General features: G+C 39.1%; 9 protein-coding genes, 1 long non-coding RNA gene and 2 pseudogenes across 13 annotated transcripts in view; 5 read left to right on the forward strand and 7 right to left on the reverse strand.

Moving 5' to 3' along the window:
- Positions 1–245: 245 nt before the first annotated feature.
- LOC149035194 (uncharacterized) lies at positions 246–13,856 on the reverse strand. Its single transcript, XM_089192091.1, has 9 exons — positions 13,657–13,856; positions 10,898–11,326; positions 10,508–10,546; positions 4,874–5,263; positions 4,395–4,487; positions 3,972–4,160; positions 3,276–3,300; positions 1,759–1,921; positions 246–1,191 (listed from the first exon to the last, which is right to left on the reverse strand). Exons 1-9 carry the CDS (start codon positions 13,730–13,732, stop codon positions 1,078–1,080), a joined length of 1,518 nt encoding a protein of 505 aa, XP_089048217.1. The 5' UTR covers positions 13,733–13,856; the 3' UTR covers positions 246–1,077.
- Positions 13,857–20,005: 6,149 nt separating this feature from the next.
- On the reverse strand, positions 20,006–26,077 carry LOC149035195 (uncharacterized; annotated as a pseudogene). Its single transcript, XR_016182472.1, has 6 exons — positions 25,938–26,077; positions 23,785–24,733; positions 22,561–23,353; positions 21,818–22,014; positions 20,839–21,189; positions 20,006–20,547 (listed from the first exon to the last, which is right to left on the reverse strand). The product of XR_016182472.1 is annotated as an uncharacterized LOC149035195 (transcript).
- Positions 26,078–28,456: 2,379 nt separating this feature from the next.
- On the reverse strand, positions 28,457–35,895 carry LOC113686991 (uncharacterized). The gene is made up of 7 exons (XM_089192092.1): positions 35,814–35,895; positions 33,115–33,504; positions 32,238–32,369; positions 31,576–31,764; positions 30,891–30,915; positions 29,287–29,449; positions 28,457–28,718 (listed from the first exon to the last, which is right to left on the reverse strand). Exons 1-7 carry the CDS (start codon positions 35,878–35,880, stop codon positions 28,605–28,607), a joined length of 1,080 nt encoding a protein of 359 aa, XP_089048218.1. The 5' UTR covers positions 35,881–35,895; the 3' UTR covers positions 28,457–28,604.
- A 4,939-nt stretch (positions 35,896–40,834) lies between these two features.
- LOC149035196 (uncharacterized) lies at positions 40,835–42,762 on the forward strand (annotated as a pseudogene). The gene is made up of 2 exons (XR_016182474.1): positions 40,835–40,922; positions 41,802–42,762. The product of XR_016182474.1 is annotated as an uncharacterized LOC149035196 (transcript).
- A 1,090-nt stretch (positions 42,763–43,852) lies between these two features.
- LOC149035197 (uncharacterized) lies at positions 43,853–50,723 on the reverse strand. Its single transcript, XM_089192094.1, has 7 exons — positions 50,511–50,723; positions 48,517–48,906; positions 47,668–47,799; positions 47,227–47,415; positions 46,541–46,565; positions 44,938–45,100; positions 43,853–44,369 (listed from the first exon to the last, which is right to left on the reverse strand). Exons 1-7 carry the CDS (start codon positions 50,575–50,577, stop codon positions 44,256–44,258), a joined length of 1,080 nt encoding a protein of 359 aa, XP_089048220.1. The 5' UTR covers positions 50,578–50,723; the 3' UTR covers positions 43,853–44,255.
- Positions 50,724–58,782: 8,059 nt separating this feature from the next.
- On the forward strand, positions 58,783–61,843 carry LOC149035198 (acetylserotonin O-methyltransferase-like). The gene is made up of 3 exons (XM_089192095.1): positions 58,783–59,689; positions 59,934–60,209; positions 61,467–61,843. Exons 1-3 carry the CDS (start codon positions 59,113–59,115, stop codon positions 61,685–61,687), a joined length of 1,074 nt encoding a protein of 357 aa, XP_089048221.1. The 5' UTR covers positions 58,783–59,112; the 3' UTR covers positions 61,688–61,843.
- Positions 61,844–62,819: 976 nt separating this feature from the next.
- LOC113680967 (neuropeptides B/W receptor type 2-like) lies at positions 62,820–64,958 on the reverse strand. The gene has a single exon (XM_027198021.2). It carries the CDS (start codon positions 64,514–64,516, stop codon positions 63,596–63,598), a length of 921 nt encoding a protein of 306 aa, XP_027053822.2. The 5' UTR covers positions 64,517–64,958; the 3' UTR covers positions 62,820–63,595.
- A 1,790-nt stretch (positions 64,959–66,748) lies between these two features.
- LOC113680961 (bridge-like lipid transfer protein family member 1) lies at positions 66,749–114,688 on the forward strand. The gene is made up of 63 exons (XM_089192096.1): positions 66,749–66,908; positions 67,262–67,718; positions 68,578–68,656; positions 69,058–69,152; positions 69,441–69,504; positions 70,143–70,195; positions 70,564–70,633; positions 71,381–71,456; positions 71,786–71,872; positions 72,054–72,157; positions 72,699–72,778; positions 73,643–73,769; positions 74,052–74,208; positions 74,642–74,812; positions 74,907–75,024; positions 75,559–75,714; positions 76,062–76,159; positions 76,901–77,135; positions 77,681–77,898; positions 78,419–78,601; positions 78,932–79,069; positions 79,378–79,554; positions 79,717–80,049; positions 80,854–81,568; positions 81,847–82,114; positions 82,641–82,875; positions 86,173–86,414; positions 86,676–86,900; positions 87,653–89,111; positions 89,363–89,792; positions 90,130–90,480; positions 90,645–90,949; positions 91,642–92,110; positions 92,334–92,660; positions 92,832–92,916; positions 93,096–93,308; positions 93,967–94,213; positions 94,945–95,034; positions 95,592–95,846; positions 96,565–96,702; positions 96,957–97,080; positions 97,610–97,680; positions 97,759–97,839; positions 98,299–98,395; positions 98,951–99,024; positions 100,761–100,895; positions 101,095–101,128; positions 101,529–101,717; positions 101,826–101,888; positions 102,416–102,722; positions 103,165–103,863; positions 104,424–105,607; positions 105,900–106,113; positions 106,436–106,587; positions 107,096–107,251; positions 107,359–107,566; positions 108,178–108,335; positions 109,090–109,266; positions 109,836–110,117; positions 110,513–110,851; positions 111,056–111,398; positions 111,647–111,819; positions 113,286–114,688. Exons 2-63 carry the CDS (start codon positions 67,481–67,483, stop codon positions 113,639–113,641), a joined length of 14,727 nt encoding a protein of 4,908 aa, XP_089048222.1. The 5' UTR covers positions 66,749–66,908; positions 67,262–67,480; the 3' UTR covers positions 113,642–114,688.
- LOC149035199 (adenosine receptor A3-like) lies at positions 81,613–86,030 on the reverse strand. Its single transcript, XM_089192097.1, has 2 exons — positions 82,526–86,030; positions 81,613–82,091 (listed from the first exon to the last, which is right to left on the reverse strand). Exon 1 carries the CDS (start codon positions 84,962–84,964, stop codon positions 83,933–83,935), a length of 1,032 nt encoding a protein of 343 aa, XP_089048223.1. The 5' UTR covers positions 84,965–86,030; the 3' UTR covers positions 81,613–82,091; positions 82,526–83,932.
- A 1,061-nt stretch (positions 114,689–115,749) lies between the features above and the next one.
- On the forward strand, positions 115,750–118,555 carry LOC149035200 (uncharacterized). Of its 2 annotated transcripts, none has more exons than XR_016182475.1 (4): positions 115,750–115,809; positions 116,618–116,707; positions 116,840–116,943; positions 118,300–118,555. It is a non-coding gene; the product is annotated as an uncharacterized LOC149035200 (long non-coding RNA). The 2 variants fall into 2 exon arrangements; XR_016182476.1 differs by having other exon boundaries at positions 115,796–115,813.
- A 6,226-nt stretch (positions 118,556–124,781) lies between these two features.
- LOC113680963 (lysosomal Pro-X carboxypeptidase) lies at positions 124,782–133,699 on the forward strand. Its single transcript, XM_089192098.1, has 14 exons — positions 124,782–125,232; positions 125,857–125,994; positions 126,753–126,854; positions 127,359–127,433; positions 127,822–127,879; positions 128,250–128,298; positions 128,453–128,507; positions 128,974–129,079; positions 129,213–129,329; positions 129,414–129,469; positions 129,754–129,918; positions 130,613–130,678; positions 131,190–131,311; positions 131,610–133,699. The coding sequence occupies exons 1-14, from the start codon at positions 125,053–125,055 to the stop codon at positions 131,872–131,874; spliced, it is 1,554 nt and encodes a 517-aa protein (XP_089048224.1). The 5' UTR covers positions 124,782–125,052; the 3' UTR covers positions 131,875–133,699.
- LOC113680964 (dnaJ homolog subfamily A member 3, mitochondrial) overlaps positions 133,260–141,855 on the reverse strand; it is a 9,519-nt gene continuing 923 nt past the window's right edge. Inside the window, 13 exon segments of the mRNA XM_089192099.1 lie at positions 133,260–134,189; positions 135,575–135,672; positions 136,459–136,574; positions 137,051–137,107; positions 137,557–137,628; positions 137,768–137,832; positions 138,096–138,243; positions 138,614–138,766; positions 139,376–139,462; positions 139,464–139,525; positions 139,715–139,784; positions 140,970–141,050; positions 141,831–141,855. The exon segment at positions 141,831–141,855 is cut by the window's right edge and continues 61 nt beyond it. Coding sequence (XP_089048225.1) covers positions 134,065–134,189; positions 135,575–135,672; positions 136,459–136,574; positions 137,051–137,107; positions 137,557–137,628; positions 137,768–137,832; positions 138,096–138,243; positions 138,614–138,766; positions 139,376–139,462; positions 139,464–139,525; positions 139,715–139,784; positions 140,970–141,050; positions 141,831–141,855 — 1,159 coding nt within the window. The 3' untranslated portion in view covers positions 133,260–134,064.

Consider the following 141,855-nt stretch of genomic DNA (forward strand, 5'->3'; position numbering starts at 1 on the left):
ATTTCGCTAGGAATTTCAAATTGCTCGCAACCAGTACTTTTAGGAAGCAAAGTCAGATCATTCAAGTCATAGAAAACTTTCTCCTTTAACCAAGATTCGAATACATTTTTGAATGCCATTATCTATCAGCAGCTCATTTTTTGCATAACGGGTCAGTGTACGTCTTTGTCTAATCTCATACCCAGATTCTACCGTGTAACGATCATTATCATCGTCACTAATTCCTACTCCAAAAAAAAAAAAAATGCCATCCTTGTCCGTCGCTCTTGATAAATTCTTGTTATAATCAAAACGCGTTTTACCCTGAGGTTTATCTCGAAATTCTCTTGATTCACCGCGAAAGTGAAGTGTTCAATCAGTTTGATGATCGAAATAAATCTAAAATCGATCACCACTTTCTAGAAAACAACTAAATAATGAAACCAGACATTCGATCAAGAGCTTGAGCTTCATGAACTTTAGAATCATCAACGTTTCCTTACACATATACTTCCTCTCGACAGTCACAAATCGACTCCAAGAAGTATAAATACCAGCGCCTTCGCTAAATCGTTCAATGCTTTAGATGAGGATATCTGAAACGCCACAAAAGTGTATGAAAGGTATACTTGAACGACCATTTAAAATAAAGACGCAATTTCCGGTCATTGATTTCCTGTCTCTATCTTATTCGTGTATATATGGTCGGTAGCCTTTTGGATAGCTTGATATATTTTAACTGTATTTATTTTAACTGCAATTAGTTTAGAATGCATTTGGAACCAATAAGATAATAGCCTTGATAAAACTACTTGATCATTCAAATTCCATAATTTTCATGTATTTACTTATCAATCAATTTACCGTCTATATACATTGAACATAAGTTCGAGGACCAATTAGCTCAAAGCGCGATTGAACTAGCTCAGTGTCAACGGTAGGCAAATTTTAACTGAAATCGGTGAGATGGCATTTAGCATCTGGTGCTCTCGTGGACTGGCACACTCTCAAATCAGCTGACAGCAGCTATACCAGCTCTGTAGAATGATTTTACCTCAGCTTCTTAGGATTAGCACTAATCGTCTTACGAACGATCCTTTAACAAGCATTTACATATTCAGCAGCAGTTATTTGATTCACATATTCAATGTCACTGTCTTCTGTTGATTTCACAAGGGAAGTGTACGTTCGGGAACCATCGTTCTCAGAGGTCTGCAAAATATTCAGTGTTATATGTTACAAAAATTGTGTTATTATCGACTTGGCAGGCTTGGTAATGCTGGAAAACACGACTAAAATCGCCGGTGCAAATGAAAAAAAATTGAAGGAAACCATAAACACTGCCAAGTGAAAATTAGACATTCATTCAAATACATTTCTAATGAATGTTTTATTAGACACTGCGCTTAAAACTCATTGCCTGTTTCCAAATGAGACCCCTTTACCCGCCATTCCTGAAATGGTCATAATCAAACAGGTGAAGTTTGAAACAGATATAAAGGAAAATAAGGATTTAAATGGGTAAAAAAATTGATGAAAAATAATGGTAAATGGGTAAAACAATAAAACTTATGTAATATGGAAAGTTCTATGTTAAAAGACCAAAGTCAAGGTGCGTCAGAGTAGCAATATAAGTGCAGGGAAAGGGGCACATGCAGAGAGCAAAGAAGAACAGCTAAAAAATTGAAAAAAGGAAGTACAATGTATGGCACATCCTTTAGTCCCTTTTTGAATAAGGCTCATATTGAGAAACTCTAATTTTGTTGTAAGTATAATTACCATCATTGACTCCGGAGACAGGGCAATGTACACACCCTCCTGTTGGACAAGCGGTTCAGTACGGAGCCTCTCAATCCCGGTTCCATTTCTCGAAGCAAACTCTGGCCGGGCATCAATATTCAAAGTATTTAATGCTAAGCTCTCTTGAAAGTCTCGTTGACTCCTGTGGAAAGAGAGAAAAAATTAAAAACAAACAAATAAACAAACAAACAAAAACATAAAGAAAATAGTGAAAAGGTCCATGTTCAATATTAATGACTTCTAAAAATGGAATTAGACTGACGGCAAAAGTAAGACGAACAAAATTTTTAAAACTTTAAACAACGAACAACGAGCAGCACCCCATATTTATTTGGCGAATATTCATGAATGTGATATCTACTCAACTTATTAGATAACCTAAGAGCATTCTTTGGAAACCTCTTTCTGTGGCCTTCAGCTACAGAGGCCCAAGATCTCTAAAAAAAGGATGATTTTACAATGCTTATTATAAGTGTGTATTATAAGCCGACGTGATGTACTTGGTCTAGTAAGTCAGACATGGGGTTGCTCTCTCAGGGAATTTGACTCGAGTCCAGGTAGCCCGTGTCGTAACGAGAAGTTCTTGCTGCGGGCTCGATTGGCTTCGCACTGGCCGGTTATTTGAAATTCTCGCTGAATTGTTCCCTCGAAGGCAGAACTTTTATGAAATATTTTTTGATAAACTTAAACAAAAAGTATTTGGCTTTAGTGATGCAGAGTCTTGAAGCAAAAAGACGTGGTTTAGTCTGAGAATCGCGCGATTTTGGAGAGAGAGTCAGTGGGCAATAGTTGAATGAGAGCGCAGCTAAAATCCAACAAAATGGCTTAGAATCGCCACCAGAGAACAAAAATAACACAAAAAACACTAACCAAAGGTTAGAGGTTATATGCCTTATTATTTACGGAGTTCTAGAACGGAGCCTAAACTCCCGTGTAACGCAGTATCGATCGAGTCGATCGCCTTCGTGAAATTTTCAATTTTACTATGGAATGAATTCGATAGGAATGACGAATTCTGCATAGATAGACATGAGAAAACTAGTTTCAGCCTATCAAAAGCGCTAATTAAATGTTTGTCCTGCAAGTTATATCACCATAATCGTCCCACCAATACTTAGAAGCTCTCTTTTTCGAGCATTTCTGCTTCCAAGTAAGCAAATATGGGAATAGCACAAATCTATGATATTATATAGGCTCTTGTCCACAGGCTTTTAAGCGAATACAGCTACATCGGCTTTCTGACTTTTGTCACTTTTTAAAGCATAGAGCCATCTGTATCTGCATTTCTGGGTAAGTTTTCTACCGTCCCAAAACGGCCGAAAACTTTTTGTTACACTCAAAAACAAACTGAGTGAATAGTTAAAACGGATGTCACAGAAAAAATATTTTCCTTCCGAATAATTTTTATGTATTGTTTAAGAGATACACTCGGCCCTAATTTACATGTATACCAGACTGAATAAATGACGAATAAAAGTGACACAGAAGCAACTTACGTTTTGACACCTTTGTTTCTTGAGGCTGGTGGATGAAATCAAATACCATCGTTAGCAGCAAACACAGAAATAAAGAACTTTTGTTTTCTTCGAAAGGTTTCAATTTAGGTTGTTGGAAAAACAAAATGACGCCAAACTTCCGATTTGTCGGCAGCATTTTAGTAGAACACATACGTACACTTGATACTTTGGGTTAACAAATTAACAACTTGACAGCGAAGAGGTAGTCGCGAAGCTTACTGGTGATGTGACCAACCATTTCCTTTGAGCACGTCATCTAAGACAGTCATTTTACTCGGATTTATTGCAGCGTAATTTTATGATCCTATAAGTATGATTTTGTCCAGAACCATTCAGTTTTCCAAGGCAGCATAACATTGAAGTCCACGACACTTTAGACTTAGAGGGTGTAATTCATTTCTTCGCCACAACTCGCTTTATCTTTCTGTTTTTTTTATTTTTTATTTTAGTTATTTACCATTATTAATGTTTCCTTTGTTTATTTTTTCACCTTCTTTCACTACTTTTATTAACATTTAGTTTCTTTGTCAATTACATTCATATATATCTCTAGAATTGTTGTTGAATCATGACTGAATGATATGTCAATCAAGCTCGCCCCTAAATTACCTTGATAATAGAGATGGCATAAAGTCAAGTTGAATTTAAAGGAAAATGCAAATAAAGTCCGAGTACCTATTTCTGGTTGTTTTTTTCGAAGCAGTATCAAAACCACAGCGAGGATGATCATGACTATAAACAACAATGCTGATAAAATAACGATTGCCAGATAATGGGAAAAGCAGTTGGTGTCTTTCTTGATGTCATCGACCTTAGTCACAACTGGAAATTTGGTCGTCGGGGAAGTTTGAACCGTCAACAAAGCTTAAAGAAATAAAAGTCGAGCTGATAATTAGGTTGACCTCACTGAAACAGGATAACACATGGAGAGAAATGGAAAGAGAGAGAGGGCTGCTTGAAAGTCTCGCATAGACATGATCATGATACATGATCATGATACATGATCGATTGTTATCTTACCTGATAAAGCACTGCTTTTATGTTCAGATGATGTTTTGCCTTGTGTAGTCACAGCTTTTGTCCCAGATGATGTTTTGCCTTGTGTAGTCACAGCTTTTGTCCCAGCTGATGTTTTAGGAGGACTTGTGCTTGTCGGAACAGGATGGACGAAGCAAATCCCTCGACAGGTGGCTGTTAAAGAAACATAACTACTGTCCCTACAACTATACATTTCTCGAGTGATATCCCGATGCTGACTCTAGAGAAGTGTACTGTTTCTCAAGCTAACTCAATACCTCGAATGAGTTAAAAAGTTTCTATGTCACGTCCCTATAATTTACGAAACTTTAAGTAAATATGCGACTGATCACGGTCTGCCTCCTTGATGGTGAAGGACTATTAGTGGTGAGGTGATCGCAATAGGCGGCCTTCGGAAAGAGTGGGTTGGGACAAGAAAGATAAAGGAAGGGGAAGGGTTGGGGGGGGGGTGAGTTTAGTCTTTAGAAAATTCAAACTAGTGTTTCACAACGGCGTATGACTAAAAAATACATTTTAGTCTATCTGGTACTGATCAATACCTGTTTCTTTCTCGCAAATCCATCCTCTTCGTAGGTCGACCCTAAAGGTACTAAATGATCCTTTAAATCCTGGTGGATATTCCTTATGAATCAGCCCGTAAGAATCACGTGGTTCAGGATTGTTGAGCATCTTAGACCATTTGTCAATAGTCAAAGATTTACCATTGATCCAAGACCATCTCTTTGTTGTTGAATTTTTTTCCAAGCCTATAAACCATTCATAATATGGGTTGCCTGATTTGTTTTGAATCTCATTTTTAATAAATTGCCATTCCTGCTCGGATTCCATCACTGCGAGTATTTCATTGTTGGATTTACAGGAGTCCCTTGCATTTGGCCATGTCCATTGTCTTCTATTGAAGGTATAACACGAACATAGCCTCTCTCCATCTAGAATAACACAATTACATAGAAGACTAATAATTAGTGACAGTGAAATGTGTCTTTAGGTGTTTGTGAGAGAATGCACTGTTTACTGGGTTAACTGTAACGAGAAGAAAATCATATTTCTTGGAGAAAATCGTTATCATCATCATCATCATCATCATTCCCCACTCTGAAGCGGATTTAATTGACACAGAAGGAGATCCAGGAAATAGCGACCAAATGTCAACCTTCGAGCGCTTAAAGTCAGATTATGTAAGACTCTCTCAAATCGTTTTAATTCACATAGCTTTCATTTAAACAAGCAAGCAGTGTAATATACTAAAAACAGAGATTAAAGTAAAAGTCAGTACAATGTATAATGCATTAATTTTCCCATCCAACACGCCTGGGTTGCGTTACACGTTGCATGTCATGTGACGTCATCTGTCACGTTAGTCACGCCATATATTACAATCGTTTCGCAACTGTGTGGAGATCAGCGATGAATACAAAGCAAACAGCTTTATAGCTACAACTGGATGAAGGCTAACGGAGGATGTTTGGTTATTTAACATGATTACTAAACCAACATTATACAGTATACAGAAATTTGATCATCAATGGTTAAACACGCAACCTGCCACTTCCTTCTCATTGCAAATTATTTCATCCCCGTCCGTCGCTCGGCTTGCAAGTCTTAAAAGCCTTTGTCGTAATCAATCAGAACGCATTCTATCTCAAGATTCTTCACTCAAGAATTCATTTTCTATCAATTCAACTCGAAAGTAAATTGCTGGATCAGTCTGACGTTCAGAATAAATCTGAAACGCCACTATCCGTAGTAACCCAGTAATGAAACTCGACATACGATTGAGTGCTTGCACTTAATGAACTTTAGAATTATCAAATATTCCTCTCTCACTTACCTGTTCTCGACAGAAACAAATCAATTCCGAGAAGTATTAATAAATACCCCTTCACTAAATCCATAGTTCAAAGCTTTGGATGAGGATGTTTATTACGCCACGAAACAGAAAGTTGCGCTTGAACGACTAAATGAGATTCCGACGCAATTTCCGGTCAGTCAAGGTGTGACTTGGGAGGAAACAGCGAAAGTTTGACAAGAGATAACACTTGAAGGAAAATGTGAATCAAGAACAGGCAATGAGAAAAATTTAGAATGAGAAAAAACAACACTAAATGTTTATGTCAGCTTTTCTCTTTAGCTTTAGATTATTAAAAGAGATACAAAGTGTTCTGGTTTAATTCAAGTAAAGCAAAGGGATATTGGGTTGTACAGCATGCACTGTGTTAAGGCAAATTGCGAGAAAGGTCTTCTTTCCGAAAAGTCTCGTAAAAATTCGGAACTAAGATAGATTGAAATTTTGTGTCACATTTGATCGATGGCAAATTTGTCACGCCATGTTGGACAACGATCGTTGCACGACATTTTCAATCAATAAGGGAAGCTGTAGCGATCTACAAGAGACATACAGCTCCATAGCGACAATTAAATGAAAGTTTTTCTCAGTTCAAAATTAGAGAAAGTCGAACTTAGAGCAAAAATGTTGCAACAGATCAATAAAATATGGACCTGTTTCCATAATGGAAGCCTCTACTCATGAAGTCTTTAAACCATTTGTCAATAGTCAGAGATTTACCATTGATCCGTGTCCATCTCGTTGTTATTGAATTTTTTTCCAAGCTTACAAACCATTCATCAAATCGGTTGCCTGATTTTTTTTTAATCTCATTTTTAATTAATTGCCATTCCTGCTCTGATTCCATCACTGCGAGTGTTTTATTGTTGGATTTACAGGAGTCCCTTGCATTTGGCCATGTCCATTGTCTTCTATTGAAGGTATAACACGAACATAGCCTCTCTCCATCTAAAAGAACACAATTACTTAAAAGTTGGACTAATAATTAGTGAAAGTGAAGTGTGTCTCTATGTGTCTGTGGGAGAATGCACCGTTAACTGGGTAACCTGTTATGTGCAGAAAATCAGTTTTGATTTTTCTCGGAGACAATCGTTAGAATTCACATGACTTTCTTTTAAACAAGCAAGCAGTGTAATATACTAAAAAGTCAACACATTGTATAAATCTGTTAATTTTTCCATGGAACACGCCTGGGTTGCGTTATACTTAATAAATAGAGAAGCCTTGACGATGCTCTGTTCTGTTGTAAAGCACGCAGGAAGCGGCTAGAGCACGAAAGAAGTGTAGAGAGAAACACGAGACGTAGTCGAGTGTTTCTCCCTACAATTCTCTTCCCACCTCTTGAGTACCATCAAAGTTCACATTCTGCAATTGTTTACATACTTTAATGGTTTGGCAGGTCGAATGTAACACTTTTGCATGAAGTTTTTTCAGTCTCTAATACAGAATGTGGAGGTGAAATGTTCAGTGAAATCCGGCCGAATTGTGGTTCATAAAAACACGCAAGTTTTTTCACAAGACAAATAGTAAACAAACTGCTCAAGGCGAGTTTTACAAATGAACGACAGCCGAATTCACCGGAACATGAAGATTGCTCGGGATGATAGAGCCGTAAAACTCGGTTGCAGTGACTGACGTGGCCTTCACCACTCAACTCATCGGTAAGGACATCAGAGCAAGCTCTTAGTTGTTCACTCAAAGGGCGGTCCATGTAATTTCTGAGGCTTGCTTCACTGGCGATCTCTGAGCTAGCCACGTTGGACCTCAGCATGACACCGTCATGATTAGTATGAATTTTTAACAGTTATGCCACTTTGGCTATATTTTTTATCACTCCTGTGTTGTTCTGTTTTGTTTTTGAACTCGAACTTTATATGCTATACGAGTGTTAGCTGTGTTTGATTTTTATTACCATTCGTGAGCTTGCAATCTAACTGAGCGTGAAAACCTTCAAAACTCGGACTGTCCATTTCGTTTTCTCTTTGAGGATTTTCGTCTCTGCTCACATTATAATAACGTCAATTACGGCGCCTGGCATGTTTATAAACCTTTGTTTGGTTGTTCTGTTGCTACTTGCCGGCTCGCTTGTTTCGAAATTTCACTTTTAATTAACGAAAAAAGGCTAGAGAAAAGTCCCGGTAAAGGTCAAACATAGTCCAATTTGGCAGATGGCGTGATGGAGCTCAGCTTTATGCTCTATACTCTCATAGAGGACGCTCTTTCAACCAATGACAGTGCGCGTTATATCCGAACTTTATTATAAATTGCATGTCATGTGCAGTTTACCGTGACGTCAATTAGTCACGCCAGTCACGCTATACATTACAATAGTTTTTCCGCTTCATGAAGATCAGCGTACCGTCGATATGAATTCAAAGCAAAGAGCAATATAACTACAACTGGATGAAAGCTAGAGGAGGATGTTGGATTATTAAACATGATTATTAAACCAACATTGCACAGTATACATAAATTTGATCATCAATGATTTCACACGCCAACTGCTACTTTCTCATTGCAAATTATTTTATCCTCGTCCGTTACTCGGCTTGCAAATCTTGATAAAAAAATTTTCCCTAGAAATCAAAACGCATTTTATCCCGAGATTCTTCGCTCAAGAATTCTTTTTCTCTTAATTCTATTGGAAAGTAAAGTGCTTGAGATTAAATCTAAAATCAAACACCACTATCTCTCGTAACCAAATAATGAAACTCGACATGCAATTAAGTGCTTGCACTTTATGAACTTCAGAATTATCTAATGTTCCTCTCTCACTTACCTGTTCTAGACAGTACCAAATCAACTCCGAAGAAATCATTCACATACACTTTCACTAAATCCACTGTTCAGTGCTTTGAATGAGGATGTTTAAAACAGCACGAAAGAGAAAGTTACGCATGAGCTACCAATTAAGAATCCGACGCAATTTCCAGTCTCTCAAGGTGTGACTTGGAAGGAAACAGCGGATGAATGACGAGAGATCACGCAATCAAGAACAGGCAATTAGAAAAATTTAGAATGAGAAAAAAAAACACGAAGTGTTAATTTCAGCTTTTCTCTTTCTTTAGCTTTAGACTATCAAAGGGGAAGCGAAGTGTTTTGGTTTAATTCAAGTAAATTAGGAGTGTATTGTGTTGGATACTTTTGTGCAATGTTTAAGTCTTAAAAGTTTTGCCCGCGGGATTGAAGTCGACAAGGTAAGGTATTTTTTTGGAAACTTTACGCCATAGTTAAGGAAAAAGCTTCAACTCAAGAGTTTTCCCCTTCATCTAACTTCTTGTTTCTCTCTTATTCATGTATACATGGCCAATGGCCTTTTAGATAACTTGATATATTTTAACTGCTGTCAGTTTCAGATGCATTCGGATCCACTCAAGCATTAACATACCCAGGAGTAGGTATTTGATTCACAGATTCAATGTCGGTGTCGGGCACTGAGAGTTACATTAATTAACTAAAAGCTGTTTTGAATCTTTCCAATTCATTTAATATTTAACTTGAACGAGCAAGAAGTGTAATATATCAAAAACAGTGAATAAATTCAGTCAGTACATCGTAGAAATCCAACAATTTTCTCATGCAACATACCCGTACTGACCCGATTGACACAAAGGAAACAGCTTTAAAGCTACAACTAGATAAAGGATAGTGAAGGATGTAGAGTTCTTTGATATGTTTGTAAAGCCAACATTATTCAATATACATAAATTTGATCACTACTATCCTCTAGTTCTTTTTGAAAAAATACTATGCCATCCTCGTCCGTCGCTCTTGATAAATACTTCTTATAATCGATCAAAACACGTTCTATCCCGAGGTTATATCTTGCAATTCTCACCGCGAAAGTGAAACGTTTAATCAGTTTGATGATCAAAATAAATTTAAAATCAAGTGCAACTATCTAGTAAACAACTAAATAATGAAACTAGACATTCGATCCAGAACTTGCGCTTTATGAACTTTGGAATTATCAACGATTCATTTCTCATGTAATAGTGTAGTTTGATCGTACGGGTGAGTGATGTCCTGAGAAGGACTGTTGTCAGAAGAAAAACAGAACAAAACAACAAAACAAAAAATCTCTAGTTTCTATTATTAGGTGTAGGTTTTTGATTGCGTCATAGTTTATTTAAAGAGGGCTGCAGGTTTTTCAGTAATTTAAATTACTGTTGAGTGTTACCCTAATAACATTAAGTATCTTCCTTATTTACTTACACGCTAATAACGCAGATTTGAGCGCTTGTTGGTGTTTAGCGCACTAATAGGAATTCGAAGCAGTATTCATTCCATAGGTCAAGCCTTCAACAATTACAACGCCAACAGTTACCTGTTATGGTGGACGCCGTCGCCTTCGCTGATTTTTTCTCTAGACAAGAATATGAAAATTCACTTGTCATTGTAATATTGTGATTGTCTATCCATTTTTAAAGGGAGCGCAAAGCAATGGTAACAGTATATGGAAAAAAAGAGAAACCTATAAATAAATGAATAGATAGATATATCAAAATTATTCAGAAAACTGTTGAACAAGAAGTTCTTATTGTCTCACTATTAGGATCCAAAGTGACTTCACGGTCTATCTAGTGTTTATACTATGTTATGTAATCTTTCAATATCTTCCATGGTGTAACTGACTTCCGAGAGAAGGACTGGGCCGTAATACGATTGACCTATTCTTATTCTCAGTTTTGTGTAATGTGAATTAAGGGTCTATTACCTCCTCCACCTTTAAATTCACATATGAATCCTGCGTGGGATAAGTGTGAAGTACAGCTGACATCATTATAGCGCCCAAAGTCTTTACGATAATCTCTGTACATTTGCGCGCAGTTAGATTCACCATTTCCCTCGTTAGGTTCTCCTCTTGCCCAGGGCCAATCTCCTTTATTGGACGCATTGACTGTGCTGTTATCACTTAACCATCTCCACACTCCAGTTGATGGATCTTTCCACAAGCCTATGAAGTAATCAATGGTATTCTCTTTTTGGATGGCTTGATTCAGGAAGTTCCATTCCTCACGACTCTCAATAGAAACAAGGTTATATCCAGACTGTTCACATATTGTTCTGCTTTTTTCCCAATTGTACCAGTTACCATTGCTACTATAGAAAATGTAGCTGGAACCACTGAAGTTTTTCACGGGAGCTGAATGTAGAATTGAACAAAGACACAACCTATCCATTAACTGTTTAACTTATCAGCCGATAACACCTTGGGAGCAAGTTTAGAAGCAGAAACAAACTGCTCTAACACTAATATTCTTTGGAGTAAAATAGCATCCAAAACCAACTTAGGTGAACGTTTATTCAACTGTATTCGAATGTGAACAGCTCTTTTTGGAATTAATTTATTGTTTTCCTTGTTTTGTTTTGTATTTTGCCTCTTGTTTTTCGTTTTTTATTTGTTTTCTTTTGTTTGTTATGCGATTAGTTTCCTACGAAGAATATTTGCCCCATTTTCAAAGTTCCACCTTATAGGTTATAGCTTACCGATCTGTCGAATAAGTATTCTTCTTAATACATTTTAGGTTTATTTTAATGTTGGATCCTAAGCGCTAATGTGTGGAGTTAGCACAATGCCTGTTGCGCATTAATTTTATTGAACTATTTCTTCCACCGGTTCCCTTGAGCAATACAAAACCTTAATTTCGGCTTTTTTTTTTACCAAAAAATGGCCGCATCGATTGTAAATTTGAAATGGTTTCGTGGTGCCTGTGCTTCGACGATAAATTCTACGACTGTTACAAAATTCGAAAACGAAAACACAGCGACTAAACGTACAGTTCTTTTTGTCCGAACTCTGCGACTGCTGAACGACAGTCAACTGACACGACCGATTCGAATAATAATTAGTTAAGACTTGAATTCTAGCATGCAGTGTTTTGTTCGGCCGTCCCAACGGACGGCGTTCATGTTAATGACCAAGCATTCGCCGGAACAGTCTGAATATATATATGTTATTTGCCGGCTAAGGGTCGGTCCGTATGGTGAAAAACTGTGACCGAGGTCTTGAAAATACTGCCCGAGGCCGTAGGCCGAGGGCAGCATTTTCAAGACCTCGGTCACAGTTTTTCACCATACGGACCGACCCTTAGCCGGCAAATAACATATTTATTGTTTTTAAACTTGACGAAATTCTTTCCGAAAGAACCCGAATGACTTATGGCCGTAAATACGGCAAGATCTTCCATAAACTGAACAATTTTTGAGTGAGTAAATGGAAGTTAAAATAGAGGTGATGCAAATTTAAGAGAGATGCCTCAGCGAAACATTTTCATTTCCGTAAAGATAAAGGTGATTTAAAAGGCTTCCAAACAAACTTTGAAACATTATTTTTATAAGTATCTGTCACAATCTGACACCTGTCAATTAGAGAGCGCGCAAGAAAAAAAAATCGTAGGAACATTTGAAAACCAACAGAACTAGTTTGGCAAGGACTGTCACGACAATGTTTTCTTAAAAATCAGTTAATGATCTAACGGAAAGTATTATTTACTCTCATCGACCATTCATTCATGTACGAAGATTTACCTCTGTTCATTAAGTAAACGGCGAGGAAAGTAATTGTGAGTAAATTCAATTTTTTATTTTGAAGTTGTGGGAGTTTGCTCGTTTTTTTGCTGTAATGGCGTGTTTAACTCTGATCTTTCCTTCACAAAAACTAAATTCGAACGGCACACTCCAACGAGACACAAGGGAATTTAATGCAGCCTTTTCTCAATTCCTTCAATTTCTGTTGTCCAAGTTAAGGTACAAATGTCCAAATTGAACGGAATTGGAAAGACTCACCAGGAGCGTATATTTGTTGTAGAACTTAAATTAAAACTTCGCTCGCTTTTTTTTTACTATGAACAAATTGCTCGAGAAAATTCAGATATTAAATGAATGAAAGTTCCATCGTTCAGTTTAACTGTAACCAAATACCTCACGTTTCAACTTTCTGGGTACTTTTTGTGAACGATTAAAATTAATTGCAGACGGTTTTTAGGCCGCTTGTCAACCAACGTAATGACACTATTGTTTATACAAATTCATTCTGAAACCAATATTTTTCTGTCAACCAAAGTGATTTGATAGAGAGAAAAGGGAGGATTCATAAGTTATTTATCGGCTTGAGGTAGTGACCGACGTGTTTGCTTAAAAATACTGCCCAGCCGGAAAACGAGGTATATTTATGAAAAATGACAACGAAAGTTGGGATGTACTCGGCGACTCACGAAAGCGTTACCGTGGCCCGTGGGCAGAGATAGGAAAATACTGACCGGGTAAAGAACCAATCAGATTGCAAGATTCGTTACCGTGCCCTCTAAAAAAACAATAAATTGCGATATCTAAAGTGCGGTAAGCATTATTTGTCCGGCCAATTACAGTATCATCCTTTTTTCTCTTAACAAGCAAGCCGGCATACTTAATAATAAGCTTTCAAAAAGAAAAAGAAGAAATAAACGTATATGTTTGTCTAAAGATTGTACTTACTAGCATCACTCTTTACGTAAATGGCTCTAGTTAGCACAAGAAGAGCAGAATATATCAGAAAGCACACTTTCTCCATTTCAACAAACAACTGTCTCTCACAGTGTGCTCAAGCTTTAAAAACAAAATTGTTCGCAAATCGCGGTATGATATGTGTAACAGGCGCTTCAGTTCCACACTTGTAAACAGGTAATTTCGTCCAAGTCGAGCTAAGACAAGACTGTCAAAACCAATCACACGCACGTGTATTAAGCACGAATGTAGTTTTACTCTTTATCTGACGCTTCCTCCTTAAATATTCTTTTCGATATTCACGGCTGACCTGAAGAATCAGTTTTTCTCATTTTTTAAAAGTCAATAGCATCTGAAACATAATCTTCGTTTTACTCTATGATAAGCTTATAACAACTGATTTTTTCAGTTTGGAAATAGCTCTCGTAAATCAATTTCATTTCCTTTTTCTACAATTTCCTTCAGAGCTTTATCAGTATAAACATTTTTGTGTTTAACCTTAAAAGAGTCTGAGATTTCTCAGACTAATTTCAGTACTTTCTACCCAATTATACAGTGTTTTGCTGAATGAAAATGAAAGTTTCGTTTAAGCATTGACTGATTAAAAAAATGAGAGTACTTTCTATGTAAACGCTTTAATGGCGTTTATGTTATCACTAGACATTTTTTAGTTTAAACATGTACGTATATATATATATATATATATTCATATTATTGTTTAAGTTAGTCACTTATCTTTTCCCTTTTTTTCAATTGTCAGGAGTAAACGTACGGGAACTAAATAAAGGATGGCAGTTTAGCTGAAAAACGTTGGATTCGCATATTTATCAAGACTGTCGGCGTGAATTGCTGAAAATGCTATGATCGAGATGAACGAGTCATCGAGGCGCTGGGAAGCCAAACAATTGCAGCGAACTCGGTTTAAGCGATATTTGGATGAATTCTGTTTACAATGGATAATTTTATAATAAAAATGATTGGTATTAGCCATGATATGAGCCATGATTTAAGGCTTTTTAAAGAAACTTCCTGCTTCAAGCTTAATCTAAATTTCATCTCGTTTCTCTCTTGCCCTATTCTGAGGGCTCTACAAAGAGATGCTCAAGGCAATTGATTTTCTGAGTTTCCAAATGGTTGCTCTGTTTTTGAACTTAGCCAACATTGGCATTACTCCTGACTTTCTCTCCTAGCCCAACACGACATACAATTTTCTACTACCATCTGAATCGATTTTAAAATATCTTGGTCTGTATTTGATTTTAAAGTATCTCTATCGTGACATTTCTCTCAGCTGAATGAGAAATAAACAAATAAAATAAGGAAGTGAGGTCTATAAACAGGGGATGAACGTGACAAGCAAAGACAGCAAATTAGTCCACATTTATCCCAAGCAATTAAAACTCCTCAATAGGATCAGGAATTCCACTGTTTATATTGCGTGTATGAATTTTTATAACGCATCAGAGAACTCCTTACGCCGGTTGTTGAAATGAGCACTCGACATGTGACTTGAAAATATCCTCTCCCGTCACAGTTTCTTAATTGTTAAATGTGCGAAAATGAAAATAAACAATCAAATGATAGACTAATTAATGTTTTGTGCCGTACAAATACCATATTTGGTGATTTCAGCAAGTCTTCAAAGTAATAAACGACAGAAAAAATAAGGCTACAGTTTTCCCATCAACAGGTCGCCTATTTGCTTCTCCCTAAACGTTAAATTTTCCATTCCTGTGAAATATCTCGAATGTTGTTTACGTTTCTTAGCTTCCTTGATCAACTATCTCGTATAGAGAGCTATAAAATGTAGTTTTATTCTCTTAAGTGACCGCTTAGAGCCAGAATTGCATGGCAGGTGTAGTTAAGAGAAGCCTGTCATAGTAGTAAATTTCAAAAGGCATCCAAGACAAAATTATGGCGTGCCCCATTTTTTTTTTGATGGTTTTTAGAGATGAAATAATTGATTACATAGGTAAATTATATTGTTGTTGCAGCTTTCTGGAGGGGGTAGATATTTGACCTCAATGTTATCAAATATTTGGATGAATCGAAAAGTTTAAAAAAAAAAACCGTCATGTATTTGCCTTAACAAACTGTCAATCAAATTGACTGATACTTGCGTCGTGCATTCACTAAAGATGTAACAATATATATGCAATCTCTCAGAGTAATCGTTCAAATACCATTGCAGTGAAATATTCATAGATTTAGGTATTTTGAGACGATTTCCTTAGTGAAAACCAAGAAAAAACGGGGGATTTATATCCTCCCGGAAATAACCAAAAAAGAAACCATTTTGACTGTCTGAGTGTTGGGGTAGGCAAAGTTTCATTGAAATCGGTGAGATGGCATGTAGCATGACTGCCTGGTGCTTTCGTGGAAACAATCTCAAATCAGCTGACGGCAGCTTTACTAGCTCTGTAGGATGACTTTACATCGCTTGATATTCATGAGGGTCTCCAATAGAGTTCCTCAATCCCGCGATCCCGGCTAAAATTCTCTCTTAATCCCGTAATCCCGATGGTTTGTATCGGTGAATCCCGATCCCGTTCATAAATATTTTGTTAGTCCAATACCTCAACTTGAAAGGGCCTACTAGGTAAGTGGTATTCATAACTGCGAGGATCGCTTTCATATTCGTTTCTTCAACCGCAGTTCACATTTATATGATTTTCATATATTTGCGGTCATTTATTCGCCACTTGGAGGGTTTATTTAGAACCATCCTTATGATCAGCTCCCAGTTGGCTTGTTAGCTCAGTTGGCAGAGTGTTGCACCGGTATCGCAGAGGTGATGGGTTGAAATCCCGTACGGGCCTGAATTTTTTTCTTTCAGCCTTGCTTTCACTATCAGTCAAGTAGTATTCATAATTGCGAGGATCGCTTTCATATTCGTTCATGTTCGTGGGTGATGATTTTTTTAACCAGTACTGATCCCTTGGAGTCTATGCTCACCGTCAGTGGTAAGTTTTTCAGGTCAGCATTAAAGAAACAAATAGCAATGTCAACAAAAGCATAAAAAAAAACAAAAGGTGACTGCAATCCCATAGTTCCATGGGAAAATAAAGAAAAATTCACCAAACAAAATTCTGCTGTTGAAGCGAATACTTCTTCAGAAGCGAGACACTCTTCCGAGGAGAAAATTCGCCTCTCGTTCTAAAGATGGAATCTCGCCAACATCACATGCGGTCTCGTCGTTGGCCGATTCTTCATCACTGCTTTGGGGAATCATACTTTAACATCCCATCTTCCCCTTCGTCTTGTTGCCCGCTTTTTTCTTACTGCTCCTCGAGGTCAGAGCGTTCGAGGCTGACCGGTTCACCCGGCTGAATTTCTCTCTGATAAAGGTACGATGGGAGACTTCTAGCTCTTGCCATTGTTGTCTCCTGTTTGACAGAACGCTGACGAGCTGCAGCACCAAATGTTGGCGCCCAGTCCCTCGTCTACTGTACGCTCTATGGTGCCATCGGTACAGGTGCTCGCGGTTGAATTACTGGTATGGCTGACAGGATCGTAGAACGTTCGCGTACAGCATACCAAAACTTCGGATTTTTAAAATAGTACGCCGCCCAAAGGGTTGTCTTTTTTAAGCCTTCTTTAGCTGCGTTTCCAAAGTTTCTCTGATAGAAGTTTCATTCCTGCACAATGACCGAAGAGTGTTGCGGACCAGCCCGACAACCTCTCGAATACTAGGGAACCTGTACGCTGGGTGCTTTTCATGGACTGAGAGGGCTTTGTAAATCATGCCCCATGCATTAGAAATTCAGCGGTTTGCTTAAGCGAAGTTAAGATCCTAATATAATTTGTCTGCGCATCACAAGCATAAACAACGTGATCGAACTACACACAGAGAGAAACTGGTTGATAGAACTCTGTCCTGGTGGCAATTCCATCCATATTTCCAGCTCCACCGGAGTTTTTCTGCTAAAGCAGGATTTGGTGGCTTTTTGGATCAGCATATGAAATTCGTATTAATTGAGACTTCTTGAAACATGAAAAAGGTAAAAACGAATGATAAAATCCGACGTTTCGGAGTAGTCATGATTTCATTATGAAGGTAAGATATATAAGATCATGCAAATTACAGCATTAGGCGCGAAGAATTTACATCAAAGGTGCGAAGATTATGAAAATCCTTTCGCCCGAATGGAGTCTGATTGCACGTTGAGATTTGGCCTTAAAACTCTTATAAAGGCATTTCGTACAGTAAACAGTCAGATTTGTTTCTGCATTTCTTGAGCACTTTGAAACGCTTTAGCAGGTCCTGAGGCATCGTCCCGTGCACGTTCTTGTAGTGTTTGGCAATGGCGAAGGATTGTTGTTTATGTCCTTTTACACGATGATGTTAATGTCCGCGTGAGTAACATACATAACCCTTATCGCACAGGTCACATTGAAAATTATAAACAACGCACTACTGATTTACATTGGTGGCTTTGTTTCTTTGACATTTAGTTCTTGTTCAATTTTTCGGCTCACAAACAAAGGCTAGGTGGTGGTGTGTACTTTTAGGCTCAGATCCTTTAGTGGTTTTTTCACAATATCTGCTGAGATTTCGTCTCTAAATGGATTTAGATTCCATCGTGGTCTCTAAATAGATTTAGATTCAATCGTTCGAAGAATCTTTCCTTGGTCTACAGCCGATATAGTCTGCCCTACAGGCCCCAGATTAGCGCATTAGTATGGTTTACCAAAAATGCACAAGGAGCGCTTGGCGTAGCGCCCTACACTATCAGCAACACAAACATACAACTACACTTTGGCAAGATGGCCGGACACTAAACTCAAGTCTCTGTCCTTGAATCGTCACACAGCAACTGACATGTTTGAATTTGCGAACGAGATTCGCAACTTGGAAATCGCAAACAGTGACATTTTGGTTTCGTTCGACGTGTCTTCCCTGTTTACTAACGTAGCCTTAGATGAAACGATAGAGGTTCGCGCGAACAGAGCTTTCACAAACAACTGGTTTAATACAACATACGATTTGAGTCTTGAGATTTCGAGTCTATTTTGAGTCCATTTCTACCATCAAGTCAGGAAGCGCTGCGTGATGAGCGCATCGTATTACTATCAATGAAATCTTCTATTATACCAAACCTAACACCATTCACTTTATTGCCTTCGGGCGTCTTTAATTATAAATCAAATTAGAAACCATAAAGAGAAAGCGTATTCTGTTAACTCACTCACTCACTCTACACTGACAAGAGTACAACAGCATCATCTATGACGAATGGAGTTCTCATATCCATAACTTAACATGCTCCTCGTACAGATGATTTGGATGACCGATTAAGGACCATTAGGGTGAATTTTGCAATGAAATGAGTCCTGGATTCCAGAATGCTCAGAATATGGGACAATACCATCGGTTTTCTAGCATGATAACTTAAAAAAAATGTAATTTACCTAACTGTTTCCATGAGAGCCTCTAAGGAGACCACCTTTCGTAACATCTGAGCCCAAAATTTTTTCTTTCTGCAGAAGATAACTTCCGCTCTTCCCTTTTTCATCAGAGACTGCCACACAACTAACTACGTCCATTATTTCAAAGTCCAATTCATCGCTTTCAATATTTGCTGACATCATATATTTTTCTCGTATCGAGTAATAAATTGGTCGTTCAACAAGAAATCAAAGGTCACTATTACAGGACAGGGCAAGGTTAAGAATGTCCAGATATCATCAAGGTGTCGCAGTGAAAACAACAGCAAAGGGCAAAGGCTGTGTGTCTGGCTCATGCTATGTCAACCTTTGTGCTGCTTTATTTAGCCTCCCACGCAGGCGGTTTAAGGGGATTGAAAACCTTTAGCCTTTCAAAGTTCCTTTGCAGCCCTTATCGGCGTGTAACGCATGTAACAGAAGTGACGGTGGAGCCTCCGTTCTCACAAAAATTTTATCCCCTGACCATCAATAAAAGGATTCCATTACTGAGAATACCCACACTTTATTATTATATTTGAAAATTTTACCCGCTGTCACTATTAGAGAAAGGCTAAAACTAAAGCAAAGCGGCCGAAGTTCACTCAAATGTCAAATAATATTGATCACACAGGAAGTACAGGTCACACAGAAGCGATTGTCTTTTAACTCTCACTGAGACTAGACTTTCTTGTGTCCACTACATAGTGAACGTGGACAATAAGTTAAAAATAGTTCCAAGAGGAATAATGATAGCATTAAAAAACTAAGGCCTGTAAAATTCATTCTGCATACCATCTGACCTATGTACACAAACCTACCACCCTTTAACTCCCCCAAGTGATCAAATTACAATTTCTCCTTACAATATCACTACAAGATCAAGCAGACAAGTGATGAGAATAAGAAAGGAGTTTAGCAAGGAGATTATTAGTTGATCTAATATCAAATTCTCAGAACTAAAATCATAAGAATCGTAAGGCAGGCAGTAAGGAGAATTACTAATGACCTCTTGGGAGTGAAAGGGTTGGCTACATACACACACTCTCAGTTGAGAAACAATCACACTTCAAGGACATCGTGGTTATCCTTGAGAAATTCAGCAGCTTCCGCTTCAACGCATGCTCGGAAGCCTTCACGATGATAGGCGGAGAACATTAAAGGTGTAAAGAATTGATTAGCTGTGCTGTGATTCGGGAACTTGTGGCAGAGGAGCTCAGACAAACCGCTCAGGTGGGACCTTTGTTACAACATGCACAACAACAGAAGGTCAACTCGTCGACGTCTTCTTCGCTCAGATATGGACTATTCCCCCAGTCACGTGCGTCCAGATGGAAACCAAACTCTTCTTAAGTTTTGACCTCGCTCTCTTCACCTTTTCGCGGATCTCTTGGTCGAATGAACAAAATTTCGCCTTCACCAACTTTGTGGTCGTTTTCGTAGTATTCAACTTTAAATCTAGCGAAAAAAAGAAACAATGGATAAAAAAATGATTGTTTTGAATCAAGAAATTAAAAACTTGTTTGAATTTCAGATCTTCCAGCTTTCATTGACTTTATGCCATTAAAGAAGTTTTGTTACAGTGGTAATTTTTGTGTCGTGTAGAACGTCTTTCAAAACTATGAAAGAGACAGTGATACAACAAGAAGCAAAAAAGACTAGCTGAAGATAATTGCACATGGTGAACTCGGTCCAAGCTTCACGTAGAAAAAATGGGAACTCATTATCTCTTGCGCCAACTCAAGGTACCTGAAATGTCGTGGTTTTCTTTCATCTGGTTTCTGAAGCCTCACGAAATTCTCCAACATGTCTGAAATGACGTCACGACCGCCCTGGCCAATAAATGAACAGTTCAGGTCTCTACGAGCCAGCATCAGTGCTCTCAGTAGGTATTTTCCATACTTCATCTCATTGGAATAGTAACCGCCATCCACCACAATAATTTTCTTGAGTTTCTTCTTTAACAATGGCAAAATAGCAAGATTTTCCACGTGGCCTCCATCGCTGAGTAGCATGACGGGAGGAGGCATGGGTCCGATGTTTTCAATGTTAAGGCCCTCTCTCACGAACTGCACAAAGGACACGTGCACGATGAACCACCTTGGTAAAATAACATAATATATACTTTTTTAAAGGGGGTAAGTTTCTAAAGAAACCGTGATGCTGCATCGGTGGAAGGTATTACAAGATGATTTGGTTTTGTAAACTGAGTTGATAATGTAAATGGACCACCATAAAGAGATTCTAAATCTGACGTTTTCAAACTATAAGCTGAGAATTTTACCCCTCTCTGTGATTCGAGTGGGCTCAAGTCGTATGACGATTTACAAAGTAACCACAATGATCATATATATTATATATAATTATAGAAAGCTTTCATTCAATTAACTTCCGATCAGGATTAATCTGGTCGCCATAACTGAGGCATGGACGTTTTGGGTTTCTTCAACTTATCATTTAGAGCGATTCCAGTGGTGTGTCAAAGGAACGCAAGAGTTGCTTTAGTTTTACTCAAAATTCTGGACCACCTTCTGAATTAATCAGTTAGGAAAACCAATTTTTTCGTGCTTATTTTTCTTGCCCTTAAGGCTGGTTGCATTGAACAATTTACCACGAGTTCTCCCAGGCTCCTTCGAATATTTCCCATTGTTCAGATTGACATTTATGAGTATTTAGGTTTGGGTCTATCCACACCATCGCAAGGTGCTAAGATTTATACAATCCTTACCTGGCTATCCTCTCCCATAAGCTTGGGGTCTCAGCTCCTGTAACAGCGAAAGCTCCAATACAAGCCAACATCAGGTGAATTGCAAAGAATGTGAATACTCCTGCTTTAATTGACCACACATCTCCTCTGCTATAGTAAACCGCTGGTACAGCGATCAATGGAAGACCACGGAGAATGTTGATGAGAATTGGGAGGAGCTGTTGTAAAGAGAAAAAGATACATGCAAGCCTGACGCATTAATTAATGACAGAATCAAGGAAGTCACTTTACTGTTACTCTGTTTCAACATGATATATACTTGCCGAGCAAATATTATGCTTAGAGATCGGTCATTATTTATCATGGGGAAGGGAGAAGGGGAAGGGGAAAGGGGGGGGGGGGATGGGTGGAGTGGTTGGAAAGACTTTGGAGGTGTCACAATAAAATTTACCAGATCTTCCCATAAGGCTTTATGGGAAGACAGGTAATGTTTGTCCTTTATAATCTGTTGGCCACGACTGATCTCTTCCCCCCTGAAAACCCTATGATTCCTTTGAAATCCTGCCTTTCCCGAAGCTCCCCCTCCTGTTCCGTCAGAGCAACTGATCTCAACTGCATTGGGGTACACTCAACATGGTATGTCCTTGCCAAACGAATATCATTCTCAGAGAGAAACTCCCTGAGAAGACCAAAACTCAACAGCAGTCCTGTTGGAGTTATTGTAAGATGAAAGTTATCTGATCCCTGGTTGGGCAACCTCTTACCTTCATGAGCCATCCCTCTTTTTTAATTTCCTCGAAGTTACTGATCACTGTGGCTCCCATTTCGAGTCCAAGAATCGTGGAAAGGCGGAGTACCTCGAAGTTATTATCGTATCTGGAAATCGCTGCTGCAGACGTAGCCATGGCGTCTGACAACTCTATATCTTGAGGCCTCAGCTTATCTTTAAATGGATCGTCAGGCGATTGATCGACAGTCGATGGATCTCGATCTAAACGTTCTATTGTGGTAGGATCTCGATGTAAACGTTCTATTGTGGTAGGATCTCGATCTAAACGTTCTATTGTGGTAGGCGACATTGTCAGGAGATCATCATCTGAGTCAGAATCTCCCTTTTTCTTCCAGCTGTGGATGGTCATGTTTGATATATATTCAGGATCAAGGTTTCCGAGATCTGCCAGGTTCAAAGATCTTTCATTTGCTGGATCATCCTTCAAAGATTCATAGTTACCTCTCCGTTCTCTATGACACGATTGCTGCTTCTGTTTTCTCCTCAGACATGTCCATAAAGGGCACATTGTCAGGAGATCATCATCTGAATCAGAATCTTCCTTTTTCTTCCAGCTGTGGATGGTCATGTTTGATATATATTTAGGCTCAAGGTCTCTGAGATCTGCCAGGTTCAAAGATCTTTTCACTGGATCATCCTCCAAAGATTGCTGCTTCTGTTTTCTCTTCAGACATGTCCATAAAGGGCAGAAAATGTCATGGAGTATTACCAGACATCCCTTGGTAGCTAAACTTTCCTTTGAGTAAAATGCCTTCTCAAGTCTCCATCTGCAAATTGGTAGGGTCAAAAGTGATTAAGTCGGTTATCATTTAATGGTAAACATTCTGCAGATATGGTAAACGCTGCGGCCTAAATGGTATTGGGCTGAACTTCGAATTCTGGAGATCGAGAGGTCTGGGTTCGAGATCTGGCCGTGTCAATGTGGTGTGTTCTTGGGCAAAACACTTAACTATCATAGTCCCTCTCTCCACACAAGAATAGAAAAGGGTACCAGCGAATTGTCAGGGAAGCCTGATAAAATTCTTGGGGATAACGTTGTAATCGACTAAAATCCTTTCCTGGGGGGAGTAGTCATACTCCTAGTCATGCTAAGATAGCCGGGATAAGCTCCGGCTGGGGGGGGGGGGGGGCCACTTTGCTCCAGTACCCACCTTATCTTTCTTTTCTGCGGATAGACATTAATTTTTTTTAGTCTTACCTGTTGAAGACATGGCTGAGGCTTTTCCGTGATTGTGCCAGGTAGGGAACAAACCACATAATAAAGCCGGAGGCAAAGAGCAGCTTATTAAACAGTCCATCAGAATACACAACACCAACAACCTTGGCTTCGTACACTTTCCAATAGATGATGTTAGGATAGAGATAGATAAGAATGCCGTAGGACGTTTTGTCCCGCAACAGAGGTAGGAGGAACCATAGAACCACACCAATTACTACGATGATCGCTCGACTCCACAGGGGGATTTCAATGAAAAAATCGTGGATTGCAAATGGGAGGAAAGTAAGAGAAAGAAGTAAGAAGGAAATTAGTGAGAAAAGTCTGAAATATTTAGACTTCCTCCTGGATAACGTTTGCGACAGAATAAAGAAGATGACAAATAACACGAGCGGGACTGAAAACAGGGAAATCATAGAGAAAACTACGGTTTTCTGACAGCGTTTCCGGATTTCTTGCGCCGTAGCGTTTGGGTTACTTGGAGAAGAGGTTGATGCAACGTGATCACAATTCACTTTTGCTCGAAGTAACTTTCCGAAGAGGTAATCGATGACAAAGGCAAGTGGAAATGCGTATGATCCGCGTATTATAATCGGTTCAATGACGGTGACAGTGAGTATGAGGAGGAACATCAAAATCGCATCAAGGATTCCTTGACATGGCTTCTCCCAGTTACAAAAATAACCTGCTCTTTGTCGCATGTTTTCAAAGAACTCTTCATGCCATTGTTTGCTGTCCTCTGTTTTATTCTCTTTTCTTTTTTTCCAATCCAGAAAGGATGTGCCTGTATAACCACCCCCTGACACGCAGCTCAGGTAGTCCACTTTTGCGTTATCCTTTAGCAGCCTGCGCAGGACTCCAGAGCATAGTGCCGCTGACCGAATGCCACCACCAGAAAAAGCCAAACCAGTTTCATTAGACGTCATGTTGTCTGAAAGTTTAAAAACTTATTATTAGTTCCAAACACCAACAGAGCCGTACCAGCTTTTAGATCCAAACTTGTAGGATCTACGCGTGATACCAGTTTAAAACCAGTGGTCGAAACATATTACCCCCTTGTCTTTACAGAAAAAAAATGTTCTCCCTCCTTAATAGATTTGCACCTGACTGATTTCCGTATGGCTTATTAAGAATATTATTCTTTCAGGGTTGAAACTAGTCACTTACGTCAAGCCCACGTAAAGGGAAATTGTCATTTCACAAAACGAACTACCTATTTGTACAAATACAACTTCACACGATACCAAACATTTGCTTTGGGTTATGTTCACCTTCCATTTCATTTGGCGAACACCAATTATCACAAGAAAGAATATAACACGAGGACATTGCATGTGGTCCATGTTGGCCTTTTAACTCCCAGGAGTGTTTAATATGTAACTCCTCCCTATGATTTTCATAATTTATCCAGCAAACAGGAAAGGAGAATACTAAGACTTATCAGATAGACGTTATCTTGATCTGACACCAAGTTCTTGAGACGGGAAAGAAAATTTTAGCGCGTTGTTCAGTCCTTGAGATATGGGATCTAATCAACCATAAAATTTAGACCACAGATATGGAACGTCTGTTCCAGAACACAATTTCTACATAATTAAATGAACACAAACTTCTGGGTGAGTGCGTCACCATTACCAAACGGAAATTGTAACCCGTCCTCAGCGCACCGTTGTGCACGCATTACTTTAGATGGCGTCAAAATGCAGAATTTTAAAACCTCTCGAAGGGGACCACCAACAAGGAGAGCTAAGATTAAGATTGTATTTAAAACAATTTAGGTTTAGGCGAGATAAGAGACAGCGAGTGTTAAGCTAAGAGAACAGGCTTGGCAAGAACTAACAAGTGTAGGCCAACCAAGTACGATTACAATTAAAATCTACCAACTACAATTTTTTTCTTTTAACAGGGTGATTTGTGAGCAAACTGTGAACTTCAGAAAAATGAAAGTCAAGGCGACCAGGCCAGATCACTGGGATGAATGCTTAAAGTTTCTGTAGGCATCTTGTGGAATTGACGGGTTTATGAAGGTGGGAATTTTATGTGGAAGGGAAAAGGGAAAGAAGTTTGCGTAATTTGAAAGTGCCTTTCCGCTGACCACCAGCGTTGCTTATAAACTAAGCCTGAATCATACTTACTGTTTCTCTGTCGGCAGACGTGTTACTGTACTGATCAGCTTTCAAAACAACTGCAACTGATTCTGTTCACCACCCGGACTGCAAATGTATGGAAAGATCTGTCACTGACTGGACCCCAATGCGATAATATTCCGCGTTCCAAACTTAATAGGACACAAATTAAAGGAAGTCAATCCACAGGCAGTGAACAACACTCAAGTAAATACTTCCCGTCACGAACAAGGAGAGATAGCCACATGTTCGTATGTGGAGACTCCTTCCTCTACTTGATATCGTTACGTTTTTTTTTAACTCTACTCTTGTTGAGCTCCTTTTCTCATTAAGAAATGTGGCTGTCTTAACCCTTTACACCGTGTCATCAGTATGCAAATTCTTCCTACTGTCCTTCATAGATGTCCTACGACAATTACAAGGAGAATTTGTTTAATAATCAAGAACTTTTGAGTTCACAATCATTTCTTTTATTCTCACAACCTTAAAAGTTGATTCAAGGGGTTATAGTGTTGGAAGAAATTAGATGCTTATCGCTCTTAGAGTATAAAGGATTAAAGCACCCATGCCTGACTGTTCATTGTTCTTTCTGCCCTTTGGCCTGATGATGAGCTGTCTTCCGTGAAGTGTCTACATCAACTTTACGAGTCTCTCTATCAGTTTTCAATAATTGCAGTCACCCTGAAGAAACATCTGGCTATCTTAAAAAGCCCTAGGGACGAGGTTGGTGGTTTCATCGACTTCAGGAGGGTTCCCTCCACTGTTTTAAGTAGTTTCCTTCAACCATCGAGTTATGCAAACAGACCATTTTTCAAAACTTGCGACTGAAAATCAAAACCACGGAAATATTGGACAGTTACCTTCCTTTATTCGATGGGCCTGTAAAGTATCATGATAGCCAAGCCCAACCATAAAAAAAGTTAGCAAGACGTAATCTCCATTACAGCCTAGCATGAAAAGAAATCAGACAGACACCTGAAGCATACCGAAGTTACGGTTCGAATATCATGTCAAAATTAGCATAGATATTCAAGTTGGTCGGCTCCACTCACGTCAGTACTCGCCATCCTTAGCTGTCCAGGTTATTCTCGGGTCTTCCTTTGCGTAATTTGGTATTTTAATCACACGAAACGGGTAGTTTGTGGAAACATTGAAGACTTAAAAAATGGAAACATTTTAAACATTCAACCTCTTTCTAGAGAGGGAAGATGCGAAATTAAAGCGGCCGAAGTTCACTCAAATGTCAAACAATATCAATAAAACATAAAGTGAAGGTCAAAAACAAGTGGTTGTTCCTTCCGGTTAAACGGTTTGCGGTTGATACTTTAACTTCCTTCCTAATTTTGTTACAATTGAATAAGTGACTTGGTAATGGCCATTGCGGAAACCAAACAGTTGGAATAGAATAACATGAAGCTAAATAGTTCAACGGTACAGTTGAATGAACAATTTTAATTTGTGTCATTTCATTGTTTAAAGATTTTAAAGCGGTTGACGCATTTCAAGGACTGAGACTGTTACAAGTTTGTTTATCATTTCGCTAGGAATTTCAAATTGCTCGCAACCAGTACTTTTAGGAAGCAAAGTCAGATCATTCAAATCATAGAAAACTTTCTCCTTTAATCAAGATTCGAATACATTTTTGAATGCCATTATCTATCAGCAGCTCATTTTTTGCATAACAGGTCAGTGTACGTCTTTGTCTAATCTCATACCCAGATTCTACCGTGTAACGATCATTACCATCGTCACTAATTCCTACTCCAAAAAAAATTACGCCATCCCTGTCCGTCGCTCTTGATAAATTCTTGTTATAATCGGTCAAAACGCGATTTGCCCTGAGGTTTATCTCGCAATTCTCTTGATTCACCGCGAAAGTGAAGTGTTTAATCAGTTTGATAATCGAAATAAATCTAAAATCGATCACCGCTTTCTAGAAAACAACTAAATAATGAAACCAGACATTCGATCAAGAGCTTGAGCTTCATGAACTTTAGAATCATCAACGTGTCCTTACACATATACTTCCTCCTGACAGTAACAAATCGACTCCAAGAAGTATCAATACCACCACCTTCGCTAAACCGTTCAATACTTTAGATGAGGATATCTGAAACGCCACAAAAGTGAATGAAAGGTATGCTCGGACGACCAGTTAAGATAAAGACGCAATTTCCGGTCATTCAACTCACCTTCCTGTCTCTATCTTATTCGCGTATATATGATCTGTGGCCTTTTGGATAGCTTGATATATTTTAACCGTATATATTTTAACTACAATTAGTTTAGAACGCATTTGGAACCAATAAGAGAATAGCCTTGATAAAACTACTTGATCATTCAAATTCCATAATTTTCATGTATTTACTTATCAATCAATTTACCGTCCATATACATTGAACATAAGTTCGAGGACCAATTAGCTCAAAGCGCGATTGAACTAGCTCAGTGTCAACGGTAAGCAAATTTTAACTGAAATCGGTGAGATGACATTTAGCATCTGGTGCTCTCGTGCTCTCGCAATTAGTGCCAATAGGCACTTAAACGATTAGACACTTAAATAAAGGTCATGGACCGCCACACTATCAAATCAGCTGACTGCAGCTATACCAGCTCTGTAGAATGATTTTATCTCAGCTTCTTAGGATTAGCGCCAATCGTCTTACGAACGATTTTTTAATAAGCATTTACATATTCAGCAGCAGTTATTTGATTCACATATTCAATGTCGCTGTCTTCTGTTGATTTCACAAGGGAAGTGTACGTTCGGGAACCATCGTTTTCAGAGGTCTGCAAAATATTCAGTTTTATATGTTACAAAAATTGTGTTATTATCGACTTGGCAGGCTTGGTAATGCTGGAAAACACGACTAAAATCGCCGGTGCAAATGGAAAAAAATTGAAGGAAACCATTAACACTGCCAAGTGAAAATTAGACATTCATTCAAATACATTTCTAGTGAAGGTTTTGTAAGACACTACGCTTAGAACTCATTGCCTGTTTCCGAATGAGACTCCTTTATCCGCCTTCCTAAAAAGGTCATATTCAAACGGGTGAAGTTTGAAACAGATATAAAGGAAAATAAGGATTTAGATGGATGAAAAAAATTTGATGAAAAATAATGGTAAATGGATAAAACAATAAAACTTGTATAATACGAAAAGTTTTATGTCAAAAGTCCACAGTCAAGGTGCGTCAGGGTAACAATATAAGTGCAGGGAAATGGGCACATGCAGAGAACAAAGAAGAACAGCTAAAAAATTGAAAAAAGGAAGTACAATGTATGGCACATCCTTTAGTCCCTTTTTGAATAAGGCTCATATTGAGAAACTCTAATTTTGTTGTGAGTATAATTACCATTATTGACTCCGGAGACAAGGCGGTGTATACACCCTCCTGTTGGATAAGCGGTTCACTATGGAGCCTCTCAATCCCGGTTCCATTTCTCGAAGCAAACTCTGGCCGGGCATCAACATTCAAAGTATTTAACGCTAAGCTCTCTTGAAAGTCTCGTTGACTCCTGTAGAAAGAGAGAAAAATAAAAAACAAACAAATAAAAAAGAAAAAAAAAACAAAAAGAAAAGAGGGAAAATGCCCATGTTCATTATTAATGACTTCTAAAAATGGAATTAGACTGACGGCAAAAGTAAGACGAACAAACCTTTAAAACTTTAAACAACGAACAACGAGCGGCACCCCATATTTATTTGGCGAATATTCATGAATGTGATATCTACTCAACTTATTAGAAAACCTAAGAGCATTCTTTGGAAATCTCTTTCTGTGACCTTCAGTTACAGAGGCCCAAGATCTCTAAAAAAAGGATGATTTTACAATGCTTATTATAAGTGTGTATTATAAGCCGATGTGATGTACTTGGTCTAGTAAGTCAGACATGGGGTTGCCCTCTCAGGGAATTTGACTCGAGTCCAGGTAGACCGTGAGAGAAGCACGAGAAATTCTTGCTGCGGGCTCGATTGGCTTAGCACTGGCCGATTATTTGCAATTCTCGCTGAATTGTTCCCTCAAAGGCAGAACTTTTATGAAATATTTTTTGATAAACTTAAACAAAAAGTATTTGGCTTTAGTGATGCAGAGTCTTGAAGCAAAAAGACGTGTTTTAGTCTGAGAATCGCGCGATTTTGGAGAGAGAGTCAGTCGGTTGTTCTGGAGAAGCCTTTCTTCCTTTCCTTCTTCTGAGTGTGGGCAATAGTTGAATGAGAGCTCAGCTCAAATCCAACGAAATGGCTTAGAATCGCCACCAGAGAACAAAAATAACACAAACAACACTAACCAAAGGTTAGAGTTGATATGCCTTATTATTTACGGAGTTCCAGAACGGAGCCTAAACTCCCGTGTAACGCATTATAATACTGTTCTCTCATAGATAGCTTGGTTTCCCCGTGCACTAATGACAGTCGATCGCCTTCGTGAAATTTTCAATTTTACTATGGAATGAATTCGATAGGAATGACGAATTCTGCATAGATAGACATGAGAAAACTAGTTTCAGCCTATCAAAAGCGCTAATTAAATGTTTGTCCTGCAAGTTATATCACCATAATCGTCACACCAATACTTAGAAGCTCTCTTTTTCGAGCATTTCTGCTTCCAAGTAAGCAAATATGGGAATAGCACAAATCTATGATATTATATAGACTCTTGTCCACAGGCTTTTAAGCGAATACAGCTACATCGGCTTTCTGACTTTTGCCATTTTTTAAAGCATAGAGCCATCTGTATCTACATTTCTGGGTAAGTTTTCTACCGTCCCAAAACGGCCGAAAACTTTTTGTTACACTCAAAAACAAACTGAGTGAATATTTAAAATGGATGTCACAGAGAAAATGTTTTCCTTCCGAAAAATGTTTATGTATTGTTTAAGAGATACACTCGGCCTTAATTTACATGTGCACCAGACTGAATAAATGACGAATAAAAGTGACAAAGAAGCAACTTACGTTTTGACAGCTTTGTTTCTTGAGGCTGGTGGATGAAATCAAATACCAACGTTAGCAGCAAACACAGAAATAAAGAACTTTTGTTTTCTTCGAAAGGTTTCAATTTAGGTTATTGGAAAAACAAAATGACGCCAAACTTACGATTTGTCGGCAGCATTTTAGTAGAACAGATACGTACACTTGGTACTTTGGGTTAACAAATTAACAACTTGACAGCGAAGAGGTAGTCGCGAAGCTTACTGGTGATGTGACCAACCATTTCCTTTGAGAACGTCATGTAAGACAGTCATTTTACTCGGATTTATTGCAGCGTAATTTTATGATCCTTTAAGTATAATTTTCTCCAGAACCATTCGGTTTTACAAGGCAGCATAACATTGAAGTCCACGACACTTTGGAATTAGAGGGTGTAATTTATTTCTTCGCCACAACTCGGTTTATCCTTTTTTTTTTTTTTAGTTATTTACCATTATTAATGTTTTCATTCTTTATTTTTTCACCTTCTTTCACTACTTTTACTAACATTAAGTTTTTTTGCCAATTATATTCATATACATCGCCAGAATTGTTGTTGAATCATGACTGAATGATATGTTAATCAAGCCCGCCCCTAAATTGTCTTGATAATAGAGATGGCTTAAAGTCAAGTTGAATTTTAAGGAAAATGCAAATAAAATCCGAGTACCTATTTGATGTTGTTTTTTTCGAAGCAGTATCAAAACCATAGCGAGGATGATCATGACTATAAACAAAAATGCTGATAAAATAGCGATTGCCAGATAATGGGAAAAGCAGTTGGTGTCTTTCTTGAGGTCATCGACCTTCGTCACTACTGGAAATGTGGTCGTCGGGGAAGTTTGAAACGTCAACAAAGCTTAAAGAAATAAAAGTCGAGCTGATAGTTAGGTTGACCCTACTGACACAGGATAACACATGGAAAGTAATGGAAAGAGAGAGGGCTGCTTGGCTCTCGCATAGGGAATCCCTTAAGGTCATAATTTTGTAGAGCTTAGAAAATTAATCTTAAATTAAATTCCCCATGAATAAGAAACCGCCGCTGAACTTTCTTTGTTGATTTCGCCGAGGTAGGAGTGAGGTCAGTTTTTCCAAGTCTCTTGATTTAATGCGTTTAGAGCACTTAATTCTTAAGGTTTTTTTTGGGGTTTTTTTTGGGGGGGGTTTTTCTCGAAGCGTCTACATACATATCCTTAAAAGTGCTTCTGGCTGATATAACTGAATACTTAACCAAGTGACCAATCTTTAAACTAGCAAATGAACACAATATGGATATTGCTCGTCTACATATCTTAAAATCAACAATCGATACATGATCGATTGTTACCTTACCTGACAAAGTATTGCTTTTATGTTCAGATGATGTTTTGCCTTGTGTGGTAACAGCTTTTGTCCCAGCTGATGTTTTAGGAGGAATTGTGCTTGTTGGAACAGGATGGACGAAGCAAGTCCCTTGACAGGTAGCTGTTAAAGAAACATAACTACTGTCCCTACAACTATACATTTCTCGAGTGACATCCCGATACTCACTCTAGAGAAGTGTACTGTTTCTCAAGCTCACTCAATACCTCGAATGAGTTAAAAAGTTTCTATGTCACGTCCCTATAATTTACGAAGCTTTAAGTAAATATGCGACTGATCACAGTCTGCTTCCTTGATGGTGAAGGACTATCAGTGGTAAGGTAATCGCAATAGGCGGCCCTCGGAAAGAGTAGGGTTGGGATAGGAAATATAGAGTGAGGGGAAGGGTGGAGGGGGGGGGGGGGGTTGTGAGTTTAGTTTTTAGAAAATTCAAACTCGTGTTTGACAACAGCGTATGACTAAAAAATATATTTTAGTCTTTCTGGTACTGATTAATACCTGTTTCTTTCTCGCAAATCCATCATCTCTCTGGGTCGCCCCTAACAGTACTAAATGATCCTTAAAATCCTTTTGGATATTCCTTAGGAATAATCCCGTAAGAGTCAGTTGGGTGACTAAAATATGATTGAATATGCGGCTAGGATCACGGTCTACTCCGATGCTGATGGACTATCAGTGGTAATTAAGGTGATCGCAATAGGCGGCCTTCGGAAAGAGTAGGGTGGGGATATGAAAGATAAAAGACAGGGAAGGGAGGGTGAGTTTAGCCTATAGAAAATTCAAACTCTTGTTTGACAACAGTGTTTGATTCAAAAAATGTTTTAGTCTTTGTGGTACTGATCAATACCTGTTTCTTCCTCGCAAATCCGTCCTCTTTGTAAGTTGCCCTTAAAGGTACTAAATGATCCTTTAGATCCTTTTGGATATTCCTTATGAATAATCCCGTAAAAGTCATCTGGGTCAGGATTGTTGACCACCTTAGACCATTTGTCAATAGTCAAAGATTTACCATTGATCCAAGTCCATCTCTTCGTTGTCAAATTATTTTTCAAGCCTATAAACCATTCATTAAGTGGGTGGCTCGTTTTATTTTGAATCTCATTTGTAATAAATTGCCATTCCTGCTCTGATTCTATCACTACGAGTGTTTTATTGTTGGATTTACAGGAGTCCCTTGCATCTGGCCATGACCACTGTCTTTTACTGAAGGTATAACACGAACATAGCCTCTCTCCATCTAGAATAACACAATTACATAGAAGTTAGACTAATAATTAGTGACAGTGAAATGTGTCTTTAGGTGTCTGTAAGAGAATGCACTGTTTACTGGGTTAACTGTAACGAGCAGAAAATCATATTTGAGTTTTCTTGGAGAAAATCGTTGTTATCATCATCATCATTCCCCCCTCTGAAGCGGATTTAATTGACACAGAAGGAAGATCCAGGAAATAGCGACCAAATGTCAATCTTCGAGCGCTTAAAGTCAGATTATTTAAGACTCTCTCAAATCGTTTTAATTCACATACTTAGTTTTCATTTAAACAAGCAAGCAGTATAATATAGTTAAAAATAGAGATTAAAGTAAAAGTCAGTACAATGTATAAATCCATTAATTTTCCCATCCAACACGCCTTGGTTGCGTTACAAGTTGCATGTCATGTGACGTCATCGGTCACGTTAGTCACGCCATGTATTACAATTGTTTCGCATCTATGTGGAGATCAGCGATGAATACAAAGCAAACAGCTTTATAGCAACAACTGGATGAAAGCTAACGGAGGATGTCTGGTTATTTAAGTAGTCAGTCAAGGTGTGACTTGGGAGGAAACAGCGAAAGTTTGACAAGAGATCACGCTTCAAGGAAAATGTGAATCAAGAACAGGCAATGAGAAAAACTTAGAATGACGAAAAACAACATTAAATGTTAATGTCAGCTTTTCTCTTTAGCTTTAGATTATTAAAAGAGAAACAAAGTGTTCTGGTTTAATTCAAGTAAAGCAAAGGGATATTGGGTTGTACAGCATGCACTGTGTTATGGAAAATTGCGAGAAAGGTCTTCTTTCCGAAAAGTCTCGTAAAAATTCGGAACTAAGATAGATTAAATTTTTATGTCACATTTGGTCGATGGCAAATTTGTCACGCCATGTTCGACAACGATCGTTGCACGACATTTTCAATCAATAAGGGAAGCTGTCGCGATCTACATGAGACATACAGCTCCATGGCCACAACTAAATGAAAGTTTTTCACAGTTCAAAATTGGAAAAAGTCGAACTTAAAGCAAAAACGTTGCAACGGATCACTAAAACATGGACCTATTTCCATAATGGAAGCCTCTACTTCCTTTTCAATCCCAATACATGTTGCATGTCATGTGACGTCATCGGTCACGTTAGTCACGCCATATATTACAATCGTTTCGGAACTATGTGGAGATCAGCGATGAATACAAAGCAAACAGCTTTATAGCTACAACTGAATGAAAGCTAACGGAGGATGTTTGGTTATTTAACATGATTACTAGACCAACTTTATACAGTATACAGAAATTTGATCATCAATGGTTAAACACGCAAACTGCCACTTCCTTTTCATTGCAAATTATTTCATCCCCGTCCGTCGCTCGGCTTGCAGGTCTTAAAAACCTTTGTTGTAATCAATCAAAACGCATTCTATCTCAAGATTCTTCACTCAAGAATTCGTTTTCTATTATTTCAACTCGAAAGTAAATTACTGGATCAGTCTGACGTTCAGAATAAATCTAAAACGCCACTATCTCTAGTAACCCAGTAATGAAACTCGACATTCGATTGAGTGCTTGCACTTAATGAACTTTAGAATTATCAAATTTTCCTCTTTCACTTAAAAAACAAATCAACTCCGAGAAATATTAATACATTCATATACCGCACTAAATCTATCGTTCAAAGCTTTGTATGGGGATGTTTATAACGCCACCCAAGAGGATTTGCGCTCAAACGACTAATTGAGATTTCGACGCAATTTCCGGTCAGTCAAGGTGTGACTTGGGAGGAAACAGCGAAAGTTTGACAAGAGATCACGCTTCAAGGAAAATGTGAATCAAGAACAGGTAATGAGAAAAACTTAGAATGACGAAAAACAACACCAAATGGTAATGTCAGCTTTTCTCTTTAGCTTTAGATTATTAAAAGAGAAACAAAGTGTTCTGGTTTAATTTAAGTAAAGCAAAGGGATATTGAGTTGTACAGCAGGCACTGTGTTAGGGCAAATTGCGAGAAAGGTCTTCTTTCCGAAAACTCTCGTAAAAATTCGGAACTAAGATAGATTAAATTTTTATGTCACATTTGATCGATGGCAAATTAGTCACTCCATGTTCGACAACGATAGTTGCACAACATTATCAATCAATAAGGGAAGCTGTCGCAAAATTGCTGGATCAGTTTGACGTTCAGAATAAATCTAAAACGCCACCATCTGTAGTAACCCAGTATTGAAACTCCACATTCGATTGAGTGCTTGCACTTAATGAACTTTAGAATTATCAAATATTCCTCTCTCACTTACCTGTTCTCGACAGAAACAAATCAACCCCCAGAAGTATTAATACATACATATACCGCACTAAATCCATCGTTCAAAGCTTTGGATGAGGATGTTTAAAATGCCACCAAAGAGAAAGTTGCGCTCGAACGACTGATTGAGATTTCGACGCAATTTCCGGTCAGTCAAGGTGTGACTTGGAAAGAAACGGATCAATAAAACGTGGACCTATTTCCATAATGGAAGCCTCTACTTCCTTTTCAATCCAAACGACCATCGTTGTGTACTGTGAAGTGTGTTAAGGTAAACTGCGAGATAATTTTTCTCTAAAGATATCAAAATATAATTTACCAATCATTTTTTACAAAGGCAAGTCATTTTGGTAGTAAGTTTTGTAATTTGAAGCGTCGGATGCGTAAGATATCAGATTCAGTCTTCAAGTATCAATCCCGTACAAACTAAACTCATAAAGTCTTTAAACCATTTGTCAATAGTCACAGATTTACCATTGATCCAAGTCCATCTCTTTGTTGTTGAATTTTTTTCCAAGCCTATAAGCTATTCATTACTTGGGTTGCCTGATTTGTTTTGAATCTCACTTTTAATAAATTGCCATTCCTGCTCTGATTCCATCACTGCTAGTGTTTTATTATTGGATTTACAGGAGTCCCTTGCATTTGGCCATGTCCATTGTCTTCTTTTGAAGGTATAACACAAACATAGCCTCTCTCCATCTAGAAGAACACAATTACTTAAAAGTTGGACTATTAATTAGTGAAAGTGAAGTGTGTCTCTATGTGTCTGTGGGAGAATGCACCGTTTACTGGGTCAACTGTTATGTGCAGAAAATGAACTATGATTTTTCTCGGAAACAATCGTTATCATGATTTCCCCCCTCTGAAGCAGACCAAATTTACACAGCAGGAGGATCTGGGGAATGGCGACCATGTTTCAACCTTCTTAAAATTCACCCACATCACAAGAGAAATGGGCGCTAAAAGTTAGATTATCTCAAAAGACTCTCTCAAATCGTTATAATTCACATGACTTTCTTTTAAACAAGCAAGCAGTGTAATATACTAAAAAGTCAGCACATTGTATAAATCCGTTAATTTTTCCATGGAACACGCCCGGTTTGCGTTATACTTAACAAATAGAGAAGCCTTGACTGTGCTCTGTTCTGTTGTAAAGCACGCAGGAAGCGGCTCGAGCACGAAAGAAGTCTCTTCCCACTTCTTGAGTACCATCAAAGTTCACATTCTGCAATTGTTTACATACTTTTGCCTGAAGTTTTTTTAGTCTCTAATACAGAATGTAGAGGTGAAATGTTCAGTGAAATCCGGCCGAATTGTGGCTCATAAAAACACGCAAGTTTTTTCACATGACAGATAGTAGACAAACTGCTCAAGGCGAGTTTCACGAATGAACGACAGCCGAATTTACTAGAACATGAAGATTGCTCGGGATGACAGAGCCGTAAAACTCGGTTGCATGTCTGACGTCGCCTTCACTACTCAACTCATCGGAAAGGACATCAGAGCAAGCTCTTAGTTGTTCACTCAAAGGGAGGTCGATGTAATTTCTGAGGCTTGCTTCACTGGCGATCTCCGAGCCAGCCACGTTAGACCTCAGCATAACACCGTCATGATTAGTATGAATTATAACAGTTATGCCACTCTGGCTATATTTTTTTTCATTCCTGTTTTGCTCTGTTTTGTTTTTGAACTCGAACTTTATATGCAATACGAGTGTTAGCTGTGTTTGATTTTTATTACCATTCGTGAGCTTGCAATCTAACTGAGCGTGAAAACCTTCAAAACTCGGACTGTCCATTTCGTTTTCTCTTTGAGGATTTTCGTCTCTACTCGCGTTATAATAACGTCAATTACGGCGCCTGGCATACTTATAAACCTTTGTTTGGTTGTTCTGTTGCTACTTACCGGCTCGCTTGTTTCGAAATTTCACTTTTAATTAACGAAAAAAGGCTAGAGAAAAGTCCTGGAAAAGGTCGGACATAATCCAATTTGGCAGATGGCGTGACATTGCACAGTATACATAAATTTGATCATCAATGATTTCACACGCCAACTGCTACTTTCTCATTGCAAATTATTTTATCCTCGTCCGTTACTCGGCTTGCAAATCTTGAAAAAAAAGTTTTCCCTAGAAATAAAAACACATTTTATCCCGAGATTCTTCACGCAAGAATTCTTTTTCTCTTAATTCAACTCGAAAGTAAAGTGCTTGAGATTAAATCTAAAATCAAATGCCACTATCTCTAGTAACCAAATAATGAAACTCGACATGTAATTAAGTGCTTGCACTTCATGAACTTCAGAATTATCTGATATTCCTCTCTCACCTACCTGTTCTCGACAGTACCAAATCAACCCCGAAAAAAAATCATTCATACACCTTCACTAAATCCACCGTTCAGTGCTTTGAATGAGAATGTTTAAAACACCTCGAAAGAGAAAGTTACGCATGAACTACCAATTAAGATTTCGACGCAATTTCCAGTCATTCATGGTGTGACTTGGGAGGAAACAGCGAATAAATGACGAGAGATCACGCAATCAAGAACAGGCAATTAGAAAAATTTAGAATAGGAAAAACAACACGAAGTGTTACTTTCAGCTTTTCTCTTTAGCTTTAGACTGTCAATGGGGAAGCAAAGTGTTTTGGTTTAATTCAAGTAAATTAGGGGTGTATTGTGTTGGATACTTTTGTAGAATGTTCAAGTCTTAAAAGCTTTACCCGCGGGATTGAAGTCGACAAGGTCCGGTACTTTTTTTGGAAACTTTACGCCATAATTAAGGAAAAAGCTTCGACTCAAGATTTTTCCCCTTCATCCAACTTCCTGTCTCCCGCTTATTCATGTATTCATGGTCAGTGGCCTTTTGTATAGCTTGATGTATTTTAACTGCAGTCAGTTTCAGATGCATTCGGATCCAATCAAGCATTAACATACTCAGGAGTAGGTATTTGATTCACAGGTTAAATGTCGGTGTCGGGCGCTGAAAGTTACATTAATTAACTAAAAACTGTTTTGAATCTTTCCAATTACTTAATTTTTAACTTGAACGAGCAAGAAGTGTAACATATCAAAAAAAAGTGACTAAAGTCAAAGTCAGTACATTGTAGAAATCGAACAATTTTCTCATGCAACACACTCGTACTGACCCGATTGACACAAAGGAAACAGCTTTAAAGCTAAAACCAGATGAAGGATAGTGAAGTATGTAGAGTTCTTTGATATGTTTGTTAAACCAACATTATTCAATATACATAAATTTGATCACTGCTATCCACTAGTTCCTTTAGAAAAAATACTATGCTATCCTCGTCTCTGACAGAGGATTTGTTGTTTCTTTTGGGGTCGAAGGACTCCCTTTTTCAGGTTCGAAAGCTCGCCAGTGTGTGTGGTAAAATTTTTCGGCGCTTGGGAACGGCATCGGGAACATAACTAGGCTCATGACCAGAGATACCTTTGCTGTTGTTAACTCTGTCACGAATTGGAATTCTCTTGTCTCTCTAGCGCCTGATTGCATAAATGAATTAAACTATTGGAAAGACAATCTTGCTACCATCAACGGTGTGCCTTTGTGGCCCGTGAAGCGCAAACCAACGAAAATTGTATACTCAGATGCGTCCAATTCAGCTTGCGGAAGTTGAATTCAGTTCGTGGAAATAATCCTTCTCCAGAATTGGTCAGATTTAGAGAGCTCTCGGAGCTCCGCATTTCGTGGGTTCCTTGCCGTTTCACTGTCTTTTCAAGCGTTTATAGACTCCCTCGAGGCACAAACTGTTGTCGGCTGCAAAGATAATCAGAACTTTGTCTGCATCGTGAACATTGGTTTTAAAGTTCCAGCTTTACAGAAAATAGCTCTTCGTATCCATCGATGTTGTCTCATCAGAGCCATCAGTATCGATCAGTATTATTTCGTGTTCCTGCACGTTTTTATGACTACTGTGCTTTGGAAACACGGGCCAGAGGCCCTTGAGATGCACCCTTGAGGGGTAAGCTTGTTGTATTCAGTAACACTTAGAAGTTGATCTTTGTTTTACAGTACGGGCTAGAGATGCACCCTTGGCCGGCCATCAACTTCGCTTTTTACGCTTTCAAGTGGCTGCATCAGGTTGCAGGAGTGGATTCTCCTACCCTACATTCCATCGTTATCTCCGCGAAGGAGGGAGCTCTTCGTCTTGTCAGCCAACCAGCCTCTCATAGGAAAGAACCCCTCGGGGTGATCCATCTCAAGCAACTTACTGAAAGGACTGACTGTGGCAATCTTTTGCAACTAAGAAGCTTAGGCTTAGTTATGTTCGTCCTCGCCTTTTCCGGCTTCTTCAGAAGTACAGAATTATGTTAGAGACTCGCTAGCTAGCAGGCTTGAAGTCTCTAAATCTCTGTCCCTCTGAGCGCAAACCCTTTCTTTCACTATCTAGCATGGGGCCTGGCTGACCGATGCGCCCATGCCTCAAAGTATTGTTCTGTGTTTTTGGTTGTGTATTGGAGGCAAAATATGCAATTTGTGTAAATTAGAATTGACATAAATTATTATTTTGCGGGTACAGAGCGGTGAACTGGGTTCTAATGTAGCGCGCGTGGGACCGCGGTTGGGGGGTTTGAAATAGTGACCGGTTAGTTATGCGCGTCATTCTACGGTCGGCCTCGCCGCGTCATCTTGCTTTGTTTAGTTTGGTGTTCACTAACTCTGTTAGCCTTAATCTCGTTACCATCCGTGATGGTCCCAATCTCTCTTGGCTATTTTATGTAGGATCTCGTTTTCTGCTCATATTCATTGGGCTTTATTTTATTAGTTTTGCTTTATAACCCCAAAGGTGACGCCGTGGCATAGGTTGGGGTTAGACGGTCCCTATTTTTCCAATAATTGGTTTTTTCGGGTCTACGTGTCCGACCGTAGCGTGTTCTTAGAATTACTGTAACAGTGGAGTTTTTCACGGGAGTTTAGGAAGTGTATCATGGGCCTGGCTGATCGACGCGCCCATGCCTCCAAGTGTTGTTTTGTGTGTTCATTTGCATGAACGACATACCTAACATCATCACATCTACCGCCAAGTTATTCGCTAACGATACCAAAATCTATAAGCATATTTACATGATATTGCGTCTTTGAACAAACTTAAACTTAATGGTGACAAGAGAGAACTTTGGTGATAGGATCGCAACATCGTCCAGTCTCTCAGCTCCTCTCTTTCACAGCGATTGATGATTCAGTTATAAATGCCTCTCACTCTGCCAGCAACATAGGTGTTATTTTTGACAATAATTTGAACATGGAACGCTGAGTGGCTGCCATTTGTAAATCCGCCTTTTTTCACAAACGTAATATTTCTCGTATTAATAAGTTCTTGTCAGCTGAAAGCAGCAAAATGTTAGTGCATGCTTTCGTAATGTGTAGATTGGACAACTGTAACTCTGTTATATGGACTTCCGAAATACTTTATTCATAGACTTCAGTTAGTTCAGAACTGTGCGGCACGTCTAATCTTATGTGGTTCTAAATATGGCCGTATTACTCCTTTACTAAGGGAGCTACACTGGCTTCCCGTGGAGCAGAGGATTGTTTTCAAAATCCTACTGTTGACTTTTAAATCTTTAAATGATTTAGGTCCTACCTATATTCATGATTTGTTGCCAACTTACAAGCCATCTAGGAATTTACGATCATCAACCGGGAACTTGTTAGTGACACCTAGATCGAGGTTAAATTCTTATGGTGATCGTGCTTTTTCAGTCTGCGCCCCTAAACTTTAATAATCTTTTAGAGCATATAAAATGTAGTTTAAATAATGCATTTTTTAAAGCAATCTTAAACATTATCTTTTTAAGTGCTATTTTAATTTGTAGTTTCGCTTAATATTTTTTCGAATTTATTTATTAAGTTACCGTTTTGAACATTTGATTGTTAAGCGCCTTAGAGCTCTAGAATAGGACGCTATAGAAATTTTTGTATTATTATTATTATTATTATCATATATCGACAGATAATTTAGTGGAAGATTCTATTTCTTTACAATCAGATCTAACCACCCTCGATCTAGGGGCGGATCGCTAGCGGGTTACATGTAATCTTAGTAAATGTGAGGTCATGCGAATCACTCCTAATAAGGACAAAAGTACCACACGGTACCAAGTCTCAGTTACTGAGCTAAGAATTGTATCTAATTATGAAGATCTTGGAGTTATCATGGCGAGAGACACGAGCTGAACAAAACATGTTGAAGAAACACTTCACAAGGTACTTGGCTGGCTTAAACGCACCATAGGCAGTAAAAATTAGGACATTTTTTCAATTCTGTACAAGTCCCTCGTTAGATCTATCTTGGAATACGCTAGCCCGGTGTGGTAACCACATCAAGCCAAAGACATCTATGAAACTGAGAAGGTACAAAGAAGAGCTTCACGAATAGCGTTAGTCTAAAGACGACAGGAGATGGCGCATGAGGACAGGTGTAAAACACCTAAATGGAACTCTTTAGAACGAAGGAGGGAATTTCTATCCCTTGAGGAGTGCTATAAGATAGGATTCAATCTGAATGGTCTCTTTTTAGTAATTATTTTTAACGGTGTAGGAGCATGCCATGATAGTTCAAACATTAACAAGTTCGTTAAACTAAGATTGAAGAATCACATGAATATTTATTGAATGGACATTCTATACTTTTTTAATGATATTTCTGTGATTTTTATATATTTCTATTAATTAGCTTTTATATAATGCATATTTTTTATTTTCTATTACTATATATCTAATTTTTTTCTAGGAGATCCTTAACATACGGTTAACCTCTGGTTTCTTTTGTCTTAAGAACAGGGCATGTTATAAAAAGTACTTGTTATTTTGAAATGAAGTATTGTTTTGAAAAGGGCCCGAGAAACCCGGGAAACCGGCTGTTGGGGGCTAAAAGTTATATTAATTATCTAAAACTGTTTGGAATCTTTTCAATACACTTAGTTTTCACTTGAACAAGCAAGAAGTGTAATATGTTAAAAACACTGAATCAAGCGAATGTCAGTACATTGTGTAAATCCATCAATTTTCTCATGCAACACCCATATACTGACGCGATATACACAAAGGAAACAGCTTTACAGCTACAACTACTAGTAGATGAAAGCTAGTGAAAGATGTAGGGTTCTTTGATACGATCGTTAAACCAACATTATTCAATATACATAAATTTGATCATTACCATCATCACTAATTCCTTCTCCAAAAAAAAAAAATTATGCCATCCTTGTTCGTCGCTCTTGATAAATTCTTGTTATAATCGGTCAAAACGCGTCTTACCCTGAGGTTTATCTCGCAATTCTCTTGATTCACCGCGAAAGTGAAGTGTTTAATCAGTTTGATGATCGAAATAAATCTAAAATCGATCACCACTTTCTAGAAAACAACTAAATACTGAAACCAGACATTCGATCAAGAGCTTGAGCTTCATGAACTTTAGAATCATCAACGTTTCCTTAAACATATAATTCCTCCTGACAGTAACAAATCTACTCCAAGAAGAATCAATACCAGTATCAATACCAATATCATTCAACTCATCTTCCTGTCTCTATCTTATTCGTGTATATATGGTCTGTGGCCTTTTGGATAGCTTGATATATTTTAACCGTATTTATTTTAACTGCAATTAGTTTAGAATGCATTTGGAACCAATAAGATAATAGCCTTGATAAAACTACTTGATCATTCAAATTCCATAATTTTCATGTATTTACTTAACAATCAATTTACCGTCCTTATACATTGAACATAAGCTAAAGGACCAATTAGCTCAAAGCTCGATTGAACTAGCTCAGTGTAAACGGAAGATTTCGTCTTTCTTTCATGGCTTTGCAGGGACAAGTACTAAAAATATTTAATTTGCATTAGTTATATATTCCTGTATTAGCTCCGACCGTCAAATGAACAATTAACTCAAGCGTCAACATACTCAGGGGCAGTTATTTACATTTACATATTCAATTTCTGGCAAGGGTAGATATTTGACCCAAAAGTTATCAAATATTTGGATGAATCAAAAAGTTAAAAAAAAAGTCATTTATTTGTAATGAGAAGCTGTCAATCAAATTTGACTGATGCTTGCGTCGTGCATTCGTTAAGAATGTAGCGATATGCATACAATCTCTCAGAGTAATCAGTTAAATACCATTGCGGTGATAGTTTCGTACATTTACGTATTTTGAAGCGATTTCTCTGGGGCATCAGGGCCAGGGCATCCATCATCCCCCGGAAATAACCAAAAAGAAACCATTTGGTTTGTTTGAGTAGGCAAATTTTAACTGAAATCGGTGAGATGGCATGTAGCATCTGGTGCTCTCGTGGACCGGCACACCCTCAAATCAGCTGACAGCAGCTATACCAGCTCTGTAGGATAATTTTACCTCAGCTTCTTAGGATTAGCGCTAATCGTCTTACGAACGATCCTTTAATAAATATTTACATATTCAGCAGCAGTTATTTGATTCACATATTCAATGTCGCTGTCTTCTGTTGATTTCACAAGGGAAGTGTACGTTCGGGAACCATCGTTTTCAGAGGTCTGCAAAATATTCAGTTTTATATGTTACAAAAATTGTGTTATTATCGACTTGGCAGGCTTGGTAATGCTGGAAAACACGACTAAAATCGCCGGTGCAAATGAAAAATAATTGAAGGAAACCATAAACACTGCCAAGTGAAAATTAGACGTTCATTCAAATACAATTTTAGAGAAGGTTTGGTTAGACACTGCGCTTAAAACTCATTGCCTGTTTCCAAATGAGACCCCTTTACCCGCCATTCCTAAAATGGTCATAATCAAACAGGTGAAGTTTGAAACAGATGTAAAGGAAAACAAGAATTCAAATGGATGGAAAAAATTTGATGAAAAATAATGGTAAATGGATAAAACAATAAAAATTGTATAATATTAAAAGTTTTATGTCAAAAGATCACAGTCAAGTTCCGTCAGAGTAGCAATATAACTGCAAGGAAAGGGCCACATGCAGAGAGCAAAGAAGAACAGCTAAAAAATCTAAAAAAGGAAGTACAATATATGGCACGTCCTTTAGTTCCTTTTTGAATAAGGCTCATATTGAGAAACTCTAATTTTTTGTAAGTATAATTACCGTCATTGACTCAGGAGACAGGGTGGTGTATACACCCTCTTGTTGGACAAGTGGTTCCCTATGGAGCCTCTCAATCCCGGTTCTATTTCTCGAAGCAAACTCTAGCCGGGGACCAATATTCAAAGTATTTATCGCTAAGCTCTCTTGAAAGTCTCGTTGACTCCTGTAGAAAGAGAGAAAAAATTAAAAACAAACAAATAAACAAACAAACAAAAAACAAAAAGAAAAGAGTGAAAAGGTCCATGTTCAATATTAATGACTTCTAAAAATGGAATTAGACTGACGGCAAAAGTAAGACGAACAATCTTTTAAAACTTTAAACAACGAACAACGAGCAGCACCCCATATTTATTTGGCGAATATTCATGAATGTGATACCTACTCAACTTTAGAAAACCTAAGAGCATTCTTTGGAAACCTCTTTCTGTGGCCTTCAGTTACAAGGGCCCAAGCTCTCTAAAAAAAGGATGATTTTACAATGCTTATTTTAGATATGTATTATAAGCCGATGTGATGTACTTAGCCTAGTGAGTCAGACATGGGGTTGCTCTCTTAGGAAATTTGACTCGAGTCCAGGTAGACCGTGTCGTAACGGTCGCCGAATTGCACCAGAAGTTCTTGCTGCGGGCTCGATTGGCTTCGCACAGGCCGGTTATTTGAAATTCTCGCTGAATTGTTCCCTCGAAGGCAGAACTTTTATGAAATGTTTTTTGATAAACACAAAAAGTATCTGGCTTTAGTAATGCAGAGTCTTGAAGCAAAAAGACGTGGTTTAGTCTGAGAATCGCGCGATTTTAGAGAGAGTCAGCCCGTTGTTCTGGAGAAGCCTTTCTTCATTTCATTCTTCTGAGTGTGGGTGATAGTTGAATGAGAGCTCAGCTAAAATCCAACAAAATGGCTTAGAATCGCCACCAGAGAACAAAAATAACACAAACAACACTAACCAAAGGTTAGAGTTTATATGCCTTATTACTTACGGGGTTCCAGAACGGAGCCTAAACTCCCATGTAACGCATTATAATACTGTTCTCTTACAGACAGCTTGGTTTCCCCGTACACTAGTGTCAGTCGATCGCTTTCGTGAAATTTTCAAATTTACTATGGAATGAATTCGATAGGAATGACGAATTCTGCATCGATAGACATGAGAAAACTAGTTTCAGTCTATCAAAAGTGCTAATTAAAAGTTTGAGCTCCTAAGTATATCACCATAATCGTCTCACCAATACTTAGAAGCTCTCTTTTTGGAGCTTCCAAGTAAGTAAATATGGGAATAGCACAAATCTATGATATTATATAGGCTCTTGTCCACAGGCTTTTGAGCGAATACAGCTACATCGGCTCTCTGACTTTTGTCACTTTTCAAAGCACAGAGCCATCTGTATCTGCATTTCTGGGTAAGTTTTCTACCGTCCCAAAACGGCCGAAAACTCTTTGTTACACTAAAAAACAAACCAAGTGGATAGTTAAAACGGATGTCACAGAGAAAATGTATTCCTTCCGAATAATTTTTATGTATTGTTTAAGAGATACACTCGGCCTTAATTTACATGTGCACCAGACTGAATAAATGACGAATAAAAGTGACACAGAAGCAACTTACGTTTTGACAGCTTTGTTTCTTGAGGCTGGTGGATGAAATCAAATACCATCGTTAGCAGCAAACACAGAAATAAAGAACTTTTGTTTTCTTCGAAAGGTTTCAATTTAGGTTGTTGGAAAAACAAAATGACGCCAAACTTCCGATTTGTCGGCAGCATTTTAGTAGAACAGATACATACACTTGATACTTCGGGTTAATAAATTAACAACTTGACAGCCAAGAGGTAGTCGCGAAGCTTACTGGTGATGTGACCAACTATTTCCTCTGAGCATGTCATGTAAGACAGTCATTTTACTCGGATTTATTGCGGCGTAATTTTATGATCCTTTCAGTATGATTTTGTCCAGAACCATTCAGTTTTGCAAGGCAGCATAACATTGAAGTCCATGACACTTTAGAATTAGAGGGTGTAATTTATTTCTTCGCCACAATTCGGTCTATCTTTCCTTTTTTTTTTTAGTTATTTACCATTATTAATGTTTTCATTCTTTATTTTTTCCCCTTCTTTCACTACTTTTACTAACATTTAGTTTCTGTGCAAATTACATTCATATACATCTCTAGAATTGTTGTTGAATCATGACTGAATGATATGTTAATCAAGCCTGCCCCTAAATTGTCTTGATAATAGAGATGGCTTAAAGTCAAGTTGAATTTAAAAGAAAATGCAAATAAAATCCGAGTACCTATTTGATGTTGTTTTTTCCGAAGCATTATCAAAACCACAGCGAGGATGATCATGACTATAAACAAAAATGCTGATAAAATAGCGATTGCCAGATAATGGGAAAAGCAGTTGGTGTCTTTCTTGAGGTCATCGACCTTCGTCACTACTGGAAATGTTGTCGTCGGGGAAGTTTGAACCGTCAACAAAGCTTAAAGAAATAAAAGTCGAGCTGATAATTAGGTTGACCTTACTGAAACAGGATAACACATGGAAAGTAATGGCAAGAGAGAGGGCTGATTGAAAGTCTCGCATAGGGAATTAAGCTTAAAGTATTAAAAGCTTTTCCCTATGAATGAGAAACCGCAGCTGAACTTTCTTTGTTGATTTCGCCGTGGTAGGAGTGAGGTCAGTTTTTCCAAGTCCCTGGATTTAATCGATACATGATTGATTGTTATCTTACCTGATAAAGTATTACTTTTATGTTCAGATGATGTTTTGCCTTGTGTAGTCACAGCTTTTGTCCCAGCTAATGTTTTAGGAGGACTTGTGCTTGTTGGAACAGGATGGACGAAGCAAATCCCTTGACAGGTAGCTGTTAAAGAAACATAACTACTGTCCCTACAACTATACTTTTCTCGAGTGACATCCCGATACTCACTCTAGAGAAGTGTACTGTTTTTGAAGCTCACTCAATACCTCGAATGAGTTAAAAAGTTTCTATGTCACGTCCCTATAATTTACGAAGCTTTAAGTAAATATGCGACTGATCACAGTGTGCTTCCTTGATGGTGAAGGACTATCAGTGGTAAGGTAATCGCAATAGGTGGCCCTCGGAAAGAGTAGGGTAGGGATAGGAAATATAGAGTGAGGGGAAGGGTGGAGGGGGGGGGGGGTCGTGAGTTTAGTTTTGCGTATGACTAAAAAATATATTTTAGTCTTTCTGGTACCGATTAATACCTGTTTCTTTCTCGCAAATCCATTATCTCTCTAGGTCGCCCCTAAAGGTACTAAATGATCCTTAAAATCCTTTTGGATATTCCTTAGGAATAATCCCGTAAGAGTCAGTTGGGTGACTAAAATATGATTGAATATGCGGCTAGGATCACGGTCTACTCCTCCGATGCTGATGGACTATCAGTGGTAATTAAGGCGATCGCAATAGGCGGCCGTCGGAAAGAGTAGGGTGGGGATATGAAAGATAAAAGACAGGGAAGGGAGGGTGAGTTTAGCCTATAGAAAATTCAAACTCTTGTTTAACAACAGTGTTTGATTCAAAAAATGTTTTAGTCTTTGTGGTACTGATCAATACCTGCTTCTTCCTCGCAAATCCATCCTCTTTGTAAGTAGCCCCTGAAGGTACCAAATGATCCTTTAAATCCTTTTGGATATTCCTTACTAATCATACCGTAAGAGTCATCTGGGTCAGGATTGTTGCCCTCCTTATACCATTTGTCAATAGTCACAGATTTACCATTGATCCAAGTCCATCTCCGCGTTTTTGAATTTTTTTTCAAGCCTATAAACCATTCATTTTTTGGGTTGCCCGTTTTATTTTGAATCTCATTTGTAATAAATTGCCATTCCTGCTCTGATTCCATCACTACGAGTGTTTTATTGTTGGATTTACAGGAGTCCCTTGCATTTGGCCAAATCCATTCAATTTTACTGAAGGTATAACACGAACATAGCCTCTCTCCATCTAGAATAACACAATTACATAGAAGTTAGACTAATAATTAGTGACAGTGAAATGTGTCTTTAGGTGTCTGTAAGAGAATGCACTGTTTACTGGGTTAACTGTAACGAGCAGAAAATCATATTCTAGTTTTCTCGGAGAAAATCGTTATTATCATCATCATCATTGCCCCCCTCTGAAGCGGATTTAATTGACACAGAAGGAAGATCCAGGAAATAGCGACCAAATGTCAACCTTCGAGCACTTAAAGTCAGATTATCTAAGACTTTCTCAAATCGTTTTAATTCACATAGTTTTCATTTAAACAAGCAAGCAGTGTAATATACTAAAAACAGAGATTAAAGTAAAAGTCAATTCAATGTATAAATCCATTAATTTTTCCCATCCAACACGCGTGGGTTGCGTTACACGTTGCATGTCATGTGACGTCATCGGTCACGTTAGTCACGCCATATATTACAATCGTTTCGCATCTATGTGGAGATCAGCGATGAATACAAAGCAAACAGCTTTATAGCAACAACTGGACGAAAGCTAACGGAGGATGTTTGTTTATTTAACATGATTACTAAGCCAGCATTATACAGTATACAGAAATTTGATCATCAATGGTTAAACACGCAAACTGCCACTTCCTTTTCATTGCAAATTATTTCATCCCCGTCCGTCGCTCGGCTTGCAAGTCTTAAAAACCTTTGTCGTAATCAGGCAAAACGCATTCTATCTCAAGGTTCTTCACTCAAGAATTCATTTTCTATTAATTCAACTCGAAAGTAAATAGCTGGATCAGTCTGACGTTCAGAATAAATCAAAAACGCCACTATCTCTAGTAACCCAGTAATGAAACTCGACATTCGATTGAGTGCTTGCACTTAATGAACTTTAGAATTATCAAATTTTCCTCTTTCACTTACCTGTTCTCGACAGAAACAAATCAACTCCGAGAAGTATTAATACATACATATACCGCACTAAATCTATCCTTCAAAGCTTTGATTGGGGATGTTTATAACGCCACCAAAGAGGAAGTTGCGCTCAAACGACTAATTGAGATTTCGACGCAACTTCCGGTCAGTCAAGGTGTGACATGGAAGGAAACGGCAAAAGTATGACAAGAGATCACGCTTCAAGGAAAATGTGAATCAAGAACAGGCAATGAGAAAAATTTAGAATGACGAAAAACAACACTAAATGTTAATGTCAGCTTTTCTCTTTAGCTTTAGATTATTAAAAGAGAAACAAAGTGTTCTGGTTTAATTTAAGTAAAGCAAAGGGATATTGAGTTGTACAGCATGCACTGTGTTAGGGCAAATTGCGAGAAAGGTCTTCTTTCTGAAAAGTCTCGTAAAAATTCGGAACTAAGATAGATTAAATTTTTCTGTCACATTTGATCCATGGCAAATTAGTCACTCCATGTTCGACAACAATAGTTGCACAACATTATCAAATAATAAGGGAAGCTGTCGCAAAATTGCTGTATCAGTCTGACGTTCAGAATAAATCTAAAACGCCACTATCTCTAGTAACCCAGTAATGAAACTCGACATTCGATTGAGTGCTTGCACCTAATGAACTTTAGAATTATCAAATATTCCTCTCTCACTTACCTGTTCTCGACAGAAACAAATCAACTCCGAGAAGTATTAATACATACATATACCGCACTAAATCCATCGTTCAAAGCTTTGGATGAGGATGTTTATTACGCCACGAAAGTGAAAGTTACGCTTGAACGACTGATTGAGATTTCGACGCAATTTCCGGTCAGTCAAGATGTGACTTTGCCGGAAACGGCGAAAGTTTGACAAGAGATCACGTTTCAAGGAAAATGTGAATCAAGAACAGGCAATGAGAAAAATTTAGAATGACGAAAAATAACATTAAATGTTAATGTCAGCTTTTCTCTCTCGCTTTAGATTATTAAAAGAGAAACAAAGTGTTCTGGTTTGATTCAAGTAAAGCAAAGGGATATTGGGTTGAACAGCATGCACTGTGTTAAGGCAAATTGCGAGAAAGGTCTTCTTTCCGAAAAGTCACGTAAAAATTCGGAACTAAGATAAATTAAATTTTTATGTCACATTTGATCCATGGCAAATTTATCACGCCATGTTCGACAACTATCGTTGCACGACATTTTCAATCAGTAAGGGAAGATGTCGCGATCTACAGGAGACATACAGCTCCATAGCGACAACTAAATGAAAGTTTTTCACTGTTCAAAATTGGAGAAAGTCGAACTTAAAGCAAAAACGTTGCAACGGATCAATAAAACATGGACCTATTTCCATAATGGAAGCCTCTACTTCCTTTTCAATCCAAACGACCATCGTTGTGTACTGTGAAGTGTGTTAAGGTAAACTGCGAGATAATTCTTCTCTAAAGACATCAAAATATAATTTACCAATCATTTTTACAAAGGCAGGTCATTTTGGTAGTAAGTTTTGTAATTTGAAGCGTCGGATGCGTAAGATATCAGATTCAGTCTTCAAGTATCAATCCCGTACAAACTAAACTCATGAAGTCCTTAAACCATTTGTCAATAGTCACAGATTTACCATTGATCCAAGTCCATCTCTTTGTTCAAACTATTCATTACTTGGGTTGCCTGATTTGTTTTGAATCTCATTTTTAATAAATTGCCATTCCTGCTCTGATTCCATCACTTAGAGTGTTTTATTGTTGGATTTACAGGAGTCCCTTGCATTTGGCCATGTCCATTGTCTTCTTTTGAGGGTATAACACAAACATAGCCTCTCTCCATCTAGAAGAACACAATTACTTAAAAGTTGGACTATTAATTAGTGAAAGTGAAGTGTGTCTCTATGTGTCTGAGAGAGAATGCACCGTTTACTGGGTCAACTGTTATGTGCAGAAAATCAACTTCGATTTTTCTCGGAGACAACCGTTATCACCCACATCACAAGAAAAATGGGCGCTAAAAGTTAGATTATCTCAAAAGACTCTCTCAAATCGTTATAATTTACATGACTTTCTTTTAAACAAGCAAGCAGTGTAATATACTAATATAAAAGCAAGCTCTAAGTTGTTCACTCAAAGGGCGGTCGATGTAATTTCTGAGGCTTGCTTCACTGGCGATCTCCGAGTTAGCCAAGTTGGACCTCAGCATGATCGCAGTCGCTCTGACACCGTCATGATTAGTATGAATTTTAACAGTTATGCCAATCTGGCTATATTTTTTATCATTCCTGTTTTGTTCTGTTTTGTTTTTGAACTCGAACTATATATACTATACGAGTGTTAGCTGTGTTTGATTTATATTACCATTCGTGAGCTTGTAATCTAACTGAGCGTGAAAACCTTCAAAACTCCGACTGTCTATTTCGTTTTCTCTTTGAGGATTTTCGTCTCTGCTCACGTTATAACAACGTCAATTAGGGCGCCTGGCATGTTTATAAACCTTTGTTTGGTTATTCTGTTGCTACTTGCCGGCTCGCGTGTTTCGAAATTTCACTTTTAATTAACGAAAAAAAGCTAGAGAAAAGCCCCGGAAAAGGTCGGACATAGTCCAATTTGGCAGATGGCTTGACATCTTTAGCTCAGCTCTATACTCTCATATAGCATGTTCTTTCAATCAATGACAGCGCGCGTTATATCCGAACTTTATTATAAATTTCATGTCATGTGCAGTTTGCCGTGACGTCAATTGGTCACGCTAGTCACGCTATACATTACAATAGTTTTTCAACTTTATGAAGATCAGCGTACCGTCGCGATGAATTCAAAGCAAAGAGTAATACAACTACAACTGGATGAAAGCTAAAGGAGGATTTTGGGTTATTAAACATGATTATTAAACCAACATTACACAGTATACATAAATTTGATCATCAATGATTTTACACACTAACTGCTACTTCCTTCTCATTGCAAATTATTTTATCCTCGTTCGTCGCTTGCAAATCTTGAAAAAATAAATTTCCCTATAAATCAAAACGCATTTTACCCCGAGATTCTTCACTAAAGAATTCTTTTTCTCTTAATTCAGCTCGAAAGTAAAGTGCTTGAGATTAAATCTAAAATCAAACGCCACTATCTCTCGTAACCAAATAATGAAACTCGACATGTAATTAAGTGCTTGCACTTCATGAACTTCAGAATTATCTAATATTCCTCTCTCACTTACCTGTTCTCGACAGTACCAAATCAACTCCAAAAAAATCGTTCATACACCTTCACTAAATCCACCGTTCAGTGCTTTGGATGAGGATGTTTGAAACGCCACGAAAGAGAAAGTTACGCATGAACTACCAATTAAGATTTCGACGCAATTTCCAGTCATTCATGGTGTGACTTGGAAGGAAACAGCGAATGAATGACGAGAGATCACGCAATCAAGAACAGGCAATTAGAAAAATTTAGAATGAGAAAAAAAACACGAAGTGTTAATTTGAGCTTTTCTCTTTAGCTTTAGACTATCAAAGGGGAAGCAAAAGTGTTTTGGTTTAATTCAAGTAAATTAGGGTGTATTGTGTTGGATATTTTTGTGGAATGTTCAAGTCTTAAAAGCTTTTCCCACGAGATTGAAGTCTACAAGGTCAGGTATTTTTTTGGAAACTTTACGCCGCCGTTAAGGAAAAAGCTTCAACCCTTCATCTAACTTCTTGTTTCTCTCTTATTCATGTATACATGGTCAATGGACTTTTAGATAACTTGATATATTTTAACTGCAGTCAGTTACAGATGCATTCGGATCCACTCAAGCATTAACATATCTAGGAGTAGGTATTTGATTCACAGATTCAATGTCTGTGTCGGGCGCTGAGAGTTACATTAATTAACAAAAAACTGTTTTGAATCTTTCCAATTCATTTAATTTTTAACTTGAACGAGCAAGAAGTGTAATATATCAAAAACAGTGAATAAATTCAGTACATGGTAGAAATCCAACAATTTTCTCATGCAACACACCCGTACTGACGCGATTGACACAAAGGAAACAGCTTTAAAGCTACAACCAGATGAAGGATAGTGAAGGATGTGGGGTTCTTTGATATGTTTGTTAAACCAACATTATTCAATATACATAAATTTGATCACTGTCATCCTCTAGTTCCTTCTCGAAAATACACCATGCCATCGAATTCGAATGTAAACAGCTCTTTTTGGTCGCTATAGGTATGGATCTAAATCGGAAGTAATCCATTGTTTTCCTGGCTTTGTTTAGTATTTTGCCTCTTGTTTTTGTTTTTTATTTGTTGTCTTTTGTTTGTTATGCGATTAGCTTCATACGAAGAATATGTGGTCCATTTTTAAAGTTCCACTCCTTACCAATCTGTCGAATGAGTATCTAATACGCTTCAGGTTTATTTTAATGTTGGATCCTAAGCGCTAAGGTGTGGAACAAGCACGACGACTGTTGTGCACTAATTTTATTGAAATTTTCCTTTTTTTGAACAATACAAAACCTTTATTTCGGCTTTTTTTCCAGAAAATGGCTGCATCCATTGTAAATGTGAAATGGTTTCGTGGTGCCTGTGTTTCGACGATAAATTCTACAACTATTACAAAATTCGAAATCGAAAACACAGCAACTAAACGTACTGTTTTTTTGTCCGAAATCTGCGACTGCTGAACGACAACTAACTGACACGACCAATTCGAATATAAATAAGTTAAGACTTAAATTCTAGCATGCATTGTTTTGTTGGGCCGTCCTAACGGACGGCGTTAATGTTAATGATCAAGCGTTCGCCGGAACAGTCTGAATGCATTGCGATATCTAAAGTGCGGTGGGCACTATTTGTCCGGTTAATTACAGTACCATCCTTTTTTCTTTTAGCAAGCAAGCATACTTCATAGTCAGCTTTCAAAAAGAAAAAAAAAAGAAAAAGAAAAAAATGTAGATGTTAGTCTAAACATTGTGCTTACCAGCATCACTCTTAACGTAAATGGTTCTAGTTAACACAAGAAGAGCAGAATATATCGTAAAACACACTTTCTCCATTTCAACAAACGGCTGTCTCCCACAGTGTGCTCAAGCTTTAAAAACAAAATTGTTTGCAAATCGTGGTATGATATGTGTATCAGGCCCTTTAGTCGAGCTAAGACAAGACTGTCAAAACCAAACACGCGCACGTGTATCAAGCACGAATGTAGTTTTACTTTTTTCTGACGCTTCCGCCCTTAATACTCTTTTTGATATTTACGGCTGACCCAAAAAATCAGTTTCTCTCATTTTTGTAAAAGTCAGTAGCATCTGAAATATAATCTTCGTTTTCCTCTATGATAAACCTATATCAACTGACTTTTTCAGATTGGAAATCCATTCTCGTAAACCAGTTTTTAATCCTTTTCCTTTTTCTACAATTTCCTTTAGAGCTTATCAGCATAAACATTGTTTTGTTTAGCCTGAAAAGAGTGAGATTTCTCAGACTACTTTCAGCACTTTCTACCCAGTTATACAGTGTTGTGCTGAATGAAAATGAAAGTTGCCTTTAAGCATCGACTTACAAAAAAATGAGAGTACTTCTTATGTAAACGCGTCAATGGCGTTTATGTTAGCACTAGACATTTTTTAGTTTAAAACTTATATATACATATTTTTATTATTATTTAAGTTAGTCACTTATCTTTTCCCTTTTTTTCAACTGTCAGGAGTAAACGTACGGGAACTAAATGAGGGGTGGCAGTTTAGGTGAAAAATGTTGGATTTGCATATTAATCAAGACTGTCGGCGTGAATTGCTTAATATGCTGTGATTAAGATGAACGAGTCATCGAGGTGCTGGGAAGCCAAACAATTGCAGCGAACTCGGTTTGAACGATATTTGGATGAATTCTGTTTACAATGGATGATTTAATATTATTAATGATTGGTATGAGCCATGATAAGAGCCATGATTTAAGGCTTTGTAAAGAAACTTCCTGCTCCAAGCTTAACCCTAAATTTCATCCTGTTTCTCTCTTGCTCTTGTTTTGGGGGCTCCAAAAAGAGATGCTCGAGGCAATTGGTTTTCTGAGTTTCCAAATGGCTGCTCTGTTTTTGTACTTAGCCAACATTCGCTAAATGTTTTTTTTCCTTTTCTCGTAGATGACATCCACACCTTTCATTACTCCTGACTTTTTCTCCTAACTCAACACAACATACAATTTTCTACTACCATCTGAGTCGATTTTAAAATCTCTTGGTCTGTGTTTGATTTTAAAGTATCTCTATCGTGACATCTCTCTCAGCTGAGTGAAAAGTGAACAAATGAAAATAAGAAAGAGAACTTTATAAACAGGGGATGAATGAGACAAGTAAGGAAAGCAAATTATTTCACATTTATCCAAAGCAATTAAAACGCCTCAATGGGATCAGGAATTCCACTGTTTGTACTGCGAGTATGAAGTTATAACACGCCAGAGAACTCTTGACCCCGGTTGTTGAAATGAGCACGCGACATGTGACTTTAAAATCTCCTCTCCTGTTACAGTTTCTTAATTGTGAACTGTGTGAAAATGACAATAAACAATCAATGATAGACTAATTGATGTTTTGTACCGTACAAACGCCATATTTGCTGATTTTAGCAAGTCTCCAAAGAATAAACGACAGAGAAAAGAAACGCTACAGTTTTCCCACCATCAGTTCGCCTACATGCTTCTCCCTAAACGTTAAATTTTCAGTTCCTACAAAATATCTCAAAAGTTGTGTACATTTCTAAGCTTCTTTGATCAATTATCTTGTATAAAGAGCTATAAAATGGATTTTTATTTGCTTAAGTGACTGCTTAGAGTCAGTATTACATGGCAGGTATAGTTGAGAGAAGCCTATAGCAGATTTTAAAAGGCATCCAAGACAGAATTATGGCAGTGCCCCCAAATTTTTTGATGGTTTTTAGAGAAGAAATGATGAGTTATATAAGGGATTTAAATTATTATTCAGCTTTCTGAAGAGCGTAGATATTTGACCTCAAAGTTATCAAATATTTGGATGAATCGAAAAGTTAAAAAAAAGAAAACAGTCATGTATTTGCCTTGACAAACTGTCAATCAAATTGACTGATACTTGCGTCGTGCATTCACAGATTTAGGATGTAACAATATGTACCCAATCTCTTAGAGTAATCGGTCAAATATCATCGCAGTGAGATATTCATACATTTAGGTATTTTGAGGCGATTTCCTTGGTACTGTTCATTTTAGAAGTTTTCGAAGTTTTCGAAGTTTTGCACGAATAACGTACGCTAGTCACAGTCGCAACTTCCTTCTGTTTAACTTCGATCACGGGAAAGCGTATTAGTAAAGACAGATCATGATCAGTATTAAAAGAACGAATATCAATGTCAACAAAAGCATAAAAAACAAAAGGTGATGGCAATCCCATAGTTCCATAACAAGGAAAATAAAGAAAAATTAACTAAACAAAATTCTGCTGTTGAAGTGAATATTTCTTCAGTTCGTTCTAACGATGGAATCTCGCCAACATCACATGCGGTCTCGTCGTCGGCCGATTCTTCATCACTGCTTGGGGGAATCGCATCCCATCTTCCTCTTCGTCTTGTTGCCCGCTTTTTTCTTGCTGCTCCTCGAGGTCAGAGCGTTCAGTTCCTCCGGCTGAATTTGTCTCCGATAGACGTGATCGAACTATACACAAAGAGCAACTGGTTGATAGAACTCTGTCCTAGTTGCCATTCCATCCACATTTCCAGCTCTCTAAGATTGAATAAGTGACTTGGTATTGGCCATTGCGGAAACCAAACAGGTGGAATAGAATAACATGAAGCTAAATAGTTCAACGGCACAGTTGAATAAGCAATTTTAATTTGTGTCATTCCATTGTTTAGAAATTTTAAAGTGGTTGAAGCAGTTCAAGGACTGAAATTGTTACAAGTTTGTTTAGTTCACCGTATGGTCTATCATTTCACTGAGAATTTCAAATTGCTCGCAGTCATTATCATCAGGAAGCAAAGTCAGATCATTCAAATTATAGAAAACTCTCTCCTTCAACCAGAATTCGAAAACATTTTTGAATTTCATTATCTATCAGCAACTCCTTTTTGCATGATTGATCATTGTACGTCTTTGTATAATCTTATACCCAGATTCTACCGTGTAACGGTGACTGCAACTACTGGGAAGTCTAGGTACGAATCTGGTCAATGTTATTAGGGACACTTAGGTAGCAACGCCGAGGAAGACGTCGATTATAAAATGAATTTATATTTTCAGTTATAATTTCGCATATGGCTGAATGTGTTTACCGTCTCTTACGGCGCTACACCACAATCTCAGAATAACGTATGTGAGCAGCGTTGAGTTGTAAGTGGAAAATCAGATAATCCGCCGTCGGGGTTTCTGTTCTCAGTCCACACAAATTTTGGTGATTTCAAGGAGCTGTTTTTAGGAGGACGGCCAAGAAAAATCAATGGAAAGTTTTCAAACGCTTGTACTGAGCAGTTTTTACGCCTAATAGATTTACCACGTTCTCGTTGCTGGGTTTCCGTAAGGCCCCTACTAAACAGTACACGCTATTTGCATTGGTAATTACTGTCTTTATTTATGCCGAATATGTTTAACTTTCATTTTGGACTTGGATCGCAGCGGTAATATTTTCGTTCGCTCTTATCATTTCCTTTCCAACGCTTTAAAATATTCAAGCTTATCAAACACACCCGAAAAAAAAAAAAAAAGGATTCTGAGTTTTGAAAAGTCAACTATGGAAATTTACTCTGTCGAGGGAAAAGAGTCGTTGACACAAGCTGCAAGGTGAAACAAGGAACATAAATCAGTGTAAAGCTAATCTTTACTAATATGAAGAAGAAGCCTAACTTGAGTTGCAATCGCTGTTGCAGGTTGCAAGGAGACAACCGTGAAGCCGTGATAGGAATGGGTTAAATTAGTATTATCAACTGAGTTGATAACGTAAATTGGCCAACGTAAAGAGTTTAAAAGCTGGCGTTTCGGGCGTAAAGTGGTCCGAAAAATGGTCCCAAAAGTGGTCCAATAGTTCAATGTTCCAGTACATATTTTACCTTATGCCGACGTTTCGAGCGTTAGCCTTTCGTCCATCGCTCTAACCATGTAGCACCACAGTTTCCTTAGAAACTTACCGCCGTGATAGGAATGAAAGAGGACAAGACTTTGGCGATTATATTGTTGTTTCGTGAACCTCTCTCACGCAAACCGCAGAATCAACCATCACAACGTAAGGAAGAGAAACAAATCAGATTACAACTTGGAAGAAAACTGAGTCACAAGTTTGGCCATGGCTTGCAGAGAAAGGATCGTAATTCCTCTGCCAATTCCAAGTAAACTGCAAGATCTGATGTACGCTTTTCGTGAATCCAAAGTGCTATTTGCAGCATGTGATATGTGTGTCTTCGATATCTTGCAAGATTCCGATGCCCCGCAGTCAGTTGAAGACATTTCTTCAAAGATGGGATCTAACGTTGATGCAACAGAGTGCCTAATGAACACGTTGGTTGCAGTGGAATTGCTAGAAAAGAAAAAGCAAGATGGATCGTGGCTGTATTCCAATAGCGTAATAGCAAGGCAGTTCCTTACCAAATCAAGTCCAGATTCCCTCATTGACTATATAAAGCACTCGAATAAAGTGATATATCCCCTCTTCAGTAACTTGGAGAATGCAATTCGCGAAGGATCGAATCAGTGGATGAGAACCTTTGGCCATTCTAAAGAAGATGTCTGGAAAGACGAGTACAGCACGGAGGGTTCCTGTTTACAGTTTCTCTCCGCCATGCATGGCACGTCGCGACGTTTCTGTCACGCTGTGGCGACAGCATTTGACTTAAGCAAGTTGCAAAGCTGTTGTGATTTAGGAGGTAGGTTTAGCAGTAAGACTCAGGATAGCAGAAGAATTCTGGTTTAGGTTATGTTGGGCTGAATGGTTCCCTACAGGCAAATTGTTATTCAGTGTTTCTGATAAGAAGTCAATCAATTACTTTGTGTCGGACTTGCGAATATATTTTTCGCAACGGCAAAAGGAACTTTCATACGCACAGCACGTGAACAATACTTTTAAAGATATTTGTTTTGTTTTGTTTGTATTTCTGGTTCGGAATAAAGGTGGGCCAGGAACAATGGCATACACTTTATGTCAGTACTACCCAAACATGAAGATCACAGTGTGCGACCTGCAGTCTGTTGTGGACTCTGCACGTCATTTTCGTCCCTCGTTAGAAGATTGCCCTAATCAAGGAAATATATCTTATGTAGTAGGGAATTTCTTCCAAAGAGATCTACCAAAGGCTGAGTTGTACATTTTGTCCCGCATTCTTCATGATTGGTCCGACGAGAAGGTTGACCTAATACTTTCAAATGTCTATGAGAGTTTGCCTTCAGGTAAGAAATGATATCCTGAGTTTTTCTTCCTGTGTAGAAAATCAAAGGTCTTAATCTAATTCTGATGCAAAAAGTTAAAAAAAAAATCCAAAAAACAGGAAGAAAGGTGTATATCAAGACTCTGTGGTGTAACGGTAAGATCAGTGGACTTAGTACAGTCCGGGCCAAAGACGGTTTTGTTTATACCAGTGATATGATTAATCTAGACAAACCCAAAACAAACTGAGTGGCCGAGAGAGGATTGGTACAATACTTTTTCTTCGCTCGCTGTTTCGTAGCGGCCATGTTGTACTGCGAAGGGGACGGCAGAAACAGAAGTAAAAATTTCAAGAGAGACATCACTGGCCTATTTATTTCTGTATTACTGTTTTACAAATCTAATTTTCAACAGACATGCCATCTCTATTTCTCCACCCCGGTGTGTTTTCCTCGTACACGTATTTTGCTAATAGTGTTTTGTAATCAAATTTTATCCATTTCCGGTGAGATATCTAAAAGACATGTTGTGGAAGGTGAAATAGCGACCAGTGAAATAGCATTTTCACTTCATTCTCATCCGCAACTCGAACATGAATGTTGAAGGAAATGTCTTGTATTTAAAGTAGTTCTTCGGGAATTCTGGGGAAACCACTAACCACCAGCTTTAACCGTCGGTTGTTTGTTTGCTTGATTTGAATGGTGCCCTCTAGCTTTTTCCACACAAGTGCAGTCTTGTTCATGATGAGAGGTCCACAAAAAAGGATCGTTTGGGTCAAAATAACGTTTTGATTGTTTTTAATTTTCCCGAACTCGCTAAAGTACTCGTTTGCATGTCGAGCAGACCTATTTGTGGAAGGAGCGAAAAAGACAAATGCCTTCACTTGCAGTTTTTGTACGGCATGCGAATTTTTTTATTCCTTAGATCAACCAAAAAACTTTGAAAACTGAGGCTGATCCAAGTCTGTGTGACTCTCCAAAAAAAAAAAGAAAAGAAAAAGAACAGAAACCTGGCACTTGTTTTAACTAAACCTGGCATTTTGATACCTTAGGCGGCCGTGCCCTTATTATTGAAAGGTTTCTGGATGAAGACAAAATTGGGCCTAAAAGTGCCTCATAACTTCTCTAAATATACGTGTGCAAGTGGACAACCACAAAATCTGGATAATTGGGGTTGATCCAAGTCTTTGCGACTCTCAAAAAAAAAAAACAAAGAAAAACAAAAAAAGAACAGACAGCTGGTACTTGTTTTAAATTGAACCTTGCATTTTGATATCTTAGGCGGCCGTGTCCTTATTGCTGAAAGGCTCCTGGATGAAGACAAAATTGGGCCTAAAAGTACTCTTTTAACTTCTCTAAATATGCTTGTGCAAGTGGATGGCAAGGAACGAACACGAGATGAATACAGAAAGCTTTTAGAAAAGCAGGGATTTGTCGATATTCAGGCAAAACAGCTTGACTCCTCTGAAGGGTCAGATGCTATTTTATGTCGGAAGGCTTGAGGAAATAATGTGTACTATTACACGTTGGATACAATGGCGCGCACGAGTTAATGAGTAAAAGGACGGAAGTAAGGATTAATGAATCTATGGATAATTGTGTGAAGTAATGAATAAATTGATAAATGATGGGTTTAATAAAGCGAAAAATACTACAGCTTATGACCCCGTCTGGTAATTCATTTGGGAGAGTTATTTTATTCAATGCATTTGGACACCATTGTTACGGCAATCTGATTATTTCATTCTCGGTTGCAATTAGTTATTTCAGCATGCCTTTTAGTCAGAGCAATACCTTTTCACGAGCTGAGTTGATTTTAATTCAAATCATGAAAATTGAGTATTACAATAAAGTTTCCGTTAGCTTCATTTTCCTCCTCAATGAAAAAAAAAAGAAAAAAAAAAAAAGAAGAAATTACCACGTCGCGATCGATTCTACTTTTGATTATGATTGTTTGACATGATGACACGAATTTTCTGGACCAAAACTAAATGGCAATCTTGATTTATTTTCGATACTTGATTTAAAATTGCTTTATTAGGTTGCAGCAAGAGAGGATGAGGCTAAGACTGCACCCCATATGTTTCTTATTCCAAAGGTAATCGTCATCGATTTATTTTTAAACTTGAAAAATTATCTGGTGGTTCGCTGGAAATAATGTTATATGTACCTCACAGGTTGCTTTAATGGTTTGGTGGAGAAATAAGAGACGTCCATTGAAAAAAATTTATGACAAGGAATCGGAATAGGTTCTTCCTCAGGAAGAAACCAATGAGTGATGTGGAAAAAAAATACATACATGACCGGTTTGGACCAGCCAGAGTCAAAAATGGAAAGCACATGATTTCCGAAATGGTTCTGATCATTTTATTCGAAAAATGATGTCATGGAAAATAGAGGGAACTATGCAGTCTTCATTCTGATTGGTCCAAATCGGCCACTTGTTATTTTTTCTTCCTTTCCCTCTCATTGGCTGCCCTGTGGAAGAGAGCCTTCTACTAAGCACAGGATTACTTTTTTCTAGATCCACACTGGATAATTTAGAACGGGGATGCTCTGAAAATGTTCTTGGAAAAATTTTTTTACCGTTTCAGTCCAATGCTGCCGGAGGAAATCTCAAAATCCTTCGAAAAGTTTTGAAGGGAAAAAACAATTTAATTAATATTTTTTTTAGTTTCAGATCCAATCATAGTTAACAATAAATAATAATAAAACACTTATAGAGTGCTGTGTCCACTAATTTCTCAAAGCGCTGTATAACAATGGTTAAACTATAAAATACAAAAGCTAATAGCTATTATAATGAAATTAACTAAACTACACTACTAAAAACTAGACATCATAAGCCAATTTAAATAAGTATGCCTTTAACTGCGTCTTGAACTGGTCAACAGAGATAACGCTCGCGAGTTCAAGAGGTAATTGATTGCTTAGCCGAGGAGCAACTACAGGAAAAGCTCACCATACGTCTTTAACCTAGATCAAGGCACAGCTAAAATATCTTGAGAACTAGAACGAAGTAAACGTGGACTATTATGGTGGTGTAAAAGTTCAGATAGATAAGTTGGTGCTGAGCCATTAAGGCACTTGTGCACTAAAAGCAATATTTTGTAATGTATGCGATAGTTTAAAGGTGGTCAGTGAAGTTTTTACATGATAGCAGTAATATGGTCAAACCGCTTAGTTAAAATAGTTAGTAAATGACACCTACATATCATCTTCATCAGTCTTTTGGGAAGAAACAAAGGAGATAAATCTCTAAAGAGATTGTGTTGCTGCCTCGCTGTCGGTATTACAAGATAATTTAGACTTGTCAACTGAGTTGATAATGTAAATTAGCCACCTTAAAGAATTTTTAAAGCTGAAGTTTTGAGAAATTCGAATTCAAATTGGAAAAAAAAAGAATTTGTTTAAGGTATATGCGGTGATATCTTGTTTCTACAATCAAGCAATTGTCTCAAATGAATTCTAAATCGAGGGCATTGTAATGTATATATGATGGGATTCGCGCAAGAATTGACTACAACTAAAACCCGACACACCACTAAACTCAAAACTAATATCTGTTGTCCATAAACGAGAGTGACCAGCGTTCGGAAATAATACGGAGTCCAGCATATTGTAAACACTGCGCTAATTAAGAAGGACAGTTTGGTCAGTTTGCATCGGGAATGCATCAAGGCAAGTCTCGGTTTCTGGTGCATTTGACGGTCATACCAAAGTTTAAAAATTAGCTTGCCATACAGGCAACAAATGAAGCAATTGGGACCTAAAAAAAGAACAAGTACGACTATAGCGTCATAGATTCTCCCAAACCGCGCCATGACCGCGTCTTGAACGAAACCACAATCGACAATGTCGTCAGAGACGTCCATTTTCTTCAGAAATACAAAAATAGGGCTGATGACAATAAGTGTTGTAAACCAAATGACCTGAAGGATTCTGCGATTTCTTGTAATGTTAGACCTTCTTATCCTAGCTCGTGCAGGTTTTAAGACGGCTCTAGATCTTTCCATTGCGATGACTGTCAGGGTGTATACAGACACCCCACAGCTTAAATAGACCACACCACCAGTGGCCTTACAGTAGAAATCATTGATTTCTGTACCAACGAAATGGAATACCAAGCTGCAGGTTAAAACTACAATTCCAAACAGTAGATCCGCTATTGCAAGGTTGAAGAGCAGTAAGTCAGAGGACTGACGGGTCAGAGTTTTCATCTTCAAGAACATAGTAACCACAAAAGAATTTCCGATGATATTCACCGGTAATAACAGCACTAGCGTGTATCTGACGAAGATTAACGTGAAGTCACTGATTTCATGGTTCATTTTTCCTTAGATTTCTGCGTTGCCCGGCGTTTTTCCGCAAGTCTGAGAAACTTGACTTTGAACTGATTTATGAGGAGTAAAATTTCTGGCTGGTTCCGGCGATTTCAAGCTGGAAAAACAATACCTTTTTATCACTTGTAGATTGTCATTAGGTATACATTACACTGTCAACATATTTGCCCACAAAGAAGTCTACTATTGTTTTTACTTACGCTGAGAGGCAACCGTTTCGACCGAGGAAACATTTAATCAAATTTTTATATTTTAGGATGTGTGAGTTGAGAGAAAAATTAAAAAAGAAAGAAAAAAAAATTGCCAAGAGAGATGCAGGGTTTTTTATAGGTCGTGGTGTTAAAAAATTATTAGAAATTTGGAAAAAAAAACGCTTAAACTGAAATATGATATTAGAAAATAATAAAAAATTTGTAAAAAAAAAAAAAAAAAAAAACGCTTACACCGCAATTACGATGTCATCGATAAATGGAAAATGGGAACCTCAAACAGTGTCGAATTTTAATCAAATTTTGATAATTTAGGATGGGTGAGTTAGAAGAAAAGAAAAAAAAAACAAAAACAAAAAGAATTGCCAAAAGACTGATAATCCTTCATAATCACACTTAAAGGATGAAGCTCGACCATTTGTCTTTGCTCTCTTTGGATATTTTTAGGTTGACTCTCGTTGTCCTCGCCTTAATTAATGAGATTCTTTTCCTTTGTCACAAAAAGCTGATGTATCTTGATTAATTGGAAAAGCGAGAATTTAGAAAAAAAATCAGAAAACTCCCCCTTTTTAGACAAAGAAATAAAAAAGTAAATTGTTATTTCGTTAGGAATCTAAAAGTTGATAAATTCACTTCTAAAACAAGTCTTTTACATCATGCATCACCGAGGTACATTTTAGAAGCTTGAGTCGAGTTTACATTTTACTTGATATCTCATCTCTAATGAAACATTAATTTATGACAGGAACGTCCTTTTTTCCGTCTTGTAAACAATGAAAACGGTAATTATCAAATATACTGGGCACTGGTCATCATTTTATTTCCTTAAGAAAAATTAAAAGCTAAAGTGTTGTATTTCTTCGATCTTCGCCTCTCAAAGTGAAAAAAAAATTGAAAAAGTGATATTCACTTTCGCGTGTAATTTTCAACTGAAGCATCAGGACTGAAGTGTTTTGATTTGAAGAGGATAAAAGCTCTCTTCAAAAAGGCTATTTGCCTCTACCAAAATTATTACTCTTAATTATATACTCAATAGTTATAACCATAATGGCAGGTGAAAATTACATCGCGCAAATTTAAGCTGTTGGGCTTAGCGGTGATAAAGCAACAGACCGACGGAGTTTATGTGCGCGGGCATCATAGGTTTTGGGTGCAACTCTGAGAATGAAAGGCTAAAACATATTTTTTGTCCGAGATCATAAACTCTTTTATTATTGTTATCACTTTGGGAGGCATCGAGAAAATAAAAACTAAAAAAAAAAAAAAAAAAATGACAACAAAACAGTTTGAACAATCACATTACCGCTAAAATATATTTAGCCCTACAAAACCTCCATTTTAGCCCGCAAAAGGCGCCATAATGCTTGACAAAGTGATAATGATGTATGTTTTGTGCCAAGCCTGTATAATTGATAAGAAATCTTTCAGAAATTTATAAAGGCGGATAATTTTCAGTTTTTTGCTTTCTCTTGACAGAGAGTGACATAAAAGGAGATAAAGTTATTTTTGATATCTTTGAGCTGCAAATATTAATTGATATCCGGAATCTTTTCTCGCTCTGTAGACAAATAGCTGTTAAAGGAAAAATAATTTTCGAGAGACATGCAGGGTTTTTTTATACGTCGTGATATTAGAAAATAATAAAAAATTTGTAAAAAAAGAAAAAAAAAACGCCTACACCGCAATTACGATGTCATTGATAAATGGAAAATGGGAACCTCAAACAGTGTCGAGTAGCAACAAATTACCCCAGTAGGCTGTTTCCCTTGATTTTTTTTCGGAAATTCTCGATGCAGTCCTTGAGTCAAATCGATAATTTTCTAACTGTAAAAATTTTAATAATTTTGTTTTCTCTTGGAAAGGCCCATTCATCCCTTGTGTATCAACATTACTGAAATTTGCTCTTGTATAAAATGGATGAGATGAAACAATTAATTAGGATAATTAGCGTAAGGGCGACAGAAGTCTGGGACCGATTATTTTGTTTAAGTGACCGCGAGAGATTGAATCTAGCCGCTCCTTCCTTCAAAATGGCTTCCAATACCTAAGCAAGTATCAAGTGAGTCTCTCAAATTTCACTCAAAATCACGAAATGTAGGCAAGCTGTGACCCTCGATCCCACTGGTCAAAATCAATAGGAAACTTTGCTGAGGTGATACGACGAGAAAAATGTGAGTTTTGTGTTTTCGTTATTGGGTATTGTTAATGCCATCGATCGAGGCATTTTAATAAATCAATGTACATGTAGATGTTTTGTTTCCTAAAATGATTTCCTGTTAATGGACGTTCTAAATATCTTGCAGTTTTTCAACAGAATGTTGCTAGGGGCAGAAGGTTCTATTTTATGGATTTTTATTGCAGAAAACGAATGTTTCAATTTAAAGTATGTTTAAGCTGCACTAAATTTAGTAATGTTACATGGCTTGTTTATAATTTAAATCAAGTGCTTCCTGCCGAGCCTAACTTTGTTGTGCTTCAAACGCCCGAGGGTAATGCTCTAATTTTTTTTTTGTTTATGCTGTAGAATTTCTGAATAACCAACGCACTTGGCCCAGATGGTGATGTACACTTTTTCCTGAGGACAAGGGCGAGAGGAAGATGAAGCTGGTCGCAAAAAGGACAAACTTCCTCTAACTGGACCATAAGAGATTATTTCAGGCTTCTCCAACAGTGACTTAGTTCACTGCACAACGTTCATCCAGCATAGAGTACAAAATATCTTGTCCACAACTGCAGTGTGAACATGACAAGCAGTAACAACTTCAATATGAGTACATTACTGCCATCCACAGCACCCTTGAGTGATTCCACAGCAAAAACAAGCAATGTCGAGAGTGGATTGGTCTTTGTAGTTTTGTCTTGTCTTTGTGCTAGCCTGTGGTCAATCTACATCACATTCTACCATTCGCGTGTAATGGGTTTCATTCTTACCAAGCTGATAAATTTCAAGTACATTAAGGATGGACAGTACTTTAAAATTGGTGAGTTTGTTAATGGACATCACGTCATTTCTTCAAATTTACCAACATGCATGCTATTTTTATGGTTGTTTTCTTAAATAAATTTTCTTTTTATACTGCTAACATACTGTAATCAAGTCTGACAATTTCACTGTACCTTGCAAAACAAATTTTCACCTCTGGGGTCTGGTGAAAGACAACAATGGCTGTAAAGGCCAGAAATAATCACTCAGGAGTTTAAATGGGTACCAACAAACTGGTAGGGTAGCCTATTGAAACTCTTGGGTCACCTATTATGGATAGGCTTCTCCTGCAGGAGGGAGTGGTAATACTCCTACAGTGAATGGCAAAAGTAGTTGACTCTTCTTCCCTTAGTGGGTGGTTGACAACCCTTTACTTGACATAATAAACAGACATTTTGTAATTTAACTCCAATAAGCTACTTGAATGTCCTCCCTTTCTCCCCAAACAATGTTGCAATAACTTAGTGACTATTTTGCTGACACTAGGAGGACATAAATGAAAGTTGTAGAAAAAATTCAAAAGTTAGTAGGGCCTATCAAGACTCTGCTATGCAATGTAGTTTTCCATGCTATGGAAATGAAAGATGAGGCCTGGATGGGTGGTTTGGTTTAAGTACAGAATCAAAAAACCTTTTAACATTTTACTACCCATGTTTTGACTCGTTAGAGTTGTACTCTGAAAGTAAAAGTGTCTCGCTGAGAATGTACCATGTTAACCTTAGTCAAACCATAAACCTTGGCCTTTCAGTTTAGAGGTTGGCAGGTTCATCTCCAAAAAGGCTCTGTTTGCTGAAACATTTTTATCACGTCTGTTGTGAAATGTTTAAGATTTTCTTTTGTTTGTTTTGTATCACCAGGCTCATTTTCCTTTTCAATATTGTCTGGGAAGATCATGTTCAGAGATGTTGTGTATGTAACTAAAGATCTCAGTTTTAGGTTGGTAAAACACTTGTTTTTTTTTTAGGAAGTATAGCCATGTTTTTGTTAAATGCTTGATAGTAAAAAGTGTTTTAAAATTCCATATTGGATGGTTTGAACTCTTTTGAGCAGCTTTTTGTGTAGTTTGATAGTTGGTGTGCAATTCCTCATGAGGAAGACTGTTGTTGTTGAAAGAGACCATTATGTTTAGACAACCTGTGCAAAGTCATCATCAGACCAGGGGCAGATCTGAGAATGCTTGATAGGAGGGGTTCAATCTTTGAATAAAAACACTTTAGAGCTTTGATAAACTACTGTAAGAAATATTATAGGACAAGTAAATTTCCGTTTATTTTATAAAGGGCCACTAGTAGTTTAAAAAGTCTATTTTCTAATCATAGTGGTGATTTTGATCATAGGGTTATTGATGGCATAGCAATCTTTAAGTATTGGATTACATACAAACCAGAGCTGTCAAAGAAGCCGCCTTATCAGCATGAACCATCAGAGATAGGTGAGTAAATATTGAAGATGTAGACACATCACAGGGATTTATATGATTGTGCATTATTTTATTATTGAGGGGCTTAGAGAAACTTTCTTACATGACTGGTTTTCTTAGGTTTGTTCCTTCCAACCAACTAAAGAAAATCATTCTTAAATTTTACACTCTTGAACAACTTTTTCTTAAGAAACCCTTTTTTTTTGTCCAATTAATAGACCCTGCAGTTGTAGTACATTGCTTTTTCAATCAGTAACATGGATCATATTTACCTTATAAAAATAATTGTCTTGCCAACAGAAGTTGCCACCAAGCAACGTCTCACAGTGTGGTTAAATGGTCTGGAGTATCATGTTTATAACAGGTGAGTCTCTGTGCGAGATTGATTTGCAAAAGTGTTTGGGGCTTATCCTGATTTCTGTGGCAAGAACTGACAAGGGGAAGTGCTAATGCTCCTAGATATAATACAAGTTGATTGCAACTTAGAGGGTTTCCTGATAAAGTAATTTTCTGATCAATGTCAAAAGGAATTTGGGATTACTTTGGTTTTGCTTTCCTTTGCTAGGTGATTGGTCTAGAACACTTGCACCACAAGACCAGGGGCTTATTTCTCAAAAGTCTCAGTAACATTACAGGCCCGAAAGCATACATGTGCTTTAAGATCAGAATTTAAAGAATAGAGAACCAGGTTCTGGCATCCTGACCAGTCCATTTTTTCTTGCAGCTACTAGTTTTATAGTATAATATTCAAAACTTTTGAAACACCCACCTTGAATGAAAACAGTGCAGCCTTTACTGGCCCATTATGTTACTGGGACCTTTGAGAAATGAGCCTCTGGCCAATTCTAGACTTGCCAGTTCAGTGTATATTTTGATATGGGATGACATGGACATATCCAAGGTGAATTTCAGTGGTAGATTTACAAATTGTTCCAAACACTGGCTCAAAAGCATAATTCACTGAACAAATATTCTCACAAGTAAATCATTTTGGCATTATAGGTCTCGTTTGTACAGCAGACTGGAAGAACTCTTTAGAGTTGAAAGATATGGAGGTAAGGACTACAGTATACATTCTTTAGTGAAGACTTTTTCCTGTTTGTACTTAGATACACAAATAATATTTACATTTACTTTTAACCATCTAAGTTTTTGTCCATCCACTTCAATGTCATTGTCCTTATTTGTGTCATTGTCAATAACGTTATAATTTTTGCCATCAGACTTGAAGTGTGTAATTGTCTTTATTGCAAGGGTGATCTTAGTCATTGCAGATGCCAACATTATCATCTGTATCACTGACATGTAATTTCAACATGCTAAATGTTTGGTTGCAACTGTCAACTTTTAAGGTTTTTAGTTACCTTTTCCTTCAGCGTGCAGGGTAGGCATGGTCAAATTGCTTTTTTTCATCCATTTGTAGATGCTGCTAAATCAGCCCTGAACATTTCTGTAAGCCCTACTGTTGAACCAAAGGTGGATGTAGAAAAGGGGTAAGTCTTTGGACCAGAGAACAACTTAGGGTTTGTTTTGATTTAAAACAGCAGTAAATATTCTGATAATTCTTCTTTCTACCGTGAGAAGACTCTCTTTATAACGAGCCTCCCCCCTTCTCTAAATAGCTTCCCTGTGCTCTAAATAAAAACTCTGAACTGGTAGATATTTTAAATTTTTTTTTTTGCCAGCTAAGGTACAGAATATGCTTTTATTTAAAAGCCTTTGTTAATTTTAGTTTGAATTTTTTTTGTTTTTTAACTAAAGAAATACACAGACCTTATGGTATTGTGATGGCATCTAATTGTGATTCAAACATACCTGTAATTTCAAAATTTTGAAGGCTTAGTTGTCTTGACTGAGTTTGGTTGGGCTGGATGGAGAGGTGATTGGCTCAAATTCCTGACCTCAAGGTGTCAAGATCTTTGGGGAAATATTTTGCCACCTGATCTCCCCACTGCTCAGTTAATAAGTGTATGATGATAAGCCCCCTCCCCCCTCTGTTATTTCCCCCTCTTCATCAAGCCCATGGTCCAATATGGCCCCTACCTGAATTCCCTTAAAACCGATAAGTTCCCCTTGCAGTTAACAATATTTGAACCTTTGTAGTTTACATGTACTGAAACTCAACCAAACACCAACAGTAAGTCTTTCTTTTTCTGTGAAGAGAAATGCAATCAGTCATCTAGCAATGTCTTAGGAATGTAGTTATTTTTCTCTAAACATCCCTGTATCAACATTTTCAGACAAGAAGATGTTAATGGTGGATTGCCCACATGGCTTCTGGAGCTTGTTCCGGCTGTCAAGTTTGATGTCAATAGTGTAAGTGTCAGAGCTCATGTGTTGCGTACAAAGAAGGAAGTGTGTTCATTTGTTTGTAACAAACTAAATATGTGCAAAATTTAACAAAATAAGCCAGGAACCACAAGACAGGAAAAAGAGCTAGATGGTGTAGGCTTTTTGGATCCAAAGTTAATTTTTTTCGTTTTGTAAATTTGGTAACTCGGATTGGAGATCGGGAGATTTATCCGGCCTGTATCTTGGGGAGGCTTCTGGATAAGCTAAAGTAGAAGAGTTTGGATGAGCAGTTTGAATTTAACCTGTATGCATTCATGAGAAGCACGATCTAAAACTGAATGTTTGTACTGTAGGGAAGGGTTGCCTTTGGAAATAGGTTGCTAGAGACCACTTTGTGTTTCAAGTTTGAGAGTGCTACAGGAATCTACACAACATCCCAGGTTTGCAATAAGTTAATGCATTTAATAATCTAGATAGTGTATTTTCACGCATGCAGATTTTACCCATTTAGATTAAAAAAGTTGTTAATCTTGAACTAGTAGTCGGCAAGGTTTAGAAGGGGGTTTTGACATCGAATGTAATTTTAATTTCGATTCTTCTCTTTTGTTTTATTTCTCGTAGGCTCACTCGTCTCTTGACGAGTTTATGCATATTGTTAAGTGTCAAGGGAAAAACGTCCGAGTGATGCTTTCGCCAAGCCCATCTTACAGTGGACCGATAGATGAGTAGGTTTTTTTCTCTGTCTCCTCCTTACAATAGAACTAAAAATTTCCCACAAGATGCGCGAGGATATAAAATAATTTGATCAACACGGGGATACGTGTATTGTGTTGATATAAACTCTTTTGTTCATTTTATCCCTAGAAATATGAAAAATTTGCGCAGGTGCCATTTTGAAAATGTGTGCTTCAATGCATCATCATCTCGTGTAGGGTGAAAACAAGATATGTCGTCGTTGGTGAACATATGGGTTGCATCTCTATTACCGCCCAAGAATTACTATCCAGTTAAAGAAAGAGTCGTGCTCTATTTGACAATAAATTTTCTCGATTTGATGGGTTACCATTACTACCATTGTTGGAAGGTTGCGCTCTGCGAGCTCTGCCATTATTTCTCAAAAAATACACACAAAGCTAAAACGTCACAACCATGGTTATGCCACTTACTTCGCTGTCTAATCGACCAATGAGGTTACGTGCAGTATCTTGTATACCTTATAATTTACGATTAAAGCATTTTTATAATGTGATTATTTTTTCATTACAGACCACCTCGATACATGGGAGAAGGTTTTGTTGTCCTTCAAACTGCTGACTGTAAAATCACTTACTATCAAGATGAACCAGGTTTATGAACTTTTGAATTTTTTATCTCTCCATTTTACACAATTTGGGTTATCACCGATACTTCTCAAAAAGTAGCCACCTCTTCCTTATGTTTCTTTTCTTGTTATGAACTTAGAAAACTCGATCGACTTTAAATACCGTAAATTTTGGTTTTTCTTGTACAGTATTGTGCAAAAGAGATACAATCGTCTGCCGACGAAATAGGACGAAATTCCTGGCTTTTCGGCCAATTTTGGTCCGAAACAAAATTTGCGCCACATTTCGGCGAATTTTCGAGCCAGCTATTGTTTGGATGCATTCGAAATTTCGCGGATTGATTCACTGAGGACTTTCGTGGGTCTCGAAATTCCGAGAGAAAGTTCGCTCCTCCCGTAGATCCGCGGGAAACTTTTCAGAGAAACTTCCGCTTCACTTTACACGCAAAACTCGTGGTTGTTAAGGCTACCTACTTCACAACGAAACACATGGAATTTCCGCTGTGATCTAGTCTTCATGCCAACTGCAACCGTAGCAACCTTGTTATTTCCATCGTCTCGATGCGTTTCTCAATCTGATCAATTTTCCTCAATATTCATATGTACAGTTGTACTCATGCTAACAATTTCAAAGTAAACAACGACTTGCACTGAGGGCCCTCTTAATCAAGGCCTCCATCAAGCTAAGATTTTATGACAACCATCGCCGTTGAGATTTTGTTTGTAAAAATTATAATCTTTCTGGACGTTGTATTTAATACGCTTTTAGCACCTTTGTGGAAGCGGCTACCTGGTGGTTAGCAAGTTTGACCCCTAACCTCTTGGCCTCTAAGAGCTAACCTCGACGCCTTTGCCAACTGCTGTTAAAAAAAGTTATTTTACATCACAGGTTATGTTCCCGAGGTCAAAGCCGAAAATGAGGAAGAATTACCAGACAGCGATCCTCACTGGGGAATCGATGTTGTTTTTCTGAAGAACACCACCTTGTGCTATGGCCCTTGGGTCGATAGACAACGGTAGGAAATTGGATTTCTTGAAAGGCCGCGTGAGTTTTTATATGTGGAGAACGTCTGCATCCCTCGGCTGTGGCCAGGGTTTGATTCTAAACCAGTCCGAACCTTACAACGCTTGTGATCGGTTTGTACTTAGTTCTTGATGGTGATCCTAAGGGGTCTTCTCTAGCCTCAACAGCCTCGTCTCTTCAGAAAATCAAAATATTCCAGAGTTACTTGGTAATAGAGAACGTGCTATTGCTAAATTTGGCTACTTTTTATTTATTAATATTTTTTGCTTTACAGAGATGCATTGCAGAAGTTCTTCTACCCTTTTGACTATCAGGAGATTCAAGTCACGAAACCGCTAGTCCCTGGCCAGAGGCGAGTCCACACCGGACTGGATGTTAAATTTGACTTTGAGTGTGACTCTACACTTGATATTTTATTTTCCAAGAATAGGGTGAGTTTACACTGACTTTGGGTGTTGTTTATTGTTGGGGTAGGTTAAATGGAGCCGAGTGAGAACCCTACCTACACGTCCCAACTGCCCGTTTCATGCGTACATCTGATGTCGCAATTTTTTCTTGTCGGTTGTTTTGTTATAACTCTGTTATCAGTGTTTATTATATATCTATGATTGGTCAATTTAGCAGGCCGTTTTTCATTGTACGCGCGCTAAATTTAAAAGTTTTTTGAATTGGACCCTTCCCCCTCTGTTGGACTCGAGATATAATAAATATCTTACTAACCTCGTTTTTTCGCTTTTACTGTAGCCCCGCGTGTAAGCCCCACGTGTTTTGCTCATAAATCCGAGCGGAAAAAAGAAGTTGGTCGTAACTTACTGTACGAACCTCGAACTCAGTTAGTAAGAGTTGTGTGCTTCTTTTGAACAGGTCACTAAGGCTCTTCACCTGTGCGTGGGGTCTGGGTCACATGTTCGAGTATACCAGCCGTGGACTGTGAACGAGTATGGTTATACTACTTCAGTCGTGGCCAAGTTATTCCAAGTCGAAGCTACGACCAGTCTGGCCTATAGGAAGCTCATTGATGCAGACATGATGGATGTAAGAGAACTGCACTTGTAACTGTTTGCTTTCCATTTAAGCCACAGCAATTGTATTCGTTCATCGAATTAAGTACAATATATTTCCCTTTCAGCTGGCTTTCCACATGTCTTTTCCCCGCATTTGGAATCAAACACAGCACTGGTCATGTGATATCACCCTTCAGAAAGTCACGTGGAGTTTCATCTTTGCGCACAAGTTCTTTTTCCAAGGTGGGGCGACAAACTTTAATTCGAGTCCTCTTTATGAGGATTACAACAATATATTTATTTTGTTATAGAGACGCGGTGGCCTAGTGGTTAGTACGCTGGACTCTGAGTCGAGAGGCCCGGCTTTGAGACCTCATTAGGTCATTTTGTTAGGTCATTTTGTTGTGTTCTTGTGCAAAACACGTAAATCTCCCAGTGCCTTTCTCCACCCAGGAGCATAAATGGGTACCAGCGAATTTTCAGGGAAGCCAGATGAAATGCAAGGGGTAACCTGCGATGGACTAGTGTCCCGTGCCAGTCGCTTCATGTTTTGGAAACTGGGAAAAGCACTGGCTGGGTGGGCCACTTGGCTTGAGTACAGACAGATATTGTTGTTGTTGTTGTTGTTGTTGTTGTTGTTGTTGTTTTTTTCAATAAGGCTCGGCTTTCTTCCCCACCCGTTTGTTTTGCACTTGAGACCCATGTTTTGCTTGGTCATTTTTACTATGGTGTTGGTTTCCCAACACAATCAAGATTCGTCATCTGTTGTTTCCGCAGAGATGATCGAAGACTGGACAATGAACTACAAACCGGATCTACTGACCTTTGTGCCTTATGAGTGGTCTTTTAACATCATACTGCGAGACTTTGAGATGGTTTGGTTGGGAAATCAGCACAATTGGATTGAATGCACTTCAAACAAACAAGAAAATGGTGCGTCAAATATCTTTATTTCGTCACCGATGTTTTGTTTGGAACTATCCGCTTTCATCTCCCTTGAAATTACACTAAAGCTTGTTTTTACTTGGGAATTCTGTTTCAAGAGATTTTTCAAACAGCAAACGTTTCTTGCGCTATGAGAGTTCAATTGTATTTGTTCTTTTTCGTAAAGGCACTTAACTTTATAAAGCGCAATAAAAGTACAAGAGCATTTTGTAGATTTGTTTTATAGGCATTGTTTCCGTAAAGGAAATGTTGTGAAGATCTGTTCATCATTTTCGCAAAAGCGACTCTTTTCAGATCATTCAATGGTGTTGTGAGTTATTTTGTTTTGTTTTTAGCTGAGCTTGCCTTCTGTGGTGAGGTGTTCGACTTAACATTTGTCCTCCAGTACTTCCGCTTCATACCGGAAATAGAAGAAATCAAGTTCTTTCTACAGGTAAATTAAAAAATTTATTAATTTTATCATTTTCCATCCGGTTTTGTATTTACTGCGCCTGCTTTGCATCGTACAGCCGTTCTATTTACTCTGTCGGCAACATGTCCTCTCTTAGGGATCTATTTGGATTCTACCTCAAGAAATCTCGTCTAAGTAACTTTTATTGTTATTGACGTCTTTTTAGCCCCCTTTTTTTTTGGGAGGTGGATTTTACTGAGGTGACGAACGCTTCTATTGATGTGGGTGGATATTTAAATGTTTCGTAGACACATGTATGCTTTGCGAACCTATGTTTTCCTTCCCCACCCAACCATCCATCCTTCCTTTCTTTCTTTCTCTTTTACGATGGAGGTTCATGTTTTTTTTTTTACCTGAATGTCTCCTTGACGTTGAAGGTTGTTTTTAGCGTCGCCAAAAAAAAAAAAAAAAAAGAACTGAAAAAAAAAGACCCCTAATCTTGAATTAATTTCTTTAATCAGTTATCAAGTCAGTTCTCACCTTCAAGTACGCTCTTAAACAGATTTCACGACTGTTTGCTTGCCAACATGTTATTTGTAGTAAAATGGGTCGGGCATTAAACTATGATATCGGAAAGTCAGAGCCAGTGCCATTCTATATGGGGAACTCGAATTTTAATTTTTGGCTGCGCGTTCGTGATACTAACTGGCATCTTTCTTTATTGGGACATTCAAACCTGAGTTAATTCTTGCCTTCAATTAATGGTATGTTTTGGTCTTTCAGGCCGAGAAGCTGGTCGCCAGAATGTTTGTCCCGGAGTCAAACACTCTCAGACGCAGCCTGTTATCGCTGGCTCGTACCTCGGAGAAGAAACGGGAACAGGGTCTTAGATCGCGCTCATCAACTACCACGGGTAACATAGACGAGGCGGTTGAGAGTGCCGATGAACAGCCTATCACAAGCACAACTGAGGAGACCATCAGTGGAGGATGGAGGCGGCACACCGACGAAAGTCTTGGTTAGATTAGTTAGATCATTCATTGCTTAGCCTGCGTGCAGGTCCTTATTATTATTAACGCTACTGGAAGTACGTTTCTCCGCCCGCGGGAAGATTAGAGACGACTCCGGGAGAGGTTTGTCAGGGGTCTGGCACTATCAGTGTAGACCTCTGGCCAGCTCGTGTTGCTCAAAGACTCGTAATTTCCCGCCGGCGAAGAAACGCTCATTGTTGAAGCGCTAATAACAAAGGCGTGCTCGCAAGCTATTCATTACTCTTTGCTGCAAAGCGTTTTTCATTTGACTGTTGATGAGACAGTTTCAGTCGAGTGTCCAAAGTTGATTGGAATTGTACCGTCTTTGCCTTAGTACTGAATCTTTGGATAAAGTAAACGAATAGTTCCATTTGATAGTTTTCTTTTTCCGATTGACTATTGCGATTACGTCACGTAATGGAAGAATGATTTAAAAGCGAAAGCAATGGAAGTGATATCAACTACGGAGACTTAGCTAGTGGAAGCCAATGCCATAAAGGTTCCTTTTTTTTGATATTCTCCTTTGTTACAGGGTGGGTGGATGTGATGTCCGTTCCCATCCTGGGGCTGTCCTTGGGGTACATGTATCATCCTATGTATCCGAGCCCCAAGTTTGAGGTACCTCGCGGGGAGGAACTTCCTTGTGACCCCACACAGTGGGAACCTGACGTCATCAGCCTGGAACTGGAAGCTGGACCAGCCGCACTCAAGGTGTTTGGCTCCTTGTTGGCTATGCTCGCAGCCATTAAGGTAAGATGGTACACTTTTTTGCTCGAAACATGAGGTTTGCGACCCGCTAAGTGGCAAGGCGGAGTCAGGAAAGGCAGGGAAAGGTCCAAGAGACAACTTTCTTCAACGGATATGTAGAATGGCTGCGCAGATATTTTTTACTTTCGACAGCGCTTCTTCCAAAAAATATCTCGAGTCGTATTCGTGCGTATGATCGCAGCGGCTCGCGGGGAAAAAGAAGGAGTTTACACGCAGAGCGCTTTATCTCAGAGATCTGTCGTTGTGGCTTGTCTCTGAGTGTGTTCCAACCATACAGATATAAGCAATGCAGCAGTTTCCGTATCCTGAAACTGCTTTTGCCTCACCCTTCGCTCCCTGGATCAGGAAGGAGCGCTAGTCCATATTATTTCGTCTGTTTCTCCTGTGATGTGGGGTTACTCTAACAGAAAACTCTAGCAAGCGCTATTCCTATCCTGTTATAATCACAATGTCTTTATCATATCAGTCATCTCACTGTTTTTTTTCCTTTTTCTTAACACAGGAGAACTACTTTGGCATTAACCAAGAGTTTAAAGAGCTCGGCATCAAGTACAATCGAGAAGAATCAGTGAGCGACACTACACTGGGCTCAGGCAGCAAGGACACAATTAACTTACTAACCTTGAGGCCGATGGAAGCTAACATCATCCTGACACTTTCTGATGTCAAGGCGGAATTAACTAAGGTTAGGCCTGTAGTGACAAGGTACAAAGTACATTTGTGGAACTTTATTTGAACGAATCGAACAATTGAAAATTCTTTTTCTCTTTTGAAGCCCTTTCTGGTTGAGAAACATCCTTAAGACATTTTTTTCCGAAAAATGAAGCGCCTTTTTGTAACAAGAAGTCTTGGTTTAGAACTTTGTCAAGATGCATTCGCCAGCTTGTGTGGCAAAAACCAGCTTGTGTGGCCAAGACATTAGTAATAGTAAAGGGAATAGTTTTTCTCGGCAGAGAAATTTTTGCCTACATAAATGCGGCTTTATTTAATGCATTTAGTATGTGTTAATTTGCAGCATTGTGGTCCCGGCGAGCCATCAAGTCCGCTTTTGCTGATGGAGAGACTGTCGTTTGAGATGCACAAGACGTACACAGAGACTCGGTTACAGTTGCATCTGAGTCCTGCCACAATCGTTCTTGTTGACGGCAATGAAGTAAGACAGCCAAGTTTAGCTATGCTATCAGTACTTCAGTTTATTTGGTATTGTCAAGTTGGTATTGTTACTTCTGATTGGTTAAGATTGCAGCGCGAGTCTTCTGGACCAATCACAACGAAGTAAGGCGAAACCCAAGCAATCCTGGTTTAATTTTGACACAAGATTGATAATTGCTCTCTACTCGACCATCAGAAGGCTACTTTGGGCATATACTGCAAAACATCGTGGTTTCTGGATCATTTTCTTTAGAAAAGTTTATATTTCAGTTAAAAATCATTGAGTATTTTCTTGTTCTGATTAAACAGCGCGGTAGTGTGAACCACAATCTGTCCCAAGGTCATCTGAGTTTGTCTGGACTCCAACTCCGTGGTCACGCTATGTTCTCTAATCTGGATAGACCACCTGACTGTGAGACTTTGGAGTACGCATGGCTTGTAGAGATACAGCTGGGCATACTGTCTGGAAGGCTCACCATGCCACAGGTATCATAATATCATAAGAATCGTCTCCAAAACCGATTCTTTCTTGAGTGGATTTTTTAAAAAATCATTTTGCCATTATTTGAATTGCGCTTGAAGCCGGGTGTTTCCCTTGATAACAAATGCTTTTTTATTGATTGATGAAATTATTATTTTTTTTTAAAGCTCCAAGCCATGGCGAACTGGGTACAAACGTTTGCCTTTCACGTCATCAACAAAGAGAACGACCTGGGACCTAGTACCCCGTATGTCCAATGCATTCACGGTAAACAACAAAATGTTTGCGAGAGAAGGCACAAGAAGCGAAAGGTGCCCAGAGACGTGGACCATAGTGTAGAGACCAACGAGGGGTCCTTGCCAAAAGGAACCTTGAAAAGATCAAAGAGCTCCCCTCAGCTGTGTATCACTGAAAGTGACGTGAAGTATCAAATGACAAGGGTCTCTGTGGGGAACATTAATTTGTTCCTTGTTGAGACTGGGTCTGCGTGTAATCTGGAGGTATGGCGATTCTCGATTTTACCTTAAGTAAAAATTTGTTGCCTTATCACAGTGTAGCTTATGGGTGCAAGGCTTGATTACGATCATTCGACAATATACTGCTTCCAAAGATGAAAACAATCCGGGCTGACACCATTTTCATTTACTCTTGAAAATCGAGACGTGACAAGCCCGATACCTCTCTTTACAAAAGAGTGTTTTCGACTGAGAGTCTGTGATGCAAAAACCAAAATAATCACAACAGCCAATCAGAACAACGGAAAATAAAACGAGGAACAAACGAGAACTCAAAGAAATTAACCAGTGAACCGCCTAAGACGCAGGAAAACGCGAGTGTCCAAGTTGCGATAAGTTTGTTTTGATTCTTATTGGTGGGGAAATTGGTGCGAGTCTTTTGGAACAATAAGAAGCGAAGTAAAGCAAAATCAGAGAAATCCCGAATTACGTTGGACCCTCAATTGAAAAGTAGTCTTATCAATTCGTTTTTCAGCAAACTGATTTTGAGAGCAGGCAAACTTACACTCGCAGCCAATTTACAAGTGTGCAACAGCTGGGAAGGAAAAGGGATTGGGGATTGATTTTTGGGAGTCCTTGACAAGAGAGAAAGTTTACTGTCTCTGAGAATTTGTTCTGAGTTGCTGCCAATTCTTGCAATGAAGATTGCTTAGATCGTCTATATTCCGGAAGGGAAAGTTGACATTATAATCTTAAGGATGAAAGGGCTTTTATCCCATAGATCATTAGCTTTTTGTATTCAGAAGATTGGTAACTTGGTAGTTACAGTTTCTTTTTGTCCTCTTGCAGGTTTTTCCTGTCAGACTCGCCACATGCAGTCTTCATAGTTCAGAGTCCAGCTCGGGTGTAAGTTTGTTCGTTCAAACGGTTAAACTCCGCCAGTTTGTTTGTACTCCGTGGCCAGAGAGGACGCAAGAAATTCTCGGCGACGTGCGGCGGCCATTGTCCTTGGTAGAAAATTCATCCTGGCTTCAGGCGGCTGCTGCACAACTTGGACCAATCGTTTCTGATATATCGAGCGCAACGTCTCACCCGGAACTATACCAGGAGCAAAAGGATTTCCTGGAGATGCATGATGCAAGGTTCCAGCGGCTGTGGTTTCTGTGGCAACCTCAGGAGCAGTTGCCTGGTAGAAGACGGGGTTGTTGTGGTTGTACCGGCGGTTGCAACTTTTTCGGCAAAAATTTCAATGGTCCACGATTCTTCACGGCTGATAAATTAGACGCCAGCGAAAACGACATCGGAATTGGCGGATTTGGCAGTGAGACAGGTTTCTATGACGACGGCGACATCGTGGACAGTGGTGCCAGGCCTCTTATGTATTCTCGGAGTGCCGACCTAGATGCCCTGGACTCTAATTATTTTGATCGGTCGCCCGTTGGCTCGATAGAAGCATTTACGCGCCGGCGATACCATATTTCTGGGTCAGAGGGAAGCTCTCCAAAAGCAAGAAGGGTTATCCACGCGCCCTCAAATGAGGAAGCCTACGAGGAACTCGGGATAGGTTAGTGAAAAGTGTTTTTGAAGTCAGTGATGCGCTTATCAATATTTAAAGCCAACAATTTCGTTTTTATTAGTAGATTCTTCCAAAAGCTATGTACAGTATTAACGAATTTCGGCCGGAAATTGGCTTGCCTCTGGGCGTTTCTCGAAAGTTTCTGCAACTCCACGGGCCAAGCGATACTCTAAGATCCTAGAAATAAAGAGTATTCCGCGGATGTATAATAATATAAATTTTATCGTATATTATTATCACAAATGTTTTTTGTTTCTTTAAAATAGATGACGATGTTAGCCCCATGCCCTCTCGTCTTAGCTGGTGTGAATCGATTCAGCGCGAGGAGTCCAATATTTCCAACATGCATGAAAAAATGCGCCGCATCAGGAGCACGAGTCTCCAAGGGTCAAAGCAGAGCTTGGGGCAGAGTAGGAACCAATCTACCTCCAAATCACCCCATGGCGCATTGCAGAGGACTGAGTCTCACTTGTCTCGTGGAAGCGAGGCTTCGTTTTATTCCTGTGGTAGCCTGTTGGATGAAATTGATATGAGGTAAGGAAAGTTGATATCTTCATATCATTGTTTGTTTCTAATTCATGTAAAGCATATATTTTTGAAACTAGAGAATTTCTCATGCTGAAAGATAATTTACGTATAAGGAAAAGGGCTCGTTTGTTTCTGCAATTTGTTTTAAGGCAGTCTTGGAGGCGAATTTACATCTATCAAATCTGTCAAAATATTTCACCTTTAAAAATTTTTTCAATGTAGATAATCTTGAAAACAGTTGTATTCAAAAAGGAAATTGTGAAATTTGATAATTCAGTAAGTGTGGTCGAGAGCTAATGTTATTCCAACGCAAATCAAATAGAATTGGTTCTATGACAAGAAGCTTGGGCCAGCTGATTTGATACGAAAAGAGCGAAAAAGGAAACAAGTATCTGTCTAACAACATAATTTTCCAACCTTCGAAAAATAACCAACCACACTACGACCCCTACAATCGAAGGGATTTGACTGTGATTCGAGTAGGTCATAAAATTGTTTTCGTTTTGTTTCGTTTTGTTTTTCTTCCTGTCAGGCCTGCTAGTTCAAGGGTAAATTCTCTCGAGTCGTTTGTATCTGCTGTAGAGGAACCAGATGACCTCATGAAGTTCGACGACGAGATGCTTTCTCCGTCTCATTTTGTTATCACATCTCCAAGTCTGGTTTACAAATACTCACAGCATCTGGGACAATTGGAATGTTTGAACTGGAATTCACCTCTGATGATTCCAGCTGAGCAGCGACTGTTTAGCATCACAAACAACTTAAAGGTGTGGTTGATGAGTATGAACGTTTTTCAATTAAATATCAGTCTCTTCAATGTAAAGCAGTAAAAAGTGACTCCTACAACATCCATCAACAAATCAAATGGAGGTGCAAAACTCTTAAAAACGGAGTCTTCGCATTTTCTCTCCGATCGAGGTTCGCAGTCAGCTATGAAAGCAGTTGATCTTGGGCGGTGGTGAATTGAAATTATTCCTCATAGTCTGGTACCATTGGCCCATATAGATGAAGGTCCTCGTTTCCGTTTCGTTCGTTAAAGCGGTTTTCGATTCCGTTTGGAAAGAAATCCGAGAATTGTTTGGTTTGGCTCTACGTAGGCCCTGTGCAATAAAAAAAATCACAAAACAAAAAACAAAGCAAAATAGGAAAGAAAAAGAAAAAAAAATTTTTTTCTCGACCACTCAGATACAAACCCAACACTAATTACATGCTGGTCCCTCATATTTTCTTTCGCTTTAGTCAGTCCGCTCCTTTCATTGGAGTTCAACAGTTCTTGGCTCCCAGTGATATTCTCTTTTAATTGGGTTGGCTGTGGTTGGTTCACTTGTAAGACGCACATTCGAAAAGTAGGCTGCTCCAGTATCAGTTCCGTCGTAACTTTTACCGGATTTTCAGTAACTTTTTCCACGAGCGTCTTCTGATAGTGTACCAGATGGCCGTGCCGTAAGGCGAACACTAAACTCGAGTGCTTGCTCGCAGGCTAAACAGAAGGTCGTGACTAGAGGTCTTTCAGGCGGCGGTAGACCGCCTATAAACCTGCTTTCGATGCTTTTTCATCGAATAACATGTTACACCTGCACTATTCTGGAGGAAATTATGTTTGAGTTAAGTTGCGGCCGTGCGCTTTGTATAGAATAGTGACATTACTACTTTTCTTTAACTAGTTCCTTCAGCTGCAGATATACAGCGATGCTTTCACAAACAGCATTTTTGAATCAGCTTCTTTTTCTCTGAATATTAATTGCAACTCATGGGAACTAGGCCTCAACATGTCAACACAGATCATTCATTCAATTTGAATATTCCTCTTTTTCCCTCATTGATTTACAGTTTTGTATCCAAAATTTGCTCTTCAAAGCACACTTGTTGATTTCCGTGGTCGTTTTGTTTGTTTTTCCGTTTTTCTGTTACTTGCTTCAAAACAACAGGCGTGATTTTCCCCTTGTTTAAATCTGCTTTGCCCTTGGTAAATTTTTGTCTTGTAAAACACAGACCTAGCGCTTCTCTAAATTCGGGAATTCTAAATGCGTAGACCAGAGGATTTAAAAAACAGTTAGAATAATTTACAAAGTTTGCTATGCAATCAGTTCTCATTGGTATTGCAACCTGATACACAATGTTTACAAAGGTTGTCGTACTTAAAGGGAAACAGCAAACCATAGCGATAATCGATGCATACAGCAAGGTCTTTGTCAAGCGTTGGTTTTGTAGTGTTCTATTCGTCTGTCTAGAGGCCACGCTTTTGTTTAGGAGCTTCCTCCTAACTCCGATGTTACAGGCGCATACTATGAACTTCAAAACCAGTGCGTAGATGTTCCAAACAATGATGGCATATTTTGCTGAAAAGAAGGTTCGTGTTACGACGAAACATCCCGATGCCAAAATAGCAAGGGACCACGCTGCGAACATAGCAATGTAGTAAACACGTCTTGGTAGAATTCGGTGCTTCAGCGGTTGGTATGTGGCGGAAAATCTTTCGCACGCAATGAGAGTTGTTGAGATTAAGGACCCTTGCATGAAAGTAAAATCGACGAAAATTTTCAGTGGCTCATTAATAATCCAGGATTCGTGCCATAGCTGATAGTGGACTGCAATGATGTGCATATAAATAGGTACGGAGACAGCTCCCAAAATAAGATCTGCAAACGCCATGTTCACGACCAGAAGTAAACTTTTCTTGCGAAGCTTCTTTTTGAATGCAAAGGTACCGATCGTGAGTAAATTTCCTATGATTATCAAAACCGACATGACAGTGAAAACACTGTACCATGCTATGCCCTCCATCTTGCAAGGTAAAACCTCTGTTAAACCAGACGAGCTCTGTAGAGTCGCATCAGCTGTCGATGTGTCCTTCATTTTAAAGTTTTGGAAAATATTGATGCGGATTAAAAATGACGAGCTGGTTGAATTACAACTAAATATGAGTAGGCTTTTAACCTCAGGTTGTTTACTAAAGGCGAGTTACGGGAAATAGGGGTTTCCTTTTGTTGTCATAAAAACAATTAATCAATTCGATAAATGGTCACCAAATGCGCCTAACTCTTAAGAGACTTTTATTTGTAGCGGCGTTACTTCCGATTTATGCCATTTAATTTGAAAACTTATCCGGATATTGCTACGTTCTCACTTAGCGCGGATCAAAGGAGAAAACGAATATTACTTCTATAGAGTAGCTCTTAGCAATACGATTTATTTGGTTTCCAATTGTTGCATTCGTCTAACTGTCAGCATTCTAGAAAGATTGAAAAGTTACAGCACAGCCGAACTGACGAGTTATGGGAAATTGGGGTTTCCTTTTGTTGTCAAAAAACAATTAAACAATTTGGTAAATGGTCGCCCAATGCTAACTTTTAAGAGATTGTTATTTGTAGCGGTGTTACTTCCGATTAATGCTATTTAATTTGAAAACGTCTCCTTTTAAATTGCCACAAAAGACAGGCTGAATAATCTTAACTAAACTTATCCAGATATTGCTACGTTATCACTTAGCGCAGATGAAAAGAGAAAACGAATACTGCTATTAAAGAGTAGCTCTCAGCAATACGAATTATTTGGTTTCTAATTGTTGCATTCGTCTAACTGTCAACATTCTAAAAAGATTGAAAACTTACAGCACAGCCAAACCGACAGCAGGCACATTGCACCAAAAGCTCCTCTTAGTAAAACTCGTTGAAACTTGATTGACAGAAAACAAAACAAACGTTCCACGCTTTCGACAGAATAGAGTCAAGCTTTTAGCATCTCAAGTGCCTTAATGTGCGTAATGAATGCATTGATGTGACACCTCACTATCTTTTGAAATGGGAACTGCAAAATTGGCGAATAATTGTAAGTCTCAAACCGTATGACAAAAATTTTTTCCCGTTTTAGTTGAATATGAGTAAAAACTCTCTTGACCTTTCAGAAATTTAAAAAAAAAAAAAAAAAATTTTTATCGCTACAACTAAGCGCCTTGTCAGTTTATGCTGTAGAAACCGAGAGAAACTCTGGCTTTTATGGATGGTTAACCTTCCATTTTGTTTATTTTTTTGTATGTTGTTTTTATTTTTTGGTTGTTGTTGTAGGAGACAGAACCTCAAGAAGACTTTGTCATTCCCGGAGTTCCCCAGTTTACTTACCAAGACGGCGAGAAGATCGAGTTTCCTCTGCTCGTCAAGAAAACTCAGAAGAGGACAGATCATGACGATTGGGAGGAGGAAGAAGATTCATCTTCCAGTGCCGAATCTTTATTTTCCCCCAATGTCTCAGTGAAGGCAACGAGCTCTGCACAGGAAACCCAAGGAGAGGCGAAAAACGATGATGCCAGGTTACTATGTTTAAATGTGTGGCAAGACGTAATTTTTTAGATTGAAATTTTGTGCGTCTTTCAGTCTTTCAAATCAATCCAGTCCTTTATTTGCAAATACTAGGTCACTTCAGGGAAGAGAATGAAATAAACGCTTTAATAAGCCTTGTATTCTTCAGGGCTTCAGAGTAAACTAATAGTGTGGCTAAATTGTTCGCCTGCGTGCCTCAGGTTTACTCCTCTTAATTTTCTTTATTTCCTATGGTGAATTTTCTTTTTTAGTTCTGGAGTATTAGACGTAAGTGAACGTGATTCCAATCTCAAAACTCGATGGAACTCAGCTATCAATCAACAGGACAGAACGTCGGCCAGTTCCAGCTCGGAATGCTCCCCAGATCACACTCTCAGGAAGACAAAAAAGTCACGCAACGAAGAAACTGTATTGTTACGCTTTGTTGGGGACATCAATATCCTCGTCACGCCATTGTTGTTGGAGGCTTTGCAGAGGTACGCGATAATGGGAAATACCAAAGCAGTGGGTGCTGGGAAATTTAACCCTTTTATCCCTGAGAGCGACTAGCATCTACTTTATCCATACAACATCACCCTTGAATCACACACAAGCGAGTGACTAGCATCTACTTTATCCATACAACATCACCCTTGAATCACACACAAGCGAGTGACTAGCATCTACTTTATCCATACAACATAACCCTTGAATCACACACAAGGTGACGAGTATATAGGAAATAATCACTAGCTGAAGAAGCTTTTGATTGTTAACCCTTTAACTCCCATGAGTGACCAAGACAGAATTTCTCCTTACAATATCAATACAATATCAACCAGATAAGTGATAAGAATAAAGAAAAATATCGATTTGGGATAATTAGTTGATCAAATACTAAATTCTCTGAACTAAAATAATGAGAAATGTATAAATGACAGTAAGGAGAATGACAAATTTGAACTGGGAGTTTAAGGGTTAATCAAGTTCCCCTAGTCAGCACCATAGGAAATATAGAGAACACTGTAGAGAATATCCATACTGACGTTGGGGTGTAATGTCAAGGGAAGCCTGAGGAAATGTTGGAGTGTTACCTTGCTATCCAAGAGAAGAAGCGATTGTCCTTATTGATTGATCCAGAATTCGGGATGACCTAAGAAAGCTCGCTCTTTATCGAAAGTCAAATGAATCGTATAGAATGCGTGGTTGATCTCTAGTTTTGAAGCTTGTGTTATGTTTTATTTCATAGGTACGTGTCCTCGATTTCTCGACAGGACAATATTTTGCATCCGGCCCTTGTTGTAGATCTGGTGCATGACAAATGTGTGGATGCCACTGAAAGCCTGTACGACAGGCGTGAGGTAGAAGCACCCTTAGGTTCGCCAACCGTAGCTCCGGTTATTGAGGAACCCAAACAAAAACAGATGGTTGTTTCGTTTTCAACTTCAAAGATCAACTTTTGTTTTCTACAAGTTGCATCTGTTGAGCACAGTGAAATTCCAGGCTCTCCGGAATGCTTCGTAGAAGAAGAAAAGTCGCCGTCGGTGTCTTTATTGGCGGGAACCGTTAGTGGCATCACGGCGGAACTTCTGTCGGTTAGGCGGAAGCCTGCAGCGGAGGAGACCGAGGTGCCGAGGAGAGATTCCAATGTGTCATACACGATTGCCCCTTCGAGCGCCAAACAAACTGCTAAAACTGTTGATCTGCAATCCTTGTCCAAAGAAGAATCTATGTTACCTTATAAGAAGGTACCGCGTCATCGGAACACCATGACAACCGGTCATGCCTCCTGTGCGCAAATTCACTTTCAATTGCGGAAGTTGTGTGACAAAGAGGACATTGAGAATTGCGTGACAACTGCCATAGCTGAAGAGTCGGCACGATGCAAGTTCCAAGTAAACAACAGCAGTTATATAAGCTTCTCAGACCTCTTTGAAACGCATAGTGTCGAGCGCGGAAAAACACTTAGTTTATTAATGCTGGAATGCGGCCTTGATAACGTTTCATTCAAAGCCGGAAGTGAGTGTGCGAGCGGAAGTGAAGTGTTGCCGAAAATAAGGGAGAAAAGGCGAGCCGCTGGCCATCAAAGTAAGGTGAACAGGCTCCCGTTTGGAGAAAAGAGCAAGGGAGGAAATATAGAAGCTCACGGGTTTAACAATCCTATGTTTGATACAGAGTTAGGTGTGGCTGGAATGCGCTCATCCCTCGCTGAACAGGAACAAGGATCAGATACGAGTGTGAGTCGAGCTAGCTCTTTGCCGTCGAGTCGTGGATCCGTCAGCAGCCGTAGCAGTGGAAATGATTCTGACAAAGAAAGCGATGCTGATGACGATGTTACCAGGCCTCTACTTCGTCCAGGAGATCGCGTCGCGGTAAAAGGAAAAGAAAATTCAGACTTGATTAAACAGGGGGAGATCGAACCGAAAGACGCAGATCTCGCGCGGCGAACGGATGTAACCATGAATTTCACCAACATCTGGTTCAATCTGTCGTCGCCCTCTTCTTTGAAAACTGTTCCCTCAAACTATCACTTATACAATAGTCTCGTCACGACTGCAGTGCCTTTCGTGACAGCCTGGATCCCGTCTGTCACACAACTGAAGTCAACTCTCAATAAATTGGAAGAGAATCAACAACGATTTCTAAAGAGCTTGTTTGCTTGTCTGCTGGCTCAGGCGCTACCTGAGTATGGACGGATTCCCAAAGCGGTGAGTCTTAAAATGCTGTTTTCAAGAGACCAAACTGCAACTTAGCTCCCTAAAATTTCTTGAAAGTAGAATCACACAAGCATAAAATTTACGTAATTGAACTTATTAAAATTTTATGAAGCTAGAGTTACGTTTGTCTAAAGGTTACATAACAAGGCTCTTGAAAATGTGCAATTTACATGACTTAGCTCTATATATTGTGACAAAATCAGAGTCACGGAAGCCTAAGGGTACTTTGATTTTGTTTTTAGCACACTGTAACCCGTGGTTCGACGGAGAAATCCACATTTTTACAAGAGGACCACTCCAGCCAACTTATTTATATACTCCGAAGGCAGCTAACAGGCTCCAAACTCAACAAAATAAAACACTCGCTAGCTGTGAAGGCAAATATCCCAGAAAACGAAAACCTTGCTAAAGGAATCTTCGCCCTGGCGAGACAATGGAAGTGTTTTCTGGCGGGAACTGAGGCAGGTGAAGTCGCGTTCTACGGGTCCAGTTCACTGAAGCGTCGGGTAGTCGGACGTGGAGTACTGACTCAAAGAGACAGGGCTATTTTACTGAGGGAGGAGATGGTGAGTAGGCAAGAAGACACGCCATTGGATTTGAATATTCCACAAGTAACAGAGACAGCAAAGGAGAGTCCGTTGTTAACTAAAGCAGACCAATCAAAATATGATGGTATGTTTTGATTCAAATTTTTGTTACACTTTACATTTATAGGGGACAGTTACATCAGCTATTGTTGTACTTAAATGTGCCATGTGTATTTTATCAAGTGTGACCAAATTCCTTTACGGGAAAGATGAACTCTCTAAAACGTGCCTCGTTCCCAACCTATGGCTTCGGTACCTGGTTGGTAATAGCGCCCATCAAGTATCTGAGAGGTCTGGGTTCGAATCCCGTCGCAGCCTGATTTTGTGCAGGCTTCGTTTTAGTAATTGCTAAAATTGCAGTCCATATGCGAGGATTGCTTCTTTGGTTGATGGTTCTGTATCCAACTGTATTGGTTTTTTAGAGGGATCTCTAAAAGACACACCAGAGAAAATAGCAAAAGACTCTTTAGCATTGGAGCTTGAACCATTAGTTCCTACCAAAACGTCCCCGAGGCCAGTCCACTTGGACGTAGCCAGACCGAGGATAGAGGCGTCTCAGGAGTCTGAGACGGACTCGGATTCATCCCCACCAACCACTATGAGGAAGCCACCTAAAGCCACAACATTTGCGGAAGGTAGAAAGCTCGGACACAACAAGAAGTTGAGTTTATACAGTTGGCTATCATCGCCGCCCACTACCTCCCCTCCCACATCACAAACAAAGGCTAACGTCGAGGCAGGAGTGGAAACGAATACAGGAGAACAGATAAAAGGTAGAAGATATCTTTGTTGTAGACCACAGTAAATGTTCGAAGCAGCGCTCTGGGCGCCCCTTTAGACTACTGAGACGTAGAAGGTTGCTCATTTGGTTGTACTCGGTTTTACTGTAGATGGTGTGAATGAATGAGTTTCTCTTTTTTTTCCCTTGCTTATTTAGACTTAATTTCCAAACCCTCCTCTTCTGAGGAACCCGGCCTGTTTAGCGACATGGTCAGCGTACCGACCAGCGGTAAACAGATCAAAGACGAGCGCGAGACTTTTAGGAACTTTCTGCAGGCCATAAATCTGATTCCAAGGGTTGCTGAACAACAAGATACGGCCAGCACGTTCTCTGTGAGCACTAAACTGAGGTACCTACACGTGCATTTAGTGGATGGAGGCTTTGATAACCTGGCTAAGAAAGGAAAGGGAAAAGGAAAGAACCGAGTGGAGACTGAGGATAGGAATAAGAGACGCCGCCAGGTAGGTGGCGGCAAGAATGCAATTTTGTCGTCTGCTTTTGAGCTCTTTGATTTTGAATTTTCCTTTGTCCCACGCCCTTGCCAAGACGAAAAAACATATTTCTTTATTTCTTTACTATATTTCTTTACTAAGTTTATAGTCTCTGTGGCTCAGCTGGAGTAGTGGACTGCGAAATCGAAAGGTCGGAGGCTAAATTCCTCGTATGGGGCAATACAGGAGATGAGCGAAGGACATGCTCGGAGGCATCGATTTGGGTCTCCATTGAAATTGAAATTTGAAAGGAAAACTTAAGAAACAATCGCTGTCTCTCAAAATAAGCGAATGAAAATAAAACGTTCATAGAAAAGTGTCAAAGGAAACAAAATTAGAGACTTTTTAAACACAAAGCTTATTCAGGTACGGGTATCTTGTTAATTTACCACTCTCTTATGAGCGTCACCAAACGCTGGACTTACTGGCTTTTGCTTGTAACATTTGTGAAACAACTTAGTTCTGAATGCCTGAAAGCACGCTACCTAGTCATTACAATGTTCGCACGTGCGTGGACTCCTTACCACTGTGTTGTATGGGACATTTTCCATGTCGTGGCCGCGAAAAAATGAGTAGCATCTTTCTTTATTTGCCGACTAAGCCTGATCGTATAGTTCTTCGTTATATCTATTGAAATCTTCATGCCTATATCTTTATTGCAGGAGAGAGACCCAGTATTCATCGCCAGAGACTTCGTTTTTAGGTTTCTTTGTGATGAAACTCCTCGAGATATTCTTCCCAATTGGACTCCAGTAAACAGTTTTTACTCAATGAAGGAGAACAACAAATTGACGCAGGTCAACTTTACCGTGGGATGTGGCAACATCACGCAACGTGTCAATCTCTCTTTCCTCCGTCTGGTTCTACAAGTTGTGGACATGCTCGAGTTACTGTCAAATTTTGTCTCCAAAAACAATGAATGCGAAATACCGCTGACATCTGGAGACCAAAGTTTGATGTCCCCTGAAGACCACACTGACGGGGGTCTGCCGTTGAGGTCAAAAGTGCCCCATGCAGCTGCAAGGTGTTGGAGAATAATGTACCAGGTTGTTGACCTTTATTCGTCGCTACCGCGTGAGGCCAAAACTAAGGGCTTTTTGAAGCGAAGTACCCTCGGGAGAGTATTAGGAGGTGATTCATGAATCTAATATTTTAACTTGATCTTCTTTTGAGTTTACACTGTCCTTTCCATCCCTTTGCCGTTCTTACCGTCTCTCTTACGTGATCGCCACACAGAATGCATAAGACTCCGTTGATCCATTGCAGGACGCTTGTCACATGTGAGATCATTACATGGTTCAGCTCTCTGCAGTAATAACAGTAATTCAACATATTTCTTTATACCCCTTGCTAGCTGACAAAATGTCGCCAGATAAGCCACGTGATGTCAAGATCGACATCGAAGACGGTGCGATAGAAGATGGTAAAAGGCGCCGCGCCCGCAGCTCAGGGAGTCCTGAGAAAAGACGTTCAGCGGCCAGCCGCAGCACCACTGAAGCAACTACCATAACGGATCAGGAGGATGCGCAAAGTGTGATACCGCTGTCCACAGTGTTTGGTGTAGTGACCTTACCACGGGTTAAACTGCTGGCCAGTATTGGCGGGCTCATACTGGAGACAGAGCTCAGAGAAATAAGTGTGTCGTTTTGTAAGAAAGAGAAGATGGAAAAAAGCTGTGAAGGTCAGCAATTCTTTAAGTGTTTTTTTGTCTCTTGAACTTGGAAACTGTTTTATATAAATTCCTGGAAATACTATTTATACAAATAGTTGTATTTATAGTGAAACTTTAAATACTTTCTCACCCACATTCGCATAAATTCCTCCAACGTGTAATACTTCATTTTGCCGACAGTTTCAGACCATGCCGCGTCCTCTGTGACGGCTCATGTAGGAAAAACAAGAATGGATCTGAAAGAGACGTCGAAATATGCCACAGGGTAGGCAAGGAGTGTCAGTTTAACATAACAGTGACTAGCATCTAATTTCATCTAACAATATCGCGTTATAAAGTTCTTTGCTACACGGTAGAGGTTTAGCACGCCGCCTATTTGGCCAGAGAGGCCCCCATTGATATCTGTGGACTTTATATATATCGTCGTTTTTCCAACCTTCTTAGGACCGTGGTGAGCTGCAATTTGTCTCGCTCTCATGCTCTCTACTCTTCCGTCACGCAATCAAGCGAGGAGAAAGGTAATGCACTGGTAACGTTGGGAGTGGTTGACATCGACATCCCTCAGCACCCCGTTGCGTTACACTCAATGATGACGCGAAGTTCACGCACTATATCGCGACACATCTCAGAGATTCAAAGTCAGAGATCTGTCATAAGGTAAACTGATTCACTAGTTGAGGCCCCTATTGGTGAGGACAGTTTTTTTTTCCTCATGATTAAGTCAGGAAGTTTGAAAATGCATTAATACATATATAAAACCTGAAGGCTATTCAAGTGGAAAAGTTGATTTAGGGATGAAATAAATAATTCAAGATGCATTTGTAAAATACATGATATACAACACGTCGTGATTGGTCAAGAAACTATCGTGTACTGCTCTTATATACCCATAGCTGTTTAATTGATGCGGTATACTGCACTTTCTAGTGGTTCATTAGCGTAATAACCCATTCGGAATTAGGAGGAACACGAGAAAATATGGTTTCTTTAACTGAGTTGATAATATTTCTTTGTCAACTCAGTTGATGAAACAAAATGGTATTGAAATAACCCCCCTTCCCCCTCTCCCTCCCTCCCACAGACGCTGCGCCACAGTTTCTTCAGAAACGTCCCCCCCTTAAGTGCACATTGATTGCTGATTACGAGACGAGGAAGAGTTATCTAGAAAGTTTTGTGTCATTCTTCATGCATTCTGCCCTGGTTATTTCCTCTATAAACTGGTAGAAAATGCGGCTACTATTGTTCGAAGAACTGAAGACATTTTGTCTCCTGTTTGTATGAAGTTATTAATCGTTTTCCTGATTGTGTTTCATAGATCAATGGCGAGTCTGGAGACTCGATCCCAGTCCCGCCTTGCTAACTCCAGGCTTTCTGGTGCGCCATCTGATTTCTCTAAGTTCGCTCAGCTTGTGTCTCCGTCATCTGTTAAGCCGTTTGCTCCATGGGATCGTGTAGACGGACCCTCCCCACTCCCCACAGTGGCTAGAATCTCTTTCACTTGCGTGTTGAAGGGTTTTTGCCTCGGAGCCTCGCTGCTGCCTTCTCTTCGAGCTGAGTACAAGGTCAGGCGGGGTCTTACGTGTCTCCAGAATTGAAAATTAGAGAAAGTCAACCGAGAATGAACTGTATTATTTCCCAGAAACAATTACCACTAGAACAATCATTCAAACATTCACTAATTTTGTGGAAATTTTTTCGTTGGAAAAGTTGGAACTTTTAAGACCTTGTAGATCGTAACGTGTCAGAGCCCTTTTCGAATTGATGTCGTAAAATTGAAACAAAGTCACAGCAGCCGCTCAGAGGGAAGGTAAATCTCTCAAGGAGTCACTGAGAACCTAAAACAAGCGGACTGCCTTGAGCGCGAGAAACTCTTTTGGCAACTCTCGGCCGGTTTCAGTTATGCATGTGATTGGTTAAAAGAGTGGCGCGACTTTTCTTTTAGTCCAATCGCAAGTCGAGTTGACACAAAATCGACGCATGCTCGGATCAATATCGGCATTCGATTGAGAAGTGGTCTGTTAAAGTGTTTTTGGGAAGAATTGTCAACGTGCTAGGGGAGAAATCGTTTTGACATATCGTGGAGACACGGAGAACAATGCTGAAAACATTTGTCCTTGCGAATGAAATTTTTTGTGGGAAAGGTCGCAAAAAGTACAAACCGACTTAAATTTTTTGCGATGATCGCAGCTGTTAAAATCATAGCCCGCACACTGAGGGGTTAATTTTGTTTCCTCGTGTATTTTATTTTACAAGTTATGGGTTGTATATAGGTTTTTACCTTTTTTCTCCGTAGATTGGAAGAGTGACAGGATCAGGTCGCACAGGAAAAAACAGCACTTTCAAGTTGGCCATGCCGGCTCACAATCTGAGTTTTACTTCTAAGGTAAAGCGTTTGTGAAAAATTACAAGTAAGTAAAGCATTTTATGTGCTGCGTCGGCTGGCTTTGAAACACTTGTCAGCTGAAGAAGCCACCTTTTATCTCACTAAGTTATTCTCGCAACTCTGGATCTTTTGACACTGCAGTCAAGAGTCGAGCATGCGCAAGAAGATCAATTCCAGCTGGCCGCACACCAATTTCCCGCTCAAAATTTCTGGAAAAAATATAGGAAGAAACCGCTGTGCCGCGAAATAAGCGAAAGATCAAAGCGTTCGTAGAAGTCTGTTAAATAAAACAAAATAGGGAAAAAGAAAAACTCGAGACTTTTCGAACACAAAGCTTATTTAATCACTGGTAACCATGTTTATTTACCTTTCTGTTTTGAGATTTGCCAAAAAAATTGTACGCTTTTGGAACTGTGTTCTCTCCCAAATAGCCTTTGATAGGCTCTTGGTCAGCGGAGACAAGCTGAAAAGCAGAAAAAAGTGGCGAGATTGCCGCTGCCGTTTTACCTATATCTCAAATCTAACTTTTTTGTGTTACTCGACTGTTTTCTGTAAAGGTTCAGTCCTTGGATAATACAATCCCGCCAGCTACAGTTGTGGAACTACCCCCAGTCCACGTGGAAGGTGAACTAATTTCCAAGCCGCCTCGGCCCGTCCGAGCCAAGGAAAGTCCTTCGGAGACTGGGGAGAGTTTTCGTCGTTCCACGTCTAAAAACTATCTGCACGTATCTGCGGAAATCGGTGCCTTCCAGCACAGCCTCACTACAGATCTGTTGAACCATCTTGTGTTTGTGCAGAAGAGCTTCATGAAGGTAAGTGTGTTTTAATCATGTTTGATTTTCAAATGATATTGTTTGTAGTCCATTTAACACTAGTTTACTTACACACACTGCCAGACACACATAACTCGCACAAAACCTACTGTTAATCAAGGCACGTAACTTATTTGCACATCTATCATCTATCCATTCGCTCGGAAAGAAGGGTGAAAGCTCGAAACGTCAGCTCTGAAACTCTCAACGGTGGCCAATTAACATCATCAACTCATTTGATGGTGCCAAATTTTCCTGTTATATCCCCCACCGACGCAGCACCACAGTCTCTTAGAATCTAACCCCTTTTATTAATCTAAATCTAACTTGCATCATAATTTCTGTAACATTTCCAATTATTTTTTAAATATACAATACTAACATCGCTCACAAAAATGACAGAAAATTATGATAATTGAAAAATAGTAATTTCAAAAATAGTGGTGATAATGATAAAAAAAAATTATTTGTAAGCTATCATTTAGATACATTTTAGTCCAGTAAACACTACGTAATTGCATGGCTACATTAAGCATTTGGAAACTCTTTTATTATGAATCTTAAATATTCTGCCTACTTTTTTCTCTCTTTTTTTTTTGTTCCTTTGTGAACCATTCTGTTTTTTTCTTGGATGTTCCTTGATTGCCTTGTGTCAGCGTTTCTTTAAAAACAGTAACGTAACCACAGTGTTGTGTCTTGATTTTCGTCTGTTTCTTAGGAAGTGAATGATGTTCTTCAGCGAGTGTCGGGTGAGAGCCAACCTGTCCCTTTGTGGAGGACTGCGTCTACTGAAGATGTGGACACCGCAAAGGAGAAAGAAATTCCCTTGCTGTATTCATTCCGTCTTAACCTTAAGGTAATCGCGGCATGTACTAGATGTAAGATTGCTCTATTTAACTCATGTTAGTGTCGAATTTCTCTCTCATAATGACGTCTCTTGGGTCCCCTTCTGTTGCATTTTTGACAATTTCACCAAATTTTGTAAGCTTTTCACCGTGCCATTGTTGGAGAGACTTTTCCCACAGCAATCAACAGTTATCTGAGATATGCTTCTTTGGCACACGAGACACACTTCTGGAGGCTTTTTTTCATCATTTTTTTCTCTGTCAGGGAATCCAAGTGACAGCAACAACTCCTTCGTCTACCGCGGTGAGGCTGGATACTGGTGTAGTGTCATTAGAGGTGTCCAACTCAGCGCCATCGTCTGGCCTCCTTCCTGGTCAGCTGAGGAGGAGTAAGTATTCAGTAAATTTTTTTTTATATATGAATAAATTTATATACACTTGAAATATATTTATACACAAGAGGGAGGTTTCTGAAGAGACTGTGGTGCTGCTTCGGTGTATAATGAGATGATTTGCTTTTACGATTATTTTGATTTATTATGTAAATTGGCCGCCCGGTGAAAGTTTCTAAAGCTGGGTGTCGAGCGTCAGTCCTTTGTCAGAGCGAATGATGAAGGGCTGACGCTTGAAACGTCAGCTTTAGAAACTCTTTACGATTATTTTTATGGGTCAGTCACAACGCGGTTAACTGATCAGCGAATCAAGCAGATGTCGGAGCGAGACGTGTGCTTGGTTCTGAGTGCGGGAAAACTTACTGCTGCGCGAAATCAGACGTGGAAAACAGTTATGGAAAGGGCGGGAAAACAAACCCTAGCCTACTGCCAAAGTTACGTGTTAAGCGCGGGAAACGAGTACCCTGCATCTAGCTCGGAAATTTATTGAATTATTAATCCTGTGATTCTGTGGTGTTTGTTATAGGTAGTAGCTATGTGAAACTGTTTGGAAAAGCGCAAGTGGACGTTAATCTCTCTTTAGGACAATTTAACAAGGTAACAATTAACAAAGATAATTTTGATAACTCAGAAGCACCCCAGTGGTAAGTTGTAGTCCTTTTTCTCCATCGACAGAGTCGCATCATAGACAACGAACTCGAATACCAGCAGTTGGCTTACTTCAAAACCAGGATTGGAGTCAGTAATTCATTTCAGGTACAGGACTCTTCGCTCAAATTTATTCCAAGTCGCGGTCTGGCGACCTAAAACCATAACATAGTTGTCAGAAATAACATGTTAGTCGTAGGAACTCGCAATATAATCGAACTATACGCTGACCACAGCACTACAACTAAACATGGTTCAGCTCATTACGTTACTAACGGACATAGGTGCCCAAAATTGGCGGCTTTCACTGCGGATTCAGGCCCCAGAGTTGTTTTTTATTGCGCGTCATAGCGACCAGAAAAGGTCGGAGCCTCGAGAGCTGGCTGGTAGCCTCATCTGCAGACGAACAATCAGCGAGTGCAACCTTCAGTTTGAACGACGATTAACAAGAATATACATTGGATCACTTTTTGTGGAATGATTGCAAGAGTAGCTTTTGAAAGTCCTATCTCGGTTACTTGGAAAAATGATGAGCCGTATCCATTTTTCATTTTTTTGTGCTCACAGGACAGCAGATCGTTAGCTGGCACAGAAGATAAAGAGACATTCCTGGTGACGTTGACTAAACCGTGTTTGTACGTACAGCAAGTGGCATTCGACAAAGGTGAAAACATTAAAATGATATAAGTAACCTTTACTCAGAGGTAATATTGATCGGGGAATGCCACAGAAACAATCATTACTGAACAAGAAGCAGGGGTAAACTGATTGCAAGTTTTTTTGCGTGTGTAATTTAGTGGAGAACAGAATAATGAGATGTGATCGTTATTTCCACAAGGTATCTTAAAACATTTTTCTTTTTTTGCCATATTTTCACTTTTTTTTAAACTTGAAAGGGGTCTGTAGTTTAGTTTCAAGGTGGTCAAGGGTTGAAACTGAAGAAATGGTAAACAGGAGAGATACACTTTATATGGAATAGTATATATCTTAGTGCGCTTGTGTTTCACTGTATTGGGGCTACAGTCTATAAAACATCTTATCTTCTTTGTTTTAGGGTTTTTTTCGGTTTTGTTCTGTTCTTTTTGTACACAGTAAGTAGCCAATAGTCTGTGGTACATAGCGCACATAACAGTAGGTAGTGCATAATGTGTAGAACGCAAGAGATATTTTTGTATACACGTAATAAATACATCGAACGTTTGAATCTCTTTTTTTTCAGCGGTTCTTGTTTATTTGAATTATAAGAACGCTTACGAACACTGGAACGAGCAACGCCTTGCGCTGAACAAAGAGGTTGGTATACACTTTGATTTATTCGAGACATGTTCGATTGCATGTTTGTGCTGTAATAAGAAGCCTACATAATCGTATGATAGTATTCTGTTCACGAGGCTAATTAATCTTTTGATGTGTTCAGAGTAATGCCGACAGCGTTTTCCCGCCATAATTAGCCGCAACTGTCAGCGGCTTCTTCTGTTTTTCGCGTCACAGCTTTGTTTCTGTCCTCGTACACTCAAGTGCAGTCACTTCAGTTTTCTACGTGGCGCTGATGCGGTGTTCACGTGGCGCTCATGCATTTTTCACGTGGCGCTCACGTAGCGTTCAGGCGTTGCTCACGCGGTGTTCGAATTCTTTCCTGCACGTGCTTCCTCCTCCTCTGCTCTTGGTAAATTCCCACCAAAATGTAACCGTGTCCCCTCCTTATCTGTTTTCCACGTCTGATGCTCCCTTCATTTCTTTTCCCTCGGCATATCAAATCTTTCAGGCCTTGATTCTTTTCGCACAGAATGTGAATTTTTACGTGATTGTTATGTACAGTCTTCTTGAATTTACTCTATCAATGATTCCACTCTCTTATACAGTGGCTCGAGGCGAACACCACAAGTGATGTTAGTACTGATCTTCTGATTTTTATCAACATGCACTCTACAACTTTACATCTTGTCCTTACACTCCCTATGAATTTTTTTTCGCCAAATATTTTTGTTTCGTACTTGCAGTTCGTTATTAGTTGATATCTTTCCAGACTGACTTATTGACGAAACTGGCCTTTTCTTCATTTACTTTTGCTCTCTCAATACGTCCTATCCTTTCAATCGTTTACGACACTTCCATGTACAGCCTGAGACGTCTGTGTAGAGTGTATCAAACACTTAGACATAACTTATGTTTCTGGTGTTATTTTTGCACCGTTCCATAGCATAACAAACTGGTATCCATGTCCCATTTTAACAAATGTTTTCCAGATGGTCCATAACTCACGTATTTATGTGTACATTCATTCACAGCTAGTTAGCAATACACTTTCTCGTCTATTTGGTAGAAGAATCAGTTTGTCGGTGAGTTAGACAGTTAGAACAAAGTGTGTGCGATCGAGTACTTCTTTGTAGTTAGCTAAGAATAACAAAACGTTACTTAAAATGTTTTGTAAATACATGTAATGCAGATAGTTATTTTTTTGTTTTGTTTCTATTTTCTTACTATGTTTTAAATGCGCTATCCTTAAAATGTGTATCTGTTATTTTGCGACTTGTGGATGCAAAGGTTTCTAATGTTGAAACAAGTCACGCAAACGAGTGTAACGAAGTGAGAGATTAGAACAACAATGTTGATCATATGTTTTGTCAGACAGTCAGATAACATACTGTAGGTTAAGCCTTATTTGAAAGAGTAATGCACGCTGTAATTCAGTAGGCGCATTCTGTTTTGACTGTCGATAGTCAGTCATTTGCTATTCCAATTGTTGATTTACCTTGCTCTGTGATTGGTCCAGAAACTGTGGCTGCCCTCTCGACCAATCAGATGCTAAAGTGACACCAATTGTGACTTGGTCGCACGCGTTTTCCCGCGTTTCATTCGACTTTTCATTTGCTCCTTCCGACACTCATTCGATATGCGTTCTTCTATATTTCATCGTTCTAAACTGTTCAGGAAAAGTAGTTTTGAACGCAACAAGATGTGAGACGAAATTATTTTTTTTTTAAGTGTAGCAGACGAATTAAGTGACTTTTTCCCTCGATTCACTTCAGGTTCATTTTGCCACTCAAGCTGTGCTGGACAAACTGCCTCAGAGAGCCCCGTCTTCCCAGCTGTCGGGATCACTTTTCCTTCAACTTACTGTCGACCAACTTGGCGTTTGTATTCCCCTCTACAATGGCAATCAGGTTTGTAACCATTAATGTCGATGAGAAGAAACATTTAAGCGAAGAGTTTACGGTTTACCGAGGTAACGAGCCACGCGGGTTGTTGGATGAAGACGAGAAAAGCGCGTGAATTACGTAGATGTTCTGCCAGCTTTTCAAATGGAACCTATTCAGTTATCAGTATGCCCAATGGAGTTACGTCTTCTCTTTCATCTTTCAGGGTATCGCTCAAGGCTTTCAAATGAGATATGCTGGTAAGTGGATCCTTGATAAGTTACAAGAGCACTCTCGTTTCTACATTAATTTGATTATTTTTTATCGTCTTGGATAATTTGCTTTAAATGATTGGTATGGAGCAAGACGCAAGAGTTAGTGTTGATAAGCGGATGACTAATGATGAAAAAGGTTTGATCAGATCGCAAATAACTGACTTGAAAATGTCTCAGTGAAGGCAATTTTGTGTTGAGTGTCGGTAGTAACTCGTTATTGCATTGGTTGTTTTACTTTGCTCTTTGATTGGTCTAGAAAACCCAACCCACTCTCTCAACCAATCATAAGAAAAAGCTACGACCAATCGCGACCTGGTTCTGCATATTTTTACGGACTCTCACTTCAAATGCACTTTTATTTCCCTTCTTGTTTACGTGTTTTTAGAACAAGAGCCTGGTCCTGCTATGGTATTAAGGGTTGAACAGATGCTACTCACGTGTTGCTCAAGCGTCTCTTTTGTTAGTAAAGGAAAGTTCAACAGCTTCTGTCTTTGGTTCGCCGACAAATTTGATACCGACACCGAGGACTGGAAACCAAACTTTGAGTCTGGGTCAACGACGCGATGTAGTAGATGTAAGGCATTTTAGGCATTTCACTTTTTGTTTCCGTTGATGACTTTGAGCTGTGCCTTGAGTCAAATGAAGGGAGCTAAACAATTTGTCTTTATTTTTGTATTTCCAGGTGTTGTTCCCGAAGGAACTTACGAACTATGCTCCAGAACACAAAGGTATCCTGTGACACCAGGTAAGAGTCCTTGCAATTGAGAGGCAGAGCCCTGAGAGGATTGGGAATGAATATGACTCGAAACTCCGCTGCTCGTTTTCGCACTCTGCCGTCTTGTTCACGATGCTTCTTCCACCAAGCACTATTAACCCTTAGATCCCTGAGAGTGATTAGCATCTAATTTCTTCTTACAGGATCATTCCTGAAAAAAGGAAATGAGCACCAACTTGAAGGAGCTCTTGATCGTTAAACGTTCTTCTTATCGGCACCTTAGAAAATATACAGAGAGCAGTATGGAGGTTATGCATACTTATGTTGGGTGTAAAGGGTGAATGGATTAAGAAAACTGGAAACCTAACAAGACCAGCAGTGGACAGGCGTCCCCCTGGAGACAAGCAACACACCTAGACGCGTGATACTAAAAAAAAAAAAAAAAGAAATGAACGGGGGATGTCTTGACCCAAATGGGACATTAGGTTCGCAAGAGTAAAACCCTTCAACTTAAGTTGTAGCAGGTATTATAACCGTTTTTTCTTGTTCCATAACAGACATGATTAAAGCAGGGAAGTGGGTTATGTCCTTCCAGTGGCGCATGTGCGGTATCGAGTTACATTGCGACACCAACATTGGTAAGCATTTGTCATCTCTGGGACAAACGCTGACCGCTTTGGCTGGTGAGCCGGATGTGGCTAACATTGACTCGGTTACAGAACTGCAAGACAGGGACCAAACTCCGAGTACATCAGTCGGAGGCCGAGATGAGGTGGATAACATGGCAGGCATGGTGGATGGACGGAAATCTAAAAAAATCGAGAAAAATATGTGGGAACAGGCCCGCAAGGTTAATGAACTGAGGTTAGGCAGCAATCTATTTTTATTTAATTCCTTTTTTTGATTGCACCTGGTTGACGGTTGAATTTTTTTTTTAAAGAATCTGTGCCTTTGGTCTCTGTGAAAGAACTTACCGCAACAATTGAATAGGGATTTCTTTTCGCCAAATTTCAGACGAGCTTTCAATGTGGTCGCCAACTCTTTGCTACCAAGTTGTATCTTGACGACATTCAGATCAATGTCATTATCTGAGCAACTGTGCACCTACCCCTCCCCCAACCCAACATTTTTCCCAACTTGTTATAATCAGTTGACTGTTGTTTGGTTGGGGGAGGGGTAGGTTCGTAGTTGCTTAGATACTTACATTCGTTGCCTCTAAGATTGCATTCGTAACGAATAGAAATTGTAATTAAAAAACTGCAAAATGATAGAAGTTTCATTGATATTTTTTTATGAATTTGCATAGGAGAAAAACCGACGTGGAGTCGTACGTCATGGAACGAGAAACAAAACGACTTCAGGACCTTGAAAGCGCAGTCTTTAACGAATTTCGGAAAGACGTTCGGAAGAGGCTTCGGCGAAATTCTCGGTCTGGCCGATCGACCCATTCGAAGGTTGCCGATTCAGACCGAGGCAAAACTCACGGTAGGAAAGCTCTGTCCGAGAAGGTTCGGGGATCCAGAACTCGCTCTAGAGTGCGTTGCCAAGTGAGTAGCGACCAGGAAGACGTCGAGAGCGAAATGGTGGAGATGGGGTCACCGCGGAGACCTGAGAGATTTTCTACCAGCGATGCTCCGCTGATTACTTGCGAGGACGAGTCAGAGAACTCAATTTTCGGAAGATATTCGCCATCTCTTCCCGACATCATCAACGTTGGCAACAGCGCAGCTAAGTCGATTCATGAAGACACGCTCCCGTTGCGAAGCATGTTGCACCAAGAAGGAGAAGAAACAGGAGGACCCAGAGTGACTTTTAGGACCCCTAGTGAATCGGATTACGAGAGCGGCTCGTCGCAGAAGTCATTTGCGACGCAGCATCAATCCCAACAACAGCAGACACAACAAAATCTTGATTTTGAGTTAGACGTTGCAGTAGAGATTGACAGTGGTCAGTGTGTATTTTATCCTGCTGATGAAGGGGAAAAGGACGACACTGCAGACAGCAAGTACGTTGTTTACGTTTTCAAGTTCTATATCGCACTTATCGAAATCACCGGCGTATAAGCAGCACTCGCAGATAAGCAGCATCCCACGATTGGCAAATGAAAGTTTGGAAAAACTTGTAGCGGGCTTCATGGCTTGGATATCTCTCTTTGATTCCAGCACAGGATCAGTGGCCCGAACCTTTTTCAAGGAAATAACTTCCAACATTAGTATGACATCGAAATCAAACTTTCCACCAAATAAAAGTAAAGCCCTTTTCATTTGTCAATCAGATGACTAAATCGGCCTCGAATGCGGGATAGCACCGACAGGCTTGGTTTAAATACCGGTAGTTTTTCTGATTGGCTAGGTGAATACCGCCTTTTTAAACAATCTCAAAGCCTACTGGGTAAATTTTTGAATAATTCGCGACCCTTTATCACAAAATTGCAAAGCGCAAGTTGATTTTTACTGGTCTACAGTTAAAAAATATGGATTAGCGTGCGGTTTTGGTCCAAGATGGTACTTAAATGATTCAGATACGTTGGGTGTTCACAGCAGAGTGTCTATTATTTTTCCCCAGGAATTCAGACAAACGATTCCAGTTGTATGATCCTGCACGCGGTAAATTTTCATCTCCACTGTTCCAGACTACCATTGGTCAGAAGCGACAGAAACAGAACGCACAAGAGAAACCTCAACCTGAAGATACAAAAGTACTGTTACCTGCAGTGGATGTCCGTGTCCACTACCATTCCACCATTGACTCTGAAAATGTCGGAGTCTCCATTTCCCCGGGTTCTATAGGCGTGAGTCCACCCACGATACAAGTTCAGCCAGAGACACCCACAGACAATTCTTCTTTTATCAGTTACGCTGAATCGACTGATCAAGAAGGTCGAAGCATGGATTCTTCATTCATTAGCTCTACCCAAAACAGGAAAATCGTCAAGAGAGCTGGTCTGTATGTATGGGTGTTGTTCCAGTCACTACCTCAAGAGATGGTGTTGAAACCACGTCTGTTAAGTTTTATTGAACAAGCTCTGCAACCAATCAGCGTCCCAGGTGGAGACGAAGTGGTCGACGGAGGGGGAGGCATAGCCTCAGGTGAGGACAGCGACACAGAGGTAGAGATGGGAGGCTCTGTGGTGTCATCCTCCATGTCCGAATATTCTTCCTTTCCTGTAGATGTGGTGGTCGTGATTCGTGTACAGCCATCTGATATTCGCTTCAGCTGTCTCCCTATTTCACGTGTGGAGTGTATGCTGCGACTTCCTGCACTAGATGTCGTTTTTTCTTCCAACTCCAGTCCTAACAAGTCTCTAGTACAAACACCGTCTTCGCGACTTCTCGGCCGTGATCAATCGCGTCTTAGGACAGACCAGATGGAAAACAGCCTGCCTCCATCCTCGTTGACTTTTGACAGCGGTGGTATCAGCTTCACTGTATGCCTCTCCCGCTTTTCATTCTGCATCTTCCATCCATACGGGAAGCAGCACACAGGTCTGGGTCGCTCTCCGAGTGGTGGCTCCCCGGAGGCGGAAGACAACCTCGAAGAAAATCGTCCGCGGTTCCGTTTTGCACCGTCTCAACCCTTATCTGGCAAGAAGGACTCGCTGAGTTTGAATGTGGAATTCGTCAAGTTTAATTTGTCACGAAGAAGGGTTGGGTCTACTGGTGGCTCGACGGAAGATAAGAGTAGGACGCCATCACCTGATCTTCTGGCTGGGACGGGGACTGGATCCTCAACTGTTGTCAAGGTTTCTGGTAAGTAAAACATCACATCACATCACAAATAACCTTTTACATCAATATGTATATTCTCCATACTGTTCTCCATACGTTTCCAAAAGTGCTGACAAGGAGAATTTGTTTAACAATCAAAGCTTCTTCAGCTGATGATCATTTCCTTTATTCTTGTGACCTTAATGTGTGACTCAGAGGTGATATTTTTTAGACGAAATTAGATGTCTGTCACTCTGAGGGGCCAAAGGGTTTAAAGCGAGGGCTTTTTATTACTACAGCTCAGAGACATACCTTTGAATTAATTTCTCGTAAGGTATCTGTGACATTGGCTCAGCAACCTTCAACTACGACATGCGCCGTTTGAACGAGATTCTGGACTTTCCAAAAGCTTGGTACAAGGGTGGACTTGTCCAGCGGTTATTCTTAGGAAAGGAGGGATCTTACGCCACGAAGACGTCAGCGATGACATCTGAAATGAGCCCTGATGCAGTTCCAATGAATAAATCCTCCGACGAGGACAGGAGAAGGTATTTCACAAGGAGTAACGAGAAAAGCGTTATTGAAAGGATCATTTCGTTCTTAAATTATTGGTAATTGGGTGGGAGAGTGCGCCTATTAATGTTATCCAGAAAGCCCTCCAAGCACAACATTTTGTTTTGAACAATGGATTTTGAGTAATGCTTCGACCTTAAGCATTTTTATAACGCTTCAGTGAAAACCTTTAAAAAAATCTCTCCTTTTTGTTAATGATTAGAGATCTGTATCTAAAACTTTTCTTAGAAAACTTTTGTCGTACTTCGTGAATGTGGTTTTCCTGATACAATATATTTTTTTGTTGTTGTTTTGTAGATCTTTGTCCCTCAACGAGAGGGAGACCTCTGCAGCCACTGCAACGCCGGCTAAGCTTCGAAAACATTCCCTATTTCGTTCCATGTCTGAGTCTCACGAGGAGCCGCCACCTGTCACTCCGGTAAAATCGCCCGTAAACAAACAAAGGCCAGGTCAGTCTAGGACTACTTTTACCACTCATAAAGAAGGATGTTTTTTGTTACGTCACAAGCGCTAATCCAAGAAAAAAATTCACACCCTCCAAACTTTCGAGTTCCGACAGTCTTGTTCGCTACTACGACCTCAACAGATCACCTCATTTCTGCTGTTGGCGTAATCTGCCTCTATTAATTATCTCTTCATGATTCTTTACTTCTAACTTGTAATCCTCGAATACTGGTCTCTTGATACTCCACTTCTGACCAATTCGGCGTATTCGTCTTCCACTAAAGACCACTTCATCCTCCTATCCTCCTCTGCTAACCAACTCATTTGCAACGTCTGACCAGTTTTCCTTAACGGACCTCCTTATCCACCATAACTTAACTCATGGTCCACCAATGCTGACTATAGCAGACCTCACCAACCCACTGTTGACCATTACTACCATGGACAAAGTCACCGCTTTCACTAAATCCTTTAACCTTTTGTTGTTGCTTTTGTTTGTTTGTTTTTTTACAGGTCATTGGAAAATGGCGTCGTCTGGCAGTTCTTTCTTCGGTTTACTTCCTAGTTCTCCTGGTCTCTTGCGGTCAATGACAATTAGCGGAAATAGGAGCGGATTACTGAGCCCCTCTGTAACCTCGCCTCCAAACAGAAAACGGCCTTCAACCTCAGGTGGGAAACGATGAACTAATAAAATTCTTCGCGAGTGTAATTTTTCTGGTTTGTAAATTATCCAAATTGCACAATCTAATCAGTATCTATCACACACCTTGTTTCAGCTGGGATGAAAACCAACCTGCCTGAGCGCCGTGGACTGAAAGTCATCGAAAGTTCATCAGAAACTGAAGTTGATGGTCCTCTGAGCCATTCATCTTCGTCCAGCCTCGCAGGGACTCGGTCCAAATGGGAGACAGTGGTTGTCGTGGCTGTTAATCTTTCTAGGTTGGACATGTCAACAAATATGGGCAGCGTGATGGGACAAACACTGTAAGAACATGTTAACTTTCCCACTTCTCTTCGCGTCTTTTCTTGTCACCCGTGATCGAAGAGTAAACGATCAAAAGTGGACCAACTCTAAGGGTCACATACAGATGGAAACATTCGGTGCCCTCGCAGGGAGAGAGCAAACGGCTGTTAAACGTCTTTAGTTTTGAGAGCCTCTTGTATTCCTTGGTTCAAAACTATTTACTTGCAGAAGTAATTCGAAACTTTTGAAACAAAGCCTGAACATTTCTTTCAATCAGCTTGATGCAATGTTGATTTCGGTCGTGAGCAGCTCAAAACACATATTCAGTGGTTGGCAAAAGTAGTTGGCATGCATCCCTCAGTGGGGGCTCCACAACCCTCCACTCAACATGATAAACATATCTAGTTTCTTAAAAGTCACCCCTCTTCTCCTAAACAATTTTGCCAGGTGGTTACCATCGTTTAACACCAAGACTAGCACCAGGTAATGTTAAAATGTGGGAGAGGGGGAGGTAAAGGAGAGATTAAAAAAAAAAAAAAGAATCCAAAAGTATTGGAGTGTGCTAAGAGTTTTACCACTCATTGTAACCCTATGGATTTCTCCTTTCCTTTCATTTTATTATTTTTCTAAGATGGAGTACAAGTGACCTTCGTTCTCAGTGTCACATCACTCTCACCAATATGGGTCGCCGTGAGCTGAAGGGATCTGTGAGTGTTCGCCAGGCAGTGTATGAGGCACGGAGTGGTATTGTCGGCGGACATGTTGAAATACAAGAGCTCAAAATTCGAGGTAGGAAAAACACACATTCGACTCCGTTATAGAGGGCGCGCAAAGAGGCCTTTTTTGATGAACACTCTGCTGTTGTCACGCATGTCGACGACGTTGGTAATTACAGGTTACGTACTTTAAAAAGAATAGCAGTCAGGTTTGCTATTTAGAGAAGTCTTCAATTACGTGTCAATAGACCAAAACCAAAGTAATGCCATCGACCAAAACCAAAGTAATGCCATCGACCAATCGATAAAGGTTTCCAAACAAGGAAAACACAAGTAATAGTAATCCTTGATTTTCAAGAAAACATGCGATGACCTGTTTATGTTATAAGGGGAAAAAAGTTATCAAAACCTAAGAAGGTGAAAAAGGCACGCTTTTGCACTATTTCGTTGGAAGCTATCTCAGTGTTCAGTTGGCGTCAATTAACTGTAAAACGCACGAATCAGCTGGGTGAAATTTTATTTTTGTAAAACACGTCAAAGCAATGAAACCAGCCGTGTTGAAAAAAGAATTTAGCCATCGATGAAATTACAGTACTTCAGACAAAGTTTAGATTTCAAGCAATTTTGCCGGGAAATTACCAAAATAAATGAAAGACACTCTCTGACTCCACCAATCAGGATTTAGTGATCATGTCCTCTATGTTATAAAGGAGAATAAAGCTCCACCATTTATCCAATCAGAGCGCCTGTTATATCGGTGAAAAACTTCAGAGTTATCTTAAAATTTCATAGAGTGCTGGCAGATTAATTATCTTTTTTGTATTTAGCCCAAGTCAACGAAGAGCGAGGCTGTAACCCACAGCATCTTATTCACTTGGGTCTACGGTACACTGAGGCTCGTATTGACTACATGGGAACATGTATACTTATGGGAAACCTCTCCGCGTTCAAGACTGACCTGCGTGATGAATGGACGCTACAGGAGACAAAGAGCCCTTCCACCGGTGAGTAGGTTGTTACTTGTGAAAGAAAACCCCTCACAGGGAGTAGCAGCCAATCAAACAAGCCTCAGAGAGCTACGTTCACAAACTAGTTTCTGTGGATCAGCCTAGTTGAATGGCTTAAAGAATTGGAGCTGAGTTTTCTTCGTGTTGTTATGTTCACGTGGAACGAAGAACTGACCGAATGATACTGGGTATCCCTTCTTCCCCCCCCCCCCCCCCCCAAAAAAAAAATTGAATTAACAAGTTAAGGGTGGGAATCGTTTCTCTTAAAATCCAATGGCATGGTGTGGTTGGCTGAGTGAGAGTATTCCTTAATAGCATTGTTCACAATTTTTTTGTGAAAGAAATTTCCTTTGACCTGCGGATGATAATTAAGAAGAGAGATGGTCCTCGTAGATTGACTTGAAAAATTCAGGCTTCGACGGAATTCGAACCCGTGCCATCCAGATATTGGTTGTTGATGTTTAGAGAAAGAAGTTCCTATGAAGGTAGTTTTCTCTCGCAAGTGAAGACAAGGAAACAACTTTCAGTTATGTTATGATGAAATGTAAGTTTTGCTTGTTTTCCAGACTCTCTATTCGAACAGGAACGTGAACCAGTGAACGCCAAAATCTACATGCATGGGGACTTGGCGTGGAATGATTTCAAGATAATGATTTGTCGTTCCACTACACCCGACATAGTCAAGATGGTCGCCAAGATTCAGGAATTCGTTGCCCAGCAACACCGAAACAGCATCCGCGCATTGTCCTCTCTTCGTCCTCACATACCTCTCATCACGGGGGATGTGATGTCGTCACTGTCTACGCCAGTCTCCACGGGATCTCAAGTCAAAGAAGAAAATAAAGATGGTTGGTAGTGTTTTTTGTGTTACGAAGCCCCTGTTGTAGCGAAATAGTTATATTTAGTTCCGCTGTGAAAATACCTATTTTTTTTCTCAGTTAGTTATTAGAATGTATGAGGAGTAGGAAAGACTCATATCAGTGTCATGCCATCCTTTCTAAAGAGACGATCGGAATTTCCATTTAGGAGACACAAAGTGCTCCTAACTACTATATAGGCTATGAAATATACTAGAAAATAGTGAGAAAAGACTCCAAGGAGTCTTGCATTTGTGTTGTTATATGGGCTCCGCTTCTCCTGTTGATGTTTACTTCACCTTTGAGTTTGTGATCTGTACTCACCGCGAGTATTAAAGAAAATTAATTTCACGAAAGGAAGACTGACGCATATCTCGTATTGACAGGTCTGAAATATCAACATTGGGGAAAAGTGCTGAACGCGGTCAGAGGCCTTAAACTGAGCATGCTCAGTAGTCCCCTACCAGAGAGAGGTGTGTTGCTTGGAGGGAGCTTGACTTTACACGGCAAGGCTGTCTCTTTGGCATGCTTTCACGGGGTGAACTTTCGCTCCCAGTCTTGGGTATTGTTCACGCTTCAGAGACCATATATGACGTTTACAAGCAAGGTGTGCACAATAGAGAAAAGCTGTCAAGTTAGGCGCGTGAAAGCCGTGCAGGATCTGTCACTCAAATTGGGGCATGGTGCAGAAGACTCTCTCAGTGGAAAACTCTCACCTTCTTCAGGTAAGGACGGAATTATTTGGGGTGAAAAAGTGAACTTTTCAAGAACTGAGTCAAGTCTATATCACAAGGAAATCTTTAAAAACTTGCTTCTGTGGAAGGGAACCACTCCGCGAAAGTTTTCTTTTAGTTAATGTTACCCATCATTGTCAAGCCGTAAAAGGTTTAGTAGCGACAAATTAGAAGTGAATCACCTTTTTTTCACAGCGCACGTGGGAATCGTCCAAAAAGTTGCTCGTGGTAGGAGGAACCCCCCATCTATGGGAAGCACTGTCCAGGATTGGCTCAACTATGTTTGTGCAACCGGGGGGGACATAAGCCCGTCTGATAACACCACCCCCAGCAGTTTTGATAAGCCTCGAGAACGCTCAGAGTCCATGACAGCATCTGGTAAAGTTGCCTCGAAAGAACGACGAGCAAGTATCGGTTTCCGATACGAACACGAGACGGAGGCGATATTCGCTATTCCAAAGTTTGAGATGGAATTTAGATCTGAACACGACATGCCGATGACGTCGATCGCCTCCAAGTGGGTCCGTAAACAAAAATGGTGAGAAATGAGAGGGAACAATTTTCGTCCTTCAAAATTTGTTTTTGAATCTTAAGCTTTTCACTCACGATGAAGATACTGGATCAGTGTTTGTATCTAAGCAATTGTGCGCCTACCCCTCCCCTAGCCCAACAACAGATAACAAGTCAGGGTTAATGTGGGGTTAAGGGAGGGGTAGGTGGACAGTTGCTCAGATTGCTCGTTAATCTTCCTTTTGAATTTAACCAATGTTGGTGTTGCGTTACTAGCGCACCGGTGGTCATACCCATGGCTGTGACACCAGCCAGTCCGCACGTGGTGGAGACAAGCCTTACATCAACCTTTGATGATGGGCTTTGCGTAACAATAGATGTAGGTCTTTTGTTCTTCTTACATGACGTGGTACAGACGTATATTAAAGAAAACGAGACCACGACTTCAGGTGCGTAAAAAAAAGTGTGTAAGATTTACTGAACTCATGTGGAAAGGTGCATATATCAAAGTTGTGCAAAATTGAGGGCAACCAGTAACTCGTAAAAGTTGTTCCTGGAGGCTTTCAAAAGCAGTAAACTGATAACAAGTAGGGTCAATGTTGGGTTGAGGGGGTGAGAAAGTGCGATATTTCTCGGAAAATGACGTTGATCTGAACCATCTTATCCAGCACGATAAACAGGGCAACATGAAAACGCTTCCCGGAACCTTTAATGTTAATGATTACCCACTAGTCTCTCGTAAAAATTGTATTATGCACCTTGCATGGCATTTTAAATGGTACTGCGTAACATATCTGCTCAGTGGTCCTAAGATAATTAGTTACACAAAAGATTTGAAATCACAGCCTTAATCCAAGTGGATGATTGATGGGCGGCTGCTATTGAACGACACGAAGACTGAGTTCCTTGCTATCGGAACTCGTCAGCAGTTAAGCAAACTTCGCTCTTTTAGCATAGAAGTTGGCAACCAGAAGATTGATCGTTCTTCAAGTGTCAGGAACCTCGGCGTTATGTTAGACGAATCTCTCGAGATGAACAGCCATATTAGCCAGATATGCAAGACCTCCTTCTACCACATTCATAACATTCGGCGTGTATCGAAATACTTATCTAAGGAATGCAGACAATCATTGGTCCATGCTGACGTAACTTCAAGGCTGGATTATTGCAATAGTATATTATATGGGTTACCCAAGTACCAACTATCGAAATTGCAACGCATACAGAATATGGCAGCCAGGCTTATAACGGACACAATGAAATGCGATCATATTAAACCGGTACTTTACAACCTTCATTGGCTGCCAGTAAATTATCGTATTCAATTTAAGATCTTGATGATTACTTTTAAGGCGATTCATGGCATGGCTCCTAGTTATTTAAGTAATCTGATCTGTATCAGATCATCGTCTAGGTATTCATTACGCAATAATGATACAATATTTTTAGAACGCCCAAAAGGGGTTATGCGCACAACTTTAGGTGCCCGCTCGTTTCATGCCTCTGCGCCTGCGCTGTGGAACAGCTTGCCTGCGCACATCCGCACGATTGATTCGCTAGCGCTATTTAAGAAATCTCTTAAGACCTATCTTTTTAAGCAAGCGTTTTAGATTCGCATTACAATCTTATCGGTATTTTGTATCTTATCTACTTTTTGTTCATTCATTCTTTCATTATGTATTCATTTACTATCATTATTTTATTTTTTGTATTGTTATTGTAATTATCTATTGTAAATAGCATTTTTATTGTAATTATCTATTGTAATATTAGTTTTCTTGGATTGTAAAGCGCCTTTGATCATCCCATAAATGTTAAAGGGCGCTATATAAGTAAATAAATTATTATTATTAATAAATTATTATCCACCTTTTCTAACAGAATGTCGTTGACGTTTGTTCTTCTCTTCCACCAGGTTCAATTCCCCGCGGGATGTCACCTCCCTCGCGCGTGCGCAGAGAGCGCATGGCTGAAAAAGAAGACCGAGAGAAAGCTCCCAAATCGGAAGCCAAACGAATTCGTCAGTTCCGGAGCAAGTACTGGAAGCTAGAACCTCGTGTTCGCTTCTTATCCTGGGCAGGAAAGAACATGGATCCCGTCAACATTGACTGGGTTTTACAGAAGCTTGGTTTCTCGCATGCGCAGTTGACCATCCCAAAGTGGGCGCAGCGGGGGGCCATGGATCCAATGGACGCGTTTTTGTCGCTGCTGGCTGATAGACTTTTTGCAGGAATGCAGGAGAGTTCGTCATACCTTGGTGACGAAGAGTAGATTAGCCGTGTTACCAGTTAAAATTACGTTATTTATCAAGTCTAATTCGATAGATATGTAAAAGTTTCGGTCGTATTAACGCCAAATATTCTTTTTCTGTTAGATTGCTTTTTTGTTTCGTTTTTTATGTTAAGGACAAAATATTAGGGAGGCTAAGCGCAGATGTTTTTGAGTCGCGTTTGGCAGCCTCATCGTTTGCTGCAGGTCTTTTGCATGGAGAGTTTGGTTTAAAATGCCAGGACAAGGACTTGAAGGTTGATTGTTTGTTGTCAAAGTGCGTTACATTTGCAACCACCGTAAAAATTGCGCTGGTGGTTGTGGTAATCTTAGTATTGGTAAGCTTGATAAACAAAGATACATTTATTTATTCATTTGTTCTTTCTGATTGGAGTTATTTAGCACTTGTGAATATTTTTTTACTAATGATCGAAGAACTGTCCACTTCCATTTTCAGGTTCTCTGTCCAGTGGAGTTATTCCAGTTTTTTCTTCTGAGTTGTTTTATACTGAATGAGCTGAATGTCAGTTTGCAATATCGACATTTCAGACAATGACAGGCAAATGTGTCAAAACACCGAAACTTAACGAGGGAAAAATATTTCAATACAATACTTTTCTACTTTCTTTAACAAAACGGACTGCCTTAAAGAAATTGAATGCTAGCATTGATCTTTGCAAAATCTTTTATGTAGGTACTTGAAAAAAATAAGCCATATTTCAGACGGCACAGTTTCATAGTTCAGAAATACGTGTAGATGTCTGACTACTATTTATAATTCAATTTTGAAGTTTTGCATGAAAGATGAAATGATTAATCGTCAATTTGGAAGGCTGTTCTTTGAGCTAGGTATTATAAAAATGTTTATTCCAACTTGAGACGAGTTGACAAAAGAGGAGTGCTCTGATTTTGAAATATTTTGTATCGGTGCGAGGAGTAGTAAACTTTAGATGTTATTCAGATTTTTAATAATGAGTGAGTTGTTGAAGATACCAGTGTATTTCGTTTTATTTTCAAGTTTAAATAAAGCGGGACCACTATGGAAAAAAATTTCTTTGCTTGGATGTTTCAAAGCGAACAAAAGGCCGCAGTGGCTTTCACTTGGGCTTCCAAAATTGAAATGGAGCGATAGCGTTGACCAAATGGCTCGATGTGTTTATCGTCTCTTACGACGCCGCACCTCAAGTTCAGCTAACGTATGTAAGCAGCGTTGAGTTCAAAATAGAAACTTAAACAATTCGCCGTCATGGTTTCCGTTCGCAGACCACGCAAATGTTGGTTTCGGCTAAAAGTTGTAAATAGTTTGTTTCGTCATATCCTCGTTGCTGTCCTAAATGTGACAGGGATCTTAAGCAAACCACGACGGTGACGGCAACGAGAACATGGAAAAACAAAAGATCTAATTGGCAGAAAAATAGCTCCGCTCGTGCGTTTTAAAACTGTGTACGTTTCTTAGCCGTCCTATGTAAAACAACAACGTGAAATCACAATTTGCGTCGTCTACGGACCGAAACCGCGACGGCAAATTATTTTAATTTCCATTTGGAACTCAGCGCTTCTTTTATACGTCATGCGGAAGTTGAGGTGTGGGGAAGTTAGGGACGGTAAACACATGCAGCCATTTTTTAAATTCTAAGTAAAGGCAGAAATTCGTTTTTTAATCGAAGCCTTCCTTGACGTTGCCGTCCTGACCGCTTGAGGTCCTTAATATAGTATCTGTTGTTGTTGTTTTTCTCCTGTTCTGCTTTTATTTGAGTGTGTTGTTAATGTGTTTTTCTTCGTTTTCGAAGCCATTATTTTGTGTCATTTAAGATTGTTAACTAAATTATAAAACTGAAATCTGCCTTTTTCTTTTGTTTTGCATTCAATGCGAGTTATAAAATATTTCCAGCGTAATCAAAATATTCTAACCTATTACAACACAAAAGACAGTTTTGCCGTCGCCGGGAGTGCAGTCCGCTATTGATTATCTTAGCTATCAACAAAATTTAAATTCACTGAGGACGTCTCGGCGGTTAATATTTATTAATTGTTAAGTTGAATATTAATCAATAGATTACTGTTTAATAAAGGTTATGCATAAGAAATCAACGAGTGATTTCTTTCGATTCTTATCGTCTCGTCGAAATGTTGACGTCTGTTTTGAAATCAAAGGCCGCACCGCTTTTGTGGTAGGTAAATGATAAATCAATATTGTTTCAGTGGCACATCAAATTAACTTATTGTGTGTTGGATTCCTTCTGAGGCACAACATTATTACTCTAGATATACTGTTTAACTGATGCGTTAATTTGAGGGATTTAACAGTGGGCGTTAGGTGATTTACATGATTGCTGTCTGTAGGCTAGGGTTATGGGCACCAACTTACTTCTTCGTACTTAGGTCGTCACATATAATTCTTATCACTTTGTCAGGCATTGTAGTACATTTTACGGGCTAAAAAAAAAAAACAAATTGGCGGGCTGAGATATATTTTAGCCCGCTCGCACGCTCGCGTAATGGTTCAGACTGTTTTCTTGTCATTTTGTTTTGTTCATATTTTCTTAAAGCCCTCCAAAGTGATGATGATATTAATACAGTTTATACTCTTGGGCGCAAATTTTAACACTCTGAGTCGGGACCAAAACATATTTCGCGAAACACGAACTCTATTGTTTTATTAGCACGATTATAAATGTATGTCAATAACTTTCCATCATTTAATAACCCCATGCCCTTTGAATTTTTTTTTGTTAATTCATAAATGGATGAAACCAAATACTGAGGGAAGTCGTTAGGTTGGTTTCAAATATTAGCAAAGCATTTTTTAAGGCTTCCGGTAGTGATTCGATTATATCAATACACTCAGACATTGCTAAATTTGTTTTTCAAGTTGAGCCTTTAATCTTAGCGGAATGACAAATACGCCTCATTAAAAACGTTCTCTCATTGGCTAGTGTTTGATTTAGTTTGATGCATTAATACTGCATATTCCATCAGGCGTGTTAACGTGAAGTGGCCTGTTCCCTTTCGATCAGAAGAGCGAGAACTGTTTCATAACCCAAGCGATCGAAACTGAGATCTTAAAAGGTAAAAACCTCTCCGTTTGAACTTAAGTGTGTTTGAACTTGTCTGTTGAAGTTGTGGATAAAATAATTATTTCGCGGAATGTTTGACTTCCAGGCAGCTAAATACGAGTTCCGTGTGATATTTTTTCCCCAGGATGGCAGACAAAGATGCTGTGTTCGATGATATCAGTAAGTTTGATGCTTCAAAACTAAAGAAGACTGAGACTACAGAGAAGAATACTCTTCCGACCAAGGAAAGTAAGAGATGAATTTTTTTTTTTCGTTTTACACGCACAGAAGCTTTTTGCGATCTTGAAGTAAACCAACAAAGTGTGCAACGTCGCAAGTTTGTCAGCGCTGGAAGTAGTCAGGCGAATAAATCAATTCATGCCCCGTTAACAAAACAAAATGGGTTTCATTTTCAATCTTCTGAGTCAAGCTCACATCCACTAATTTGATTTACTTGAAGTCATGATGGTTTGATCTTAGCCGTTTATAAGGAAAGAAATTCGTAAATAACGTTGCAAACTAATTAAGTCAATTTTTTGAAAATTCTGTAAAAAAGATTCATCGAAGGCGGAAATACATGGAAACCGCCCGGAGCCAGTAGACCGCTAATTTGCTTTTTCTGTCTGTTTCTATACAAACAAGGTTTATTCATGGAAAAGAGGGTTAAAAGGCTATTTGTTTTACCGCTGAAACGAGATCATGTTTAGGCAGTCAAGACATTTATCGCCTAATATGGTGGGGAAAGTCGGAGAATTTTGTTTGTGTCACAATAAAAGTTACCTGATTACCTGATCCACCTATGGCTCTGTAGTATTCTAATGATCTCTCCGAATTAGCCGCTAATTTCTGTAGTCCCCCTTTATGATCTGCCAGCGACGACTGATTCCCCTTAAGAGCGGAGAGTTTAAATCTCTCGTATTAAGTAATGATGTATCACTGCTTATTTCAGGCTAAAAATATCCCCCTCCCCTCCTCTCTCCGATTGATCGTCCTGCATACAAACCTCTGGAAGTGAAGAAGGAAGGAGTCATGAGCGTCAATTTTAATCCGAACATTCTTCACTGAACACGAAAGAATTGAAATTTTATTAACCCTCCCCAACACTAAAGATTACAATGAAAGCCACTCAAGAGATAAAATTTCACTGCCTTGGCATTCCGTAACGAGAGAGCTCGATGAATAAAGGTCTGCTATCTGTACCGCTCTTAAGAGAAAAGTAAAAATTAAAAATAATTATTAATTGCGTGGTTCGTGAAGTCCCTGGAAGCGAGGTTAAGCTTGTGTCTATCTGTGTCTATCTCGTCATGTAACAATTCCCATGTAACACAATCTATTTTGGGAAGTAGCGTTACATATTGACTAAGACCACCTGAGAAGCTCAAACAGCACTTAAACCCTCAGAGTGACCAGCATTTCATTTTTCCTCACAGTAATACTGTCGAATCATTCATTAATATCCCGTGAGTAAAGGATATGATCGCCAACCTTAGAAGCTATGATTGTTTCACTAATTCTCATCTGCTCATGGTCAGTACCAAAGGAAATGTATAAAGGAGACTGTATACTGATGTTACTAACAATTCATTTTCTTTGTGTTTGACTTAGCTATCGACCAGGAGAAGAAAGCCTGAACTGGTGCCACAACCGTGAGCCCGCGAGGTCTGGATAGCGAACCAAATTTTTGTTTTTTTATATCTTTTTCGGTTTACGTTGCTTAAAGCACTTGATCTTGGCTGATAATTCTAGTTAGGTAACCCGAAATGTAGATCTAAAGTAAGCTAAAAATGTAAAATATTGAGATGTTATTTCTTACGAATTCCTTTGTAGTGTTGAAATAAATGTAACGATCTTTGCATGGAAACCTAGTGTGTTGTGACTTTTTGAACCAAAGGCCTTTTCGGGGATCGAAAAGAGGCTTATCAAAACCGCCAACTCAAACGGCGAATTTACGTTTGGACATCTCTGTCGAAAGAGTACGTATGTTGAAGTCCTAAATGTAATAACTGTCCTAAATGTAATAAAGTCCTAAATGTAATAACATTTGGTCCTAAATGTAATAAAGTCCTAAATGTAATAACGTTCGGTCCTAAATGTAATAAGCCTCCTATGCAATCGTTTAACTGCGCTAACATTGAAATGTTAAAGTGACAGCTGTTGCGCTAAAGAATCCTCTGTCCAATATTTATGGAATATTGCAGGCTCACTGATATTAATCAGCGTCTTTTTATTTGTTAAAGAGGTAGGTTGAGAAGCATTGGCTACAAAACCTTATACTGATACTGATGTGCTTTTGGCATCAAATTGACGGACGCAAAAGCAACGAGAACGTTGACTAATAGCCCTCTCTATATCATTGGCTCAGACTCTTCAGTGTAACAGATTTTGACGAAATACTTCTGTCTTCAGTGCTGAAGTTAACACTTGATGAACCGAATTACAAGGAAAAAGAAGTCCACCGACTTATACGTTAGACATATTCTGGGCTCAGAGGGGCATTCTTTGTACGGTCTTCCCTTACCAGATTTGTACGGGTCTGCATAAAATATATTCATAGGCGTTATTGACTGAGCGTGAGGTCAAAATGGCTTTATATTGGCTGAGTTTTTTTTTTTTTTTTTTTGCGTTTTTATGGACGGAGACGAGGTCACGGTCCATAAAAAAGTAGAAAAAGAACGAGGCTAATATCCAGTAATCTTGAAAATACCAGCATGGTCAAGAGAGTTTATATTCTCTTGGCTGAATCATTAAAGGATTCATTGTATAGCAAAATATTTCGCTTTGATAAGAATCAAGAATGGCCTGTTTATTTCGAGAGCCGATAGTGAAAGCCAACTGTGTTTGCAGCACAATAAACTCAAGAGGGTCGTTTATTTTTTTCTATGTATATGCAAATATTGTCCAAAAGTTACGAACTTTGTAAGTTTTCTTGCGTGGGATCAATACGGGGTATCCCGAGCGGGCGAGGATGGGCCCATCATGCCCGCTCAGGTAGCCAATCAGAACACAGGATTCACTTCATCTTGCCCACGTGCGCTGCTAGCTATTTGATAAAGTGACTAGTGAGCAAGATATCGACTGACCAATCATATGCTATCCCATTTCACGTGTTTCACGATCACAGATCTTGACATGTTACCTTTTTTCCACGCAAGAGTCAAATTGAACCATTGAGCTACACCAATCAACACATGATGGTCAGTTGACGGTCTAATGAACCATTCATTTTTTTCCTTTATCCCCTTATGACAGGTTCATCAGTTCCGCGAACCGAAATATTAGGAAAACGTATATTTTACAGTTGATCTCAAGTTTATATTTCATTTTTTGTCTTCACCTCTTCTCCCCGCCGTGAGGGGAGAAAATGAATAGCTAAATAGATGAATGAAAAAAGAAAGCTCAACAGTTTCCACTTATAGTCATATGGTACATGAACTGATTACTGAGGTGGAGTAAAGCCATAGAAGGCTGGAAATGCAATACCCCAAGTTCAAAATTGAATAAATCAGGATAGTCATTCTTAAAAATGAACTCAAATGCTTCATCAGAATCAATCGACACTGAATAACATTGATGTGCAAAATTTCAATAACGCTACTAATAATAATAATTTTCTTTTGGATTAACATGTGACACAGCGAAATCATTCAAACTGCTCTAAAATGGTGCATCACTACTTAAGACTTTAACACGAAAGATAACATCAACAATAGCATGCTAGTTCATCATCAATTGTAGTCAATTTCTTTTCCAAAAAGTCTTAATGGTTACGTACCAATCGATTCCATCCTATTAAGCTTCCAGCCAAGCACTAGCCCACTTTGGGCTGGAAATGATTTTCTTCAACTCGATCGATAAACCGCTTTAAGGACCATACTTCGACTGCTGATATTTCTTATGTCTAGCAAGTAAAAAGACGCTGATTGATATCAGTGAGCCCATAATGTGGCATGTATACTGGTCAGCGGTTTATTTGGTGCAACAGCTGTCACTAACATATCATTGTGGATGTCCGCCATAACAACAATGCACTGCAGGAGTCAAACGATTTCATTGGAGCCTTATTACATTTAGGACTAAATGTTATTACATTTAGGACTTTATTACATTTAGGACCAAATGTTATTACATTTAGGACTTTATTACATTTAGGACAGTTATTACATTTAGGACTTCAACATACGTATACCATACTCTAAATCGGCGGCAAGGTTGGTTTTGGGCGCCTCAAGTTATAAATGTAAAATGTGCGTATATGATTCAGTCACACTTACCCCGTACCTCCTCCTCCTCCTCCGTCATAATGTATTAAACAAAGAGGCTCCAGAGATTTTACTGTATGAAGTAAAAAAACAATTCTAAAGGAAACTTGTTGCGTATTTTAAACACTAATCGTAGGTTTACAAGAAATTCTTGGACAAAATTCGAGAAACAATTTTTAGGAGCATAAGCCATGAGATTTTTTTGGTCAGCGTAGCAAAGTAAAGAACTAACTCGCACATGGACAAACTCTATGCTAGTAAATATCTGCTGAAATATATTAAAGTTCACACGGCAACCAGGTGGACAATCAGACATAGTTTGAAGCTACACTGGTTTGCAGATTTAATGAATGTAACCGAAGAAGTTACAATTCATAGACCCAACGTTTCGACACTCCTGTCTAGTGCCTTCATCAGGGGTGAAGGCACTAGACAGGAGTGTCGAAACGTTGGGTCTATGAATTGTAACTTCTTCGGTTACATTCATTAAATCTGCAAACCAGTGTAGCTTCAAACTATGTCTATCTGCTGAAAGTTTATATACAAAAGTGATAAACCAAGCTTAACTAAGGAGCATTTGCCATTGTAAACCGTCGCTATGATAACCTGATCGGTCGGAAGTTCGGAGGTATTCATGCTTAGAACAAAGGAACAAAGTGGTTGTCAAACCAACAGTACTGCAAACTATTGAAATCGCCATCATGAGATCCAAGAAATAAGACATAAAAAATATTTCTTTCTTTCTTTGTCGTTTTGGCTTCCTTTATCGTTTTGACTTATCGTCAAGCAATCAATTGGGATCGATAAAAATTTCGAGAGCAAACAGTCCGAGGGAGCAGTCATTATTATCACCAGGAGAGGGCGAGAGAGGGCGGGGAGACAGCAGGAGTCTTTGGAGGATCAGATAGTTTTTAGGGAAACAAAGCGTCGGATTTTCAGGTACATTTTATCGTGACATAACCAAAATCATCAGACTTCCCATCCACCCGGCGATAAATGATGGCTGGTCCCCTATTCGCCTTTAATTACAAAATAACTACAGAACTGACCCTGTTCGACGTTCTCCTGTTTTTCCTTCCTCCCTGATGCTGATTACTAGATGTTCCCATTCTATGCCTGGTGCTATCCTAAAGAAAGAAGAAAATATATGCTTTTGTGCATAAATGCACACCTATCTTTTATTAAGTAAGTAATTTTCTAATGAGTGATATCAATTTCCATTACATCGGATGTTGATAATTTTAATCAGTTTCCCTACGTAGGCAACAGGAGTTTTTAAATGACCTAGAAACGCTCCTCAGCCAATGAGCGCTGTTTTATACCTTAAAAATTACGTCGGTTTTCGTCGTACTAAACCGTTACTATAATAATTTGATATGACACAGGGATGCGAGTTCTTAATAGCAGAACAAATAACTAGATATTTCGTTAGTAACAGTATTTCAATTTTATCAGAAATTGTTGTAGTAGAGTGACTTTGTAAACACAATAGTGCTATAATCCACGACAAGTCATCTTATTCAGGCAAAAATAAAAAAAAAAGTCGGAGACGGTCCGGTGGAAACACTAATTTCAATTATTTCATATTTTCTTTTGGTAGTTTCCTTCATTTTTACTTTGGTTGGCTCTGAACTGAAAAAAAAAAATAGAATCAGGTTAGGTGTATGACTAACGATATTTGTTGCTTGAAGGCAGATAAAAAGATTTTGAAAATCCTTAGTAAAAAAGCAACGAGTCTTATACGGTGAGCTAACGTTGCAATTTCTATAAACATAATACGGCAAGTAGAAAACGATATTTGCTCATCAATAACACATAGTTCAGGAGACTAGCCAGAAATTTCGGTTTTTTACTTAACTCGAGATAATGGGAAGTTTTTAATATCATGCATGGTCTCTGTGTGGAAGATGAGAGCAAAACCTTTGGAATCCAGATAATACAGTTTTTTTAGTTAAAATGCCGTAGCGACCTACTTTTCTTTCTTTGGCTGTGGTCGGGGATAATAACAAGCGTGTTAACCTTTTAACTCCCAAAATGATCAGGTTGTTAAATCTCCCCTCTGGCCACTACAAATTTTTTTGTTCATTGGTCAGGAGAAATTAGTTTTAGATCAAGGTAACAGCTTCTACCTGATGAGTTTGAGTTTTCTTATTACCTGTTTTCTGGATTACATATGGATATTGTGGGGAGAAGTCACATTTTGATCACTTCTGGGAGATGAAGAACTAATATGAAATTACTACAAGCATGAATAACTGTATGAGGTGTAGAGAAATTCAAGAAATAAAATAATAATAAAAATAATCAAATGGACGATCAAGACTCTAACTAGAAAATCACGAATTTGGTCGATGAAGCTACCCCAAGAGTCACGTGGTGCAATGATAAGTTATCATGGCGGCTTGCACTAAGGAATCGTTCCACACTGCACTGTGTGTGTTACATGAAATTCCTTTATACATTTAACTCTGCGATTTGATTTTCAAAACCGACCACGAGAATCTGACTCAACCCCTGTGTTCCTGTTAAAATTCAGTTAAAGTTAAGTTAGTTACCTTGAGAACACGTGAAAGATCGGTGCGTACATTAATCCTCTGAATTTGAACCATTCCGGTCACACATCAAGTTGGAGGAATCAGAGACACAAGCTGACCTTAGCTTTCACGAGCAGGCGATATTTGATGTAATTGATACCAAGGTTGAAAATACGTGTTTCTTGGTCCCCTGAGTTGCTGAAAAAAACGCTGACATTTCCAGTAGTTTTAGAAGCTCTTTCCACGTGCAACGAAGACTGTGATCGCAAATGTGAATATTTAATTTTTAAAGTTATTTGAAATTCAAATGAATTTTGCGAGGTTCGAAAGGCGGACCGATAAACATTCAAAAGCTCTGCGATCACTTTCGTTTGAAAACGAAAAATATTTTTTTCATCTTTGTATTTATGACGATTTAATGACCTGAGATAAGGGAAAAAAAAACTGAGTAAAATATGATATAATCAGTTCAGTTTTTTCCATATTTTTGCCCCCTCAGGCTGTTTGAGATATCCTTCAACTGAATCGCTCTAGACCTCGATGGTTGGCTTCCTATTTCTTAACAATCAGGGATTTTTTTTAACTTGTCAATTCAGTTCACCGACCCTGCTCAGCGTATCAAGCCACGCAGACGGCAGCGAATTTAGACAATTAATTGCTTATTCGTACTGAATTTAATCGCTGAGTAATGTCTTTCCCAGAGTCCTCCGCTTCCCCTGACATTCTTGAAATAAAATTTAAAAACATGGCGGCTCCAGTTTAATTCGCTTCATTTCTGGTAATAAGAGAAAAATTAAGTCGTCAAAGTAGAGCTGGTAGGGTCATGTAATCAGTCTCGTCCGACGCACCACAAAACATAAGCGAGCGAAGTGAAAAATTGGCTCAGGTTGATTGCCCTTTCCACTTAATGACAAGGGATTTTTGCCAAGGCAAAGATTAGGTTCATCCTGTGGGCTGACATGTGGATTGATTTAAAGCCAAGTTTGGAAATATTTAGACAGTGCAGGTGTTTGCTTCTTAGGGATAAAGCGAAACGAAAGTTAGAGAGGAAAAATCAAACCCACAATTTTCCGTCCCAGCCACACAGATACGGCTTCGCCATTCAACCTCTCAAAGCGCATCAATAAAATAGCCTGCTATGCATATAAGAGACATGGTTTATTCCTAATCCACACCACAGGAAACTAGTGGCACAAAATATACTTTGACTAAAACAACCTGTTTACATCCCTCGATTCATTGGCCAGCATCCAAAAACTACCATGAAATTTACATTAATAATGCATGTATAATCAGAAGGCAAACTCTCTCATCGAAGAGAAAGTGCGAGAATTTAGCAATAATAGCAGCCAACGAAACCAAAAGATACATCTTCTGAGGCAAAGGATCTAGGTATTTTTATAGTTGAAAACAATAACAATAACCCGTGCCGATCACGAGGAAATCACACGGATGAATCGTCACGAGGTCACCGAAGTCACGAGTTAGGCTGGGAAACAGACAAATACACGAAAGACGTCACAGTACCTACTACTTCAGATGCAAGGGATAAGCGACTAACGATCATGGCTGCATTTGAAGATTTTTGTAGGATTACACTCCTTTTTCTAGTCGTTATTTCTGCAAGTGATGCCTTCCGTCTTCGAGCTAGATTTCCTCGACCGCAAGGGAAGGATTTTGGACTTCACGCGAAGAGACATTTGTGTCCGTTTTGCATCTACGAGACGAAAACGTTTAGCCAGAAGGTAAAAGATCTTTAGCTTCATAACTGTTTTACAATTGGTTAAATTTCGGTAAACAGGTCTTAAAATTCAACCGTAGGAGCAAAAATTACATAATTGGCCTCGTAATATTCTTGCCAAATATTGCAGATCATCGGCATTTATGAAATTTATCATTCATCACTTCGTATGATTCTTTAATCGAAGGTCAATATGATTTAGTTTTTTTGTTTTTTTTTTTCCATTTGTAACATCAATCTGATTTACCGTGAATTTTCGTGAATTCGAGGGCTAATTTTCAGATTAACACCTAATGTCAAGAAAAGTTATTGTTTGACAAGCAGGTCACGTTTATATCACGTCCCATCTCTAAAGCATGAAAACAAGCTGCTGTTCGAGACCGGACTCCAGAGAAGATAATTTTCCCCGTATTTTCCCGAGTTTAATTCGTCGTCTCCTAGCTTACCCAACTTTTGTCACGCTTTTCAAAATTTGGATTTGTCGCGTATAAGTGGTGCGTGACGTTCAATGTCTTAAAAATAACACAACAAATCCTTGCCGGGTGCGAAGGAAACTTAGTGATGATCTGAACATAGAAACAGTTTTACCTTTATCAACATCAACGATTTCCCTTTTTTTATTTCACAGCTGGATCATTTTGGCTTCAGTGACAATCGCACTTTTCCACAGCGTTACCTTGTGGCCAGAAAGAACTGGGTAGAAGGAGGACCAATTCTCTTTTATACCGGAAATGAAGGAGACATCACCTGGTTTGCGAACAACACGGTGAGTATTGGTTACTGACCTTCTTACAGTTTAATGTTAAAATCATCAAAACCATCAATATTACCAACTAAGTTGATCTTAAAGATTAGGCCTTGAACTTTCAATCAGCGAGAAGAGGATCACGTTTGTAAACGTACCCCTATTACCCGAGAAACAAGAAAGTCAGATGTGGTCCAAAGATTAGACAAGCATGCTAGCCACACATTTTTCGCGAGCGCTTTCTGTCAATCTGCGTGTAGAAGCGGACGAGAGGAAATTGGGGCGAACAAGGGATGAGTTGACGGCCTCTCCCCTTGAACCCTCTTCTTTTTTATCACTCAAAGTGGCTCCTATCCAATACTGAGATTTCTACTGAGTCCGGAGCGCGAGTCACGCGTGTTCTGCTCGTTAGTCCGAAACTGACAAAATTCTTTGTCTCCATCCATTGTAACGAAAACTCTATGACAAAGTAGCCGTTGTGATCATCATCAAAGAAGGCGGCATTTAACCCTTCACACCCTAACATCAGTATACATATTCTCCACACTTTCTCCATACATTTGCTATGGAACTGACAAAGAGAATTTGTTTAACAATCAAGAGCGTCTTTAGTTGGTGATCATTTCCTTTATTCTCATGACCTCAATGTTTGTTTTAGGGCGATGCCGATAGGAGAAAATAGTTACTAATCACTCTTAGGGGTTTAAGGGTTAATCATAACGTAATTTGAAGGTTATTGTTCATGTGAGCTAAGAGTGCAACACTTGTCTTGTACCCAGGGATTCATGTGGGATATCGCAGGGGAATTCAAAGCCATGCTGGTTTTTGCAGAGCATAGGTACTACGGCAAGTCGTTACCATTTGGAAAGCTGTCTTACAAGGTGTGTTTAATTAAGTGGCGAAAGTTATGAATGATTTAAATGGTCTGCCCTGCTGTGCCTTGTGATTAGTCTAGAAATCTTGCGCTTCCTCCTCGACCAATCACATGCAAACTAAAGGTGGCTTGATAGCGTGCGCGCGCTTTCCCTTGCTTAAGGGTGTTAGATGTGTTTATGTTGGGTTTTTATTGGCTACCTCCTTCCCTTTGTTCTAACCAGTTCGCTAGGTTCCTTAAGGTCTTATTCTACGTCACTCGATCAACAAGGAGCGATCTGTGTTGTTTTACGTTACTCATTTTGATGATACATATGAGAGGAAGAATTATTTTTCCCCTTCGATTGTCGTTGACGGTGAGTTGGAACAGGCAAATACGAGAGGGGTCTTTTGATCTGCGAATTTATGAACACCTCGAGAGGAAGTTTTTTAGGGACTTAGTGCCTCAAAACTGTTCTTTTCGGTTGAGTCTAGCTCATAGGTCCTACTAACAATGAATTGTTCTTATTTAGGGACCGAAGTATTTGGGATATTTAACTTCAGAGCAAGCTTTGGCTGACTTTGCAGTACTTATTCATCACATAAAGGCAAGATAATATGGGTTTGCCTAGTAGGTTATTGATAAATAATTCTCATTTAATTGCAATGATCTCTTAAACATGTTAGGTGACTAATATTTTCTGAACAATTTTATGCAGAGATGTACAAGCAGGATTCTCTAGTAGAGTAAGGAAGGGAGGGGGGAAGGGGGGAGAGGGGAGATTTTCATTCATGTCATACTGAAATTCAGGAGCATGCCAAGTGATTTAATCATAATGTATTATCCATTTTATTACTAAGAGGAGAGGGTGGGGTCACAGATACCCCCTTCTCCAAAAGTTATCCCCCTTAATGGTTTGTCGAATGATGCTCCTGAAGTAGTTTCTAATGCTTTGGCAAAGGCAACTCCTCACTAAATCCTCGTTTTTTTTTTAGAACACAGTACCAGGAGCAAGTGAAAGCCCAGTGGTCGCTATTGGTGGATCGTACGGTGGTAAGAAGCAATAGCCAGCACGTGCGTTTTAAAACTTATTTCTTAGTCGCCCTCTGCAAAACAACAACGTGAAATCACCAAACCACGGCGGCATTTTTTTTAAAAATTCCATTTGGAACTCCACGCTGCCTATATACGTTACGCTGAAGTTGAGGTGTGGCGCCGTAAGAGACAGTCAACACATGCAGCCATTTTCGAAGTTATAACTGAAAAGAGAAATTTAATTTTAATCGACGTCTCACTTGGCGTCACCGTGTTAACTGCTTGAGATCCCTTAAGACTAGTTCCTTAGTTTGCAGGCGATGCTGTGAAATATGCACGACATATTTACCTGACTTTCGTTAGATATATTTTTCGTTCTCTTTTGTAGGGATGCTGGCCGCTTGGTTTCGAATGAAGTATCCAAATATTGTTATAGGGTAAGTAAATGGGGCTGATGCGAGCCGTGAGAGAAATGAGACGAGAATTTGGTGCTGAGAACAAGTCATTATTTTTCAGATTGCTGAAAATCTGACTACTGACCAAAGTAGGTTGCCTTGAATTTTTTTTAACTCGTAATTTTTCCTAACCCAGGGCCCTCGCAGCTTCGGCGCCAATTCTACAATTTACTGGATTGACCCCTTGTGAGGTGAGACATCATTTGAGATTTCTGGATACCGATCATTCCAGTTATAGGTTCATCAAACTATCCCCCCTCATTGCTCATTAGCTCCTGTCTTACCCTCTTCTAAGAATTTTTTCAAATCACATTTAACCTGGTCAGAACAAGTAGGAAAAGAAAAATGATTTCACCATTTTGTCAGTCGTAGAAAACCTTGATGGTCATGATCAAGTGTACTGTGATCAAAGCGTGGTCTTATTTTACATTTTCAGTCTCATTTTCAGATTTTTGCATTTGAAAGCCCTCTGAAGATAAGTGGTCTCCTTCCTCCACCTCACCAACCCCCCCCCCCACCCCCCCTGAATATTAGCCCATCTACTGATTCTTGCGAAATTTTTAAAGTACTGAGCCTCCTTTTGTAATCTTGGTGTTAAAAAAACATTGCATTGCTAACAACTCTCTCCTTCAAATTTCTTCTGATGTATATTTTTAGAAGTTTTATCAAATTGTCACGGAGGATTTCCAACGTGACGGAGGAGAACCATGTGTAAATTTGGTAAAAAAGTCATGGGATGTCGTAAAAAATTACGGCAAAACAGGTACAAGAAATGTCTTTTTTTCATTTTGGACCCAACTAAACCTAATCAAGCAAAGGCTTTGTGATTTGTTGAATTTTTTGGGTGAACTTTGCATCGCTCTAAATACCTTAATTTACGTTTTTCTTTCTTGTAGATAGCGGGCGGAAAAAATTATCCAGTATATTTAAGTTGTGTTCTCCTCTGAAAACCAAAGATAATGTCACTCAGTTGGAATATTGGTTGAGCGAGACCTGGGTCAACTTAGCAATGGGTAAGTGTTATGTTATTCATTGTCGTCCTCCCTAAACGAATTACGGCCCAAATATTTCTTGCTGACTGCTGCATTCATTTACAGTGGATTATCCGTACCCTGCCAGTTTCTTGGAACCTCTTCCCGCTTGGCCAATTAAGGTATGATGCATGCGCATAATTTTGTTTACGACATAAGCCTCAGTCTCGAAGTGTTCATCTTCCACGTTCTCGTACCCAGAGTCCTCGTTCCTGTTGATCACCTCGGTAAGTGAAAAGGAGTGGCTCATGGGACTAGAATGAGTTTAAAGACGCAGAGGAAGAGAGGAAGTCACGTGAAAGGAAGCGAGTTCTTAATTTTCTTATCTCTTAACAAGAGATTGTTCATTATATGGTGGGAAATATTTCAAGCAAATATGATTACGGTTTTTTAATCTTTTCTTAAGGAAACCTGTAAATATCTTCAAGACGAGTCATTAGACGATGACAAACTTCTGGGAGCCATATCCAAAGCTGTTGGAGTGTACTACAACAGCTCAGGCCATGCTAAATGTTTTAACACCTCACAGCAAGCTGTATCCTTCTTGGGAGATGATGGTTGGTATTTTCAGGTTGGTTGCTGCTTGGTGCGCAGTCTTGCGTAATTGAAAATCAAGCTTCGAAAGTAATTAAGGACCAGTAATTCTTTATTGCCTGGGGGAGTGGAGGGGGGGGGGTTGCATATTTTCAGGGGGAACAGAGGGAGGATCAGTCGTTACCAACAGTTTTTAAGGAGGACTAGAATATTGAATAAACGAGTGGTAAATTTGTCACTCGCTGAATACATTTTGCTTCTTTTCATTGGAATTACCATTGGCGCCTTGATATATCTATATTTTTTCTGATAAGCCGTTCTGATCATGTTGGCTCAATTTAAAATCAACACTGTTCACTTATTGAGATTTGCGGCAAAAGTCGTTGGATCAATGTCAATATCTGAGAAACTGCGCACCGACCCCTTTCCTAACCCAACATCAACCCTAACTTGTTCTCAGTTGACAGTTGTTGGGTCAGGGGGGGTGTGTGCCCACTTGCTAAGATACTGACATTATTCAATTAAGTAGTTTGTTGTACTCTTAATTAGAGAGGTCAGAGGTAATCTTTGGATTAGACTTCAGAATCCTTGGACTTACTCACTGTTGTGTCACTCGCTCATGGCCTTTTGCGATATTGCTGCGCGCGTTCGTACGAACAGCAAAAGATAAGATCTGTTCGTCAGAGTGTCCTCTAAGTTAAGTTGACTGGATGATTTATGTTTCGATTTAGGCTTGTACCGAGATGGTCATGCCTCTCTGTTCAGACGGCGTCAATGATATGTTTACCAAGTCAGAGGCAAGTATACAACACACTTGCATAACTGAAAATAAATATACCTTAGAATAACATCTCATTATTCCAACAAAGTGGTAAACGCAGCAAGATGGTCCAAGAGAAGTCTCAGGCGAACGTTTTGGTTCCCAGTGTTCCCTGTCCATAGTCAAAGGACGGATTCAGGAACATTCGATAGGGGGAGACACGGTGGCCTAACGGTTCGACCTTGGCGTGTTCTGGCCTGTTCTTGATTAGAAACTCCCCCATGAGTGTAAATGGGTACAAGTGAACCTGATGAAATACTTAGTGGGGAGAAGGGGGCGGGAGAGGGGGGGGGAGGGGGGGAGGGGGAGCGAGGATGGAGTGAGAGGGGGATGATTTGCAATGGACTGGTTAGCATTCCGTCGTGGGAAATAGTAATACCCCAACTTCCTGGTTACTACACGCTAGAGAGACAGACCAGCACAAACTTAATCTCCTGATGCAGACTTGACTACCTTCCAATAATTGTGATTTGTTTCTTATCCATCAGTGGGATTTCAATGCTTATGCCAAAGATTGCCAGAAGTCACGTGGCGTGACACCGTTGGAGTACTGGGCCGAGATTCAGTATGGTGGCAAGAAACTAAAAGCTCACAGTAATATAGTGTTCAGGTAAGTTAATGATTATCTTTTTCTTGATATGAGTTTTCATATTCTCGTCTAAGATATTGAATGGTGCATAAAACAAGATCTTTTCTAAACGGATCAGAGCTAATCTCCACTTAGTAGGAGCCACTCAGTCATTACAATGTTAACGTATGCGCAGACGTTTGACCTCTGTGTTGACAACCCCACCGTTAAAGCGCAAAACTCGCTAAGAGGGAACTCTTTTCAGTTTATTTCTGCTAACGAGAGATACCTAAGGACTAATCACATAACGAATTTTTGCTTTCATTTTGTCCCATCATAGTAACGGTGCCCTTGATCCCTGGGCTGCAGGCGGGGTTACCCGTAACATAAGCGACAGCCTCATTTCTGTGCTGATTGAAGATGGCGCCCATCACTTGGACTTGAGACATAAAAACCCGCTGGACCCTCCGTCAGTCGTGCAGGCGCGAAATTTGGAGAAATACTACATCAGCAGATGGATTGCCGAAGCCGAGAAAAAGAAAAAGGATAAAGCCAAGCTTAGAATTTCTGATAAGGGAAAGTTTAGGAGTATATCAATTCGATGATCTGTTAGTTGTTAAAATATAACAGCTTTTTTGTTTATTTTTGTATAAGCCGGCTTAATCCTTTTTAAGTTTTCTACATTGGGCACGAATTTTTTTTCAACGATGTTTCTTTCCTATAAATTAAGTATAGTAAAACGAAAATTAAGGCGATCGTAGCAGCCAATCAAAACAAATACTTGACAAGGAGCTTATGAGAACAGACAGTTAACCCTTTAACTCCCATGAGTGACCAAGACAGAATTTCTCGTCACAATATCAATATAATATCAAGCGGACAAGTTATGAGAATAAAGAAAAATATCAATTATGGTATTATAAGTTGATCCAATACCAAATTCTCCAAACTAATATCACAAGAACTGTATGGCAGACAGTAAGGAGAATTACTAATGAAATCTTGGAAGTTAAAGGGTTAAGACAAAGCGCAAGTCTTTAGATCTGGATTGGTTTTAAGAGTAATTTTTCATCGAGTGTCGAAATTAACCCGGATTGCTTTGGTTTGCTTTACTTCCCTCTGTGATTGGTCGCGAAAACTCACTCCACTCTCTCAACCAATCAGACGCGAAAACCAACCGTGACTTGGTCGTCAAGTCTTCCCGCGCTTTGGTAAGTTGCCTGTTTTTGCTTTGAGTCCTCATTGGCTAATGATGACGTAACCTTAGTTATGATTGGCTGTTGTTATTTGTATTGTTTTGGTTTTCCGACAGTCAATTGAAAACTGCTCTAGTTTTGCATCAGATAGGTTAAGTTAATTGGTTTAGACTCTAAACCAGCCATAGAGCGAAAAAACGCAAAATCAGTGCAATCCTATTTTACTTTCCATACCCAATTGAACATTTCCCCCATATTTTGGAGTTTTCGTTAGATAAAACGTGTGCCCAGGGTAACGAAGGTTAACAAAATAGTCAAACGTCTCGTCCATGAACCTCTCAAAGAGAATTTCTCTTGAGTAAGCTCCAGACGTCTAGAAAGCAACAGGAAACTTCCTCTATGGACAAGGCTAGGGCGAAATTTTTGAGAATCAGCCTTCTAGTTTTCAATGTTCAATTGATAGTTTCAATCGACGAGACAAAAGCTATTTCTGAAACGTTCAAAGTTTAAAATCAATGGTTTAAGAGTCGTCAAAAGAAACACATAAAATTTTATCAATATGCGCAATAAAATGATTGGTGTAACGGCAACGCGCTTTAACTTTCTAAGGATGCAACTTAGCATAAAACAATCGAACGACAACCAACTGCTCGAAAAACGGCGCCGTGGAAACACGCCGTGGAAATACATGAACTCACCATAAACGAATTTCTTGTCCTCTTGCTCGAGTTCTTGGCCACAATTTACGTCAACGAAAATTGCTGCTTTAACTCGACAGAATGAGGAACGGTAGGTTAAGCGTATGAACCAAACAATTTTTTATTTCAGAGATATGTTATCCGTTCTAAAGTTGCCCTAGTTAGACTTCACCTAAGCCCGAATCTATAATTTGTGTTAGCGGGAAATAAGATCTTCTCAAGTGCAGTACTAGAACTATATCATAAAGTAACCTTTGCTAGAAAAAAAGTTAGAAATTTTTTTTACTACTTTGTCATCACATCAGAAAATAAACCATTTTCAAAAATCTGATTCTTAGGGAAAAACTCCTGATCTCAATGGAGCAGACGTTAGGAGAAATGAAGAAATCTTTCTCAGAATGTTTGACAAAATTGAGTAACAGAGGAATTTAATTCTAAGTAACACGCAAAAAACAAAAAATTTCAAAAAAGCGGCTACCTTTAATATTACGTGGTGAAAGAAACAATCACACAAACAAATAAACAAAACGCAAATAGATTGGTGTGCATTCATAATTTAAACTACAGTGCGATTTAAGACAAGCCATTCTTATATTTCTCTTGCTTAAAAGGTCTATAAAACCCTGTAGGATTGGCAACGCCTTCCGCCTGTATAAATACATTTAATATTACGACGTCCAGAAAAATTATTCGCGTGAATTGTAACGTCCTAGGAAATAATTTGACTCGCATAGCAGATTTTCGAGACAGAAATCCTACGCCTTACCTTCGAAGGCAGTGATGCACTGCCTGGCATATCCTTGAACCATAAAAAAGAGAGTAATAATGACGATTTACTAAAAAAAACAGTGGACAGTTGGTGCAATTTGCGCAACACTTTTAGCAGGGTGCGCATGCGTTGTCACGCCTTTCCCTGACGCCTGTTATCTTTGTCGTCATCATCTTCGTCATCGTCTCCGCAGAATGCTTTTTTCAAGCGTCCTAGCAATCCGCTATCATCTTCAGCAGTCGTCTTTGTTCCTTGGTCTGGAGAAATTGAAGAGCCAAAAAAAGGAGAGTTAGTGACTTGGTGTTAAAATCCTAATTCATCAGGGTAACTAAATTCAAAGCTTTGAATGTCGCTCGCAAATGCTTCTTAAACTGTTGCACAGCGGGAAAGCGAAGCAGCTGTTGGGTGATGACCTCTCAGGTGGAGCGTTATTCCACCAGGAAATTATATAGCGTAACTGTTTCCAATACAACAGGTAGCAAAGGGGACAAAAATAAGAGGAGGAAACAAGAGAGCCTGATGGGGGATTTTTAACACTTTGTCACTTTCACACTTTCCGACTCCTCAATTCCTCCTCGGTACATCTACTTATTACAATCAAACCCTTAAAATTTAACAAACAAGATTTACAATATTTTCCCCTTCACTACTGTCTTGTCAACTTCCATTTCCTATATTGTCACAATGAGCGTTCTTAGAATCAAACTCGCGGGCTTCAACCCCCAGCAAGATGATTTGCATAAACAGATAGGCAGCTATAGTGAACGATGCGACCATCGCTATTCTCAAAAACTGCCGTCTCGCGAGTCGAGCTCTGCCTTCCGGGTCTTCGTCATCCCATGATCCGTCAGGCATAAACCGACCCAAGGGGCGCTTCTTTTTGACGACTTCTTCGAGATCAATCTCATTCGCCGTCTTTCCACCGGTGGGTGTTTCATACGCCTGCCAAGTTTGGCTGGGTGGGGCGTCTGTGTGATGGAGGGACACGAACGTCATACAAGCTTCGAGACGCAAAGTCACGAAAGCTCCATTTGCGTACCCTTGTCACTGTAGTCACGGCACTTAGCCTCGCAAACTCAAATGTTGTGGAAACTAGTCACGCAAACTTTCATTGTGAAACCTTGTTTTGAAAACTCACACTGTGACAATATGTCATGTTAACTTAAATTATGAGAATTTCCCGAAAGGAGTATTTTGATAAAAAAAAAAAAATCAATTCAAACTTAAACGATCATTACTTCGTTCTTCATCGTCCCGTTTTGATTACATTTCAATGGAACTTTTTTATCGTAGTCCTATACATGAGCTTCAAATAAAGCGACACACCTAACTAAAACTCTGCTACAAGTGTACCGTGGTAGATAGTTATCACAAATAAACGAGTTCCACTCAACGAAAAAAAAAACCAACACAAAACAATTAAAACAAAAAACCAAACATAAAAACAATGGGAAAATACGTGATAGTGAAACTCAACTGCCTCCTCACACCTTGATGTTGCCAATTTATACCCTGATAAAGTGGCATTGCATTTAAAATTTCTGCTAGAGAATTCAAAATGCAGGGAAGAGGATGAGAGAGAGAGAGATGTGACTGTACACTTGGGCTGCCCATTGACTTAGATTTAAAATAAATTACCCACCTTTTGCTGATTTATCGACTCCATTTACTGTACCACTGACTTCATCCTCAAGCTCGGCATATGCTAACACTAAAGCCTTTTGCTTCTCATTTAGGTATCTGAGGAAAAAGCACCGTTTATTTTACGTTAACCCCCTAAGAATGACTAGCACTGAATTTCTCCTCACAACATCATCCCTGAATCACACATTAAGGCCATGAGGATATAAAGGAAATGATCAGCAATGAGAGAGGCTCTTGATTGTTAAACAAATTCTCCTTGTCAGCACCTTAACCCTTCAATTCCCAGAAGTGATTCACATATAACTTCTCCCTATAATATCCATACAACCAGCAATCAGGTAATGAGAATACTCAAAATTATCAGGTAGAAGTCATCATTATGGTATGACACCAAATTCTCCTGACTAATTCACCAGGAAATGTCTCACAGCTGGAGGGGAGAATTAACAACCAGATCTTGGCAGTTAAAAGGGTTAAGAAATGGAAAGAGACCAGTATGGAGAATGTGCATACTGATGTTTGAATACAAAGGGTTAATAATACACGTCCAAACATCTGGCTCTTGTTATGAATAATTGCTTTTGTTATCCTATGAAAGACATCCATAGCATTGCGTCTCTGCTGAAACAGGATGCCAGCTCAACATGAGTGGCCATTAGTCTCTTTCTAACACATTGTTGGTACCCATTCATACCCTTGTTTGCCAGAAAGCACTGAGAAAGTGTCCTGTTCAAGAACACAAACAACAGAATTACCTAACCTGAGCTTTCACCAGAGCAAGTATAACAGAGTCAAGTGTGCTTAGCATATGGCCCCTCTGTCTCCTACTCATGTAATGGAAAATGTAGAAATCAATGTCCTACAAGCTTCAATCTGACTTACTTGGGTATATGTATTTTAAAATTCACAAAATGGTCTCCTTTGCCAACGCCGTTTAATCTTTGAATGCCATGCCCTGACAGACGGAGCTTCTGGTGAGACTGAGTACCAGGAGGGATCTAAGGGAAAAAACAAAAAAGAATCAGACAAAACACTACAAAGGGGGAAAGGAGTGGTTGGCAAAGCTAGGGGCTAGGGGCTTGGTGAGCACCCACATAGTGAGTGATCTACACCCTTGTAATAAGCTGGTTATCTTGTATTCTTTATGCTAACATCATTGCACTTTAAAACATACTTGTGAATCTCTTCAAATCATTTTGTTCAAAATGGTTTTCTTCTTGGAACAACAAAGCCACATGGATTGTATTAGACCTCAAAAACCAGGAAAATGGAACTACAGGGTCTAGAACTCCAGAATTTCCCACTGAAGCCTGAATCTTCCTAGAAACAGAAGGCCCTGGAGTCTTTCAAAACTATCAACCTGCTATTCTAACCTATCAATTGGTACTGTACCATATATTATTGAAACATCTGCAATCATAGCAAAACACATTAACTTCATTAAGATATCCCTGACTGTGTGACTTACACCCACCTTGATTTCAATCTCTCCATGAATACCAGGAGAACGTATTGTGCCTCCCAGAATGGCCTAGAGATAAATAAAAGAAATACTTGAGAAAACTGGCCATTTTCAAGTGCACGCCAAAATGAGTTGTAGGAGCATAATATGACTGAATTATGATCTATTGGAAGACAGATGCATAGCTGTCACCATTAACAACATTTTGTTTTTTTATCATATTAAACAAATAGGATTCCATGTTGCTGTGGGTCTGAGCAGTAATACATCACAGGAGATGTCAAAATATGTTTGGAACGTATTTTGACCCCATCTGTGTACTGACACATTAAATAAAGTACTGATCTGTCAATGAAGTAGGCACCGTGAGTACAATTTATGACCAATGAGATGCTTTTATTTCTGTTGTCCTTGTAGAGAGATACAAGTCGCCACTTGTGGAGGTTTGATATTTCACCATGCCCACAAAGCTTCAACAAGTTAGAGAATACAAAGATGACAAGGTACATGTACATTACCTGTGTAAAGCTGATTGTCACTGTTGAACTGACGTTTGCTCCTTCTCTTTCAAACACTTTACTCTCACTAACCTATGAACACAAGCCAAACATATGGCAAAAGAAGATTCAACAGTTATCCTGGGTAAAAAAAAACTTAATTTACTCTCATATCCACACTTACTGAAAAACCAAAATTTGTACACACTAATACATTGATTTTTTCACAAACCTTAAATGTTACAAATACTTCTCCAGCATCAACTGGCACCCTGACAGTTTGCCCATCTTCAACTCCTGCGAGTTAAAAAAAGTATTAAAATGATGACTACATTTTCACAAAATTGACTAGCCATCTTTGTAACAAAACCTCCCCACAATTGTTCAAATCCTAAGAAAGTATAGAGCTGTCCATCAAAAAAATTGTTATCCACACACCAACCAATCTGCTGAATTGTTAATAACTTCTGGGAGTTAAAGGTTTGATGAACAGCTGCATAAATTATCTCTTAAATTTTTATCATGGTTAAGAGAATACAACATTTTATCAATTTACATACCTGCAGGAATTGGGATGGTAATTGTCTTGGTCTCATTCACTTTTCCTTTTCCATTACACTTCTTGCATGGTGAGCTAATAAAAACACCCTGGCCGCCACAGCGCCGGCAGGTTGATCTCATGTGAAAGAATCCCGTGTTAACTGTTTCCTGAAAACAAATTCACATGGTTTATGCTTCTGCTATCTTGCACAGATAACTGTGATCCTTTACTCTGATTATCCAGCTGGAGGTACATGTACTCCTGCATAAAAGGATTGCTGGCAGTAAAAGTAACTGGTATTTCAACAACGTCAGAGGAAGTCATCCTCAGAGTCGAGACTATCACAACTTCAGCCAAGGTTGTTGAGACATCAGTTGCCACTGCAAAAACTAACCTTCTCTGGGATACCCCATCAAGAACATCACACTATGCAATCAAATGTTACCCTCCTATTGAAACCATTTACAGTACAAAAAATAATTCAAGATCTCACACTAATGTAAAGAGCAAAGAGCAACAGAGATGAACAATTCTTACTTCTCCAGTTCCTTTACAAGTGGGACATTGCGAATAAGTGGTTCCAGGTTCTGCTCGTTTGCCATTGCATCTGTTACATACTACTTTTGTTCTTGTTGTAATATCTCTATTGCAACCCTTGGCAGCATCCATGAAAGACAGGTTTAGAACATGCTGAAGCAAAAATGTAAATAACATCATGAAATAAAATGCAGTTAGGTTTCCTGGACAATTCCCAAATGAAACACAACATGTGAATTTCAAAATTCACTAACTGATAAAAACTAATGAAAGTGAATGATATTCCAATATTATCATGATGCAATCTTCTAAGTACCTGAGAAAAATATTGAACAGAAGGTAACTATTATAGTCAAAACCAGAAGTGCAAAGCCCTTAACCCTTTAACTACCAGATCAAATTTGTAATTCTCCTTACTGTCAACCATACAATTCTTATAATGCTAGTTCAGAGAATTTAGTATTCAATCACCTAATTATTCCCAAATTGATAGTTTTCTTTATTCTCATCTCATATCTGGTTGATATTGTATTGACATTGTAAGGAGAAATTCTCTCTTGATCAGCCATGGAAGTTAAAGGGTTAATAAGTTGTTTGGTTACCTTGACAATGGTGTCAGGGTGACACTTAACTGCTTCTAACTTTCAATATGTTATAACAGGAATATATAATCAAAATAAATATGTGATGTTTTGTTTTAAAGAAACTATCAGGAAGGGGGGTAAAAAAGAGGCAAAATTGTTTAGTTTTTGAATGTCTGACCTGCTGGATTTCTTGAAAGTCAGAGCCATATCCTCCACTTCTGGTCCCAAAGCCAAAGGGATTGTCTCCTCCACGAAAGAAGTTTTTTTAGGATATCTTCTGGGTCAATGCCTTCACCAAAAGGATTTCCACCACCATATGGGTTACCGCCTAGAAGAGAAAATTTCAACCACCAAGGTCAGTATTTTCCTCCACTACATTTAACTTTAGGGGACAAGATTTCAATGTGAAATTTCCAAGCTTTTAACTGTAACAGAGCTGCTAATTAATCAAAATGAAAAAAACTAACATATTGAGAAACCAAATGGTTATAAATGTGCCACCACAAAGACTGTTTACCTGCAGCACCACTAAAATCTGTAGTTCCAAAATTGTCATATGTGCTCCTTTTGTTGTCATCACTCAGAACCTGTGGAGAATGTGGATTTATGAGAAAAATTTATGAGTCACAACAGAACCGTAAAATACAGTTTTCTTCTCACTCATGACGACTTCAACACGGACAAAGTGTGTAATTCTGCGAACCCCACTTGAGTGGGGTTCATGCATACGTATGAGCACTGTTACCTAGTAACGCGCAACATATTTTATGTCATGTTTCACTGGGAGTCTTTGACAGAAGCTGTGTAGTAAAACCTGTTTGGTCTGAGAAACTGGGATAGATCGACAAATTTGAAGTGAACTACGTCTGATGTTTTGACTGTAATTTGGAAAGCTTTGTTTGCTAAGTGGATTAAGATAAAGCAGATGTAGTTTAAAAAATGGTTTTGATCTTTGAAATTCATAGAAATTTTGTCAATGAAAGCTTATGCAAATTCATGTAAGAGTAAAAGTAGGTCTTCTTAAAGCGAAGACATTGTTCACTGAAGGGAAAGGTTTCCTCACTTTTTTTTTCTTTTTCCAATCACGTAATGTTTGATCCCTGATCTCTCATGGATCACAGACGCAGCGATTCCACTCTGCATTCCAGCCATCACAGGAAATAATCACATAATCATCAACTTCTTAAACAGTGCACGCACACTAAACTCCTTCTTCATTGACTGCTTCAGCTTTGAAGCCCACAGTTTGTGGAAGCGCCATCACGTTTTTAGTCAACTGTGCGTTTAGCTCATGGGATTGAAACAGGTTTGCAATTGATAAAGCCGGTTAACTTGTTTTGATGAATCTGCAATCGGTTACTAGGATACTTAGTGGTGTCCAGTGTCCCTGGGTAATTCTAGCGCTTCATTGTGCATGTGTAGATTAAGACTGGAATTCTTAATGAATTACACAATTTGTCCATGTTGAAGTCATAATGGTAATTTTTTTATTTCATGTCTCTGATCTGCATCCTTCACCACTCTTATCCTTTTGTCCTTTTTTTTTTTACTTTTTTCCCATTTAAATTTTCAAAAGTGATGTTTCCCACACAGTAAAGGAAAGATTCACGGGCAATAACTAAAACCCTTACAATATCTTGACATGGTGTATTCAAGCAAAGAGACCAGGCATGATGAAGGAAGTTTTTTTTGGCAAAATGTCATCAATATTTAAAAAATTTGTAGTCAAATACAAAAAAATTATGTCCCATAGAATATTACCAGTGACATACCTCATATGCTTCACTTATTTCCTGAAACTTTTCAGCTGCATCAGCACCTTTATTTGTATCCGGGTGGTATTTCTTCGCCAACTGAAAGAGGAAAGTGGATGTTAAGCAATGTGTGTAACTCTGGATGCAAAAGAAATAAATTAATAATAATAAAAAAAACATGCTCAGTTGGTACACAGGCTTGAATCATAAGGTGAAAAACACATGCTTACTTCATTGCATCTACTGTTGGTTTAAACTCTTCAGAGTAACTAAAATATAATTTATCCATACATTATGTGGGAAATAATTAACCTTTTCAGGAATATCTTGATTGATAAACAATTCCTCCTTATCAATACCACAGGAAATGTATAAAGAACAGTATGGAGAATATATATACTGATGTTAGGGTGTAAAGGGTTAATGACAATAAATAGGACTAGTTATAGGAGGAAAGTAAGTGTGATGTAGTGCTAGTATCTGAATAGTCCACATCTTTAATTTCAAGTGAAGTAAAGTTCCTCCTCCTTTACCTTCTTCTCTGGAAATGTGTGGAGAAACCCTTTTCTCTCCACCACTTTCCTATCATCTGTAAATTCTTCCCTTATTGTTGTGGCTCATGCATGCTACAGATTATTTGCCTTTTATTAAAGGTCCTGACAAGTGTCAATGTGTTTAGAGAATGTTCATGTTGGTGTTTTGAAAAGATGACACTGGTGGTAAAATTCTGTTGATCACAGCATCTTACTAAAGTTACAGTAGGAAAGGTATCAGGATTCCTCGACTCTTTCTTTTTGCCAGATACGATAAGAATCATGTTAAAATGTCGATCTAAAGGTGTGTCAACACCTATGTAGCACGAAGTGTACATGTACTCACATTAAAGTACGCCTTTTTTATTTCC

Source organism: Pocillopora damicornis, chromosome 13 (genome assembly GCF_964200805.1).
Source record: "Pocillopora damicornis chromosome 13, jaPocDami1.2, whole genome shotgun sequence".
In the NCBI taxonomy this organism is placed as follows: Eukaryota; Metazoa; Cnidaria; class Anthozoa; order Scleractinia; family Pocilloporidae; genus Pocillopora; species Pocillopora damicornis.

What these genes read in the sequence shown, in the direction of transcription:
- LOC113680967 (XM_027198021.2), bottom strand. Translation starts at nt 64,516, where the DNA reads ATGAACCATGAAATCAGTGACTTCACGTTAATCTTCGTCAGATACACG.
- LOC149035199 (XM_089192097.1), bottom strand. Translation starts at nt 84,964, where the DNA reads ATGAAGGACACATCGACAGCTGATGCGACTCTACAGAGCTCGTCTGGT.
- LOC149035194 (XM_089192091.1), bottom strand. Translation starts at nt 13,732, where the DNA reads ATGGAGAAAGTGTGCTTTCTGATATATTCTGCTCTTCTTGTGCTAACT. An exon ending in AAAAAAACAACCAGAAATAG is followed by an intron (nt 3,301 to 3,971) that starts GTACTCGGACTT and finishes TTCATCCACCAG; the next exon opens with CCTCAAGAAACAAAGGTGTC. An exon ending in TGTCTCCGGAGTCAATGATG is followed by an intron (nt 1,192 to 1,758) that starts GTAATTATACTT and finishes AATATTTTGCAG; the next exon opens with ACCTCTGAGAACGATGGTTC.
- LOC113686991 (XM_089192092.1), bottom strand. Translation starts at nt 35,880, where the DNA reads ATGGATTTAGTGCGGTATATGTATGTATTAATACTTCTGGGGGTTGAT. An exon ending in TTTGTTTCTGTCGAGAACAG is followed by an intron (nt 33,505 to 35,813) that starts GTAAGTGAGAGA and finishes GTGTTATTCTAG; the next exon opens with ATGGAGAGAGGCTATGTTCG. An exon ending in AGAAACAAAGCTGTCAAAAC is followed by an intron (nt 29,450 to 30,890) that starts GTAAGTTGCTTC and finishes CTCTTTCTACAG; the next exon opens with GAGTCAACGAGACTTTCAAG.
- LOC113680963 (XM_089192098.1), top strand. Translation starts at nt 125,053, where the DNA reads ATGGCTGCATTTGAAGATTTTTGTAGGATTACACTCCTTTTTCTAGTC. An exon ending in TACTTATTCATCACATAAAG is followed by an intron (nt 127,434 to 127,821) that starts GCAAGATAATAT and finishes TTTTTTTTTTAG; the next exon opens with AACACAGTACCAGGAGCAAG. An exon ending in AAAAAATTACGGCAAAACAG is followed by an intron (nt 129,080 to 129,212) that starts GTACAAGAAATG and finishes TCTTTCTTGTAG; the next exon opens with ATAGCGGGCGGAAAAAATTA.
- LOC113680961 (XM_089192096.1), top strand. Translation starts at nt 67,481, where the DNA reads ATGACAAGCAGTAACAACTTCAATATGAGTACATTACTGCCATCCACA. An exon ending in TTCAAACAAACAAGAAAATG is followed by an intron (nt 75,715 to 76,061) that starts GTGCGTCAAATA and finishes TTTTGTTTTTAG; the next exon opens with CTGAGCTTGCCTTCTGTGGT. An exon ending in GAGTCAGTAATTCATTTCAG is followed by an intron (nt 97,840 to 98,298) that starts GTACAGGACTCT and finishes TTGTGCTCACAG; the next exon opens with GACAGCAGATCGTTAGCTGG.
- LOC149035198 (XM_089192095.1), top strand. Translation starts at nt 59,113, where the DNA reads ATGGCTTGCAGAGAAAGGATCGTAATTCCTCTGCCAATTCCAAGTAAA. An exon ending in AAGCTGTTGTGATTTAGGAG is followed by an intron (nt 59,690 to 59,933) that starts GTAGGTTTAGCA and finishes TTCGGAATAAAG; the next exon opens with GTGGGCCAGGAACAATGGCA. An exon ending in CTATGAGAGTTTGCCTTCAG is followed by an intron (nt 60,210 to 61,466) that starts GTAAGAAATGAT and finishes TTGATATCTTAG; the next exon opens with GCGGCCGTGTCCTTATTGCT.
- LOC149035197 (XM_089192094.1), bottom strand. Translation starts at nt 50,577, where the DNA reads ATGGATTTAGTGCGGTATATGTATGTATTAATACTTCTCGGAGTTGAT. An exon ending in AGAAACAAAGCTGTCAAAAC is followed by an intron (nt 45,101 to 46,540) that starts GTAAGTTGCTTC and finishes CTCTTTCTACAG; the next exon opens with GAGTCAACGAGACTTTCAAG. An exon ending in TGTCTCCTGAGTCAATGACG is followed by an intron (nt 44,370 to 44,937) that starts GTAATTATACTT and finishes AATATTTTGCAG; the next exon opens with ACCTCTGAAAACGATGGTTC.